We start from the raw sequence: 144,179 nt of genomic DNA, 5'->3' as shown, positions 1-144,179 counted from the left end.
AAAGCTAGATACAAGGTGTTTTACAATTTATTTAGAAAGCAAGGCCTAAACAATTGGCCCAATTGAAATCTACTCTAATGATCTAAAATAAGCATGTCGTATCTTTATGTCTTCTTTGGCCCAAGAAAATAACATTTGAAGCCCATGGAGCCCATTGAGCCCTTGAAGATCCATGCCCTCTTGTATCTTCCTTAGCATGCTTCTAGTGACGGCCTATGATTGGGTCTATGGTTGGGTCCAAGTCATCAGTAGAGGTTCTTGCAAATGATGTACTTAGTAGATGAAGAATGATAATGTGATAAACTAGTTGAGCGAATATTTCACCACTTAGTGAAAAAGCTTTATAAAGTCTCCATAGAAAGCACTAGACAATATCCTCACTACTTGAGTTTTACTCTCTCAAAGAGACTAGTGGAAGGTATTTCCAAAGGCTGAGAGATCTAATGAGTAGTATCCTAGTAGAGAATAAATGTCTTCTAATTTTCCAATTAACTTAAAGGTGACTGATTTGTTGAGTGGGGAATACAAGAGGGGGTGATACATTGATTGTACTAGTGTATGAGATCCCTAGAGCGAGAATGAGGAGATATATCTCTTTCAGTTGTGAATTTGGAAAACCATGTATTCATACTTATGATTATGTGTTTTTATGGGTTGAGTAGAGCCAGGGTAGTGACACCATAATCTATTGTGTGGGGTTGTGGAGAACCTAGATTGTAATGTCAAAATCAACTAACACTACAAAAAATAGTGTAAATTGCGACAATTTTAAAATGACGGTTATTTAAAACCGCCACATTTTACAATATAATATGACATTTATTGAACTACCATATTTTACATGTAAAATATGGCGGTTTTAACCGCCATTTTATTAATCTTGGGAAACTACCACAATTTATGTGTAAAATATGGCATTTTGAACTGACATCTTTTAATAAATTTCAACTTCCCACACTTTAGCTTCTCACATTTTTACTTCCCTCTAAGTGTTTTAATTAGAGTAGCAACTTTTCGACATACCACATTTCAACTTCGCTAGTTCCGTTTCTCCCTTCTCACAGTTCGACTTGTGGTTAGGGTTCTCTTTCTCCAATGGTTATCCCTTTCCAAGTTTAATCACATTTCATCTGGATATCTTCCATTGTCGGTAAGTTAATTTTTGTTTTTGATTTAGGGTTTTCATCCTTTGATTTAGAGTACGTTTTGAAGCTTTCAAGCTTTCCCCTCAGTTTGGCGTTGATGCTCTCGCTTTTTCACTAAATACATCAACCACTTGTGCTTCGTCGACTTAGTCTCACATTCACAAAAGTGTTTTTATACTATTCCCACCAATAAAACGGCAAATATAGTGTGCAAAAGTTTTCACTCTTCCTCTCTCTCAACTCATTTTGCTTGCAAAGGTTAGAAATTTTTTTTTTCATTTTGCTTATCGTTTGTGTGGTTACCATATGAATAAAGGGATGGGTTGTTTTGCTTATTGAAAAAAATATTGAATTCACGAATTAATATGTTTCTATTTTTGAAAGAGTTGGGTTGTGATGAAAAAATCACAGGACTTCACATGGATTCTTGTCATAAAATTATTGAGAGAAAGCATGTGTTCTTGACTTTTAGTCATTTAGAAGCCAATAATGTTGTGAGTGCTCAGGTTATGAATAATCATACATTTCTGAATTGATAGCAAGATATTATTTCAGCACATTAGTTGGGTTTGGTAATGGACATTAATGAAAGAAAAAAATTCATTGAAGATTGTAAACATGTTAATATTAGTTTGTCTTTTAGAGTATATACCACATCTTGCTTTCATTGAAGTGGTAAATTTTGAACCATGACAGATCTACAATTTTCCTAATGAGTGGGAGAAAGCTTAGACATATGCACAATATTTAAGATTTATATCATTATGTCAAACTGAAAATATCCTTAGATTATTATGTACTATTTTATAAGCGGCAAATACTAACAATTATATATCTATTATTGCATAATGATATTATAATTATAGTTTTGATTACAAGTTGTATGAAATATTGTCGTAGTTTTTAACAAAGGATTTCATTCCAAGGAAAAATTATGTGACTATAACATCATATGACTTATTAGATGTTTGAAAAACATGAACCTAGTATATCAGTACATATTTCAATCCAATTGTGTCAATCCATTTCTTAGGTTCAGGTTATTAGTCAACCTACTGCCCACAAGTTCCAACTTTATTGAACTCATGGCTCTAATTCTAAGAAGAATTTGCTTCCTTTAAACTCTAGACTCCTAATAAGATGAGTGAAGTCCTGCAATTCTAGAGTTTGCTATTATTTTACTATTTTGTAGATATATAGTCCTGCAATCAATATCAAAATAATGAAACATCACCTGAAAAGGAGAGGATGCACCATAATAAAACTAAAGAAATAGAGAGATACATTGAATCTCTTCTATTTTATCAATTATGATTACATTGTAATTACACCACAATATTTAGAAAGGATCTACATCTCATTTTTTTATTATAAAGGTTCAAAGTATTTGATGAATGTTATTGTTTTACTATTTTGTTGTATTTCATGCTAGGTTGATTTTGCTTTTTGAATTATAGGTTACAATTTTGTTGGACAATCCTAATATCAGTATCCTTCTTTATTAGCAAAGGTTAGAAATTTTGTTCATTTCTTATAGTGTGCATGGTTAGCATGGAATAATTGAAATTAGTTGTGGATTGTCACTATTTGTTGTCTTTAAAAACTTTTACAAAGTGCATGAGTATCATTTTGCTAGTATGTTGTAAGTTTTACTAATTAATATTAGTTGATAGATTCTAAATGTGAAATCAACATACTTAGTGTTTCCTAATCTTTTTCTATGTTAAATGGTTAAATGTTAACTAATAATAGGATTCATTAATAACTCACATCCATACAATATAACATAAACCTGGACTAGAGATTAAATGAATATTGTGAGCAAAAATGATTCTTAGGAGAATTAATTACGTGTTTGCATTGTAAATGTGTTGAATAAAGAACTCATTTATAAGAGAATATCCTGCTTGTAATAGCTATTGGACTCAATTACAGATTATCTTGACTTATATGGATAATAGGGGTGGGCAAAAAAAGACCGAACGGGCCAAGCAGGCCCAAAGACCCGAACGGGTCAGGCAAGCCCAAAGACCTGAACTGGCCAAACGTGCCCGATGACTCGAACGGGCCAAGAGGGCCCCATAACCGAACAGGATAGGCAGGTTCCATGACCTGAACAGGCTCGGCAGGCCCGATGACCCGGTGGGGTCCGACGATCCGAATGGACCTGACGACTCGGACGACCAGATGGGCACGACGACCCAAACATGCTTGACGATCCGGACGACCCAGACGGGCCATACGACCAGGACAGACCCGACGACTCGGATGGGCCTGACAACCTACACGGGCCAAACGACCCAGATGGGCACGACGACACGAACGGGCCCAACGACCCAGACGGGCTCGACGTCCCGGACGGTCCCCACGACCCGGGCCCGTTCGTGTCAACGAGTCTGTCCGGGTCATAAGGCCTATGTAGGTTGTCAGCCCGTCCAGGTCTTTGGTTTTTGGCCTTGTGGGCTTCTTTGATGGGGCTTTTTTTTCAGTGTGGGCTTTTTTAGCCCTTGCCCACATGGGCCAGGGCCAAGCCTTGTGGGCTGGGCCAAATTGACACCTCTATGGGTCGGCCTGACGACTCAAACGGGTCGTGCCTGACGACTTGTACGAATTAAGTCATGTTGGCCTTAATGATACAAGTTTTAAAAAATTCAATTTAAATTTCTTTTATAAAAAATGGATTCTGGATTTTGAACTTGATCCAAATATTTGGATTGGATTTAAATATTGATCCAAATATTTGGATCTGGATTTTAAAAAAATCCAAACTACTTTTGCTAAAAAAATGGATTTGGGTCGAAAATCTAATCTAATTATTTGGATCTAAAATGGACGTGGATTGGATCATTAAAAATCCAATCCATGCCCACCCCTAATGGATATAGTAAATGAATTTCTTTCAATAAGGTGTACATCCTACGTGTTCTTTTGAATTTCAAATTTAAAATATTTTATTTAAAAACTATAAAATTAAATTTAATATAAGTATTAAATTTGAAGTTGTTAAAATAAAATAGTGTAATAGAAAAAATAAAGTCCAACAATTGATTAGTTCCGCAATTATATTGAAAATAAAATATATGTGCCAAATCACACAAGGAATTTGAAATATAGTTGTCACTCTGTGTTTTATAATTGAACGTGAATCACTCCAAAGTAGTAGAAGGGTAAGACTTCAATGTGTTCCCAACGTCAATAACAAATCGATACTTAACATCGGCTTTGAGTAGACGCTCCATTGCTGTGTTAACATAATCCATAGGAATTATCTCAATTTCAGGTCTAACATTGTGTTCTGCAGCGAAATCCATCATTTCTTGTGTCTCCTTTATTCCTCCAAAGTAACTACCCGCTACACTTCTTCTTCCTGCCAATATGGAATTACAAGCTTTACAATCTGGTATTAAAGAAATTAATATCCAATGTCATATATTAATTTAAAATCTTATAGATAAAAATCTTGGATTTAATAAAGTTTAGAGAACATGATACATTTATATATTTTGTGTTGAGTTTTTATTAAATTTTCTGTTTATTGAATATTTAAAATATTTATATTTTTCGATTGAGAATTTGTTATTTAAGTTAATTTAGTGGCTCGATATATCATGTAATTTATTTGTTATCTTGATATAAAATATGAAGTTTTGTAATTATATAATAATGATGTTGTGATGCATGTCAAGTGTGGTGACTTTTATTACTTATTGAAAATGTGTTGGTTAAGGAAATTATCATGCTTCTTATTGACTTTTACGTCATCCTCAACAATAATCATTGGATGGTCTCCACCACCATGATAAACGTTTTCAATCAAAATAATAAAAGTTCCTTATTTTTTTACATTAATTGCAATCTCCACTCGTATTAACCATAAAACCTTACAATTCCTAACATCTAAAGAACAAATAGCCAAGGTAACGAACAAAATAATGGTTGTCACTCAATTAACAAAAAGGTTAAATGGTGAGAATTCAATTGAAAACTATAAAAAATTTAAATAATCAATAAAAAATTAATAAAATTTAATTAAAATCAACTAAATTTACTGTAACCTTTAAACTTAAGTAAACCATAATTCCATCAATGTTATATACATTTGCATTCTTACCTAAAACCAAAGACGGGAGTAGCAACTCCACAGGCTTTAGTGGCACCCCAACCGTCACTAACTTCCCGTGAGACTTCAACAGATCAATTAAGGGCATGAGAGGATGAACTGCATAAACAGTGTCAATTATACCATCCAAGGTGCACATTGCAGCCTACATACACAATTACAAGTAAGAAAATTAAATCATTATGATTTCTAACTCAACATTAATTATCAGCCTTATTTGGTTAATAGAAGAGTCAAACAAGATGACATCTAACTTAATTCTAGAAAATAAATTAGAAATGGTCCTATAAAAATAAAAACAATGAGTATACCATTATTTGATCTCAATTCATAATTTGGAAATCATGGTATGAAAGAAAAAAAAAAAATAAGGCACCTTCATTTGATCTTGGTCTGTACTGAGCACAAAGGAATCTGCTCCAAGATGTTGAATGGCTTCTTGTTTCTTATTAGGAGAGGTACTAATGACAGTGACCTTCAAGCCAAGGGCCTTTGCAAACTTGACAGCCAAATGACCCAATCCACCAAGGCCAACCACTCCCAGGTGCATACCAGGTTTGTCAATGCCAAAATATCTCAAAGGACTATACACTGTGATCCCTGCACAGAGGAGAGGAGCAGCAGCATCAAGTGGTAGGCCATTTGGAATGTTGACAACAAAGTGTTCATCTGCAACCATGAAGTCAGAGAATCCCCCATACGTGATGCTTCCATCCACATACTTCCCACCATATGTGGGAATCCCTTGCTGGCAGTAATTCTCAAGATTGTTGACACAGTTTTGGCATGAGGAACAAGACCCAACCAAGCATCCCACGGCCACCTTGTCTCCAACCTTAAACTTTTCCACTTTGCTTCCCACCTCTGTCACTTCTCCAACAATCTCACGTCTGTAATCCATCATCCATCATCATTAACTCAAACAAAGGCTTTTATCATGAAAATTTGAGATGAAAGAAGCACAAAATGTAAGATGCCTAGTAGCCTCCCTCAACTTGTGTTGAAAATCTCCTTTTACATTGTAACCTCTCGCTAATTATTTACATAATTTGTTGGAAATCTACATGGATAAAAGATAAAGCAAACTTATTGTATATAAATAGATCTAAACCTCATTTTAAAAGTCGATTAAAATGGTATCATAATCGTTTGAAATCTATTCTAACAAAATTTATTATTTGTTGGTTTAATTGCATCACTCATCATTATGTCATTATCAGATCACTTATTAATATCACTCATCATTTTGTAAACATTTCGTAAAGTTGAGCTAATCATAAATTTTGTTTTTAAGATAATGTTTTTTTATTTATATCATTCTCTTCTTTTCTTTGCATAAAAAAAAATATCCATTCTCTATTTATATCATACTTGTTTCTTACCTACTTATAAACTTTGCAAGAGAAGCAAGGTAAAAGAAGACCCAAACATTATTAAAAAGAAAGTAGAGATCATACCCAGGAACAAGTGGATAAATGGAATCACTCCATTCATTCTTCAACTTGTGAAGGTCAGAATGACATATTCCACAATACAAAACCTTGAACGTTACATCTTTCACACCTGTTTTCCTGATTTCCAAAAAAAAAAAAAACATTTTAGGCAGCCTAATTTTGTTTAAACTAATTATTCATTCACATTATAATATTATAAACAAAAACTCCTTATTTACACCACTTCTAAAATATTTAGAACTATCAAATTGCTAAATTGAGAATTTAAATTTGGTAAACTTTATACCAAATAAATTTTTGGCTCCAAATTTCACAACATAAAAATGAAGTAAGGTTACATTATAAAAAAAAACAGAAAAAGGAAAGGGAATGAAGAAAGAAGGTCATCTATCATTGAATAAAAAAAGGCTAGCATTAGGAATGTCTCCATTAATATAACCTTTGTGTGACAAAATTATTAATATAAATCGTAAAATGTTACCAAATTCAAACATATTGATAGTAGATTTCAATTATTTATGCCGATATAAATTTTCTGCTAACATTAATTACCCTTTTTACTATAGAAAGTTCTGATGTTTATGGGAAAAAATAATTTAATTTTTATTAAATAAAAAATATACCAAGGAAGCTATACCAATTGCTTCTAGTATGTAATAATACTTCCTGCGTGAGAGACTTGGATAAACTTTAGCTGCTTATTTTAATGTTTTTTATTCTCCTATATACTTTTATTTACTATCTTTTCTTTTAATTCTTCGTAATATTAGGTTCTCATCTTCTTTTACAGGGTGAAAAATTTTACTGAAAATTCAATATCAATAAAAGAAAAAAAAAAGTCAAACCCTATCTGAGAGGAGAATGAATAACCTTCTGGAGAAGAAAAATGGGGAGAGAACACCAGAGGCATCCCTTGCTGCCCATCCATAAGCCTTCCTTGGATGCTCAACTTCATATTCTACTGCCATTTCAATCAAATCTGCAACTCAAAAACAAAGCAACTCCAACAAAAGTCAACGACAGGAACAACAAAATTGTGTTTATGTTGGAGAATGGAACCTGAAGTGTCTTATGATGAAAGCCGCCATGTAATGCTATTTTTAAGCTGGAGAATGGGTCCTTCTGCTGTCTGCTGTTTGCTGCATTGACGTATCTGATGACCTATTCCATTTGTTGTTAAGCATTCATTATTCAGTAAATAAATTATGAGAACCTTGCTATCATAAGAAAAACTAATTGGAATCTGCTACAACAAAATATTATGCTTCTCTAATGCTATTAATTAACGATTGCCGATAAAAAGAAATGCTATTAATTAACGAATACTAGAGTTGTCAAGCCCAATGATTTGCAATAATCCGTTGACAATGTAACCGATTGAATTATGCATTGAATCCTTGAATACTTGCAATTGGATTATTCTTTTAAAAATATATGTAGTTACTATTCCAAATTTTATTTTGATTGTATATGTTTTAAGTATTGTAAATTATATTTCTAAAAGTTTTATTTAATTAATTTTTTAGACATTATATTTCATTTTGAGAGTTTAAGTAATTTTTTAAGTCTTTTATAATTTTATATTTATTAAAATTTATTTTAAAAATACTATAATTAGTTAATTAAATTTTAATTATTAAAAATAAAAATACCATATACAAGAACTATTAGGAAACTCTTACTGACCTTAACCCACCCTTTGTTTTTGTTTTTCTTTTCCCTGTTCATATGAATAAGTGTTTGGTAGGATAGGAATCTGAGTTATTCCTTCTAGACTATCGATGCAATCGTATCCATTTTTAGTGGATAAAAACCGGACGTTATTCTTAATTTGCATGAGAATATTTAATGGATAAAATAGTTTTAATATATATATATATATATATATATATATATATATTATTTTTAATGAGTTCGTGTAATTTAACTAGTGATCCACATCAATTAACTAGTAATTCAGAGTCGATAACTGTAAGGTCCAATTTTCTGCCCTAATATTTTAAGGGTTGTCTTTGATCGAATGGGTCTAAGGGCTGGCCCGAAAAGGGGAAAATCATACCTAATGTGCCTAACCTTGACTTCTATGCTCATTTCGTAAAAACAGAATCCCCTTGCCTCCTTGAATAGCTGCACTCTCTGCTAGGGTTTGTTTCCTCATTGCTGTCAAGTTCGTCCGAGCTCTTTCCTACTCCACGTAAGTCATCCTACATCTCGTACCATCCATTCCTTAGTGTATGGTGTTTTACCCAACTAAGACTCTATAACAAGATTATCTTGCATTTTGTTCCGTGGTTTTTTCCATCTCCTAAACATACTCCTTAATCTGTTGCGTCCGTGTTTGTCGTCGAGGTCTTGCTTTAGCTTATTCCAGGTAAGGGATGCTAGGCCCTATTCTTGTAGTTCGATTTTCTGTCGATTCTATTGTTGTGCTGCGATTTTATGGCTGGTATGTTACTGTGAGAGCATAAATGTCTTTGTCTGTTGTATGGAATTGTGGGTGTGACTGATGCAGGGAAACAGTGGCGAGAAAGACGTGTTCTCGCCCAAGCGAGCCTGTCTCGCCCAAGCGAGACTTGTAGAGACAGACTAGACCCACACTCGAGCTCTCGCTCAGGCGGAGAGCTCTTGTTTGAGCGAGGCATCTCGCTTAGGCGAGAGGGGCTCGCCTAAGCGAGAACGCGTGAGGACTTTGGCTCGCCGCTGCGGTTTTAGCCCAGGCGAGGGACTTTGCCTTTGGGCGAGGGGTGGCCTCGCTCAGGCGAGGAGGGGCTCGCCTAAGCGAGAATTCGCGTTCCAACAACCCTCACTATTGGTGTTCTCACCCAAGCGAGGGCATGCCGCTTGAGCGAAAGAGCCCTTTCGCTTGAGCGAGGCTAATGCATGTAGTGGTGTGATGTTTGCTGTGTTTTATATATTGACTGGTGATCTACTGCATAATTTCATTGCCTTGTTTAAAGCATGAATGAGTTAAGTATGCAAGAACTGTGTGATCTTTGGATTGAAAATGATGGGTTGGATATGATCTTGGCTGTGATCTAATTGAGATGGTTGGTATCAATGTGGCATGGTATTGATATGAGATGGAGTTCCATATTCATGGTTTGAGAATAATGGGTTGGTAGGGATTTTACTAGGAACATGAAAGAGGTGGATTGTGAGGAACTGGTATGTAATATATATATATATATATGTGTGTGTGTGTGTGTGTGTGTGTATGCATGTTAAACCCTTCTTGATTGATTGAGAATGATTGGTCTGTGTTAGTGCGTAATTCCTTGGAGCCTCTAGATAAGACTTTTAGGATCGCGCTTCAGTGGTCGGGATGTAATTCCATGGCCCTGTTAGTGGGTGTCCATGGTGGTGCCCCATCTATATGGTCTGGTAAGGATTCAAGGTAAGGTTGCATCCTGACACTCTAAGGAGTCAGTTAGTCTCACTTAGAGCGGACTAACTCTTGTGGTGAGAATAACAGGAGGCCTGAAACTCATTAAGGGCTAACTTTGTGTGGGGGAATTGATTCATTGTAACACTTGTAACACATAGCTCGGGGGTGAGCAGAGGTATCCACCACAAGTGCGAGCAAATGTATCCACCACAAGTGCAAGCATCCGTTGAATCCGACCAGATTATATGTATCTGGATGAGTCAATTCGAGTCTTAGTGTATTGAATTGAGGAGTCATAACATGCTTGGATGACGTGTGTATAATTGAATGTGAAAGTATATCTGATTACATGATAAAACCACTTTTGGCTTTAGCTTACCCTTCTGTTATTTGTTGTGGGTTCTGCTGTGTGGTTTTCTCTTTTGCGATGATCATCAACTTGTTGATGTGAGCAGATGCGAGAAACACCCGTGGTCAACAGGGAGGTGATGGTTCCGCTGCTTAGCCTTTGGATTGACTTCTGCTTTTGGGCTTTTCATTTAGGGCTAAGGCCCATGTATTGCTTTCTCTGGGAATTTGTTTAAGTCATTATCACTCTCTTACTTTACTTTGTACCTGACATCGTGGTGTGCCTCTTTTATTCGTCCTTTAAGTAATTGAGATATCTGTAGGAGTGAAGTTATACTTTATTATTCTCGCTTCTTATATTATACTGTGTGACATATCCTTTATGAAAGTATGTGTCAACGAGCGGTCAGCCACTTCAGCAGCACCATACGAACGACTCGCCGAGTCGTTCAAGTTGCGATGTCAGACATATGTAGATGTGTGTCAAACAACAACGTGCGGCAAGTAATGCCAAACGACAACAAAGATAAATAGGTCCCTTTATGATTAAGATTAAACATGTCAGTAATCAAGCTTGAAAAGCAAATGGGCCTTGATTAGGCCAATCCTAATTAAAGGCCCACGTAGAAAACTATAAATAGAGGTCAAAGGTAATGTTGTTAAGACTTTTCTCTCTCATTTATTACAGCATTAATTGCGATTACTGATCAAACCATTGCTGACTTAAGCATCAGAGCCTCTTTAGCAGGTACAACAATCTGCGTGTTTCACCAAACAAGCGGCAAAGGAGTTGAACGGACGAACGACGCGAGGAGTAGAAGACTAGACAAAATTGTTTAAGTAGACGTTAGGTCCCTACACCTGAAACACAAGTTTTGCATAAGTTTAAGTATGGGTAAACTTTTGTAAATTTAGAGTATTGAGGAAGTCTCTTATTTCTTAATCTAGACTATTTTTGTGCCTTACTTTATGTGTCAGCTTTGTTTTGTTCCGACTAGTTGGTATCCAAAGTTGAGGAGTTTGTAAATGGAAATGTGAAGGTGTGAGAGGGTAAGTACTAAGGTTTAAGTATCTTTGAGGAGAATGTAAGGATTCAATTTTATGTATTACGTGTTAAGGTAGATGAAAGTATAAATAAGGGTGTTAGATGATAAAGGGTAAATAAGTAGGGAGAACCTAAAAATAAACTAAAAAAGTATAGAATCAAACCAAGAAAATAGAGGAGTACAATAGACAAGTCCTACGAGGACAGGTGGAGTAGACACTATGTGCAAGGAAAATTATATGAAGTAGTAAGCATAGTAGGTGTAATAGGATAAACGAATCATATGTAGCAGGGTTGGGGTAGGCGATTCAAAGTTGATGAGACACGTGTGCATGAGAGAGAATGGATTGTTATGTAGGACTGAACAATGATCAGGTTGGGCCGAATTCGGGTCCAACAATCTAGCACAATTTGATTTTAATATTTGAAACCCATATCCTATCGTTTATGCTTTTGGGTAAGGCAGGTTCAAGTCATTTCAGATCTGGTTAAATGTGAATGGATAGGGAGTTATCCATAATGAAAAATGAGACAAGGAAGATAAGAACTTCATCAACTTACAGGCTTCCTCCAACTTCCCTACCGTCCTCATTTCTCTGCATCACGACATCACCACATAGACCACTGATACATACGACATGAATCTGTCACCTACGAAACAGGTCAAAACATACCCATCACCTACGACACAGATCAAAGTAGATCCATCATCTATGACGCATATCATAGTAGATTCGTCACCTATGACGTAGATCAGAGCAAATTCGTTATCTATGACGAAAATCAGAGTAGATTCGTCACCTACCGACACAAATCAGAGAAGATCCATCACCTACCACATAAATTCAGCAACTTCGACATCAGGTCTTGATGTCGACGTCAGAGAGAGATCATGAGTGGTGGCAATGGTGAAGAAAAGTGTTGCGACAAGAGTCGTGAGGAAGGCTTTGACGAAGAAATGCGTGAGATTCCATGACTCGAGAAAGTAAAGAGAGAAAAAAGAAAGATGAATGAGCTGCACAAAGGAGAAATAAGAATAGGTTGCAAATTAGGGTTTAGGAAAATTTATAGTTTTACATGTAATGGTTGCGGGTCGGGTATCCACAAAAAATTAAACCACTATCCATACCCAACCATTTATACTTTCATTTATCCATATATGGTAATTCATTTAACCCAAATCTGAAAAGAACTATCCGAATCCATTTTTTACTTTCTGGGTTTTATGGGTTCTAACGGGTTAAATAGTTGTGCTGAGCCCTACTATTATGACATAAAACTAGATTATCTTAGTATGACTTTATAGGTCATCAAGTTTCCTTTTATAAACCCTATTCTCTTGTTACCACCTATTTCTCTTTTCTCTCTCTCACCCTCCCTAATGCCGAGTATAGTTTTCTTTGGGATTGAAGACTTTATAGCATCATAGGACTTGAGATATTAGAAGCTAACTTATTAACTCATCAGAAGCATGAATTGAGTAAGTTCATCCTAAACTCCTATTTTGGGTCAACTCAATGATGAACTAGCATGTGAATCGATTTACCTAGTGTATGATTCTTTTAAGATTAAGAGAATCCTTTATAGGTTAGAGCTCTAGAGTATGTTTAGATTTCTTATTTGTAGTTTTCTTTATATAAAGTGGAAAACTTAAAGAAAACTTTTGTGGGTAGATATCTTGAACAAAGAATGCTTTAAGTTAGTAAGGAAAGTTAATTATTTGATTGATGTTTTGGTTTGTTTATTTTTTATGAAGTGATTTCATGTCTGGTAGATTTGTGTTATTATTACTTGTATATTGTGATTGCTGATTATTTTTTAATAGTGACGATGTTTAGTATGGCTAATATGAATGATTATTGACAATGTAGTCATTGTGTTTGTAGTATGGCCTCATTGTTGTGACGACTTATGAGATGGATGAACTTTGTCAAAATCTACTATTTTTGGAATTTCTTTTTTGTAAATAAGAATGTGAAAATCTTAAGTATATCAGTTTACTCCAATGGTTGATATGTAGGAAAACAATTTAATACTACGTTGAAAATTTCTTTAAACCTTGTAAATGAAAAAGGATACTGAAGTAGGCCAATAAAATCAATTGATGCATGTAAGAGTTGTGTTGTTATGGTGTAGAGAAAATCCTAAACGATAGAATAAGTATGTGAATTTGACTTAAAAAAAACCCTTTTATGAACTAAATTATAATTTAATGAGGTCTTCAATAAAATGGTTTCAATAAGAGCCAATAATATTAAACTAATATAACTATTTTTCGTGGGGATTGGACGGATGAGATGCCCTCTAGGTGAGTCTTCTATAGGCGAAGTACACGTTAGACGATGTAGGAGATTCATTTGTAGGCTAATTATACGCAAAATAATGTATTTGGTAGATTAAGTACTCATTATACAATGTGTTAGCAGATGCAACACTCGTCAGATGATGTACTCAGTAAACTAAGTAATGATCAGACGATACACTCATTGAGCAAATCTTTCATCCATTTAGTGAAAAAGATTTTTAAAATCTCCATAAAAAGCCCTGGATCCTTACTACTTTAGTTTAACTCTCTAGAAGAGCATGATGGAAGGTATTTCCAAGGGTATGAGATCCTTGGAGCGAGAATGAGGAGAGAGATTTCTTTCAGTTTTGAATTTGGAAAACCATGTACGTATTGATACTCACAATTATGTGTTTTGAAAGGCTTAGTAGAGTCCGGGTAGTGAGGTGATAATGTACATTATGCGGTTGTGTAGAACCTGGACTCTGATGTAAAAATCTACCAAGTGATTAAATTATTATTGTGTGTAAAGTGATTTAAACTAACTAGTGCAACAAAGGCCATAAACTACGATTATTTTTTAGCTTACTCAACGATTATAAAACCATAGTATATCAAACTGTAATAAAATATAAGTCTTTCTCACTATAGTTAAAACCATAGTATAAAAGTTACTTATAAAATATGCTTCTTTTAATAAATGTAGTCTATTATCACTTCTAGACTACGATTCTTAAAGAGTCACAGTCTATAGGTGATAATAGACTTTGTCAATTTTATCATGTCTCATTTTTATTCTGACTTTTTGTTTATTGTATGACATAAACTTATATTTAAATTTTTTTACCACTACAATAATATAAAAAAATACCACTATAACAATTAAAAAGAAAAATAGAAAGTGTAAATGTACTTTAAGCCAATATCATAAGATACACATTAACTTGTTAAAAATAATGTGTAAAAGCTAAAATGGAATAATTTCAAATATATATATATATATATATATATATATATACAAAAATAAATATGTAATTAATAAGTTTTAATTTTTTTTGTACTTGAGAGGAGAATGGATGACCTTCTAGAGAAGAAAATTAACGAGAGAAGACCATATCAATCCCTAGTTGCCCATCCAAAGGACTTCCTTGGATGCTCAACTTCACGTTCCATTGTCATTTCAATCAAAAGTTAAAGATATGATCAACAAAACTATGTTTTGTGTATATAATGGAACATGAAGTGCCTTAAGAAAGCTAAGTAATGTTATTTATAAGTTAGAGAGTGGGTCCTTCTATTGTCTATTGTTTTCTGCAATGACAAATTTGATGACCTATTCCATTTGTGCTTAAGCATTATTCAATAAATGTTGGCTCCTCCTCCAAGCAATGTTAGCACAAGGCAAGAAGGAAGCTCCTAGGTTGCGAAAGCTATGATATATGGATGATAATGGCTCGGTGATGGTGAGTATGTTGTGTTGCTTATGTACTGATAGAGAACTATCCATGGAAACCATACAAGACGAATGAGAAAAGGAACCGTGGCAATACAAGATGCCTATAATAAGGTCAAGAAGTCAAAAGATTGAAGAACAAATATCTTCAAGACTTATGATGATTGAAGAAGTTGAGAATCCTCAGAACATCAAGATCATAGCTTATAGTTCACTTTTAGCATAAATCATAGAGCATTTATAGTTGGCCCTATTTTTTAGCATCACTTTTAATTTTAATTTTATTTTTTAAGTTGGTTGTTGGGCCTTTATAAGTGGGCCTATTTTTTTAATATCTTTTGTTATCCTTGGATATCTTTTGATATTTTGGATATTTTTTTTATATCTTTTGATATTTTTGGATATCTTTTGATATTCTGGATATCATTTGATATTTTATTTCGTTCTTATCTTTTATTTTTTATCTTTTATCTTTTAAGGCATACATATATCAAGGTCTACAACAATTGTAATCACTTTTCATTCATTAATAAAGTTATTTCATTAAAGAGAGGATTATCTTGGTTCTTGGCTTAGGCCTTAAGGTTCTTATAAAAGACATGATCTTTGTGGCGAATCTTCCTTGACTTATCAAAGTGGGTTCTTTGTAGTGTCAATATTATTAGGTTCTTATCAAAGATAGGGATCTTTGTGGCAAACCTTCTTCAGACTTATCAATCTCCATCGTAGCGTCTTGACTTATCAATCTTGGATTGGATTGTAGCGTCTAGACTTATGTATCTTTGATTGTGGCATCTACCTTTTTGATTAGCTTCTTATCAAAGAGGGACCTCTTGTGGTGAATCTTCCTTTGCTTATCAATCTTCTAGATTGTGGCATAATCCATCTTTGTCTTATTATGCGTTCTTTACTCTTATTTTAATTGTTCTTTATAGAAGATATTCAAATTCAGAAAAGATTATCATCTTTTCGGTAAGGACCGTGTAACATCCCGATAGGATATTATAGGTTTTAATTAATAAAATAAAAATAAGAAAATAAAAATCACATTTATTATAAGTCCATTTCCCAAAATGCGGGAAATTTAAAACTTTAATATAACATAATTCAAATGTTCGCAATTACATTATTACAAAATCCACCAAAATTCAACATAATAAATTTTACATCAAAAGTCTAAATATGAAAATCCTTTCAAAAGCCCAGGTAGCCCCTGGACTCCGCCTCTAAGCATCTCCTAGCTCACCTGTCAAATCAGCTGCTCCCGGATAACAAGTTATCCGATCATCGCCACACACACAGATAGGGTGAGCTATGCAATATATATGAATATATACATGAAATAAATATTCCACCATCCCAACAATAACATGATTCAATATTTCATTGTTTTCAAATTACCCAACCATGATCTCATAGTCCTTCATGAGTCATATACATGAACTAGGTCTTGGGACTTCACTGTGCTCCCACGAAACTAACCCATTCGTGGTCCAACCCTATGAGCCTATCCTGCTCATAGTCCCGCCCTACAGACTCCTCGTCTGTAGTAAAACATCCAAGCCTCTCTCGCTCGAACCATGGCACGCACGCAATCACCATACTATGGACTCCTCGCCCAATAGCAGCCGACGGGAACATAACAGTTCCTTGCCCATCGTGCGCCCAACGCATGTAATCATCATCATACTAGGACTCCTCGTAACTTAGCAGCCGACGGGAACTACACAGTTTCATGCCCATCATGCGTCCAACCATCGAGCACATCCCAGACCCCTATTGGACTTAATCCTTCAAGCCCAAATACCACAAACACAAGCATATAACCACTACACTTTAAGAAATATCAAGCCAATAATCCAAACAGTGCATATAAGCTCGGCTTCCAGCCATTCTCGCTTAGGCCATGTGCTTTCGCCCAAGCGAGCACATTAATCTCGCCTAAGCTGAATCATCTCGCTTGAGTGAGCATGAAACAGTGGCCACACCACAACATGTCGCTTAGGCGAGCTTGTCTCGCCTGAGCGAGTCACATCTTCACCCAAAAACGCATAAACACCTCGCCTAAACAAGAATCTGACGCATACTGCCTCAGACCTCGACTAAACCTCGCTTAGGCGAGCCACCCTCGCCTAAGCGAGAGTATCTGTCGCTCAAACACCAAAATCCCTCGCCTGGACGAGAAGTCGTGCTCAATCATGCACAGGTCTCATCGCGTCCTCGCTTAGGCGAGCATGCCTCGCTTGAGCGAGTAAGCAAGTCGCTTAAAACCAAGCCAATCGCTTGGGCGAGATGCTCGACCCCTAAACCAATAGTGCAACCCTGCAACTCTCGCTTAGGCGAGAGCGACCCGCTTGGGCGAGAATTGCAGTATTCCTCTCCTGGTCTTGCGCGAAAACACTCCACACCCATACCAAGACCCAAATTAGACACTACCAAGCATTCTATCTCATTAAGCCGTCACAATAACATGGTTCATACAAGTTTGCATCATCAAACTAAAGGTTTGCCAAAGACCAAAACAACAATACCAAAACCCTCATCCCATTCATATAAACCACCCAAAAGAACTTTGTGCCTAACTTCAATCCACCAATTCTCATTTACAGTGCAGATAATACACAATCATACCATATAGAATCCAATTCAAAGCAAAACGCAGAAAAACGAGTATTATTGGAATACACATAATTCAACACCCCTAACCTGAATTCTTGATTGAAATTGAGAAGGAAGTAGGGATTCCTTAGTTCACCAAATTCTTTGCTTCAACCTCTCTCCCAACTCAGCCCCTCACTCTCCAATTTTCGCTTTCCTCTCAAGCCAAAACAAATTTACCTTTTATATGTGTCTTATGGTTGGGTTAAAGGGCTAAGACGAATTTAGGCTTTATGGTATGTTTAATTCTCATTTAAGGATTATTATAGGATGGTTTCCAGCCCCTCTTGGCTGCCCCTTCTAGGTTTACTTTTGCCCTCTCATATTCCCTCCAAAACCACACTTAAAAAATAAAGTTCTAGTTTATTTCCCAACCAGGTTTGAACCCACAACCCATCAATTATCAAATCAAATGCACAACCAATTCAATCAAGTCAAGTTTTGTGATACACTCCAATCAGTATAAGCTTACATTACCAATTCCATACCCATACATATTATTTAAAATTAATAATAAAACAACAACACATAATTGGCATACATAGGACTCAAACCCAAGTCCTTTCACACAATTAAAGTACTCTCAACTACTTGAGCTAGTACTTTTCCACATCACATCAAACAATAATTAATGTCATAAAGGCTCTTTCTACCCGCATTTATTAATTAATTAATTAATTATTTAATTAATTAATTTTTACGGGTCTTACAAACTGTATCATTTTGGTATTTAGAGCAAGGTTCTGGTTTTAATTTCTTCTTCTATCTTAATTTTTTTGTTTTTTCTAAAAAAAGGATTAATAATTGTGTAATTTGTTCTTCGTCTTGAAATAAAGTATTTCTGCATTTGATTCGTAGAAATTATCTATTTTTTTGTTTTTTTTGTTCCAACTAATTGTTTTTGGGTTTTGTAGAGCATTGTTTGTACAACGATTTGTTATTTTAATTCTTGTGTTACGACTACAAATTTAAGAAGAAAAAAGTATATAAAAGGAAAAGAAAAGTTCAAAAAGTCCAACATTGTTATATGTTGTAATATTTGTTTATGTACTAAATTGTTTTTTCCAATCAATATCTAGAAATCTCCACGTTGTTTAAATAAAATTCTTTTGGTAGTCATTTTTATTGTGTCTAGCTTTTATTGTTTTTGTGTCTTTAAAATTCTTAAAATTCTTGGACCTCTTAAGTCAAGCTTGCATTTCATAATGTTTTTTACACTGATTGTTTACTCTTTGTTTAAGCTACTAGAGTTCTTGGCCAAGCGTTAAAGAGAATTTTAGTGGTAAAAGACAAGAGAGTACATTTGTGAAAAAAAAAACCTACAAGTGTGATACACGAGTAGACTTTCGAGTGTAACACGCAAGCGAGTGGTGAGGTTTTAATAATTTCTATTATTTTACTAACCATTTTGCAAGATATGGCTTCTACACAAAAAGAAGCTCCTCATTCACCTAAAACTGCTACAATCATGGCTACGCTTGAAAGAATCACTACACAAATAACACAAATGCAAATACAAATGGAAAGGTTTCAAACAACCACTGAAGTAGTTAGTATGAGATAAGACAAGATGGAAAGAACAAGAGAAAGAGGTGCAAAATTGGTTCAATCTCACCATACTAGTGATGAAGAACTAGAAGTAATACATAGAAGAAACAAACAGATTCCTAGAAATAGGAGAAAAGAGGCACATAATTTTCGAGCAAGGAGAGGATGATGGATTGACCTAGAGCGGGACAATAAACAATAGTGCAAAAAAGCCTTTTTATACCAGTTAAAAAAGGTTTTTTATACCAGTTTTGGAATTGGTATAGATACAAGCAGTATAAAAATTTTTGACTTTCTATATCACATCCATGACAAGTATAAGAAATTATTTTTTTATACCGCTTCTAAAACCAGTATAAAAATCCACTTGGTATGTGAAAATTTTGTATTAAAAAGTGTCTTATTATATTAGTTATACTTCCAATCGGTATAAAAAGTTTCAACTTTTACACCTATTGTGGCCTTAACCGATATAAAAAGTGATTTTTTTGTTTTTTTATGAAAAAATCATTTATGCTTCTTACCACATACAAACCTATACATAATTACCCAAAGCATCCAAATAACATATTTCATTCAGTCAAATATTTACATGAAATACAATATAATGTTTATATGAAATATAATATAACTCCAAACCGAATGACTACATATTTAAGAAAACTCATAAAATACATAACATCATCTCCTATAAACACTTAAAAGATACGAAGTCCACTACTCATGGACTTCCTTCAAGAATCCTTGCTCCAATGGAGATGCGTCAAAGAAAATCTACATTGAGTCAACAAATTACCATATAAATTGTGCAAATTGGATTAAGTTCATTGTTATTCATCTTAAGGTTTGAACTAAAATCCGGATTCTGATATGGTAATTGATATTGGTCATATGAGGCTTATAATTGACTACCGAATGCTAAATAATATTGATACTAAGACCAATTGTGGTGATTCACCGTGAAATGGGCAAATGAGTAGTCTACTTATTAATAATCAAGAAATGAAATATAAATTAATAGATGAAAATTTATAGTCACGTCATCCCCATCATACATTTGAGTCTCATACAGTATGGCATATACGAAGGGTGAAGGAATTGAAAGTATTCATTAAAGTGCCATTGGGAATGTACTCATACACTAGCATTTGTTCACCCTTCTCAAAACATAAACCTACAAGACTAACGAGATTCTTATGATGGACCCTTAATAGAAGTTCAATCTTGGATTTAAACTCAACAACACCTTGCATGGATGCTTTTGTAGCCTGTTTGATAGCCACCAACTCCCTAGAGGGAAGAGTTCCTTGGTAAACCTTGTGAAAGAGGACTAATTACGTCTTGCAGATAAGTAAACAAGAAAAAAACTATTTGGGAAAAATACTTGGTTAGCAATAGTACTTATAACAAACATAAACAACGGTTATAATCACTTCTTAATTATTGAAATTTTATAATCACTTCTTAATCTGTTAAAAAATTTCATAATCAACATTTATATAATTCTTAATTCTTGTAAGTTAGCAGTAGTACTCATAACAAACATAAACAATATTTCTTAACTTACTTAAAACTTAAAAAGATAATCATATATCTATTTTAAAACTCTACAATCCTAAAAAAGATGTATATTATACAATGTTTACTCTTAAATACTATATATGGAATAAAATATTTATACGACCAACTATGAAATTGGTTTTCACACAAAAAGTATTTGATATGTAATATTCTTCTCATATATTTATTATGTAATTGAATTGTATCAAATTCATCTTTCTGAAACTTAAAACTCGTAATGAATCTAGTTTTAATGGATACACTAAATGAAACCTACTCTACCCAAAGCTAGGGGTAATATCCTTAGAAAGGATGGAAATAGAGCTCATAAAAGGGATGTGCAAATCCTCCCCCAAATCAAGTCAAGCTCCATCTACAAAGGCTTAAAGAATTTATGGTCAAATTCTCTCCAAGGAAGGGAGGATGATGAAGGATTGACCCCAACCAAGGATGGAGGCACATGCTTAAGAAGACTAAGCATGTTTAGAAAGGAAGTTCACTAATCATTCATCCCTTTCATTTGTGTTTGTTATTTTTGATTCCCTAAGTTGACTTAGTTGAATCAACTTTAGTTCACTTGTTGACCTTTGACTAGGTTTGACTTGTTGACTATAATTGACTTGACTTAAGCCAACATGCTAATCTATGTTTATTTGCTTTGTAGGTTAATTAAGAGTAAGAAAGCAATGCTAGGTGGCACATGGTGATTGGGGAGCATAAATGATGTGGAGGAGAGAGTAAAGCAAAGGCATAAAGCATAAAGAAAAAGGCATAAAGCAAGTGTACCTGTGTACCTTTGGTGTCCTTTGATTTTAGCACACTTTGACCACTTTTTGGAGACATATGAGACACATTCTTTGTCTCCTTTTGTGCTAGAACGAAATTAGCCTTGCACACACCATAGTTATTAGCTCTTTTGTCTCTCATTTTTGTAACCTTATGTGACCTAGTTTCTAGAAGCTAGGGTTAGGTTTTTGTAGAGACATCCTTAGATATCTTTTATGTGCTTAGAGGTCCCTAAACTCTTCTATATAAGGGGTGCTCTTAGACATGTAAAAGAGTTGAACATTTTGAAGTAAAAACACTCTTGTGTCTCAACCATTTGTGAGAGTTTCCTCCCTGGGGAGTGAATACTTTTAAGCCTTATCTTGCATAGCAAGTGGCGGCACACATCCACACATCTTCAAGGTTGTCATGGCTTCTAGGCTAGCCTTGTAGTGGTGTGCTTCTCACATTTTTACCATTTCTTTCCTTTCCATTTTATGTTTTCTTCTTCCTTTAATTGTTCTTGGTTTTCTATGGTTTATGTGCTTTTCATTTCCTTTTTGTTTGAATCAATCCATCATCTTCTTCTCTTGAGCTTTGTGAAGGGAACCTTCATATCTAGATAGCATGCTATCTTAATGTCCAGTGGGGATTTCACTTAGTTTTCTTAATCAACTCACACCATATTCAATAATCCTAAAAAGAAACAAGATAATCCTTCATCAGCTTCCCAATTGGCTGCATTTATAATGACGTTGAATCAATAAAAAACTACGTGAGAAGTCCTTGCAAGGAACAAAGTTTAGCCAAGGCTGCAATAATCACTTCGTACCAAAGGGGTTCAACCCTACAAATCTTTCTGCTCTTCTTTTCTAGCGAATGGCATACATCCTTGCAAGGGGTGCTGGTATAATAAAGACCACAACAACAACTACAACACCAACTATAATTCTGGTATGTGATGACTTTGATCCTTTTGGTTCTTTGCAAGTTCCAACAACAGCTCCAACTCCCTGCAAGTTTGAATCTGTCAGTCAATGTTCATTTGTAGGAAGAAAATAAAAAGTTTTAGTTTGTTTTAACGATGTGTTTTGTTCAGCAGAGGTCCAAATGAAAAATTGTTTGAACTTAACATATTACCACATGCTTGAACACTTGTTGTAGCTGGGAGTAAGGATGATTTGCTTGAGTTTTAACATAGTAATCAGTAAATTTGTAGCCTAAGCGTTTCTCAAACTTCTTCAATATCTTACACAAACCAACAACATTGACTTCCAGAAAGATGAGAAGCTTTAATATCTTTTGTCCCACTGCTCTATAAGCTTATCGTAGTTCAGTTATTCTACTTAAACGAAGCTCCAGCTGACTAACTTCATGTTCCTCTTCGAACCTTGCTATCCTACTTGCTAAATCCCTTGTTGTTCCAATAGAAAAAGGACAGACTTTTCAATCTGAATTAACAAAGAAAGTGAGTGAAACACAGTACAACACAACAAACATGGTCCTCATCATATAATTGACAATGAGGTTGGATTCAAACCAGACATATTAGACATGGATGTAATGGAAAAGTTCTTGAAGTAAGAATTTTACTTCCTTCTAAATAGAGATTTAGCAGGAACATTTTACACTCTTATTTTTCTCCCACCAGGTTAGTAGTGAAGATGTTGCTAACATGGCTAGGGTGTTGGCCTTGAAGGAAGCACTCATGGTAATCTTCATAGAAACAATTTATGATAAATTTCAAGCTTCATTCATTTAACCATTGATTCCATAGTAATTGACAAAGACCGCCACTTAAATTAACTAGAAGAGAACTATTTACAACTTCTAGTTTTAGGTTCTGGTTTTTAGACTTAAAATCATTAGTTAGATTTAGTTAGATTAGGTTAGTTAATTTAGCTTAGTTGGATTACCTAGAATAGAGTAACTAGTAAAAGTTTGGATATAATCTTAGGAGTAAATTTTTTGATTAAATTCTGTTTTAGTTAAGTAATTAGTTTAGTAAACCAGTAGATAGTTAGTTTCTAGTGTAGTATATTATAGTATAATTAACTTCAGTAGATAAAATAATGTAGTTTAGTGATTAGGCTTAGTTAGACTTAACTTTGGTAATATAATACTTGGTTTAGGAGTGTTCAAATTTCATAGTTATCATATTGCCTTAGAATCGTGAGTAGTATCCTCTTATTGATTTTTTCACTACCTATATTGAATTTTAATCAATATGCATTAGGTATGTTTCATTTCAAGTTTTTACCAGACCTTTTTACTAAATAAGATGTTGCTTGTGTTGAAATTCCTAAATGTTATTCTATGATTCTTGCTAATAGAGAGATTCCTATATATTGTGCAGCTCACCCATGGTTGAGAATGGGAAAGAATCCCATTCCTTTGGATATATCCATTTACAAGTTCATCTAGAATAATATAACCATGGCCACTCTCCGGAACATATGGAATAGCATAGCATGCATTTCTACAACCATGACTTTCAAATATTTTGAGTAGACAAAAACCAAGTCATTTCTTTGAGGAATTGTCTCAAGTTTGTATAAATTATTGATTTCTATATGAATTTTTAAAATCTTCGAAATAAATATTGTAGTGCACCAAATACATATTGTTAAATTGGATAACCTATTCACCCTAAAATCTTTGCAGAAACAGTTAACCCAACAAAAATAGAAAAAACGAGAAACATCAAACCTAGCAAAAATAGTAAACCCAACAAACAAGAGGAGAATAATAATTACCCGAACATGACAGTGAAGGAGGAGCGAAACACAAACGTGAACAGAGGAGAGCAACTCTAATGAAGGAACGAACACAAATGGTGAAGGAAAGAAGAATGGAGGAGATGGCGACAAAACAGTGAACGACAAACACAAACGGCTAATGCGAGCGGAGAAAGTGAGTGGTGAACGACAAACATCGAACAACGCGACGAGACCTCAATGGCAACGGACGAACACGATAAGACCCAATGTGGCGAGTAAATAGAGAAGGAGAAAAGGGAGAGCAAAAATTCTAGAGAAATAAATGAATTGTGAAGTGCAAAATGTCGTTGTGTGAAGTGGCAAGGCTGAGAGAAAATATTCAATATTGTATACCTGTTATAGTGCAGAACAGGGATAGATAGTCTTCTCCAATATTAAAAAATGTCACTAAATCACTTTTTATATTTGTTTTAGGTCCAACAACTATAAAATAACTTATATTATTTACAAAATTACCATTGTCTCTCTTTTTATACTTGACGAATTTAAACAAGTATAATATATAGGTATAAAAAGCCAATTTTGCACTTGTGAGAAGAGAAAATATGCTAATCAAACTTTTGACATTCAAGGGAACTAATGATCTTGAAGCTTATCTAGCCTAGGAGATGAAGCTTGACCATATCTTCAGTTCTTATGATTACGAGGATGAAGATACATTAACTATGGCTACCTTGGAGTTTGAAGGCTACTCTATAAATTGGTGAAATCAAATCACTTTGGATATAACTTGAGGAAGAACATTACAAATTAATTCATGGAGGAAATTAAAGCAAGCTATGAGGGAAAAATTTGTACCACTTTATTATAGAAGGAGCTTTTCAACAAATTGCAATGCTTGACAAGGAAATAAAAGTTTTGAAAAGTATGTCCAAGAGATGGAGGTTACATTGATGAAATCTGAAGTAGAAGAAACACATATGGCTATAATGGCTAGATTCTTGAATGAACTGAATAAAGAGATTCAAGACGTAGTGGAAATGCATCAGTACAAGATCTTGGAGGATCTCATCCATCAAGCTACAAAGGTAGTGCAACAACTCAAGAGAAGAAGTTCTTACAGAAAACCATCCACTTCATGGAAGGATAAAGAAAGATCTAAGAAGGAGGGAACAATTTCTACTACCAACAACACTAAAGATAAAGAATCTACAAGTGGTAAATGTATGGGAAAAGGACATATAGCATCACAATGTCCCAACGCCAGACAAGCCATGTTGATGGAGAAAGAAGATGTTGTAAGTGAATCTTCAGACCAGGAGCAAACATGTAATGAAGATGATGAAGTAGAAGTACCACCATTGGAGGTGGATCTTTTGATGGTTAGAAGGATATTGGGAAGCAAGAACAAAGAGGAGGATAAGACTTAACGAAGGAATATTTTCCATTCTCGGTGTCTCATAATGAAGAAGGTGTGTTCACTCATCATCGATTGAGGGAGTTGTACCAATATAGCTAGTTAAAGACTAGTCGACAAGTTAGATTTGGAAACATCTATACATCCTAGTCCTTATGCGTTGCAGTGGTTAAGTGAAGATGGTGAGTTAGTGGTAGATAAATAGGTGAAAATTGTGTTTCAATAGGAAAATAAGTTGATGAAGTAATATGTGATGTAGTACCTATGGAAGTAAGTCACTTGTTGTTGGGAAGGTCGTGGCAATATGATAGAAATGTGACACATGACGGTCTATCCAATAAATATTCTTTTATATTCAAAGGACAAAAAGTGACCTTAACCCCTTTGTCACCTCGAGAGGTTAGTGAGGGCCAAGTAAAAATGAAAGTCAAAAGAGAGCAAGACAAAAAAGAAAGAAGAGAGAAAACAAGAGTGGAAGAGAAAAATTCCGAAAAAGGCAAGAAAAAAGTGGTAAAAGTGAAAAAAAAAGAGAGTGGTAAAAGTCTTTTCTTGAGAGAAAAAAAGGTTAATAGAGCGGTAGTAACAAAACAACCTTTATATTTGCTTATGCCTAACAATATTTGCTTGTCATCTACCCAAGTTTCTTTGTCTTTAGGTATGGAGCAACTTCTTAAGGAATATAAGGATGTCTTTCCTATAGACATTTCACATGGTTTACCTCCTTAAAGAGGAATTGAGCATAACATGTGATGTGACCCCAACAAGGTTTATAGCATTGGGCCAACGCCTATGCCCATTTCTTTTAATTTCTTTTATTAAATAAATGTGTCTAATTGGGTTATTTCAAGTGCAGCCCATATTTCTGCATCAGCACGTCATGGATGTGTAATAAGCATGCTCTGTTGGGCCATAATGTTGGAACTGCCATGGCCCAATTTCTTCCAGTTTATTCACGCGCACCACCATTTAACGTTACAGTGTCAGGATATTCTGCCATCACGTTTTGGGCTTCTAGCCCAATTCCTTCAACGTTTGCGTCCAAGAGTGACTCAATTCTTTCACGCGTCCAGCACTCCATTCTTGCTGAAGCTAACATTTGTTTTCTACGTAGCAACACTTTTAATTAGGTCTGAGCCCAATTTTCCAAGACCTCACGCGTAACCTAAGGGGAAGCTCAGCTAAGTTTTCACGCATACAACTGCTAGGGTCTGGACAGGGTGCTTCTCTTCTTTCGAAAACCAATCTTCACGCGTGTTACCTATGTTAGGGTTTGCTTTCCATCTGCACACGTTTCTTCCATCAACCATTAGCTTCACGATGCCTTGTTATTAGCATTCCATGTGTTTTCACACCTTTGTCGTTAGGAACTTGTTAGAACGACATTCCCCTTTCTTCTTTTTTGTTTTCCGGCTGCCTTCACCTATATAAAGGTAGGCCATTCTCTTGTAAAGATAGCTCTGATGAATGTTAAAATTAGTTGAGATCACTCCTCCATTCGTCAGCTCACCCTTCACCTTAGATGAGGATTTCTCCTCCTAGGGTTTACCAAACCAGTGAGAAACCAGAGAGATCTGAGCGTAATCTCCATATCCAAGTCTTTTGCTGCGTTTTCCCTCGCCTTCCACGAGTTTCAATCGGCAAAACATCGATTGGAGTGGCTTTCTAGCGAGTGACGGAGCAGTCTCATCAACATGGATCTCATTTCGAGGTCGACATTTCCTAATAGGCCAGCCTATAGAAGCAATCCGGAAGAGACCAAAGAGATAAGAAGGCAATGGAGCAACTTATGGAGAAAGGATGGGTTCGAGAAAGTTTGAGTCTGTGTTCTATGCCAGTCATCATTATTCCTAAGAAAGATAGATCATGGAGGATGTACGTCGATTGTCGAGCTATCAACAATATTACCATCAAGTATAAACATCTTATTCCTAGACATAATGTCTGGCTTGATGAAATGCATGGTGCTTGTTATTTTTGAAAGATAGAATTGAAAATGGGTTATCACCAAATTCGAATGAGGCAAGGAGATGAATGAAAAAGTGCTTTCAAAACTAAATTTGATTTGTATGAATGGATGGTTATGCCCTTTGGCCTAACTAATGCACATAGTACTTTTATGAGATTGATGAACCACGTGTTGCGAAAATTCATTGGTAAATTCGTAGTTGCAATGAATATATACTTGAATCTACAATTGCAATATTTCATTTCTTCTTTTTATTTTATATTTGTATAAGCTCTTTGTTTACGAGTATGTGACCTGACCTCTCATTCTCTTACTTGGTCGACAAGTGGGGAGCCACTCAGGCTTATTATGCTAATAAGTAGTTGACTTGGGCATATGATTATGCTAGCGAGTAGGGAGGCAACATGTGTAACATCCCGTCAGGATTTTACTAATTTATAAATAAATAAATGGAATAAATAAGACAACACGTTTAATAATACCTCCTTTTCCCAAAACGCGGGAAAATTTAAAGCTTTATTAATTGAGCGGATAAAATTTAGAACGTCCATTACATAATTAAAACCACAACGTTATTAAGTCACCCATCCGGGTTTACAAATGTTTCCAAAACAAGGTAATACAAGTAAAAGTTCCCCCAAATCAATCCCCTCTCCGCGACTAAGCTGCACCAGAGCCACCTGCATCACCAACATCTGCTCTCGTGTACCGCGTACACGATCATCGTCACACACACGCAGATAGGGTGAGCTTAGCAGATAAAACACATATATATATAAAGCTATAAACATATATATATATATATATATATATATATATATATATAAATCAGTATACATACACATAACATCACTTAAATTAACTTTCCACATTGCCCTATATTTTTATTCCCTCAATTCGATCTCCAATACGTTTATTCGTGTTCTACTTCGTCTGCTGATTACTTCAAGGTGACTTGCTGCCATACCTATCGGCCACAACCGATAGAGCACGTGCGAGAAAACATGCTACGGATCATACACCGCAACGCCAGGTAGAGTTCCCATATACGAACAAAGCCCGTATCGTCCCAAGACTACCAAACTCGTCAGCCAACAACTGAGGAGGGCAATCTATCTGGACCCATCCGTACTGGCCACAACCAGCACACTCATACCGGCAACACTCGCCAACCCGAGCCACAACTCAAGGGTTTCTCGTGTTCATCCGCCATCCCGAGCCACAACTCAAGAGATGCTATTCCGAGCCACAACTCAAGGAATACCACGTGCTTAACCCCTATCCCGAGCCACAACTCAAGGAACTCCAGCAACCTCACCTCTAAAGCACTACCAGAAGCCTTGTAGAACACCCTACAAAGTCCAACAACTAGGACTTACAGCAGCTAAATCGCCTAGCGGGGGACACGTACCGCTAGGCGCCACAGTTTCCAGACCGCCTGGCGGGGGACACGTATCGCCAGGCGCCAAGCGCCTCAAACTCACAAAGTCTGCAACCACCGCCTGGCGGGACAGTCTACACCGCCAGGCGGACGCTGTTCCAGGAGCCACTGTCCGTGTCGCTGCCGCCTGGCGGAGCCTATCCAACCGCCAGGCGCCATCCAGTCCAGAACCCCACTATGTCCTTGCTATCGCCTGGCGCTACCCACTCCCGCCGCCAGGCGCTGCATCAGTACAGCAGCACTCCACTTGAGTTCCCTGTCACGAGTTTTCATGGTTCACTGCTTCTAGCTTCCAATGCTATTCTCACTATCTGACTCATAACAAGTCCCCTAGACTTGACTATTCACAATGCCCTTGCATTAATGGAAGTACCTTACTTGAAACCATTTTCCTAGTCTAGATTCACATACTCTTTTTATAATTTTAGTATAACTCACCCTTTTCTCCAAACAGTACTCATGCTCCTACCATACTTGTCCTCTTTTCTTTCCCCTTTTTATAACCTACTTAGATATACAAGTTCATCTCACTATACTTTATACTTATTTCTACTATACTTCAGATTACAGTACCACCATCCAACAAGACCATCTCAAGGTCCCATATTGCCTTCACCTAATTTTATGACTCCGAACTTCAATCAAATGCACTCATTTTTACACCAAGCTCCTACTGACACTTAACACTCGCTCAATCACAACAAGCACTCCCTCTGCAGTGTCACCTACGTCGCCTGGCGGCGCGAAGCTGGCCGCCAGGCGGTGCGTCAGTTTTGGAATTTCCCAGACCCCTCCTGCAACCAATTGCCCAGCCATTTTTCCACCTCTAAGAGTACACACAAAACTAATCCCAGCACAATCATCACACTTTAATTTATTGATCACCAATTCCTATGTCCAATTCATAGTAACACATTCCAATTCGTGATTTCTGATAACATACGCTCAACCCTAACTCATATTCATTGTTCCATTCATTTAACCTTCGATTAGGTGGTTATACCTACTGTTGATCATCATTACCCCTCTATAAGGATCACCACTGCCTTTTGCCCCGATCAGATTTCACCCAGAATTCTAGAAAACCCAAAAACGAGTCAGATTGTCCCGCGCCGCCTGGCGGTTTAACCAGTCCCGCCAGGCGCTTCATCAACAAACCCAATAATTGGTTAAGACGCCTTGCGTCGCCTGGCGGTCGGGAATGTGCCGCCAGGCGGTTCCTCTTCCAAGAACCCAGAATACACCAATTCGCATGAGTCGCCTGGCGGTGGTTCATCACCCGCCAGGCGGTTTCTGGAAAATTCCAGAAAAACAGAATTTATGAAGGCTTTAACAGTACTCAAACAATCAATATACCATACAGTTACACACTTATAATTATATGCATAAAATTACTGAGTCCAGCTCCCCTAACTCAAACCTCACCAGAACCTCACTCAAACCTCACCAAACTATTGGCCTTTATGATCTGTTTTCCAGCCACCCAAGACTGCCTCTCAACTATCTAGGGTTCTTCCCAACCTTTCATATTCAATTCAAGGCCAAAATGCCAAAAACATAGTTTAATGTAAGTTCTCCAAGGTTCGAAGCCACAACCATGTAATCACCAAGTTTATATCAAACCATTTAACCAATTCATATTTCTTGCTAGGAATCACAATTCAATTATCATAATATACAAGAACATGTTTTCATAAATTTAGATAACAAAATCATAACATCAAAAGTTAGCATACATACGACTTGAACCCAAGTCCTCTCGCACAATCAAAGGGCTCTCAACCACATGAGCTAGCACTTTTCCACATCATACCAACCATAATTTAATATCATAATTATTACCCCTCCCGTATTTATTAATTAATTATTTATTTAATTAATTAAATTCTACGGGTCTTACAACATGGGCTTTGTTGTACTAGCGAATGTGGTATACGTAAACATATGATTATGCTAACAAGTGAGAAATTACTTAGGCTTACTGTGTCATGACTATGGTTTACCCGAGGGTATGATTATGTTGACAAGTGGAGAGGCCACTTAGGCTTTATTATGCCGACGAGTGTGGTATACCCAGGCATATTATACAAGAATGAAGAAAAGATAATTTGTTAAAATAGTATCTCATTAAAACCCTACTTAATAAATAGTATGGAGAAAAATCCAAACTAAGAAAAAAGAGTACACATGTTCTTGTATATTTAATTGTAATAAACAATGTACATTCGATTGTAATAAATTTTTAAATGAGTGGCATTTGGTGTCCTTAGGACAAGTTTGCCTTTATTTATAAATAAAAAGACACACCCAAGTGTAAAGAACTTGGATTTTTTTATTTATTTATTTAAAGTAGTTTTAACTTTAAACTTTCACTCTTTATATTTGTTCTCCAATTTATGACACCCAACTTTTTGCTGAAATAATAATGAACTTGGACAACAAGAAAAACAAAGTAAAACCTTAATTAGATTTACCAAATAACATTTTTTGTGTTTGTACATGTTGATTTAATTTTTACTTTAACATTTAATTTTAAAAATAAAACTTTGTATTTTTTGTAAAGATCATTAAGCTCACATTTTTTTTTATTCTTGTTCACGTATGAGATATTGTGTTTTAGAGTACAAAATAAAACAACATATACTTAATTGAAAAATATCAAAAATTGAATATTCATAATTTCATTAATAAAAATTTAATTAAAAATATTTAAATTTATAAAGGACTAAAAACTTAATTATGCAACTTGTTATTTTACTTATATAAATAACGACTATGAAAGATAACAAACATACTATTCCAATTAACAGTACGAATTCTATTAATTTTTTTAAATACTTAGATAATAAGTTTTTAATAAAAATGTAATAAAATATATTAAAATTTATGAAATACTTAAAACTTAATTAATTTAAATTCTTACAATAAATATTTAGTTTTAAAAGAGATGGTAACTAATCTCATTCCAACTATAAAATAGAGAAACTCCGTGAATAATATACTTAACATCCCATTGTCCATTAAACTAATAAAATTAGTAAGCAATCTTGATAAAGAGACGAATATGTTCAAAGATAAAAATTAGATTAGATTTTGGTGTTAGTTTGGAGCAATCTAAATTACAGTATACATTTTATTGTGATAATAAAAAATAATAAAATTATGATTATAAAAATAAATATAAATAATTTTTATAATTTTATTATAAATAATTTCTATTTATTTTATAAACAATTTTAATTAATTATAAATAATTATTTTAATTTAAGAAAATTATTAAATTTAAAAAAATGGTATTTTAAAGAAAATTAAATTAAAAAAAATGTCAATTGGTAAGATAAGTATTTTAATTTAAAATAATAATTATATAATAAAAAATAAAATTAGAAAATAAATGAGAGTATATCTTAATTTAATTTAATTTAATTTAATATAATATAATATAATATAATAATATAGTTATCGAAAATATTACTTTTTGCGAGTCTTAATTTATATTTTACAGAATGTTCTCATTTATATATATATATATATATATATATATATTAAGTATAGCAATCATTTTATTAAGGAACTAACAAATAAAGTTGTTGCTAAAAGAGGATGTTTTCTATGATGACTATGTATTTCCACTTCATTTTCTTTTTTTCAGTTTTTAGTAAATTAGATTTAAAATTTTTTGAGTGCTAGGTAAGAACATTTACCAAAAATAAAGATGTGATCATCAAATACAGAACCGTGCAGAATGGGCCGTGGATTTAGTAAAAATGATGACATAACAATTGTTTTTTTTTTCTGTTTTTCTATATTATTATCTTTTCTAACCTTTTCTAACAGTAAATATATTTTCTGAGACTGGGGCTTTTCTTGCCTTGCATGTCGCCTCGCATTCCATTTATCGCCATGGATTCTTCTCTTCCCGTTCATGTTGACAATGATGCTGACAAAGGGGTTAGTTGCGATGCTGACAAAGGGGTTAGTTGCGATGCTGAGAAAGGGACTTCTTCACTTCCAGTAAGATTACTTCCAATGCAGTGCTTTTTATCTGTTGTTGGCTTGCTCTTAGTGTGCTTTTAAAGTTGCATTGAAACTTTCTTGTTGTTTGTATTGGTAATTTGTTTTTTAGAGTGCTTTCCCCAACGAGGACTGGAAGCAGAAGTTAAACATGCTTTTGAATGATCAGAGTAAGCAAGAGTTGGTCTCCAGGGAGAAAAAAGATCGGCGTGATTTTCAGCAAATAGAGATTTTGGCCAGCAAAATGGGGTTGTACAGGTGATTTTTCCATTTGTGATTTTTCATTGTTTGGACGAGCTCATGCTAATTTGAAATTGAGTGTTAAAATTAGCCTATACACAAATTAATTAAATTTTTTTGTTTAACTTAATGAAAAGTCATCCTCATTTTTTTCTTGTTATTTTTCTCTCCTAGAAGTCTTAACCTGAATTCTGAGAGTTATAATTCTTGAATGCATTTATATATGGCAGTCATATGTATGCGAAGGTTGTTGTTGTCAGCAAAGTGCCTCTTCCAAACTACAGATATGATTTGGACGATAAACGCCCCCTCAGGGAGGTATGTTGACTTGTTACATATGTGATGTTGACTTTCCTGAATCATTTGAGGAGGATAAGCATTAATGAGTTTAGATAAAGTTTCTTATTGCTAATTTTATTTCACTGAAAAACTTACTAGCTATGTCTTTGAGAGACAGTTTCCTAAAGCTTCAAGAATTGACACAGGTGAACCTACCAACTGCTTTGTTAAGGCAAGTTGATGGATATCTTCAAGAATACCTAACCCACAAGTCAAGAAGGAAGGAAAGCTTTCCCGATTTGTGGTGTGCAACACCACGCGACAGCAGTGGTACAAATGAAGGGCTCTTTCGGCCACCTCAGTCACTATCATGCAGCAGGGCTGTAGTGGAGAAAATTCTCTGTCAGAGTTCACAAATGCATGATCAGCAAAGAGCTTGGCAGGTCATCTTCACTGAAATACACAATTATGGCCTTATTCTCATTCCGAGATAGACTTTATTTTCATATTTTATTTTATTTCTTTATGTTTTCTTCATAATTCAGATTTTAAGCAGTTTTTTGGCAGCTTCTAAGTTTGTTTATGATGGTGATACAAACCTTGTATTAGAAAAGAACATAAGAGAAAAATGTAAACATGCGACTCAGAATTATATATTATTTCACACTTTCTACAGAGAGTACAAGCATTGTATATATAAACTTTAAAGCCTATTGTTAGTGTGACAAACTAAGAAATAAAAGAACATCCACTTGAATAACTGAATGTTTTGCATCTCTCTAATAACCCCCTCAAACTCAAGGTAAGGGGATTTTTATAAACAAAATCCTTTACATTGAGTTTGGATTGTAAAAGCTCAAAACGACTAGAGAAAAGAGGCTTGGTGAGAGCATCTGCCCACTGGTCTAAACTTGGAATATGATAGACTTCAAGTTGTTTTGCTAACACTTGATCACGAACACAAAAGACATCAATCTCCATATGCTTTGTTTTATGTGCTATGGCCACAACACTTTGGTTGTTGAACAACACGATAGGCATAGCGAAAGGAATAGAAAGTTCCTTTAGTAGAGTTTGAAGCCAAAGAATTTAAGCAGAGGATTGAGCTAGACTGTGATACTCAACTTCAGGGCTTGATCTACCAATGACTCTCTGTTTGCAAGACCACCATGAAACAAGATTAGGACTTAAGTAGATAGCTGATCCAGAAGTGGATCCTCTATCATCAGTATTGGATGCCCAATCAACATCACTCATAGCTGTGATTGAAAGGTGTTGTCCTTTAGTTGCTGGTTGCATATGTAGACCATAGGAGACAGTTCCCTTAAGATATCGAAGTATTCTCTTAACAGCTGTCCAATGAGTAAAAAGAGGATACGTGAATTGGCAGACCTTATTGACAACATAATTGATGTTAGGTCTAGTGAGTGTAGCATATTGTAATGTCCCAACAACAGATTTGTATAAAGTTGGATCAGAAGACAAGTTTGATATTGTTTTGGACAGTTTGCAAGATGAGGCCAAAGGCGATGAAACAGGTTGGGGTTTTGTCATCTTGGTTTTATGCAGCAAATCTATGATATATTTACTTTGAGTCATCACAACAATTTATTTGCACAATAGTTAATTTCTATTCCCAAGAAATAATCAAATTTCCCAAGCTGTTTAAGAGAAAAATTGGAGTGCAGTTTTTGAGTGAGCTGCTGAATTAAAGGTGTAGATGTTCCTGATGATGATGATGTCATCAACATATACCAAAATGTAAACCGTTTGCAAATTATGTTGATAAGAAAATAAAGAAGGATCACACTTGTTGGACTGAAAACCATGTTGCAACAAAAGTTAACTTTAGTTTATCAAACCATTGTCTAGGAGCCTGTTTGAGGCCATAGATTGCCTTATTATGTCTGCAAACCAAAGACTTATCTGACACTTCAAATCCAGGTGGTTGAGTCATGTACACAGTCTCATCAAGAGTGCCATTGAGAAAGGCATTGTTAACATCTAAATGAAACAAATCCCATCCGTTAGTCAAAGCAATAGTAAAGATAATCCTAATGGTAATTGGTTTAATAGCAGGAGAAAATGTCTCATGAAAATCAAGCTCTTAAATTTGATTACATCCCTTTGCAACCAGTCTTATTTTATATTTATTCACAGTTCCATCAACATTTTCTTTTACTCAGAAACCCAGTTACAGCCAACTGATTTCAGAAGGTAGAGAGACCATATCCCAAGTAGGATTGAAGATGAGAGCATCACATTCTTGTTTCATGGCAGACCTCCAACTTGGATCTTTCTAAGCCTGTGTAACAGTGGATGGAGCAATATTAGTTAAAAACAACCTTGGTTTATGAATGCCCGATTTGGATCTTGTTTGCATAGAGTGTAAATTAAGAGGCCTAGACACATGCTGTTTTGTAGTATGAGTAGTGATAGGAACAATTGAGAACCAGGTTGAGACATATTTTCTAAATGGGTAGCCTAAGAGGAAACATTATGAAAATGAGTTGGAGGGGAGAGATTAGGAGTAAGACCGAAAGTTTGATTAGCCCAAGCTACGGTTTTTACCCTAGACCCATGTGTCTCCTTAGGGTCCATCTCCTCTAGGCCCAAAACCTTACACTACAACCCTAAGCCCAAAAGAAAACTTAGACTACTTGGCTCATTATACAAGGCCCAAAAGGAAAACCCTATACTACTAGGCCCATAAGACAAGGCCCAAAATAAACCTAATGTAATAAGAACTCATTGATGGCCCATGATGATAGGAGTTTGGGTCCACCTTCCACATATGACTCCAACTCTTCTTTAATGTGCTTGGCCATGGTTAGGGGTATGCCAAGTTTGTGAGACTTTCCAATAAAACAAGATGAACAAAAATTCACAATTTTATTGGATGGTTGAAATTTGCAAAGAGTCATAACAGTTTTTAAGACATGAGCATTTGGATGACCTAATCTAGCATGCCATAGATTGCTAGATTAAGAAATAGGGTTTACAAAAGATTTCGAGTTATCGACAATACTGGTAGTGGTGTAAGATTGTGGGATCTTTGACAAGGTAGGAGGAGAGCCAACATGAATGTTGAGGTTGAGGAAAGGAGTAAAGGCCATCAGATCCCACAACTCCTCTAGGAAGAATTTCATTTGGTGCCTGAGATTTAACAGTGGAATAGTGAGGAAAAAACTCAAAATAGACACCATTAGTAAAGCAAATTTATCGACACTAAGTAAATTTTTGGTAATTGACGGAACATGCAACAAATTATGAAGTTATCAGAGTGGTGGGATTAGTGGAATGCTTAAAACAAGACCCAGAACCAAGGACTTGCAAACCTTCACCATTGCCGATATAGATTTGATCAGGTCTGTCAAAATGATCAAATTGCTGAATGTTATGAGAATCTCCTGTCACATGAAAAGATGCATCAGTTTTTCATTAAATTTCTTACAAATAATTTTCTCAAATAGCACTAGATGATAACATGACAGTTGACATGTGGCCTGACATTTATGCTGTCAGCTGAATTACACTTTTGGTCCCTCCATTATCATAACTGTTAGATATTGTTTGATATTATTAAGATATTGTTAGATATTGATAACCACAATATCAAACAATATCTTCTATTTAATCTTTTTATTTTCAGTTACTCTTTTTACTTGTACTTTTCTCTATTATAAATAGATTACCCTATGTGTGGTTTATACACAAGGGAGATTAATCTCAATCCCTATTTTCTTTATTCTCAACAATAACCATAAAGGAAAGGAACCAAGACCGTAATTAAGGCATGGCAGTATTGTGTTAGGAAACACGACAATTGTGATGTTAACATCTTTATCACATTATCAAAATCAGTTAATATTTAATAGAATGATAAAAGAAAGCCGAAATCACATTATATCAGAACAGTGGTTGAAAGATCTAATTTGTACAATTGGAATATGCAGGACCAAAATCATGTAATTGTGATACTTGAAAGATTAAAAGTGCAGTTAAGTCAAATTTTTAATTTATAAAAAGCTTAGGTTAGAAAGTCAAAATATAATATTCTTAGTAGTTGACAAGAACAATAGATGGGATGGAGATCCAACATAACATAATTTTACCTTTTAACAGAAGTCTTGAATCATAACTATGTAATAGTAACTATGATTTTTCTTTTTCCTTTTTATCAAACGGGTTCTACTTTTGGGAAATTCTATTTTTTTATTACAATTTATAAAATATGTCTTTATCTGGTTCTAGTTTACTTCTTTTTAAGTATTGACATCTCTATATTCTATCCACTTGGGCCTGATCTAAGCTGATACTTCTGTTGCATATCTTCTTAGGTTTCTTTACCCTGTCAATGGATTTTATGTGGATCTTTTATAGATATAGTTTGAAGCAACCTCTAACTGCTAGGAATCATTTGCCAAAGATTGACCTTAATTTTTGTGATAATGAGTTAAAAGAATGTATTGGTCCTCGGTGCCTTGGTGGTCATTGTTTTATGTATTTCATCCAGAAAACAAAACTACTGTTTTTTATGCTTCAGTTAGCTATTCTTTACTCCTATCTGTACAAATTCTTGAAGATAAAAGGTCTTTTAATGTTGTATCCATCCATTTCAGGAATCTCCAGATGGAAGAAAAATTCTGGAATTTCGTAGCAGTCTACCTGCTTATAAAGAGAAGGAAGCAATATTATCAGCCATATCAAGGACTCAGGTTTGCTGAAATAATATATTTTTTTAATACTTAGTGACAAACGACTACACCTTATTGATATTGGAAGCCCCTCTTATTTTCACTTGGATACTAATTTGTTAGAGTCATTGTATTTGATTGGTAAATCTGTTTCGGTGTGTACAGATTTTTTTTGCCTTATTTTCTTTTATTTTAAGAGTGTTATAAGGCCCAACTAATGCCAAACCCAACCTTTTTAAAAGACTAATTGAACTTTTAAAAGACAAGGACCAAAATGAATCTAATTGAAATGGTAAAAGACTAAAAGTATCAAATAGTCTAACAGATTGTAATTGTAGTATAATATATATACTAAACAAATATGTGCTTATTATTTTATTTATTTATATGTTGGTAAACATTTATCCTTTGCAAATGTTTACATTATTTCTAATGCTTACATTATTTCTAACGACTTTCTTTTTTGAAATCTGTTTTCTTATGGTCGGCCCTTACTTATTAAACAATCTTTCTAAAGTTCTAGAGTGAATGTTAGATGCATACTCAAGATGCTTCAACGAGTCACATCTTCCATCTAACTTGATAGTTATATCATTGAAAAGTAAATCGTGCTTTGTTCTTTTAATTTGAATCTTTTTAATGCTTGGCTTCTCAAATTCAATTATAATTATTATTTACATATTTTTCAGGTACTTATCATATCAGGTGAAACAGGTTGTGGAAAGACAACACAAGTTCCACAGTTTATCCTAGAATCTGAGATAGAATTAGTTCGTGGAGCTGTGTGTAATATCATTTGCACACAACCAAGACGCATTGCAGCAATTTCTGTTTCTGAAAGAGTTGCCTATGAAAGAGGAGAGAAATTGGGTGAAACTGTGAGTTTTAATAACTGTTCCAATGTAATAATTGTCTTTGTTTTGTAGTACGTTGGATTTTAAAGTTTCTATCTCCTTCTTTTGACTTCTTTTGTGAAAGGTTGGATATAAAGTTAGACTGGAGGGCATGCAAGGGAGAGATACCCATCTTCTCTTCTGCACCACAGGCATCTTATTAAGAAGATTACTAGATGATAAAAAATTAAAAGGCATAACTCATATTATTGTTGATGAAATTCATGAGCGTGGAATGAATGAAGGTAGATTTTTGAACTTCATGGTGTATTTTTACGTTTTTGGAAGATTATTTATGATAATATTATTGCAATATTTTTTTTTTCTCTGTGACAGACTTTTTGCTTGTTGTCCTTAAAGATCTTCTAGCTTGCAGACCAGAACTGAAACTGATTTTAATGAGTGCTACCCTTGATGCTGAGCTCTTCTCTTCATATTTTAATAATGCTTCAACTATGAAGATACCGGTATGTTACATAAAATGAATGCCAGCTTGTTTATGTTGTCAAAGAGATAATTATATCACTAGGAATTTAGTCTAATTGATAGATCATGAATCTTAGTGACAAAGCAGTAATTTATCTATAACATCTAACCTGTAAAATGTCTTTTATTATTAATCAGTAATGATTTAGTGAGTTACATTACTCAAGCATTTATACAATTAGATAGCTTGAGCTGCAATCTTGTTTTAAAATCTCTAACTGTTCGACAACAGGCTTCACATGTTCTAACTTCTAACAGAATGACAGCTGGCTGGCTTTTTTCATATGCATAACCTCAGTTACCGTAGTAAGAAAGAGATATGTTCTAAAAAAGTGAGGAGACCAAACCTGACCCACTAATCCATAATCCTTAACCCTATAATAGGGCAAATCGTCTATCTTTGAAGAAGTCAGGACAAATGAAAGTTGGTGCTAGAAAATTGTCCGGAGTTTAACATGAGATCTAGTGTCAAACCCAACTAGTTTTTCAACACATTGATTACTCTCTTTAAAAATATGTGAAAAATGAATACACAGTATTATTATCTACAAATCAATTCAACCATCTATTACAAAGATCCCCAAGAGTGATAGAAGTATTAGACCGACTTTATATAACAATTTGAGAGTCACACTCAATTCACAGATTAGTCCAACCTTTGGAGATAGCAACTTCCATTGCCAGAATCACATCCTATCACTTCAGCATATGATGCATTATGAACACCAAGATACAAAGAGAAACAACCCACAATTGAAGCATGATGTTCTCTAAACATAACCCTACAACTGGAAACACAAGAGAACCTTTAGTCATCCCATTAGTATCGCATTTAAACTAACGACAAAGAAGAGGAAGCCAACAAATATTAGCACAGGATGCAAGCGGTTATGTTCCTTCCTTTTCTGCTTATAACCACTGCAAAATTCAATTGGAAGAATTACTGAACTATTTGTCTTGGTATGCTTCCATTGAGTCATGCCTCTTTGGTTAAGGATACCATGATCATTTGTAGAAGTTGGTCAACACTATTCCCACTAAAAATAAATTTCAGTGGAAAAACTTGACTTCTAGTATTGTACTTTTTAGGCCAGTCAGTTGAACAAGATGTCTTAGATGTATTCAAATCCTTCAAGACACACTATTCTTTATACAAAAAGGCCCAAAATGTTTTTGCTGGTAACATTCAACATCTCTTTTATGCAACTGAAAGAGTTGCTAGCTCAAATAAAGCAATCATTATATGATTTCATATATAGCAAAGGCTCGAGCTATGGTAAAAAACCTTAAAGGATTTCATGTGGCTAAGTAATTGGAGGATATGAAAGAAATTCTTGATAAGTTATACATGGTTTGAGAAGTCTACTCTCAAATTAAGGAATGGGAGATTATGAAAACACTGAAAACACAAGAAACAAGGGTTGAATTTTGTTTTTAAAATTTTTTTGGCACTTTTTGCAAATATTGTTTGATAGGGAAATGTGAAATGATTGTTTTATATATTAATCAATCAGTCGATGGTAGTTGCGTCCAGTGAAGGTTTTTTTATTTTTATCAACAAATGATTATTATTAGTATTTTGGTAGTGGGGAGAGTTGAACTCACAACCTCCCACCTTCCCTTCCAAATAGTGTTATCAAATTTTGGCTATGGCAGCGCCATGGTAGAAACCAGTAACGGATTTCCAAGCTGCCGCCACAAAAAGCTGGTGGCGAATCTGATTTTTCGTGGTGGTCCATAGCGATCACTTTTTGCATAGAGGCTGGCGAATGCGGAACGGAAATGGTGGTAAAGAACATAGTGGAGAAAGAAGAAGACGGAGAGAGACCAGTGGGACAAGAAACTAGGCAACGATGGTGCAACATTTGTGGAGAAGAGAAACCAGGACAACAAGGTTATATTTATTTTCTAGGGTTTAAAACACATGGATTGGGGCAACCCCAATAAAATTTAATTTAACCTAATATGCACACCTGGACAACATGGTAAAAAAGGATTTAAAACACATGATAAAAATGTGGGCTAGGCCCAATAAAATTCATTTAACCTAGTAGACACACGTTTAAACACACGCTCTCATTCTTCTTCAGCCTCCTTTTACCTTTGTTGTTACTGTCACACAGCCAAGCCAACAACTGCTGTAATCACTTGCGTTATTATTATTTGAATTTCTAGACATAATATCATTACTTTTTCATTAAAATTATATGTGGTGTCATTGCCATAACCCATTATGGTTTCTGTTATAACTTTTCAAAGGATGTTTGGGTTTCCGATATGTTCCGTTATCCTATATCGATAACACTGCATCCAAACTTGTCAAACCAATGTTATAACTTCCAAGTGTTAGTGGGGGAAGTTGAATCCACAACCTCTCCCACCCTCTCTTACAACTTTACCACTAAGCCATCTTCTAACTTTGCTTGTTTAAAAAAGTTCTCATTGCTCCTCTTCTTCAAAAGACTTTCCTTCTAAGTTTAATATAGATGAAAATAACATACAATGTAAAGAGATAAGAAAGAAGAGAGAACAAACACTATTTTTATGTTGATTCATATGACCACGCAAACTACGGGTGGCAAAACAGGCTGGGCTTGATGGGCCAGCCTGTCAGCCTATTCAAAGTGGGCGGGCCGGGTTGAGAATTTCAAATCATCAACTTGTTTTGGCCCGGCCCATCCAACTCGTCAATTTGATTGGGCAAAATGCGAGCTAGCCCACAGTTGAGATGGGCCGGGCCGAGATGACGGTTCAAATAGGCTGGGACAGGTAGACGACTGAGACATGGCAAGATGGTTGGGCCAACGGACAAGATGGGCCGAGCTAGGCCCAAGGCTGAGACCGGCCGTTCTAGGACCATAGTCGAGCTGAGCCAGCCCAGGCCCACAACCAAGCTGGGCCGAATCAGGTGCACGACCGAGACAGGATTATCGGGCCTGCGATCGATACATGGGTTACCTAGGCCCATAGACGGGTCGGCCCGGGTCAACGACCAAGATGGGTTTTCCGACAGCAAGTACGAGCTAGCCCAGACTGAAGTCCGAGACAATTCGGCCCGTGGCCACTCCTAAGACGGGCCGACAGTCAAGATGGGACGACCTTGGACAATGTCTGAGATGTGCAGGCTTCATCCAATGGCAGAAACGGGCCGCTTGGGCCCATGTCTGGTTTAGGCTGATGGTCGAGGTGGGCTGACCTGGGAGGACGATTGAGACGTGGCGGCCTAGGCCAACGATCGAGACTGGTCGGCCAGGCTGAAGATCGAGACACTTTGGGCCGACTGTTGGGACGGGCCAGCCTGAACCATCAGCAGATGTGGTCTGGCTCAAACTAACGCCCTAGACCGGTTGACTCGACAACCAATTTTTCAGATCGGGCTGATTGATGAGATGGATGGTCTAAGGCTAATTGTCGAGACTGGCCAACCTAAAACAAAAGTTTAATAATATATTTAAAAAAAATAATATATATTTCATGTTTAGAAAGGAAGTTCATTGGTTGGCCCTAACCTACAGGGCTTTTGTGTGCTTTTTGGCCATGTGGGCTTTTTTAATTGGGGGCTTTTTGGCCTTATGAGCTCTTTTGGTCCCAACCCACGTGGGTCAGTGCCAAGCCTGTGAACTGGGCCAAATTGACAGCTCTACCTGTAATTGAGTTCCCCTAAGTAGACTAATATTGGGAAGAACAATGCGAGTCTTTGAGCTCATGGACGCTCCTGTCTAACCCCTTGATTATTGTTGGGGAATGTAGCCACTCCTGACTAAATCCTTGAGCACTCTTTTAACAAACCATTGTTGGTTCAACCAAGTGTTCTTTCACAAGCCACTCCTAGCTTAACTTGAGTATTCTTTTGATTCTCGGCCACTGTCGGTTGGCTTTGTTTAAGTATTCTTTCTACAAGCCACTTTTGGCTTAACCAAGTATTCTTTAACAAGTCACTTGTAGTTCAAGGAAGTATTTTTTGAACAATAGTTGCTCTTAGCTAATAACTATGTATTCTTTGCCAAATGGTCACTCTTGTCTAAGATAGATAGTTGGTATGTTTGGTGGTCACAAATCACACTTTAACTCACTAGAGAGGTTGATCATCTTTTGATGCATGTAGTATTGATACTCTCCTCTAGCTTGCTGATTGAACATGAACAATGTTCTTCTTTGAAACCTTAGTAGGCTCAAAAGCTTTTGCAATGTTTTGGCACTATACGAAGTGGTTTCCCTCTTTCTTCTTCTTAAATAGGTCTATATCAAATTTGGTGAAAGTAGTTGTTGTCAAACCGTTTGTGGCCATTGAACAACGTTAGCTCTTTTTGAATGCCTTACTTTTTTCTGAAGAGTATGATAATGATTATGTATTTAATGCAGTCGTGGTAGCAATAAATGCACTTTTCTTTTTTAAGCAACATCCTAATTGCTAGATGTACTTTTCTTGTTCTTGGGCAGTGTGCATTTCTTTGGTTTGTCTTAAAAAGTAGTGCCTTATGAAGAATATAGCTCTCCTAGAGTTGACAATGGTTAGTTCAGAGATTTGGTGAAGAAAAACAACTTTTGCTATTTATCAACGAGATCTTCTGATGTGACTTGTTCCTTGTCTAATGGTATACATTCCCTACAACATAGAATAAGCATTTATGTGTCTTCATTTGCTATGAGGTTAGCTTACATTTATATGCTTATCAGCTAAGTATATCTGTGCTATAGTAGATGTAAACTAAGATTGGAGAGAGTTGTTACATCTGTTAGATGAAGCATTTGTATCTTTCATTATCTGTGGTCGAGATAAGTTCATCGTCTTTCAAACAGAGTAATCATGTTTTTATACTTGGCTATTTTTATCACTTAATCAAAATCATAGGGTGACATACTTTTTCTCTAACAGAGATCATAACAACCCCGTGGAAGAGGTCGTAGCACCCTATGGAAGTGGAGGTTGTAGCAATTTAAGAGCATGTGGTGACAAGAGTGGACGTTCCCAATGTCCATACTACAATAGAATTGGTCATACCTAAGAAAGTTGTTACTCCTTACAAGGTTTTTCTCTACCATTCATATGGATATTTTGAGACCAAGTCGTGTCACATCTTTTGGTTTTGGATATTTTGTAACCTTCATTGTTGAATGTTCTTCTTCTTATCCTCACAGTATTCTCGGGCCAATCCACTTGTCCCCACACACAACAACAAAATGACATTGTAGAGAGGAAGAATTGTCATGTCACAAAAATGACACTCTCCCTAATGTTGGATACAAATATTGCTATGCATATTTGGGGAGATTCAATTCTCATTGCTTGTGTTTTAACATAAATAGTCCCTTCTTCTGCTCATGAAAATCAAATTCCTCGCTATATTATTTTTCGAAAATAAGCCTTTATTTCTTGTCTCTCGAAGGGTGTTTGGCAATACATTTTTCCGGTCATAATATCCTTCTAACTTTAGACACTTTCTACAAAGGCTATTAATTGTGTTTTCATGAGATACTCACCTTAAAAAATGATACAAATGTTATTACAACTATCCAAAGATATTATATGTTGGTAATTGGTTGATGTTGCTTTGTTTTATGGACACACCTTTTTTCTCATCCTCCATGGAAAGTCTTGCTTCCATTCAACGGGTTCTCCTTGTTCCATCCAGTTAAAATGTAATGTTATTTTATTACTTTAATAATTCTTTTCTAATGTTATTTTATCATTATTATTATTGTTTTATTACTACTTGTGTATATACTTGACTTTAGGGTACGTGCGCCTTGCCTTATTTTTTAGCTTGTATGTATGCATCTATAAGAAGCACACAATGTAGGTTGAATACATTGCTTTGCCCCAATCTTATTTATTGAAGTTGGTATTGGAGCGGGTATGATCCCACTTTATCTTCTCCTACATTGTCTCCTGTTGTCACCAACATAACTGTTGACATCACTGCTGTTATTTGCAGCTGTTTCTCCACCACTCTCCACCACCATTTCATCATCATTTGAAGTTATGGTTAGGTGTGTCTTGAGGAGTGTTGTAAGTCCCACATCGACTAGAGATAAGGCCAATTTAGAGTATATTTGTGGGTGCAAACATTACCTTACAGACAGGTTTTATGAGGTTTAGTTAGACTTTAAGTTCACTTCTTAACATGGTATTACAAGCCAGTTTTGTAGGGTTGAGTTAGGCTTACAAGTCCACTTCTTAACAAGGAGCATGACCTAACCCCGATTGTCTCATGACCTAACCTCGATTGTCTCATGACCAATTGATCGTCCACGTACTTATACTGTGCGTCTAGTCTTTGGTGCATGTTCTCCACTTGTCGCTTTCCCATTGCCGAAATCACTCCACGACACCTCTGTCTGTCTTGATGTCTACTTCTGCCTCTATCTTCACCCCATTTAAATATTTCTATGCCCGTTGGTGTTGGGACATGATCTCCCTCACACTCTAAGGGTTCCCTCTTTTCTAAAGATTTTGAATGGGACAATTCTGAAGATATTCCTAATTACTACGGAGATATTGAGAATATTTTTCATCCTAATAATATCTATTTAGAACATTATGTAGTTATTTGTGGAAGATTACGCCCAAGTTGTCGTGGGTACTTTTATTGGGCTTGGGTTTTTAACCTAAAACCCATTGATCTATGTTCGTGAGCCAACATTTGGGAGGGGAATGGATGAGATGTGGAAAAACAAAGATTTAACCGATTGTATGATCTTGCTTGATTATCTGCATATTTTATCTTTTTTGCAATCACACGTGGAATTTGAAATGGAGGTGTTGTGTGAAATCTTGGAATCACAGGATTCCATTATCTTGATTGCAATTTGAACTACATTCGGTGGTAGACTACGGTAATATTGTGACAATGGTTGTCTAACAACATGGGAAGACAGAGCAATATTCACTCTCATATTGTAGAAGTAATTAGTATATCTAGGCAATCATGATGTGTAAGCTAGGAGGTTGAGTGTTGGATAACCTCTAACCTAGCACCTAGTTGCAGCCTTTAATGTTTCAACTTCTTTGTATCTCCTTCATCATATATATAAATATCAGGAACAGTAGAGGGGACTAATTAAGCCTTCAAACATATTTTGTGTGTTTTAATCTCAACTTGGTATCAGAGCGGGTCGATCCCGCTCTGGTTTCCGTCTGGTCTGTCCACCGGCACTTGTTGCCATCGTCCGCGGCTGTCCGCCGCCATCCATCACTGTTAATCACTGTCTGTAGCTGTTCACTGCCATAAAACACTATCCAAAGCTACCCACTGTCACTGTTCACAAAATCGTCACTGTCTACCACTGTTCCGCCGCTGTTCGCCACTGTTCGCCGCCGGCTGCCGTCTCCCGCCACCTCAGTTTTCGCTGGCGACCACTGGATCTAGAGCGCCTCTCCGAGCGACAGCCACCCCCACCGGTGCCGGAACCGGCCTCCCGTCCACGCGCCGCCACGTGCCCCATCTTCTCCGCTGCGAAAAGGCGTGTCGTCTCCGGCCACCTCAGTTTTCGCCGGTGACTACTGGATCTGGAGCGCCTCTCCGAGCGACAACCACCCCCACCAGTGCCGGAACCAGCCTCCCGTCCACGCGCGCCACGCGCCGCGTCTTCTCCGCTATGAACAGGCGCGTGCAGCCCACGCGCCGTCTTCTGCTGATCGGAACGTCACAGCACCACCTCCGTAGCTCTCGCCGGAGTCTTCTGCTGCTGTTCTAACCCTCAAAACTCCGATTCAGTGAGGTCCAGATGTCACCCTTGCGGACATCTCCCTCGGTCGTTTATAAATCTCCACTGTTTTTTGCGTTTCTGCTCTCTGTTTTTGTTCCCTTGTTCAGAAATGGCCTCTGGAAGTGTTATTTCATTCTCTGGAAGTCCTTCCATTACTTCCGAGAAGCTAGATGGACACAATTACCTCTCCTGGTCCGCTGCCGTCGAGATGTGGTTCATTCGTCAAGGACATCATGACCACCTTGAGAAAGACGGAAGCCATGTGCCTCAAGAAAAAGCCGAACAATGGAAGGAAGCAGATTTTCAATTGTGTGCCTTGTTGTGGCAATCCGTGGAGCCGAGACTGTTAATGTCTCTTAGGGCACTCAAAACATGTCACTCGTTTTGGAAGAGGACTCAGAATATCTATGCCAACGATATCCAACGCCTATATGATTCGGCGGACAAGTTGGCATCTCTGAAAATGACCAATCATAACATGATCTCCTTCATGAATGAAGCACAATCAGCCATGGAAGACCTGCGGATGTTTCTCGAAGTCGACGCTTCAGATGAAATGAAGAAGCTGGACAAATACTATATGGTGATGATGCTTCGCGCCATTCATCCAGACTTCAATCACATTAGAGATCAACTTTTGACCTCTCATGAGGTCCCTTCCATGGACACCCTGATCCAGCGTATGATTCGTGTCCCGAAAGTCCCAACACTTGAAATTCAAGAATCTCATGCTCGAGTAGAATCATCTGTTATGGCCGCAACTCGAGGAAGAGGAGGACGTGGACCTAGAGGAGGTGGACGTGGAGGCCGTGGACGTCCTCAATGCACGTATTGCAAGAGGATGGGTACACTCAGGAAAACTGTTACTCCTTACATGGTTTTCCTTCTAAGACTGCCAATGTCTCTCAGGCTGACACTACGAAGTCCAAGTTCACTGAGGACGAGTATCAAGAGTACCTACGTCTCAAGTGCAGCAGCCTGACACAATCATCTCAAGCCCCGAATACTTCAACAACTTGCATTTCTCAATCCATTGAAAGTCACAATTCATGGGTAATTGATTCCGGTGCTTCTGACCACATCTCTGGTAATACCTCTTTATTCTCAACCATTTCATTTCAAGACAAACCTCATTTTATAACCCTTGCCAATGGCTCTAAAACTTCCTCAAAGGGAGTCGGTCGAGTCATCCTGTCTCCCTCCCTAACTCTAAAATCTGTCCATTTTGTCTCTAATTGTCCCTTTAATTTAATTTCCTTAAGCCAGTTAACCAAATTGTTCAACTGTTCAGTAACCTTTGATCACAAATCTTTTGTTATACAGGAACGTGGTTCGGGGAGACAGATTGGAAAAGGATATGAAGCCGGCGGTTTATATCATTTTGGATCTCGTCCACGAGTGTCATGTGTTGCAGCTCCTAGTCCTAAAGTGTTACATGATCGACTTGGTCACCCTCATCTGTCCAAGTTAAAAAAAATGTGTCCTGAACTTAGTGGTCTCCAAACCTTAGAATGTGAATCATGTCAACTAGGCAAACATGTTAGATCTACTTTTCCTAAAAAGTCTCTATCACAATGTAATTCTAGTTTCTCCATCATTCATTCCGATATTTGGGGACCTAGTCGTATTTCATCTTTTGGTTTTAGGTATTTTGTTACTTTCATTGATGAATTTTCACGATGTACTAGGGTTTATCTTATGAAAGATCGTTCTGAATTGTTATCCATCTTCACATCTTTTTTACACGAAATCAAGAATCAATTAGGTCGAGTAATCAAAATCTTAAGAAGTGACAATGCCAAAGAGTACTTCTCATCTGCTTTGTCTGCAGTTTTAATTTCACATGGTATCTTGCATCAGTCCACTTGTCCACACACACCACAGCAAAACGGTATAGCAGAAAAAAAAAATCGACACTTGGTTGAAATTGCTCGTACACTTTTGCTTGGTGCTCATATCCCTGTCCATCAGTGGGGAGATGCCCTCTTAACTGCATGTTTTCTTATTAACCGCATGCCCTCCTCCTCTCAATCATAAGGTCCTTGTCTCCATCTTGTTTCCAGATAACCCTCTTTTTCACATTCCTCCTCGGATTTTTGGTTGTGTATGTTTTGTTCACGACCTGTCTCCAGGTCTAGATAAGCTTTCTGCTCGTGCTCTCAAATGTGTCTTCTTGGGCTATTCTCGTCTTCAAAAAGGGTATCGGTGTTACACTCCTGAAACCAAGAAATACTACATGTGTGCCAATGTCACATTCTTTGAACAAACCCCTTATTTCTCTTCCTCTGTTCAAGACACCCATGTCATACAACAAGTCCTCCCTCTTCCTGTGGTTGAGTCCCCTATCTCAGATGTCTTTGTCAACCCGAGTCCTACTCCACCTCCTCCCGAGCCCCCATCCGCACCTACTGATACCTTCCCGAGTCCCGACCTCCAACACAGGACTCTGACGAATAGTCCAATTATCCAAGAATATGGTGAATCCTCGACTTCAGATCCTTCTCCTTCGTCTCTTGCTCCCATGCCTCCTGATGAAGGTAATTCCGGTTGGCCCATTGCTCTCAAAAAAGGTATTCGTTCCACTCGGAACCCCCATCCCATTTATAATTTTCTTAGTTATCACAGATTGTCGTCTTCCTATTGTTCTCTTTTATCTTCAGTGTCTTCTGTTCCTATTCCCAAAAATGTGAAGGAAGCACTTGATCATCCTGGATGGCGACAAGCCATGATTGCAGAAATGCAAGCTCTTGAACACAACCATACTTGGGAGCTCATGTCCCTCCCACCGGGCAAGAAGGCGGTTGGTTGTCGATGGGTATATGCAGTTAAGGTTGGCTCTGACAGTTAGGTTGATAGGCTCAAAGCCCGATTAGTTGCCAAAGGGTACACTCAGATTTATGGCCTTGACTATTGTGACACTTTCTCTCCTGTGGCGAAAATGACTGCTATTCGACTCTTCTTTGCAATGGCTGCCATTCGTCATTGGCCACTTCATCAATTGGATATCAAGAATGCTTTCCTTCATGGTGATCTTGAGGAGGAAGTCTGGTATGGTGTGCAAATTGCATCGCTCTTTATACGGCCTCAAACAATCACCATGTGCCTGGTTTGGAAAATTCAGCTCCATTGTTCAAAGTTTTGGGTTAAGACGCAGTGAGGTAGATCACTCGGTCTTTAACTCGCATACTTCTCCTGGGAAATGTATCTACCTAATAGTATATGTTGATGATATAGTCATTACAGGAAATGATATTGTTGGCATATCTCAATTAAAGGAGCACTTGTGTAGGCATTTTCAAACCAAGGATTTGGAAGGCCTCAAATACTTCTTGGGCATTGAAGTGGCACAGTCTAAACATGGCATTGTAATCTCTCAAAGGAAGTATGCTCTTGATATCCTACAAGAAACTGGTATGATTGATTGTAAACCAGTAGAGAGTCCTATGGACCCAAATCAAAATTTAACAATTGAAGCAGGTGAATTATTCTCTGACCCTGAAAGATACAGGAGGCTGGTTGGAAAACTAATTTATCTCACCATTACAAGGCCAGACCTATCCTTTGTAGTTGGAGTGGTTAGTCAGTTTATGCAGTCTCCATGTGTTGGCCATTGGAATTCTATCATCCGCATTCTAAGGTACCTAAAAAAGGCTCCCGGTTGTTATATGAAGATCGAGGAAGCTTTCATGTCTCTGGATATTGTGATGCGGATTGGGCAGGATCTCCTATGAACAGACAATCTACTACTGGATACTATGTATTCCTTGGAGGTAATATTATTTCATGGAAAAGTAAGAAGCAGAGTGTAGTAGCTAGATCGACAGCTGAAGCTGAATATAGAGCCATGGCATCACTAACATGTGAACTTATATGGGTGAAGCAATTTCTTCAAGAACTTAAGTTTTGTGACATCAAGACTATGAAGATGTATTGCGATAATCAAGCTGCTTTCCACATTGCTTCAAATCCAGTGTTTTACGAGAGAACAAAACATATAGAAATAGACTGTCATTTTGTTCGTGAAAAGTTGTTGGCAAAGGAAATATGTACTGAGTTTGTGGGATCGAATGACCAACTCGCAAACATGTTGACCAAGTCATTAAGGGGACCTCGAATTGAGTTTATTTGTTCCAAGCTGGGTACATACAATTTGTATGCTCCAGCTTGAGGGGGAGTGTAGAAGTAATTAGTATATCTAGGCAATCATGATGTGTAAGCTAGGAGGTTGAGTGTTGGATAACCTCTAACCTAGCACCTAGTTGCAGCCTTTAATGTTTCAACTTCTTTGTATCTCCATCATATATATAAATATCAGGAACAGTAGAGGGGACTAATTAAGCCCTCAAACATATTTTGTCTGTTTTAATCTCAACTATACAAACTTGAATTTGGATGTGATAAATAATTAGAGAATTGTTCTCAACTGATGTATTTCATATATATATATATATATATATATATATATATATATATATATATATATATATATATATATATATATATATATATATATATATATATATATATATATATATATATATATATATATATATATATATATATATATATAGCTTTATCCTTTGGGATAGGTACATACACCCAAAAAGCAGCTTTATGAAATCTATATAGAAAATTCATATGATGGCTCTCTATCATGGTATTCTTTTTAGCCCCTCATTAATCTCTGTCCTGCTCATTCAGTGCCTTTTTAGATGCAGATTAGGATTTTGACCTTTAATGGGAATGAACCTTAGGGTCATTTAACCTTGGTGCAAATCTAACATCCGGGTGGTCAAAGAAGTAAACACAAGTTGCTAGATCCAACACAAAACTTGAATATAGGAATTTTGCTAACACAACTGTGAAGTACTTTGGATTCAATCTCTTCTTACTGTACTACAAGTATGTCTTGCAAATCCTTTCCTACACTGACAACTTAGCATTGCTTCTCTATCCAACAATCCCATGCTTCATTCAAAATGTAGACATATGATCAACATTTCCTTTTTTAGAGAATTTTTTTGAACAAAAGTCTATTGGTTCAGTATATTCCAACTTGTAGAAATAATTAGTATATCTAGGCAATCATTATGTGTAAGCTAGGAGGTTGAGTGTTGGATAACCTCTACACCTAACACCTAGTTGTAGCCTTCAATGTTTCAACTTCCCTTGTATCTCCTTTATCATTTTTATATAAATATCAAGAACAGTAGAGGGGACTGAAGAAGCCCTCAAGCATATCTTTGTTTGTTTTCATCTCAACTCAACTCTTGATTAAAATGCAAATATTCTCATCTAGCCTCTCAATTTTCTTAGATGTCTGACACCATGTGACACAGTCAATGTTTGATAAATTTCCATTATGCAACCATCCTTTACTTCTTGAGTGTGAAACTAGACATTAAAATGAGTGGTTCGATAGCGGCTCCCATTGCAGGTGGCATGATAAGCCCAACAAACAACAAATCTTGCATACATCTTTAGAAAGGATCTTTTAACCTAACTCAACCTTACAAAATCAGTTTGTAAGGTGAGGTTTGCACGTACTTGTATACTGGAAAATCGTCTTATTTCTAGCCGATGTGGGATTTTTAACACAATATAACGTACTCATTGTTACAAGCTAGTTTGTCTAGGCAGTTAGATGGTGACTGAGTATTGAGTCACTCTTATATAAAGCATCCTTCTCTGCACTCTATTTTTGTGAAATCATTTACAAGTAGTCTAGTCTTATTTCTCTGTTTTCTCTGAATTCTATTAAACTGAGCAATGTTTTATTTGATGTAACCAGAGGTACTATATGTTTTGATTTTATGCAACTGACATTACTATTTTGGGACTAAAATCTAAGTTTCCCATTCTTATTGGTTGGGGATGGTTTAGGGTTTTACATATCCTGTCAGAACTCTATTTTTGGAGGATATTCTGGAAATGTCGGGCTACAGATTGACTCCTGACAATCAAATTGATGATTATGGTCAAGAAAGGATTTGGAAAATGAACAAACAGTTGCCAGGAAAGAGGAAAAGCCAATTATCTTCTGCTGTGGAGGTACTTAAAAATTCTAAACATACAGTTTCTCAAACCTTGCCATGTATTTATTAACTTATTTCTGAAAAATATGACCAGGATGTGGTAAGAGTTGCTGATTTCAATTATTACAGTCCACAAACAAGGGAGTCTTTGTCTTGTTGGAATCCTGACTGTATTGGTTTTAACCTCATACAATATATATTGTGCAATATATGTGAGCATGAAAGACCAGGTGCCATTTTGGTTTTCATGATTGGATGGGATGATATAAATGCTCTGAAGGAGAAGCTCCTAACACATCCTGTCTTGAGTGATCCAAACCGAGTTTTGTTGCTAATGTGCCATAGCTCAATGGACAGTTTGGAGCAGGTAATGACTTGTCTTTGTACACTGCTTATGTATACTCACTAATCTCTGTACTTATTTTCTGCATTATTATTTATTTTTCAGTTTTTTAATAAATGGAAAAGAATGCTATTGCATGAGTACACAAGATTTATTTGGCATTCTGCTACTGTAATACATATAATTTTGTCATTGGAAAAGTTAGGTATAATGATTTTGTCCCCAAGCATGATATTTTTTTAATAATAGAAATTATTGTTTGCATAGTGCTGATAATGAAGGAAACACCTTGTACATGTCAATATCAAGACAAAATAGAGCATATTATATGACACAATTTTTGTGTTTAGAAGAGCTTGAAGCTTGCTTTTTGATTCTTCGGCCTCCCTTTCTTAAATAGGCTTCATAGCATATCTTTTACATAAATATGAGAGATTGAAGGAGATATACAATAAAGAAAATGATTATATAAGATATCCTAGGACAAATTATCAGGACTGCTAATTAAAGACATTTATACACATTAACAGTGCACTCTTCATCTTTACTATCTCTTGGTTCTATCCCATTCATAGGGCTTCATGAGTTAAATCTTGGGAATCCTATGAAGAAAAATATGGTGATGGCAAGGAGAGCTCCTCCACTTCAAGTGATTTCTCATTGACTAAAACAGATTCTGTCCATGAAGTGATATAAATTGTAATAAAGACACGATGATTTTGAGGGTGATAACATTTGTACCCACTTTTGTTTCAAGGATAACCAATAAAGAAACATTTAAGAGCTTTAAGTTCTAATTTACTGAAATGAAGATATCAAAGTAGACAAAAGCAACATAACCAGAGATTCAATGAGGTAGATTTGACACTAGGGTAGGAGAGTGAACAAAAGACAATAGAGATTCAATAAGATTGATATCTGTTAACAAGTGGACTTTAGGACTAACTCCACCCCACAAAACCGGCTTGTTGGGTGAGGTTTGTACTCACTTATATACTATGAAATGCCAAATAACGTTTGCCCATGTGACACGTATAAATGTGTCAATAAAAGTAATAAATCATTTTGTCCCAAAGATAGATTCTAAAACAGGACTTGAAATATTAGAGTTAATTAAATCAAAAGGAATTGCTATTGGGATATGATGCACAATATAGTGCTTTGACAGTTGAGAAATATCACAACAGTAAGACTCGATAGAATCTTTGGTAAATAGAGGAGGCATCAAAGAGTTAATAAGACTGAACGAGGGATGTCCAAGTCTTCTATACGATGAATGCATATTTGGGAAGTCTATGTTTTTTATGTTCTTCTTTGACTTACGATTTCCCTTGTTTTGCTGGAGTCCTTGGATTTGAACACATACAACTCACTTTGTTCATTAGTGATTAGAATTGTCTTTCTCATGGCAAGGACTTGAAAGACACAATAAGAGGAAGAAAACATTATTGAACAATTCAAGTCTTTTGTAGGTGTCTGTATAGAGATAAGTTTATTGGCCAATTGTGGGACATATATGATATCCTTCAATTCTATAGATGATTTATATTTTCGTGTCTACATATGGGTGTACTATCACAATTTGCAACTGTGATGAGTTGTTCTTTATTCATTTTACAATATGATATTTATAATAATCACACTTTTAAAAAAATGAAATAAAAATATGCGGAAATAAATGTGTAGATTTTAGGGATATTTTTCCTTATTACTATAGAGATATTAGATATTTTTTATTCCAATAATCCTTATTTACTACATATGCAGAGGTTAATCTTTGAAGAACCTGAAGATGGAGTACGGAAAATAGTGCTAGCAACAAATATTGCTGAAACGAGTATCACAATCAATGATATTGTTTTTGTTATCGACTGTGGGAAGGCAAAAGAATCATCATATGATGCACTGAATAACACACCTTGTTTGCTTCCTACTTGGATTTCTAAGGTTTCAGTTCAACAAGTAAGCTTATATTATAATTTTATCATTGTCAGTAATGATTATATCTAACATGTTCTATATTACTTGAAAGCATTTTTTATTCATGATGTCTGATATGTAATACTGGGTTCATTTATTTCAATTAACTTTTGAAAGAAAGTTTTGGAAACTGTTTCTTATCAGTTTAGTAGGCCGAGTGCTGTATTTGGAGTGGTGGCAATATGCTTAGTCATAGAGCTATGTGTTTCATTTAAATAAAGGCAAGGCTATGGGCTGGTCGAAGTTTTTTTGTTTTAGAAGTGGAGTAGTGACTGAAAAACATGACATTTGTGTTATATGATTACATGGTTAACGTTTCACTATATGTAAATCAAGTTTCTCAATTACAATTTAGTTTTGAAAAACTTTCAATTATAGGGAAGTGGGTACTATACTTAGTTGGAGACTTCTATGGAAATATTTGTTGGAGATCTTATATTCGACTAAAGATATAACTAAATTATAGTATATAAGTGAGTGTAAACTTCACTTTACAAGCTGATTTTCTTGATGTTGTGTTAAACTTAAAATTTACATTAGAATAAGATTCAAATACAAAATCAAGGATAATGACATATAACTAATTATGACCTTTAGTCCTTGAAATTTGTGTCAAATTTTATTTATGTTCCCAAAGATGAAAGTGATTTTTTAGTTTTTCAAATTTTAAAAATTTTAGTCCCTCAAATTGTAGTCCTCCAAATTAAAAGATACTTGTAGTCCCTGAGATTAAAATTGTTCTTTTAAGTCTTCTAAATTGAATAATTCTTTTTGGTTATCAAAATTGACGTTGTTGTTGGCATAACTTGAACAATTTGAGAAATATGATTCATAATGGTTTTTGAAATATATTTTACTTTTCTTCCCTTCTCCTTTTCTCGTTCTTCCCTTCTCCTATTGTTGTTGATTGAGTGATTGGTATGGTATTACTATTACTATTAGATGTACCTGGCTTAGGCCCGTCTCTTTCTATTTTCTTATTTATAAATACATAACTCTATGTGCTCTACACATTAAGGATTCAGCCTATATCTCTCTTTTATTCTAACAATTCCAATGATGTAGTTTGTTTTTATCTTCTTTCTTTGTTACATCTTTGTAACATTGTCATTTATGGAGTTTCCACCAAAGTTTTATTTTGAGATTAAAGTAAAGTTGCCTGTGACTGGAATTGTGTGAACACAATGTTTCATTTTGCTTTATTAGATGTTGGGGGTTTCAAATTATTTGCGAACTTATCTTAAAACAGTATCTGGTAATCTAGATTTTGGAGGTTTAAAATTGTTACGGATTTTTTCTGAGATTGTTAGCCATGCGTGTAGACATTGTAGTGACAAATTTGTAAGTTATTTTTAAATTATTAAACTAAAAAATCATGTTTAAACTTAACAGAACTAAAATATCACTTTTAAGTTTGAGGGACTTCAAAAACCACGTCTAAAATGATAGTTGACTCATGTTTTGGATTAAAAAGATATGTTAGCCAAAAATGTTAAAAAGTGAATTTTAACATTATTATTTTTGTTAGTGTCATTGAAGTGCATGTTAATAGCCACGTTAGTAAAGAGTATTGTGCTGTTAGTTCCAATGGACAAAACACATTTTCTGAGATTTAGGGACTTAAAAACCAAATTTTCAATTCTAAAGAAAATGACCCAAATTTGGGTGACTAAAAAATTTAAGCCTCGATTTTTATTCTTTTGGAACAAATAGTCTGACTGATAATCTTTAGGCTGAGTTCTATTTTTCCTCCGGCAAATATGTAAATATTTAACAGATGCTTTGGGATTGAATACTTTGCCAGTGGTATGTCGATATGACCTATAGTTGTTAAATCTTCCATATTAGGTGGAAATGTCATCATCATATTTGGTATGCAGTGTGCTGGTTTTTATGTTCCACTGAGTAAACCACAATCGAACAAATTGTGATGGTTCAAAACTGCAATTACCTTCCAATTATCCATTTGACTTTTTAAAGATTTTATTCTATCTTACCATTTAACGTTTTGTTTTTCAAGAGAAGAGGAAGAGCTGGTCGTGTTCAACCAGGAGAATGTTATCATCTGTATCCTAGATGTGTATATGATTCTTTCACAAAGCATCAATTACCTGAAATTTTGAGGATGCCGTTGCAATCTCTCTGTCTGCAAATCAAAAGTTTGAAACTAGGAAGTATATCTGAGTTTTTGTCTAGGGCTTTACAGTCTCCAGAGATACTTGCGGTAATGATAAACTCAATGCTCTAATTTTTTGTTATAACATTATCTCCAATTCATGCACAATTCTTTTGTTATATTTGAAACACATTAACGATCTTTTTCATAGGTTCAAAATGCAATTGAATATTTAAAAACAATTGGAGCTCTGGATGAGAATGAGAATCTGACTATTCTAGGTTGGTTGATCGTTATCAGGCATGAAAAACTGCTAACTAATTATTTTCATTTAAATTATAGTCTCAGTTTGCTTATCAATTGTCAGGGCGCCATTTGGTAGTGCTTCCTATGGAACCTAAACTTGGCAAGATGCTGATATTTGGTGTTATATTCAATTGTCTGGATCCTATATTAACAATTGTTGCCGGCCTTAGTGTTAGAGATCCTTTTCTAACACCTTCGGATAAAAAAGATGTAAGTTTTTTCTATTTTAGTGACCTAGAATTTTTTGATCTACTCCTAGTTTCAAACTGTCATCGCTACTTTTTCTTGTACACTTTTCAACATCTTTGTGTGTGTGTGCGTGTGTAAATAGAGGATAATTAGGTTAAAAGTAACCTCAATATTTTCTTATTGATTAGGAGAAAATATCTTTAAAATATTTCCCTTTATTTTGACATATCTTTCAATTCCTTATCGTAAAGTGTTTGGTTGTTACAAATAGAGGTGATGAAAATGTAAATGGTGTGATTGTTATTAATAAAATAATTTCACATTTTCCTACACATTCCCGATCTTGAGAGTTCTGTTTTCTTCGCTATGTAAATAGCCACCATTTTTGGTTGTTACAAATAAAGGTGATGAAAATGTAAATGGTGTGATTGTTATTAATGATATAATTTCATATTTTCCTACACATTCCTCATCTTGAGAGTTCTGTTTTCTCTGCCATGTAAATAGCCAAAATTCTCGCTATCAGTCTTGTTGATGTTGTTGAGGTTAGTGGTTGGCCAAAACGGTGCATCCCATGCTGGTTGTCACAATGTCGATAGTTCCATAACTAATGGAGTTGCCTTGTATCGTCATGCACCACCACCAGTATTGACGTGTTTACACTTGTGGTGGTCACCTGGCTGACAAGATCCCAGTGGTGGTTGCAACAATGACGATGACAGTTGTGGTGGCGACAAAAAAATGTATATATATACGATTACTGTCGAACTACAGCTCTAGATACCATTCTTTGTTTCTTTGCCACCACTGTGCTACCACCATAGTATAGCCTCCTCGTCATATTCCCGTTGTCATCATTGGGACGTGACACGATGATTCTGATCACACCGATGACGCGACCACTACACTACAAAAATCACAACAATTAGTGCTCTGATGTGTTGCCCTAGCCCTTGTGGGTCTGCAATTCATCTACCCTCTTCTCCGACTACGACTTCTATTGTCAAGCTCGCCTATCTGTTCTCTTTTCAAATCTATAGATCTCATCGTGATCGTTGTTCGTTGGAATTTTTTCACTTTTTTGATGCATATTTCTCTCACTTGGCAAACAATTTCTTGCTCTACAATTATCTATAACCTCTTGCTATTCCTATGTGTGATCCAGTTATGTCAATGTGCATTTATCTAGTGACAAATTAGATGTAACTAATTATGATACTTGGACATTAGACATTCAATCTTGGCCTCTTCATCTACGGGATGTCAAAAATGTTTTTCTTAATGGTGATTTGTTGGAAGAAATCTTATGGAGCAACCTCCAAGTTTTGCTGCTCAGGGGGAGTCTTCTTGATTGGTATGTTGTCTCTGCATAGCCTCAAGCACTCTCCTAGGTCTTGGTTTGGTAAATTTAGCATTGTTGTTCAATAATTTGGTATCACTTGGATCATTTAGTATTTTACCGTCGTTCAAGTGTTGGTTGTATCTATCTAGTATTATATATTGATGATATTGTACTTACATCAAGCGATCACCATGACATCTAATAGGTAAAACAACATCTTTTTCACCACTTTTAGACCAAAGATCTTGCCAAACTTTGATATTTCTTGGGGATTGAGATAACACAATTCAAAAATGAAATTGTTATTTTTCAAAAGGAGTATGCATTAAATATTTTAGAGGAAACTAGGTTAGTGAATTCAAAGTTTGTTGACACATCCATGCATCCCAATGCCAAACTCCTAATTAATTAGGGGGAGCCACTCTTAGATTTTGAGAAGTAAAAGCATTACACATCTTGTCACAAATTCTTATTGTGAAAGCAAATTGAATGGCCCTGCTGAAGAAGTACTACACTCAAGCCCCATCCAGACGCATCAGTTTCGAGTTGAAAAGGAATCTCATAGTTAGGCAAGGCAAGAAGAGGGGCTTCAGTCATGGCTTTCTTCAAATCATCAAAGGCTTGTTGCTCCACCATAGTCCAATGAAAGGCGTCCTTCAACAAATCAGTTAGAGGTGAAGCAATGGCAGCATATCCCTCTATAAAACCATGGTAGTTCCCCGTCAACCTAAGGAACCCACACAGTTGTTTCACACTACAAGGAACCGGCTACTCTTGCATTGCCACAATCTTGTCATTCTCTAGGTCAACACCCTATTCTGTAGTGATATGGCCTAGATAGACAACATTGGATTGTGCAAAAAAACACTTGAATCTATTAAAAAAAGTTTTGGTAATCCAATAAACATTGAAAAACAAGTTGCAAATGGTTCACATGTTCTTGTAAACTCTTACGGTAAACTAAGATACTGTCAAAGAAAACAATAAGAAATTTACGAAGATGATAGTGAATCAACTAATGCATGGTGCTCTAAAAAAGTCGATGGAGCATTGCATAAACCAAATGGCATGATGATAAATTCATAGTAGCCTTCATGAGTATGAAAGGTAGTCTTGTAAGACTCTCCTGGAAACATTTGGATCTAACGATAACCAGAGAGCAGATCCAACTTAGAAAACCACTTAGAACCAATTAATTCATTAAGAAGTTCATCCACGGTAGGGATTGGGAAGCGGTCCTTGTTCATGACGACGTTCAACGTGCGATAATCCACACAAAAATTGCCATATTGCGTCTTTCTTGCGCACAAGCATTGCTAGGGAAGAGAAAGGGCTCAAACTCTTTTGGATGATACCAGAATGTAACATCTCTTCAACCTGCTTCTGAAATTGAGGTTATCGATACATTGATAGGATTAGTTCCTTTCAAAGGAGGAATTTTGTGATCAGTGCGTCATGGTGGATGAAGCTTCTTTGGTTCGTCAAAAGTAGTGGAATAGCGATGAAGGATGGCCTCAATTTCTTGGAGCAAAGATTCAATTTTGTCATCCTCAGGAGATGAAGGTTGTGCCTGAATGTGATAATACTATTTGATTGAATCAGTGGCTTGAAGTCGTTTAAGTTGTTGGGATGAAATTTCACTGACTTTGGGTCTCGAAATTCCTTGGAGTTGCACTACTTGGCCCTTTCTTTTGAACCTCATAATTAATTTATCAAAATCAGTAAGTATTGGGCCTAGACTTTTCCGTCACTACACTCCTATGGGCAAGACAAAAAGGTCTTCAGTGAACAAATGTGGATTTGCACCTCTTTACACAACTTGGAGCATTGTACTCCTCCCCATTACCAACTTGAACAAAGAAACCTTAGGTCGGGGTGGTGTCAAGATTCAAAAAACTTCACCAATCATTCCTGCAAAAAATTATTTGTACTCCCACTATCTATTAAAATGGACAATTGGACATTGCCAATCCGGCCTAATACACACAAAGTTTGGGGAACCGAATGGCCCATGAGGGCGTGGAGGCTTATCTAGGTTGGGGAGGAATTGGGTTGGTCTTCTAATTCTGTTATGGTTGGATTCAAGTTAGATAATAATTCTTAAAACTCCTCATCAGCCATTGGTGGAGGTTTTGGAGCTAGGATTACCATATACTGACGTTTGCAATGATGACCTTGGACATACATATCATCATATTAAAAGCATAAGCCCTTTTCACGTTTGGCTTGGAGTTCTTCGACACTCATGTTCTTAAGGATTGGAGAACGATTGGAAGTAGCAAGGTTGGTTGAGTGGGATAGGGAGAAATGGTTTGTGTTGATTTTGGGTGGTTTTATGTGGTGTGTTAAGAATGGAGGCTGAGATGTTTATCATGGTTTTTATCATCTTTGTCCTCCTACACATGTTGGCGCGGTTGTCTTATCCAAGTTGTCCAATTTGGTGTGTGAGTCATGTCAGTTAGGCAAGCATAGTCATAGTTCTTTTTCTCATAGTGTCTAAAACGATGCTTCATCCCCTTTTGCGTTAATTCACTCTGACACTTAGGGACCTAGTCGTGTTAAGTCTTGATCTTAATAAGTTATCTTCTTGATCACACAATTATGTTTTTTTAGCGTTTACAAGATCACAAAAAAGATACAAGTGTTTTTCTCCTTTTGATGATTATTTTTTTTCTGCAGATACCACCTTCAATGGGTCTTCTTTTTACTTTAAAAATCATTCTCCTTCCAATATGTCTCCATCTAATATCGCCAATATTCTTAGTTCAGTCAATATTTCTGTTATTTGTGATACTCCATTTGTGTTCGCCGTCAATTTCTTTTCCACCACCACTTCAGGTTTACAGTTGCTGACATCGTTCTTAACAACCACCGAGTGACTTAACTCAAGTGCCAACTACTTTGTCTCCTCTAGCTTTGATAACTGAGTCTGTATCGTCACTCGAGTGCTGGATGTGTCTACTTGATAGTAGATGTTAATGACATCGTTCTTACAAGCAATGACACAACAATGTCATCTCCCAGATGAAACAACATCTTTGTGATCATTTTCAGACCAAAGATATTGGAAAATTCAGATATTTCTTGGGTATTGAGGTGGCACAATCCAATGATAGTATTGTTATTTCTCAAAGGAAGTATACATTGGATATTTTGGGAGAAATTGGCTTGATAAATTCAATATATGTTGACACACCCATGGATCTTAATACCAAACTTCTACCAAATCAGTGAGAGTCTATGTCAGATCCCGAACAATATAGAAGATTAGTTGGAAAATTGAATTATATATAGTTACTCATCCTAACATTTCCTTTGCAGTTAGTATGGTATACCAATTTCTTCATTCCCTTTGTAAAGATCATTGGAATGTAGTTATTCGTATATTAAAGCACATTAAAGGATCTTCTAGAAAAGGGTTGGACATGTGTGTCTCCATTGGTGGTAACTTAATGTCTTGGAAAAATAAGAAACAAAGTGTTATGGCAATATCTAGTGCACAAACAGAATATATAGTATGGTTATTATATGATTGTATATGTTCTGAATGTGTTGCGTGTATAATGCAGAACACACAATATTTATTTATACTATTGAATAGAATCAATTACAATAAAGACACACAATAATATGAAATCAATCACCCTAATTTACGAGATTATGTAACGGTTGATTTGTTAGAAATTTGTAATTGCTGATTATATTCTAACAATTATCAAAATTGCGAGTTAACTCATTTACTTGAAGGAGTTTACGTGCCCACTTATTGCTTTCGGGTTTACTCATAAGCAAACTCGTTTTTGATGTATAATTGGTAAACTCGGTAGTAGAATAGATGGAATCAAATGAACTCTAGTTCAAAAGCGTTTTTGCGAGTTCGAGGGGAAAATTTTTTAAACTGCGTTAGGGATTTTTTGTGGGCGGTCTTCATCTTCTATACTACTGCTCTTCATTCCTCCGACTGCCATGTCGCAAAACACCGTTGATTTGCTCGTGCTCGCTTGATCTCTCTTCGTCGCACTCTCTATGTCTCTCTCCTGATTTGTGGAAAACAAAACCCATTCTTGATGTTATGCATAGACAAGGTAACACAAAGTTGCGGGTTGGGTTAGTGGGCCTTATTGGTGGAGATTAGGTTTTTTTTTCTCCAATCTTATCACTATTTTGGATTATTGGGCTTAATACAAAGATGCTTTCTTTTTTTCAGGTAAAACATTACGATAATAATAATAATAATAAAACATATAAGTAAATAAAGTAATAGTTAAAATATAATAATATTAAATAAATATTTAAAAATAAATTAAGTATCTATGTATATTTTTTATATAAGGAAAGTTAATCTCAAATTTATTTTCACTATATTTAATAATTCCTGATTTTTGTTCTTGTACAGAGAAGTCACATTGACTTCGTTCTTTTACCTCAAACTGTTTACGCAACTCCTTTGAAATTAATTTTTACTGACCTCCCCTTGCACGGGTACCCAAACATGCATATGGATAATTGGGCTTGAATAATTATGTTATGAGCACACCTATTTCATATTTATAAGAAATAATAATAATTACAATAAAAGAAAAAAGAAATTAAGACGTAATCCTTACAATTAAGGGTAGACAATATTTCCCTGGTTACATAATTATGACTTTAGGACTTTATTTGATTTATCAAATTTATTTCTTGCAGCTTGCACAGGCAGCAAAGTCTCAGTTTTCCCATGATTACAGTGACCATCTGGCCATTGTGAGGGCCTATGATAACTGGAAGGATGCCGAAATAGACAATGCTGGACATGAATACTGCTGGAAAAATTTTCTTTCTCCACAATCCATGAAAGTTATTGACGCTCTTAGAGTGGAATTCTTATCCCTGCTCAAAGATATTGGATTAGTTGATAGAAACATGACCAGTTGCAATGCATGGAGCTATGATATGTATCTCATTCGAGCAGCTATTTGCTATGGCCTATATCCTGGAATCTGCTCGGTTGTGGTATGTTCTTCAACACTCCATATATGGTATGTATTTGTAGTAGATTTTCTGGTGTCTATATTTTAATTAGTCCATACTTTGTCGTGCGTATGGTGCAATTTCATTTGCAGCATAAGGATAAGTCATTTTCTCTGAAAACAATGGATGATGGCAAAGTGTTCCTACATTCGGTTAGTCCATTCAAATCATTTCTTCTTCTTTTTTTTGTAGTTTTGACCCTGATTCAATGTTTATTTTATTTGACCAGAATTCAGTGAATGCTCGCGAAACTAGAATTCCATATCCATGGCTAGTTTTTAATGAGAAGATAAAAGTGAACTCTGTATTTCTCCGTGACTCAACAGCTGTGCCTGATTCTGTGGTACTTCTTTTTGGTGGGAGCATCTCAAAAGGAGATACCGTAAGTTCCTTCTGATTCTTCTAATGGTTCTTATGTTTAGTCTAATCAATAAAAGGTTATGGTTATTATCCTCTAGTTTTTAATCCTATGTTGATTTACGGAAATTCCTTTCTTTCTTCCAGGATGGTCACTTGAAAATGTCGGGAGGATATTTGGAGTTTTTCTTGAAACCTGCTGTTGCTGACATGTACCAGAGTATAAGGAAAGATCTTGACAAACTTATTCACAGTAAAGTAAGTGCAGATTGGTTTCATTCATCTACCAACTTAACCTTGATATTCGAGTCATGCAACTGTAAGAGGAAAAAGAAACCATTGAAAGTAGAAGAGAAAGTCATATTTAACATAATACTGAACCGTATTAACAGCAAACAGGGGTCATACCTTTCCCGCTTCAATGAAGCTTAAAAAAGTGAAATTTTACTCCACATCCATAAACAACTACCGCCAACACTACCATTAGCGGTCATGAAAAAAAATATTAAATCTAGATGTGTTATAATTAAATTTTGATCAAGTTCTATATATACCATGTGAAACTAGAAGAGAAAGGAAAAACTTCTGGCATTGCAAGACTGATTTATCACTGTTCTCTTATTTTGTCGAGAGCTTGCGTAACAAAGTTCCTGACTAGCTGCACAATATTTAAAAGTACAAATAATGGTTAGCCTAACTATCATAAGAATAACTAGAAAGTGAACCATCTTAACAACAATTTTTTTCAACATGGATGTATATTTAAAAGACAAAGTGCATAATTTTCCAATGCAACATCTAGGGGCTGGACTTAATATTTTTAGGGGGCCTAAATAAAAAGTCATATTTACAAACTCAAATTTAATATTAAATATTAGTCTTAATTTGTACTGCTGTATTCCCCTGGAAAAAGAAAAAAAAACACACGGTAGATCTTAGGGGGAGAGTAATTTGACACTTGAATGCTTTGAATAGGCAGTCTCAAACCCTAATTAAATAAAATAGATAGTTTCCGTAAGCTACATTTTCTTGAAACTTTATATCAAGAATGAAAGAGAGATATTGAAAATAAAACCCTAATTAAATAAAACTTGATATGTACCCCTTTAACTGGCAGTACGTTGTAGCATCTTCTTTTGTTGGACCAACCTGCAATGACTGTAATTTCTATTTAAAATTATTGTTTGCAGTTACAGTTCCCGCAGATGAGCATACACACATTCCATGAGCTCTTATTTGCTATACGGTTGCTGATTTGCAATGACAAATGTGAAGGCAAATTCGTGTTTAGTTGCCAGCTCCTTAAACCATCAATGATGGCAATGCAACAAGCATTGGTTTCAAGAACAGACAGTGGACCCGGGGGTGATAATACTAAAGGCCACCTTCAAACATTGCTGACACGAGCTGGATATGGTGCACCCTTCTACACCACCACGCAATTGAAGAATAATCAGTTTCGTGCTACAGTTGAGTTTAATGGAGTGCAGATAATGGGCCAACCATATAACAACAAGAAGAATGCAGAAAAGGATGCTGCGGCTGAGGCACTGCAGTGGCTTATGGGTAGAATGCAAACAGGGAATGAGGATATCAGTCACATGACAATGGTGCTGAAGAAAAGTAAGACAGATCATAATTGAGCAATGAAACATCAAGATGAACTTTGTAAAATGAAAATATGGATCAAACTGAATACAAATTTTGTCAACAAACAAACGCCACCGCATCTTCAGCGAGCAACATGCTGGGGTCCACATTGGTCAGCTTCGTTGCAAGTCTTATCCCCGTAGTTACTTCCTCAACACACAATTGCAATTTTGTTATGCCGCTGACCAACATGGCCCCTAATGCACCTGTATACGTATGCACTTGTTAGGACACTTTACCTATATCACCGAGAAAGTTTACAGGTATATGTTAAATTTGTAAGACTTTATCTACACTAAAATGATTTATCGTCTACATATTTTAGCAATAAGTGGTTTTTTGTTTGTTTAGAAACTCTGTAATTTCCTTTATATTTTAATGCACACTGTATACAGAGTAGCATTGCATTCTCCCATCAACATTTGTTGTCTTATTAGAATTTTCTCTGATTGGCTTAATTTTACTTTTGGTCTCGAGGTTAAAATTGCTCAAGTTCAGTATTCAAAGTATCAAAATTGGAGGATTTTGGTCCTTCCATAAATCTTCCGTTTAACATATTTGATTGATGTGACATTGAATGATAATGTGGGTAGCTCGATGTTATCGATATTGGAAAATAGAAAATACCGGAGACTAAAAAATCTTTTATAAAGTTATAAGCATATGTTATCGATACTAAATAACGAACAATACCGGAGCTTAAAAAACTCTTTATAAAGTTATAAAGAAAACATAAGCTTTGGAGAAATTATTTAGAGGTGTTAAATTAAATTTTTTATATTTAATTTTTTTAATTAAAAAAATTATTTTTTTACTTAAATTATGTAATTCAAACTTTTCAATTTTTAATCTTTTTAATGGGATTTATTGAATTCACGTAAATAAGTATTATAATTTTTATTTTTTTGAATTCACATAAATGAGTATTTTAATTTTTATTTCAATTCAAGACTATCCAACTAATTCATTGTATGCAGTTGAAAATGAAAAATATCAACATTTTATAAAGTTGGATTATACTAATTTGAGAAAATATAATTAGGGTTCATGCTAATTTCATACAAAAAATTTCTAAAATCATAGTTAGGGTTCATACTAATTTGAGAAAACTTAATTTGGAAGAAATATCGTACTGGAAGAATCATAGATCTAATATACATCAATCATACTAGGATACTGATTCATGAAATCATGTGAGTATACATTATTCGTTCTCTCTGTTCTTCAATTTCTTCTTTCTAATTTGTCTTTCTTTTATTCCACACTTTCTTGATGACTTGTTGTGGAAAAACTTATAATCAGATATAGAACCTTAATTTCTTAAATCTAGTTATTAATCAAGGTTCATCAAATTAATTTTTATTTTACTTTATAAACAATAAAAATATAATATATATATATATATATAACTTAATAAAAATAATATAATAATATAAATTTTAAATATATATATATATATATATAAATTTTAAATATATATATATATATATATATAATTAAATTAAAAGTTTGGAGAACCATGACTCTCTTAATCCAAAACGAGGTCCGCCAATAAAAGAAAACATCAGGTTAAAAGAAATATAATATATACATTATAAGAAAAATAAAAATATAATTGCTGTGCAAAAATAATAATATTATATTTAAAAATTCAAATATGAAAGTAAAGAAAAAGAAAAGAAAAAGATTAAGTAGTTGGCCCTTAACAAAAGTTAAAAAAAGACATGCAATTGACTAACGACGACAGGTGGTGGCTGGCGGCGAAAGACAACGGTGCATGGGCAGAAGTTTAAGCATTACTTAAATATTAGGTTAAATCCAAAGATTTTATCGGGCTATAAAAATCCAAAATTTAGGGGTTTTCTTTTTTTAACTTTTTTTTTTTACCTTCAAAATTTTGAACTGTTCTGCTCTTGATTAAGGATGTGAAAAATATTCATATCCGCGGGTATTCGCGAATGAAACATGCAACGGTTAGGAAACGAATATTAAAAATGGATATCCGTTATCTGTGGGTACATGTATTTTTTATACCCGCATGTTAACGGGGCGGGTACGAGTATCATAGTATCCGTACCCGTGGATACCCGTACCCGCTAAACTTTAATTCACAAAAATACCTATATATTAGTATAAAACTGACCTAATTTTTTCTAAGCTGCACATCTTGTCTTCTGTCTTCTTTCTTTCAGCTTCAAGTATTGATATATTGTCTTCTTCTAGCTTCTAGGTACACCCTTGACATTCTTCTCTTTCCTTTCTTTGAAATTGGGCATATACATCAAACCTTATATAGATAGTGACATTTATGGTATGTTTTTTGTCAAATGATGGAATCAAAATAAGAATACTTGACACGTGGCAGTTGAGGTTTATTATTTGTTTATTGTGTTTATTTTTCAGGAATCAATAAGAGAAAGTGGACTTGTTGATCAAAGCACTAATTAAAGAATTTCTATTGTGTTGAACGTCATTTTATATTTACTTTTATAATTATTTGGACTTGTATGAACTTGAATTTATTTGAACTTTATTTAAAATTTATGACAGTGATGTATTTTTATTTTATTTTATTTGAATTTATGATTAAATATTTGTTTTTTAAATAATTTTGTAAATACCCGCAGGTACCCATAGATACCCGCGAATATGAAAAAAATAAGTGGGTACCCGCATAACGGATACCCGACGGATATGGGTACGGGTACAAAGTGAATATTTATCCAGCGGGTAGGGTACGGGGGAGCCACTACCCGTACCCTACCCGCCCCGTTAACATCCCTATTCCTGACCTTCAGAAAAATAAATGAAAATTAAAAAGTGTATTGATAAGCAACAATTATGTGTGTAATTATGAGTGTTGGTGGGTCAACAAACTTATTTACTGTCATTTGTTTAATATAGGATTATTTATGTTTTTGTCCCTCATGTTTCAGTGAAATTTGAAATTAGTATCTCTTCCAAACTTTTGACCAATTTAGTCCATCTTTATAAATGCGTAGATTTAGTCCTTTTAACCAAATTTTGTTAAGTTTATTTGACATTTCAAACACATTTTACGATAATATTTTAGTTAACATTAAAGAGAAAATGTGTCAAATGGTGTAAACAATTCAAATACTATCATGAAATGCGCTTGAAACGTTAGATAAACTTAACAAAATTTGGTTAAAATGACTAAATTCACGTATTTCTAAAAATAAAAGACTAAATTGGTCAAAAGTTTTGAAGAGGGACTAATTCCAAATTTCACTAAAACTTGAGGGACCAAAAACATATTTAACCTTTTAATATATTACTAACTGAGATGCACCCCCAAATGACTAGTTCTATGAAATTGAAACGGAGTTCTCAACTATGAAAAACTGTTTTCTTCTTTCACTTTTTCAACAACATTGTGGTACTCATCCTCATGTGCTTGTATGGTCCACTTGTGATTATTGGTCAGTTATTCATTGAACTTCTTCTCCTTCAATTTTGTTTAACTTTTGCTTCAGCTTTGGCCAAGTATTTTTACATTATATATATTTTGAACATAATAAACGCGGATTCCGGATATATATTGCTTCAACTTCCCGGAAAGTGACATTTGCTTTCATCATCAAATAAATTCCCAACCTTCTGGACGTTGATATTCGGTACAAGATTTTTTGGAGTGCCTTCTAGATGTCCACACCCAGTTATCAATGTCACTGGATGTCGACTTCCGGTAGTAGTTGTTCCCGAAAGGGAAGCTTCCAAAAGTCAAGATGCGATAGAGTGTTTTTTCGTGCCTTCCGAAAGTTGAGCTTCGATAAAGGTTTGTTTGGATTGCCTTTTGGATGTCGACATCCGATTACCATGGTCATCAGATGTCAAGTTTCAGTAGTAGTTGTTCCCGGAAGTGGAGCTTCTGGAAGTCAAGATCCGGTAAAGGATTTTTCTGACGCCTTTTGGAAGTTGAGCTTCGAGAAAGGTTTGTTTCGAGTGCCTTCCGATTGTCGACATCCACTTACCATTGTAATCAGATGTCGAGTTCCGATAGTAGTTGTTCCCGAAAGTGGAGCTTCCAAAAGTCAAGATGTGGTAGAGGATTTGTTTTAGCGCCTTTTGAAGTCAAAGATCCGGTATAGGTTTTTTTAGAGTGGCTTTCGGATATCAACATCAATTACCAAGTTCCGAATGTTGAGTTTCGGTGTTATCTTTTCCTGGAAGTGGAGATGCCATATTTGTATGTTTCGAATTTCAATATCCGAAACTTTCATTTTTCTTATAATTTTCTTTTAATCTTTATTCAAAATATTTCTTATAATTAATATTTTGTAAGGTTTATTAATTATTTATGCATTTAATTTATTTGCTTGTTTTATGATTTTTTTTTTCATTTTAGATAACTTATTATTGAAAAAGTTTGTATTGTAGGTGGTAAGAATATTCTTTGTATCTAGAATAGAAGATCTCTCTTTAAGTTTTATGGAATCATAAGTAAATTTTAGTTTCATCTCATATTTCTCTTCTTTTTATAAATGAGATATGCGAGGGAGACTATACAGTTAATTTTATAACTAATGAGATATTTCCCACATGTGATGAGTTGACTCAGTGGGTTTGAGGGATAACTTCTGATCTTGGTTTTTGTTGTTGTGATTATATGATCTAATAAAGCTAATGGTCAACCTAGGAGGAAGAAATATGTATTGTTAGGCTGTGAAAGGGGTGGTAAGTATAGGAAGTGCAAAACTGATGTTCAACCTAGTGTTTCCGGCATGAGAAAATGTGATTGTCCATTTAAACTAAGAGACAAACTAATTTTTAATGGAGATGGTTGGGTGTTGAAGGTAATGTGCGGATATCATAACCATGACTTGTCACAAACTTTAGTTGGTCACTCATTTATTGGGAGGTTAAAATCTACTAAACATTTCTTTCCTATTGATATATGAATAAGAGTCAAGTCAAGCCTGCAAATATTTTGCTCACTTTGAAAGAAAATAATGAGTGTAATGTCATAACGATAAAGCAAGTATATTATGCAAGATACACTTATAAACAAATGTTGAGAGGTTCGAGAACTGAATTACAACACTTGATGATACTATTAGAACGTGATAATTATATCCACTAAAGTAGATGTCAAGACGAATCTAAGGTGGTTAGTGACCTATTTTGGATACATCTTAATTTTGTTAAATTGTTGAATGCATTTAATATTAATTTCTTAGTGACCTATTTTGGATACCAGCTACAAAACCAACAAATATTGATTGTCATTACTTAAGATAATTTGGGTGCCATCTACAGGCTTGACTTTCTTTGTTGGGTTTGCATTCTTATCTAGTGAAAGACAATCTAATTTCACTTGGGCTCTAGAAACGCTTAGAGGATTATTCATGACATCTGAGGATGGTCCACAAGTAATTGTGAGTGATAGAGATCTTGCCTTGCTAAATGTTATTGCCATTGTATTTCCTAGGTTATCATCTGCTTTGTCGATTTCACATTAAGAAAAATGTTCAAGCAAAAGGAAGATGAAAGGTGTTGGTCTTTCTAAGCCACCCCTCAACAAAAACCAATATGAGGCCCTTATCGGCGGTATTCATAACATATATCACATAGAGGCATGAAACCATAATTTTGGACAAATGGCTCAATAGTCTTATAACACGTTCCAAATCTTTTTAATTTCTTACCATGGGACACTAACTTCATGTCCCATCGATCCCAATAAAAAAATTACATAAAATATTTAAACTCATCCACCAATTTCAGCAAACTATTATTGACGTACTATACTAACCTAGCCCTCCCAAATAGCACGTGCAACATGATCAGCATAGTCGGTCAACAAAGAACTATCCTCGAGTTCTCCAGGAAATCCTCCTAAATCATGGTCCACCTGCTCCGGAACAAACTCCTATTCCTCGATAACTTTCTCTTACTCCTCATGAATTTATCAGTAAGAGTTGATGATGGACCAGTTTCTCCATGACGATTCTGGCCCATTTTATGGGCAGATGTCATGGGTTTACGTCCAAGCTCTTATTGCTCAGAAACCTCAACATGTGTAGAGCTCTCGCCACGAGGTACAAAGGCTCCTCCTATTCTAGCCATATCTATAATAAACAAATTCAAAAACATATTAAAATTAAAATTAATTACAATTAAAAATTACAACATAACATAAAAACACAAATAAATAACATAACAACTAAACTAAAAAATATAGATAAAATATTTCAAAAATCCTCAAAATAATAAAATTTTAAAGTTTAATCACACAGAAAGTCCCTGTTTTTGTTCAAAAATTTCAATAGGGTTCTCAGATTTTAAGTCGTCCCAACTGAGTCTTTTTTTAAAAAATATGTATTAAATATGTCCAAATCGTTAATGTTGTTAAAATCTTTAACGACAATGTATATTAGGCACTATTCGTGGACATATTTTCTAACGTGGAATATAATATGTGGTATAGGTAAAATTAGGAAAATCTGAAGGGGAAATTAGGACTTAGGTTAAAAATTAGGAATTTCTTCTATGATCTTGAAGTGAATGACATTGTGCATTGCCATCAGTTGAAGGAGCAAGGAAGGATACAGGATGAAGATTTGGGTGCGTTCTTCGTTTATCGAAGTAGTTGGTTAGGACATTTGGGTGCATTCGTCGTTGATCGAAGCACTAGTTGAAGGAGCTATCAGTAACGAAGATGAGTTCGTTTTCGTTGTTGGGTTTTTGTCTTTTGTTTGACTTCATTCGTTAATTGTTGTGATTGTTGGTTTGTGCGTATGATTTGGTTGGTGGGTTTTATTACAGTTCATTCCATATTTGGTTTGTTGTTTTGTTGTGAGATTAATTGGTTAGGTAGGTTATTTTAGTTCATTCCATATTTGGTATGGTGGTGGGGTTGCGCTTTTTCGTTTTTGTCCCCCATGTGGGTGTCGTTTAAAAATTTGTACAAGTTGTGGTTCCCCATTTGGGTGTGTGGGTGGTAGGGACTAGAATTTGTTAATTAATTTGTGGGCATATATATATATATATATATATATATATATATATATATATATATATATATATATATATATATAATTTAAAGTTAATTTAAAATATTTATAGAAATATTTAATAAAAACATTAACTTTAGTAAGAATATCACCATAAAATTTATAAAAAAATAAATTTAGTAACAATTTAAGGAAGAACAATATTGCTTCATTTTTACAAAATTTGGGACTAAATTGAAATTAAAAACAAATATAGGGACCAAATTGAGTCACTTTGACACGTAGCACAACTGTGAAGTGACACGTATCAAAAAAATTAAAAAAATAAAAAAAAAACAAAAATTGACACGTGGTGTTGACTTTAACACTGTTTGGTCAAAGTTAACGGTGAGGAACAAATTGAGTAATTTTTAAGAAATGAGGACCAAATTGAGACAACGAAAAACTTGAGGACCATAATGAAATTTCTTGACAAATAGAGGGACCAAAAGAGTAATTTAACCTATATTATAATTATAAAACATATATGTGAGAAAGGGGTGATAGATATTAGGTTAAGATATATTAGCTTTCAGATGGAATATTTTGTATATACATAAAAGAATGAGGAGATTTAGATTATTATCGGGTCTGGATAGTGTCAGATGGGAGGTTTAGGAAAAGGAAGAAAAATGAGGTTATTATGAATAAAGTACATATAAGAAAACACACTTCTTACCATATTGTCGACCTTCTTTCCAGGACCAAAACCCCAGCACTCAGAAGTACTCAAAATCTGTCCATTTATGTTGGCCACCACCCTACAATTTAACTATATTAATAACATATAAAAATGATTCTATAAGCACTTCATAACAGTAATGAACAAAAAGATTACTAATACCTGTAAGGTACACCGAAATATGTTGCACTCAGTAATTAATGCTTCACCACAATTTAACTCATGAAGTCAACTTTAAATTCAGTAATTAATGCTTGTTCTGCAACATATGGAACTATGGCTTGAAGCGCTGGAACTTCACCACAATGGCCAACACCGGATGCAGAGTTCAAATCAAAATCTTTCCCAACATTATCTCCACTCATTCTTTCAACAACAGTTGGAGCATCTTGACGAACTTCATCATCATGCTCACAAAGTTCAACCTCAACACCTACTTCTCCCTCAACATCTTGCCCACCTTCATCATCCCCACCATGACATCGAGAAAATATTTTCTCGCGCAATACAGTCATGTCCTCCTTCATCTTCCGTAGGTGTCTTCCATGATTTCTCAACCTCTTTAACAAATCTTTCGTCAAAGCCAACTTTACATCGACATGCAATTTTTTGGACTTTGGTTCCTCACTAAGTTGCAATGCTTCATGAATCATTTTATTTTCCTTATCTTCTTCTCTCAACCTCCATTCCCAGAATATCTAAATCGACACCAAAAGAAACAACTTTATGTTAAAAAATAGTAAACATTGTTATAAACCATAAATTGTATGGACTTTTACTTGGCTCTCTTGGAACAACTTCTCAATGCGTCTTGACTTTAAGTGAGCATCCAGTCAGGCCAATATTCTCAGAAACATTAATTCTAATTATGGCCCACACAAACAAAGTCTTTCTATAGTCCAAATCTACACCAAACAACATTGTAGATTACAACATTTTAAATATAGTACAAATAACAAATAATAATTACATGAAGTACTGTGTACCTATAAAACTGTTGCTGACCCACTTAGGCAAAGCTTTGTCTGCCCGAGTGTAAAAAACGCACGACTTAAACTTTTAACCAAATAACTATGAACTACTTTATCCCAATTGTAATTTGACAACTCGTCTATATTATCCAAAACACTACAAAGAATATTACTAACAATTTTTGAATTCCTAGGAAAGTAAAGCACAACAAAACAAACAAAAATATACAAACGACATACGTTATCAACGTCATCAGAGTCACTCTCTACCACACTCTTAATCATTTCAATAACATTTTCAACAGTTATTAATTTGTCTTTCAAAAGTGAACCGACTACCCCACAAACATTTTTATCAAAATCTACATCTAACCTAACAACACCCAATCCTAAACACTTGCAATTGTCAGCACAAGTAAACGGAATAGATCGTTGCATGACACGAAACAATTTCTGAGTAGGTAACCAACACTTCAACATCTCAAGCAAAAGAGAGTAATATCTGTAATGGTTTTCGTATGTGCAAACACCATTTGAATGATGTATCCTCAATCCTTGCACGATGACTATCCAAGATCAATCCATTCATCTCGGCAATGCACTTTGTGTAACAAAATGTACGCAATTGAGCCTAACAATCAATGAAATTGCAAAAGTTAATACTTCATTTAAATTTTAACAAAAAAGGATCACAACAAAATATACAAATAACACCATGCCAATACCTTCTCATTAAATCGAAATTGACCAGCCATAACGTTCTCATATCCTACTACTGCAAAAAAATTGCGTTCAATGTCATTGTTCCAAATAGTAACACAAACCAGAGGACATTTCTTACACAACACAGAATACAAACCATAGGACATTACTGAACCACCACACATTGAACAGGCCCTTCTGCCGAAACCCCAGAAATTACACAACTATCAACTAAATCACTACAAAATTAAAATCCAAACAACAACACACAAGCACCCAAATACGGAAATCCCCAAATGTGCTTTATTCAAAAATTGCAAAGAGCCACAACTCTAGAACACACAAAAGCGAACTACACCAATGGGCACTACAAATGCACAAAACAGTGACGACAAGACCACAAAATCAATTTTGCAAATATCCATAAAAAACAAAAAAAAAACAAATTTTTCCCACCAAAGCTCAAAACTTTACCAAAAATATAAATTCATCATCATCGAAGACGATAGGGAAATGTCTAATGGAAGCACAACAAACTTACAATGCAACGCCGTGAATGATGAAATCCTTCCCGTCGACGACTGCAGGTCGTCGTAGTCTCCGCAAACCCACACAGACCGTTGGAAAATTACACCGAACTCAAAATGCAACGGTCTGGATGAATGATATTCACCGAAAATAGTGGAAGTGGCCTCCGGTGTGAACTATGAAATGATTGTCGTCGAACATTTCAGGTGGTCGCCGTCTCTTGTTACCAACACAAATTATTACGATACTTCTTCTTTTGAAGCACTTCACTCTCTCGTCAAAAAATTTTGTCCAAATATATTTTTGAAAAAAATAAATAACCTACTAAATGACCAACGTCAATGAACGTCATATCCTATCACCCCAACGTCATTAGAAAAAGGGGGCCTCTTTGATCTATGACGTCAATAGACGTCGTTTCTGAATTAATCCGACATCACTACATTTTAAACCAACGCGAAATAAAATTCCCTTACCTTGCAAGTTTCATGGACTTCATCCCTTTCATCGTTATATAACCAAATTATAATTACATTTTTATACCACCAAATTGCAATGATTTAATTTCTTTATTTATTAAATACTTCAATTTATATTGTGTGTCCATCGTAAAATTAAAAAAAAAAAAAAAAGTAGCTGTCGACATTTTTTTCTTCTTTATTTTCCATTTCTGGTCGCACTAATACTAAACCAACCGCTGCGGTTTCATCACTGGCAGCACCAAATGGCAATGGCATCAGCGCCACCCCCTTCCCCTTTCCTCTTCCTTCTCACCGCCATCTTCATGTTCTTTCACCTCTCCCTCCTCGCTCACTCCGTCAACCCCGACTTCCACCCTCTAATGTCCTTCAAAGCCGCTTCCGACCCTTCCAACAGACTCGCCCACTGGAACTCCACAACCTCAGACCCCTGCACCTGGTACGGTGTCTCTTGTCTCCGTAACCGTGTCTCTCGCCTCGTCCTCCAAGACCTAAACCTCACAGGCTCCATCCTCCCCCTAACCTCTCTCACCCAGCTTCGCATCCTCAGCCTAAAACGCAACCGTTTCAACGGCCCCATAACCTCTCTGGCCAACCTCACCGCGCTCCGCCTTCTCTTCCTCTCCCACAACAACTTCTCCGGCCCCTTCCCCGCCACGCTCACCTCTCTCTACCGCCTTGATCTCTCACACAACACTCTCTCCGGCGAAATCCCCGCCACGCTCAACCGCTGGACCCACCTCCTCACCCTCCGCCTCGACTCCAACCGTCTCCGCGGCCGCATTCCCAGCAACATCAACCTCTCTCGTCTCCAAGACTTTAACGTCTCAAACAACCTCCTAACGGGTCAAATACCCGAATCGCTCTCGGGTTTCCCTGGATCCGCGTTTTCTCACAATCCCTCCCTCTGCGGAGCTCCTTTGCAAGAATGTAGAGCCAAAGGCAAAAGCAACGGCAAAAGCAAAGGCGAAGCAATCATCCCGGCGCTGGCTTCCCCGTTGAAGCCGCGAAACGACACTGTTTTTGCCAGACCCAGGGGGCGGGAGAAAATAATGGGAGTGTTGGTCTTGGTGGGTATTGTGGTGGGTGACGTGCTGGTGCTGGCTTTGGTGTCGCTGCTTCTCTACTGCTATTTCTGGAGGAACTATTCTGCTGCTGCACAATTGAGAAAAGGGGGAAAAGAGAGGAGTTGGAATACGGTGGATGAGTATAAGGGTGGTGGAATGGTGTTTTTGGAAGGGGTGAGGAGGTTTGAGTTGGAAGAGCTGTTGCGTTCTTCGGCGGAGTTGTTGGGGAAGGGTGCGTTTGGGAGTGCCTATAAAGCGGTGCTTGACGACGGAACTGTGGTGGCGGTGAAGAGGCTGAAGGAGGTTAGTGTTGGAGGGAAGAAGGAGTTCCACCAACGAATGGAACTTCTTGGAAGGTTGAGACACTCTAACGTTGTTAGTTTGAGGGCTTACTGTTTCACCAAAGACGACAAATTCCTCGTCTCTGATTACATGTGCAACGGTAGCTTCTCATTCCTTCTCCACGGTAAGTCATCTCTTTTTACTCTTATCATAATTTCAACTGTTTCAACTTCGAAGAAAATGGATTCTGCTTAACGTAGAGAAGTAAGAATTAAACTTCTTTTTCTATTTTATTCTCTCAATTTTTTATCAAGAGTCTAAACATACCTGTTAAGTATCTTTGGATGAATTTCTTTAAACTTTTCCTAATAAAAGTGAAAAAAAAAAATTAATCGGTGAAAATTGAATTATATAATTTTTTTCAATTTATGGAAAAATTATTTATTTTATTTTTCTTATTTAAAGTTCATACTATGAAGAAGATTATCTAATAATGTGAAATTTCACTTCTAGATTTATTTACGAATTCCCGTTACTTTTGGTTTTTAGTTGTTCAATTCCTCTGCTACATTCAGTAAAAGTCAACTGTGTTGAGTATTTAGTCAACTTTAAAATGATAAAATTCACTTCTTTTTTCCTACGACCTATTGTAATATTGTGCATAATAAATACTTATATAAAGTTTAGAATAAATTATAGCAAATATAAATATTCGAATTAAAAAAATGATCCATAATATATAGGTAAGTAAAAACTCCAATTATGACAACAACTATGAAATTGTGATAACCTAGCCTTCCATTCTCCATACATACCTTCTGATTCAGTTGTAAACACTTATTATAAAGAATAGTTGTTAAGCTTGTTTAATATTTTTATTTTTATATGATAAAGAAGCATTTTTCTTAAATTGGGTTGAAAATGATATAGAAATTTAAAAATAAAAGTATTTCTGAACTTTTTGAAAATTTTTAAATAATAACATCAAATAAGATTTAAAAAATTACAATTTACATATATCTAAATCAATTAGATATTTTTTCCTTATATTTAATTTAAGAGGAATATAAATTATCAATCTTTAGCTCTAAACTCAAACTCAAACAATATACTTATTTTATTCCCTAGTCTTCTTTATACATTTGTAGACCTCTCTGATTGATTTATTTATGTGGTTTTTGCTTACCTAAAGTTATGAAATAAAATTATCCTTTTTTTTATCTTCTTATTTAATTAATTAGTATTTTTTTCGATTAATAAAAAGTTCAATTTCATCCCTCAATTTTTGAAATTTATATAATTTTACCTTTTCCAATATTAACAAAAAATTATGTGACAATTACGTGTCACTGTTTATTCTAGTATGTAATCCATTGACTATCATTATGAATATTAAAATATGAAATTGATTTTTTTTCAATATTAGAAATAATATCGAATTTACTAAATAAACAAACGGATCTATCAGCTTTGATAATTTTTTCATAAAAACATTTATAATGAAAAATAAAAAGAAAAAAGAAAATAAAATTTATGAAAAATAAAATTAACTTATATATTTGCTTTGTACAATTTTTTTATCTAGTATATCATTTAAATTTCTTCTACTTTCCTTTAATTTTTTTTCTCGCCCTTTTAATTTTCTTATAGAAAAAATTGCTGTAACATTCTTTCATGCGGTCAAAGAAATTCTAATTCTTAAGTGTACTTCAAATACATTATTTAAGATTTTCTTAGTAATTTTTAAAATTTATCAATTTATAATATTTTTGTTTTATATATGGCGGAAAAACTCCACAAACTCACAATATATTTCTATTTATTTTCCATCTTCTTGTCTTTAGTTCAAACAATCTCTCTTCTTATTATTTCTCTTCTTTTATCCTTCTTACTGTCTTATTTTCTACTCTTTAATCTAATTTCCACATTTTTGTCCAAGGAAAGATTAAACATAATAAGGTTAAAATGTCACCACCAAAGTCTGGCACCCAAATTATTCATCCATGATGGTGTAATGAATAAGACAGCCATGCATGTAGGGTACCCAAATCAAACTAGTTATTTTTTGTTTTTATGGTAGGGTCCCACATTGATCATGTTGGACCATTTGATCATGCATCTTTGTTTTCATAAAAAAAGATCAACATGACATTCTTCCTTCCATTTCATCTCTCTGCTTTTTTTCATTAGTTAAATGGTGAATTTGGATTTGGATTTTCTACTAGTCTTTTTCGTTTTATGATGTTTATTTGTTAAATTTTCAAAATACATTATATTTGTATATTAAAAAATTCTTTAATATATTTTAAAACATCAGAGGAAAAAAAAGTAAAAACAACCAGCAATAGTAAGGTGCACTACTAACAAGAACAGACTACATTTGTGTGTTAGATTCTTTCCTTATAAAAGTTGGGAAAAGAAGAGAGAAGACTTCATCTATTTTCTTCTTTGCTTTTTGTTCTTTTCTAAAACAACCTTCGGTCTTTTGCTTTTATCTTTAGCCACCCAAAGAAGAAAATGTTGGCCAATCATAACCATTTGAACCCTTGTACAAAAGTTTGATGCCCTTGCTTTATGCTATGATAATATACCATATTAAACTGGGAAAAGCCACATAATATAAAATTAAGACACTTAATGACATTTTCTTCTATTAATTACATTTAGGTTATGTATGTTTTTCTTTCTTAAATTTACTTATTAATTAAGTCTTTTCCATTTAAATTAATATATTTTAGCCTTTATTTCACGCCTTTCATCTTAAACTGATAAATTATCACATTTTATACCTAAACATTTGAGGTCATACGATGAATTGAACATCTTAGAAATAAATTACTGTCAAAATTTGAAGATAAGAATGAGACTAAGACTTGAACATTAGATATATTATTTTAGTTGATTAAAATTTGATGTTATTTTATAAATAAATATAAGTTTAATGTGTAGAGACTTTGTATGTGTAAAAAGGGAGCTTAAAATTAGATAAGAATATCAAATTAATCTTAAAATTAATTAATTGATTAAGTAATCTAGATACGAATTTAAAAAATTAAAATACAACAACATATAATTTAAATTGAAAACTAAAATTAAAATCAAACCTTATAGTTAATATGACAAGTCTTTAAATAAGAAATGAGCGATATTTGCAAATAGATGCTGAAAAACGTCTCCCAAACTTCTTATGCTATTCTATTAATTAAAATGCACTAAATTTCTTAAAAATTCAAATTTACTAAATATGTGTTAGAGAATGGCCAATTAAATGAAAGCTACAGAATTATTTAATTTTTTTAGTAATAGAAAAAAATTAAAAAACAAAATCATAAATATTACGTGGTATTGAGGAGGGGCAAAAGCGTAAATAAGAAAAAAATGAGTGTCATCTAACAGGTAATCGAGGACCAGGGCGGACCCCAGTGGACTGGACAACGAGGTTGAAGTTCGCAGCTGGAGCGGCACGAGGCGTGGCATTCATTCACAAACATAACCTCACCCATGGTAACATCAAAGCCACCAATGTTCTTATTGACGTGGCGGGCAACGCGCGCGTCGCGGATTTTGGTCTCTCCATCTTCGCTGGCGCCTCTATTCTAAGATCCAACGGCTACCGTGCGCCAGAGGTATCGGACGGTCGCAAGCAGACCCAGATGTCTGACGTGTACTCCTTTGGCGTCCTATTGATAGAGATGGTGACCGGGAAGTGCCCCTCCACCGTGGGCGGCGGACACGAGACGGTGGTGGATCTTCCTAGGTGGGTCCGGTCGGTGGGGAGAGCGGAGTGGACGGCGGAGGTGTTCGATTTAGAACTGATGAGCTATAAGGACATTGAGGAGGAGATGGTGGCGCTGCTTCAGATAGCTATAGCGTGCACTGAGACCGAACCTCATCAACGGCTCAGGATGAGCCACGTGGTGAGAATGATTGAGGAATTGCGTGGGGTCCAGATGTCGCCGTGTGATGAAGGGTTGGAATCGCTGTCCGGGTCACTCTCCATGCCTGAAGCAAGTGCAAGTCAATGATGCCGAGGAATACTTCTGTAAATTAAAACATCATCGGATATTGATTATTGTTTTTCAATTTTTTTTCTAAAACTATTACTATTTTATTTGGGGTTTTCTTTTTTTAATTTTCAGAAACTTTTATTTTTATTCCGTCATTGATTCAATGTAAGCTAAGTTTTATATTAGGGAATTAATAGTAAATTAATTGAAGTAATATGGATTTTATGAATAATTTTAAATAATTTCGAAACTGCTTTCTTTTTTAGTTTTATTTTTTTCAGAGTTAATATTATGGTTTAAATTAATCTTGCTCGTGTAGTCCTCTGTACAATTAGATTCTTAGTCGTTTAGTTTTTTTAGCATTAAACAATTTTGTTTAATGTTAATATGTTATCTAGGTATTTCCTAAAGAAGTTACCACTAAAAAAAAACTTAATTAGCTATTTTTTTAGCAGTTAAGTAAATAGTTAGAAATAATTTTACGTTTTGTTAATTTTTCTTAATTGTCATAGTTTTTTTTTTTTCTAAATCGATTTTGATTTGAGTAACATAGATGATGATGTTGTTTATTTATTTTTTATTTCTCAACTTAAAAATATCATAGCTTTTATCCTCCGAGATTGAATTGGTTATTTTTCAAAATTTTGTTATATTTTTATCTTTCAAAAACTTCTTTAACCAATTGAAAAATAGATGGATGATGCACAATTAAAAAACTTAATCAATTATAAAAATATTAATTTTCATATGAAAAGCGTAACACACAAATTTTTATATTATTTCGATTCTAACCAATTTACATATAGTTTATTTAGTAACTTGTGGTAGAAATTCTACTAAAGATATAAAATTAGGATTACAAGATTCACCTGCATAACTTAAGGTCCACTAATTTCTTTATTATTATTATACCCTTAATTCAAGGGGTTGTCCCAACTCAGTTGGGCCTAGGGCTGGCCTATAAGGAACCAAAGACCCTAATATGTCCTAACGCTTTCATTCCATTCAATTTGCAGAAATAGTTCTCCCATTCCCTCTTAGAGCAGCCGCAACCCTCTGCTAGGGTTTGATCTTCAACCTCCGTCAAGTCCGCTCAAGTTTATTCTTGCCCCGCATAAGTTACTCTCCGACTCATACCACTTTCCCTTTAGTATATTTTTGTGTTTTCCCAGCTAGGGTTCTGTAGCGAGCTCATCTTGGGATCTGTTCCGTTGTTTTTCCAGCTTCTAAGCCTATTCCTAGAGCTGTTGTGTCCGTGGTTGGTGTCGAGGTCCTATACTAGCTTATTTCAGGTAAGGGAAGTTAGGGCTTTGTGTTGTAAATGATTTGTTTGGCCTATTCTGGGTTCTGCTTGGTGTTGTATGGGTTATATGTTACTATGAACATGCGAAGTGCTTGTGTTTGTTGCTTGGTGCGAAAATGGGACTATTGCAAGTGAGGACAGGGGCGAGAACTAATAGTCTCGCCCAAACGAGCTAGTCTCGCCTAAGCGAGGCTGATAGAGGCTCGCCTACGCCTTCTGCGCGAGCTGTCGCTCAAGCGGGCCTTCTTGGTTTTGAGCGAGAGAATGCCTCGCTCAGGCGAGGAGATCTCGCCTCAGTGAGATAGTGCGAATGGCCACTGTTCCAGCTTGTCGAGCTCTCGCCTAGGCGAAGGGAGCTCGCTTGAGCGAGACCTTTCAGCCTGAGCGAAAAGCTGGGCAAGAGTGTGTTCTGGTTTGGTGTTTTTCCCTGTTCTTAGATGTTTGACATGTATTTGATTGGATTATTATATAATGGCATGAGGGGAATGAATATGCATGAGTGGGAGGGTGTATGAGTTGTGAATGACGAACTTGGATAATTCTTGGCATGTAGTGAACATGAAATGGTTGGTTATGAAAGTGGCATGGTAATGAGATAAGTTAAAATTCTATATTCATGGATGAAGTATGAGGAGTTTGCATGGGTTTGACCTGGAATATAAAAGAGGTTGATTATAAAGGTTGACATGAGATGTATATGCATGATAAATATATTACTTGGTTGTTTGAATACGATTTGTATGTGGTTAATACGTAATTCCTTGAAATCTCTAGGTGAGATTTCAAGGTCATGCTTAAGTGTTCGGGATGTAATTCCATGACCCATGTTAGTGGGAGTTCATGGTGGTGCCCCATCTATATAATTTGGTAAGGATTCAAGGTAAGGTTGCATCCTAACACTCTAAGGACTCAGTTAGTCTCACTTAGAGCCGATGGACTCTTATGGTGAGAGTAACATGAGGCCTGAAACTCATTAAGGGCTAACCTTGTGTGTGGGGGATTGAAACATTGTAACACTTGTAACACTTAGCTCTGGGGTGAGTAGGGTAATCCATCACAAGTGTAAGCATCCGCTGAATCCGACTAGATTATATGTATCTGGATGAGTCGAGTTAGAGTCTAGTGTATTGTTTGAGAAGTCATAACATGCTTGGATGATATATACTGGTTGGATTATGTAATGGCATGTGACTGCTTGATGAATTGTTTCTACTCTAGTTTACCCTGTTTGCTTGTTTGGTTGTCTTATATGTGGTTTTTCTCCTTTTGTGATGATCATCAATTTATTGATGTGAGCAGATGCGAGAGGTCCTCGCGGTCAACAGGGGAATGGTGACTCCGTTGCTTAGCCCACTTGGACTGGATCCTGCTTAGTAGATTTTCTTTTAGGGCTACGACCCATGTATTGGCTGTCCTTTAAATTTCCATTTTGTTGCTGTTAAATTTTCTGTATCTGGTTTAGCTTGGCATCGTTGTGTGCCTCGGACAATTGTAAGGAGTTATGTGGAAACTCCAAGACTGCGTTATTATATTTTTTGTGTGACGCTTCCTTTAATTATGTTTATTAATTAAATGAGGTGTTACACTCTAGATGTACAAAGAACTTGAAAATTTTTTAAGATTTACAAGTAAGAGTAAACTTACAGACAATTATTCTAACCTATCACCAACAAGGTGAAAAGAATACAAAAAAAGTAAATAAATAAAAGAATTACAAAGAGAATACAATGAAAGAAATCACTTGATTTGTGAAGATATTTTAACTATAACCAAGCAAAAAATCTTCAAAAACCTTTAATCTTGATCTTTTCTTGGAAGAACATGAAATTCGTAGTAAAGCTCTCTTAGAAAAACTCTCTAATCCCACTTTTAAATGATTTGGTTTAAAAAATTTGTTAACCAAATGAGAAAAATGATAGATTTTAAACAAAAAATATTTTTTGAGAAGATTCGATTACATAAGTAACCTAATCTATTAAGATCATTTAAATTTTAAACCTAGAAACATATTTTCACTGTCTTAATCAATTATGTAAGTGAGTTATTCGATTAATACAGGAAAAACCAATATTTCAGTAAGTTACCGGATTAATCAATTATGTTGCATACTTAAAAATTAATACAGAACCAAAAATACAGTTTTTACCTGGAATGAACCTAATAGATTATATTAATAATCTAATCGATTATTATGACAGTTTTGTCTCTTTGAAAGTGATTTATTACGCGCCACAACATAGAATAACAACAACTATCAAAGGCTTTTACTATGGTATGCTTGGACATCATAGAAAAACTTGACTCTTTAGGCCATCTAGGCAACAATCTCTCCATTTTTTTTTATGATGGCCAACCAACAAACAGAAAAATATACCTTTCTCCCCCTTTTGAACATAAGAAAAAGTAGAGAAATATGGAGAAAACGCATAAAGCAGTTTATACCAATCATATAACCAAGTATATAATTGAAAACACCCAAAATATATCAAAGAAATATGACTGTGCAGTATCTCTAACAGTTTAAAGAGATTGTGCAGTACATCTAACAACAACAAAACAATGAAAATATGCAGAGCTGAAAATTATTACAGACAAACAAATTTAAAGAGTTCAAATAGCAAATGAAATGATCCTAAAAGCTAGAGGATTGCGTCATCCTCAGTCTCTTCCTCATCCCGAGCATCAGCATCACCTTCACCTTCCTCTTGAAGGTCCGAGGAATCACTTCCATCACCAATGTGATGTCTCCTCATCTCCTTTAAATCCTAGCAATTTGCCTATCTATTGAGTCAACCCGCTCAACATATTGCTGATGATGTTGTCTTTGATAAGTGATAAGCTCTCTAATAGAGTTAGTTGAGTTAGTTTTTTGTTGTTACCGTTATAGGGTTTGTTTTCCCCTTTTTCTCTGCAAAGCTTAGTCTTATATAACTAAGTCTCTATCTTTGTATTAATTGAGTTGATAAATAAAGCATTATGACTTCTATCTCTGGTTTTTATCTTCTATTACCCTCTATACACTAATATGGTATCAGTTTGGTAATTACCCTCCTTCGTTTCCGCCTTTCCAGTCTTTTGCTTCTTCTCTTTGATCGACCATGGCTCACCCAAGCCAAAACCCTCCGGATCATGTCAAAAATCCGGCAAACCCCTTATACCTCCACCCTGGAGAAAACCCTGCACTCATCCTTGTTTCACCCCTTCTCATCGAAAACAACTTCCATCAGTGGCAAAGAGAAATGATGGTCGCTCTTGAAACCAAGAACAAGGAAGGGTTTATCAATGGCAGTCTTTTATGTCCGCCCATCACCGATTCCCTACATGATGCCTGGCTTCGTTGCAATCACATAGTGATGTCTTGGCTCATATGCTCAATGAGTGCTTTGATCAAGCAATCAGTTATGTGGATGGATACAACTCGAGGCATACAGATCGATCTTAAGGACTGATTCTCTCATTCAGATAAATTCAGGGTGGCGAATCTTCAAGATCAAATCTTGCACTGTAAACAAGGTGATTCTATTGTTTTTGAATATTATACCCGATTAAAGATTCTTCAGAAAGAATTAGAATTGTATAGTTACGTTCTTGTTTGCACTTGTTCCGTATCGTGTTCGTGTGGTCTGCTTGCAAAATTACATAAAGAAAGGGAGGATGACTGTGTTATTCGTTTTCTAAGAGGGTTGAATGATGATTACTCTCAAGTTCATTCTCAAATCATGATCATGGATCCCATGCCATCTATTGTTAGATCGTTTTCCATGATTCTCCAGCATGAAAGAGAATTCCTTCCCACGGCCACCACTGATTCCCCTTAAGATTTAGCTGCTTTTTCTCTTCAATCGGGTGAAATTTCCAAATCTGTTTCTTCCAATAAACCATTAAATGTGAATAACAAGAGTCAAAATTCCAAGCAACCCAGAAATGCTAAATTCTGTGAAAAGTGCAAGAAAACAAATCATACCATTGAAACCTGTTTCTGGCGCATAGGTTTTCCTGCTGGCTACAAAAAGTCTAGTCGTGCTGCCTCCTCTGCCAGTTTGGCTGAAGTTGATCCTGATACAGTTTCACAACAATCTCAAATGGTTGAAGCAAATACGACTAATCAGTTTACTTTTTCGAAGGACATATATCAAGCTATCTTAGCTCTTCTTCAACAATAAAAAACGCTTCAGCTTCTGTAAACACAACACAAATCTTTGTTTCTCCTTCAGGTGACATCTCTTCCTCTTGGATTCTAGACAATGGTGCCACTGACCACATTTGTCCATCCAAATTTCTTTTTAAATCTTTATCACCCATCACACCTATACACATCAAATTGCCTAATAACACCACTGTCATTGCTTCCTTTTCTGGCACAATTAACCTTGGCAAATTGATTCTTAAAAAAGTTTTGTATGTACCAGATTTTGTTGCCTTGCTTATTTCCATTCCTAAACTCCTTTCATATACTGACTGCACGGTTATTTTCTGTGAACAAATGTGTTTTATCATGCAGAAATCAACATTTCAGATGATTGGTGCAGCTAAGCAGTGTTGAGGCTTGTTCTACCTTCAACATTCCAATACAGCTAAACAGAAATCATGTGATTTAGTTTCTCATATTAATTGTACCATACCTCAGTTTGCTAATGTTGTTTCCAATAAAAAGCCCATGTTACAACAACTGTTATTTAATTTAGGTCCTTAAAAGTGTAAATTGTGAATATTTCAAGTCATAAATAAGTCCTAAAATCAGAATTTTGGAGAGAAATAGTTCAAGTGCTAAATGCACCCTCAGTTTTCATTTTCACATTCCCCTTCTACAATTGGGCTATCTATTTCTGAAAAGAAATATTTCTAGAGCTAAATGCACCTCCAATTTTTATTTACACCCCTTCTACAATTGGGTCATAATTTCTGAAAAGGAATATTTCTGGAACTAAATGCACCTCCACATTTCATTTTTACACCCCTTCTGCAATTGGGTCATAATTTCTGAAAAGGAATATTTCTTGAGCTAAATACACCTCCAGTTTTCATCTTCACACTGTAAGACCCAGGAAAATTAAATAGTTAATTAAATAATTATTTAATAAATGCGGGTAATGGAAGCCTTTAAGGCATTTAATGCAGAGGGATATGACGTGGAAAAGTACTAGCTCAAGTGGTTGAGGGTACTTAATTGTGTGAAAGAACTTGGGTTTGAGTCCTATGTATGCCATATGTGTGTTATTTAATTGATTATTAATTTTAATAAATTTCATGGTTATGTTGGGTACTAACATAATTATATAATTAGAGGATTTAATACAAACATGCCTTGGTTGAATTGGTTGTGTCCTAACTTTGGAAATTCAAGGTGGTGTGTATTCAAATCCCATTCATAACGAAATTGCTCTCTTTATTTTTGCTAATGAAATGGTGGTCTTAATGTGAAAGAGTGGGAAAATTCTAGAGGCAATGGGCAGCCAAGGGAGTTGGGAAAACAACCCACAATTGGGAGGGTTTTTGGAGTCTAAAACGTAGAAGGTAGTGAGGAGCATGGGTTTGGGATTTTTGGAGTCTAAAACGTAGAAGGTAGTGAGGAGCATGGGTTTGGGAGTGAAGAGTGCAAAAAAGGGAATCAAGAGGGCTGGAATTAGAGGGCACCAAGAGAAGTTAATTTTGGGCAAGAAGAACCATCATCCTTTCTTGTTTAAAGCCTAGGAAACCAGGTTAGGGGAGCTCATCTTGATAGCTATATACATAATTTGTAATTTTTTTGTGTTTGCTGCAATGTGCAATGAATAATTATATCTTTGCTATAAAAATTTGTGTGCTCTATGTGTTGTTATGGAGTTGTGATTGTGGTATTTGAGCAAACCCCTAAGTTTGTATATGAATATGCTAATGGTTTTTGCAATGCGCGAATTGGTAGGGTGTAATCTTATGTTTTGGGGGTTTATTTGTGTACATGACTTGTGCTCGTGAATGGTTGTTAAAATTAGACTCTTGGTATGTTGTAATGAAGATTTAGAGACTTGAAATTGTGGTCTGTGTGCGTGAACAGAGGGGAGGTTCTGCTATTCTCACTCAGGCGAGCAAGGTCGCTCAGGCGAAAATAGCAGTAACACAAAGCCTGATATTGGTCGAACAACTCGCTTAGGCGAGTAGCCCATGAATTGGGCGACAAAACACCTCGCTCAGGCGAGAGGTACTCGCCTAAGCGAGAAAGCGTGATGGATTGCTTGTGGTTGTAGGACTCGCCGCCTAGGCGAGAGAATTTTGGGGTTTAGGCAAAGTGTGCTCTCGCCTAAGCGAGTTCTCGTATCTTGTTACTATCACAGGATCGCCCAGGTGAGAGAGCCTAGCTTAAGCGAGTCAGGTCTGATCGTTTGAGCTAGAGCTTCTTGCCTAAGCGAGATTTGTGGTTTGTGTGTGTGTTGTTCGGATGCAATTGAGGCGAAACTCGGATCAGGGGATGCTGTGCCATGAGCGGGTAGGTTCATGGATGGAGGTAACACGTGATGATATGAGCGGGAAGGTTCATATTCAGTTACTCTCGTGTGAGGATACGGGTGAGGTAGGTTTGTATGGTTCGAATCACACTTGAGAGATGCTGCGTGCGGAGAGGTACATAGCTGGTGGATCACGTGTGTTGGACTACGGGCGGACAGGTCCGTAGAGTAGGACTACGAGCGGGGAGGTTCGTAGAAGCAGGACCACGAACGGGTAGGTTCGTGCGAGCATCATAAACCCTGAGTCCAAGGATAACAATGTTAAGTGAATTGAAGGTTGTAAGACCTTGAGAAGTTAGGGACTTTGCCAAGAACTAATTGGAATAGAATAAATGGGTGTGCTATTGTTATTTCTGTGTTATTATATGTTATTTAATCTTTTATAAGCTCACCCTTTCTGTTTGTGTATGGCGATGATCGTGCAATTCGTTACACGGGAGCAGATGGTGTTTCAGGTGATGCCGAGAACGCTCAGGCGACGGAGTGAGGGCTAGCTGGGATTAAGCTAGGATTTTGTTTATGTTATAACTTATGTTTTGATTTGATTTAAAAATTGTAAGGTTTTAAATGCTCCGATTTTAATAAATGTGGCGTGCTGTTTAAATAATCTAATTTTCCCGCATTTTGGGAATAATAATATCATGATGTTTTTTTTCTTTTCTTTATGTATTTATTTAAATTAGTAATATTCCTTAGGGATGTTACACACACCCTCCTTCTGCAATTGGCCATTTAATTCTGAAAAGAAATATTTCTAGAGCTAAATGCACCTTCAATTTTTATTTTCCACACCCCTCCTGAACTGAATCTTCTGACTTTGTTCTGCACCCCTTCTTTTTACTAATTTTCACCCCTAATATCACTTAACCTCCACTCAACCAGATTACGCCACGAGGCAATCCTCCACTTACTAAAATAACCACTTAAAACATGCCACGTCCTCAATCCTCCACTCACTAAAAATACCCAATCATGAAATGACACCTCATCACCCTCTCTCCTTCCCACAACCAAAACCCTAACCATAATTTTCCTTCTCTCCTTCCATCTTCATGCCACAGCTGCAACCGCCACCTTCCACGACAGCCATCACCTTCTCGCACAACCTCGCCGGCACTCCAACCTCTGACCACCACTACAACTCGCGCTTGCTCCGTCGCGCCATCATCTTCGTCGTCTGTAACAACCCAAAACAACATTCCACTTCGTCTTCTTCGCACCTCCTTCTTCCTCCATCATCACATTATCGGAACACTCCACGGTTGCACCACCTTTGCACCTCGTCGAGCTCACCGGAACGCCTCCTTTACGTTGTGCCATCGTTAGAAATGCAGCCGCCACTGTTGCCATTGGAGTTCGCACCTGCATCAGCCACCACGGGGCTCTGTCGCTTCGTTTTCTCCGTGCATTCCGCGACCACCACTATGACAGCACCACGTTCGTGAGTCTACTTCTCACCGGAGCAACCTCGAATCACCGGTAAACCCCGTACCAGTGCGCACCAGCACCTGCGCCAACCTCCATTGATGGAGCACGCGTCCACGAAACGTGCACCAGCTCTTGCACTCGGGCATCATGCCGGGTCACCATGGCTGCACTATCGTCTTCGTTCAACACGCTGCCGGAGATCACCTGCGGCAGTCCGCTCCGCCACCATTGCAACAACCATCAAACATGTTCTGGAGAGAGAGAAAGCACATTGCCACATGACTGGTTCCCAAAACCCCCTTTTAAAGTGGGTTAGGGTCAACGCCAAGGTGGCTTGACATTACTATAAGACTTTAATTAACTCGTAAAAATAACATTTCCAGCTTGAGTCAAAGGTCTAGCCGAGCTATCATGGGCCGAAGGCTGAGACGAACCCCGCCCAATAGAAGGTCGAGACAAGTCATTTTAGGCCAAAATTGAGACAGGTTGTCTCATAGATGGGTCGTATCGGAGCAAAGGTCAAGACGTTCCATCTCGGGCCGAAGGTTGAGACAAACTAAAAGTCAAGATGCAGCGTTTGGGATTGAAGGTCAAGACGATCCACCTAAGGTCAAAGGTCAAGATGGGTCGTCCCAGCCTTAAAGTCAAGATGGACCATCTTAGCACAAAGGTTGAGACGCGTCAACCTATTCCAAAGGTTATGAACAATTGTCTCAAACCAAATAAGGAGATGGGTCTTCTCAGGCTAAAGGTCGTGGCGTTCAAAAGATCGAAATGGCCTAACTTAGACTGAAGGTTGAGATACATCGTCCTCGGTCGAAGGTTGAGACGGGCATGCCTAGGTCATCCTAGGCGGAAGGTTAAGACAGACCATCTCAGGCCCAAGGCCAAGGTGAGCCAACCCAGGTTGAAAGTCGAGATGGGTTATTTTGTGTTGAAGGCTAACTTGGGTAGACTCATACCGAAGACTGAGACAAGTCGACCTAGATTGAAGGTTGAGATAGACTATTATGGGCTAAAGGCCTATACGAGCCTGCTCGAACTAAGGCCAAGATTGGCCAATCCAGACTAAAGCTTGAGACCGTTCAACTCGGACTAAAGGTCGAGATGGACTGACCGATTCTAAAGGTCGTGAGGGGTCGACCTAGACATATAGTGTAGATAGGTTGTCCTCGACCGAAAGTCAAGGCAGACCAACCTATGTCATAGGCCGTGACTGGTCAACTCAAGCATAAAGTGGAGATAGGTTGTCCTTTTTAGCATAAATGACTTTGGTTCCTAGAGATTTGATGAAGATATTATATAGTGACTTAATGAGGATGTGAGGAGTTTATGAAACCTTGATAAAGTAATGAAAGACTTGAAGAAATGGTGTGTTGATCAAGCTTGATGTGTGCTTAATCTAGCTATGACATGAAGATTTTAAAGCTTGAAGATTGAAGCTTAACATTAAGACAATTTGACATAGTATAGGTGTCTTGTGTCTGGTTGTAGTCTTTTAGCCTTTTAAATAGGTTTTTAATAGGTTATTTTGCTAGCTACTATAGTTTTGTTATTAACACTTTCAATCAGCTGATTTCACTTACGTCAAGTGAAATCAATAAATTAAACAAATAAATCAACTTGTTGAATATGTTAACAAACAATAAACTCTAGTTTTTCATAGAGATCGTGAATAGTTGGTTTTTTAAGCATGAAATCAGTGTGAATACTTTTGAAAATTCTCTCTCTCTTTGAACTATATAGATTTACAGCTATTCGTGAGGTTTTCTTTGCAATCTTGGAGTGTTTTGCTTGGTGTAAGATGTAACATCCCAACAGGATATTACGGATTTAATAATAAATAAAGAAATAATAAGTATTTTCATTTAATAATACCTCATTTCCCAAAATGCGGGAAATTTAAAACTTTTATTAACGTACAATAAAAGCCAAATATAATTCCAAAACCATAGTTTATAAACTGAAATAATAAACAAAATGTCTCATAAGAGTTTACAAATTATTTCCAAAACATAATAATTAAAAAGACTCCCATGCTATCCCCGCTCCGTGGCTAAGTCTCACCAACACCACCTGCATCAACATCAACTGCTCACTTGTACCGCGCACACGATCATCACCAAATACAAGCAGATAAGGTAAGCTTAACAGATTTAAGCATATAAAAGAGCATACACATATATAACACACAAATATATGTAGACAACACATTCATCCCATATGAATTCCAACCCATCTAATTCATTCCACATGGCCACAACCAAGTTATTCGTGTTCTACTTCTTCTAGTGATTACCCCAAGGTGACTTGCTGCCATACCTATCGACCACAACCGATAGAGCACGTTCGGGAAACCATTGCTACGAATCATGCACCGTAACACCAAGTGGAGTTCCCAAATACGAACATAGTTCGTAACGTCCCAAGACTACCAAACTCGTTAGTTATTCGCTGAGGAGGGCAATCTATCTGACCCATCCGTACTGGCCACAACCAACAGACTCACACCGGCAACACTCGCCAACCCGAGCTCAACTCAAGGGTTCCTCGTGTTCGTCCGTCATCCCGAGTGTAAGACCCAAGGAATTTAAATAATTAAATAAATAAATAACTAATAAATGCGGGTAGTGGGAGTCTTTATGACAATAAATGTTAATTGTTATAATGTGGAAAAGTATTAGATTAAGTGGTTAAGAGTACTTGGTTATGTTGAGAGGACTTGGGTTCAAGTCTAGTGTGTGCCATTAGTGTGATTTTTTAATTGTGTTTTATTTTACCAAAATATTATGAATGCGGAAGCATGGTTTAATTTTGTATGAATGTGTGAATTGATAGGAATAAGGTGATGGTTTGTTGGTGTGCATGTGTTTGATGGGTTGGAAGGAAGTGAGTTCGAATCTTGGTTAAAGTAAGCCTTTTATATTTTTATATTTTGCTAAGTGATGGAAAAATCTAAAAAACTGTAGAAATCCCCTAAAGTTGGGTGCAGTAATCAAAAGTAATGGTAATTAAACCTTGAATTTAAGTAATTTCGTTTTTATTATTGGTATTATTTATTTTGGGCTTAGTTTATGGGAGAGAGAGAAGAGTGAGTGAGCAAACTAAGAGTCATAAGGTGTGGTAAGTTGAGTGCTGAGAATTGCAAGCCAGTTGAATTTAAGTAATTTCGTTTTTATTATTGGTATTATTTATTTTGGGCTTAGTTTATGGGAGAGAGAGAAGAGTGAGTGAGCAAACTAAGAGTCATAAGGTGTGGTAAGTTGAGTGCTGAGAATTGCAAGCCAGAGAGGGAATTGCTTGACTATGTTCAAATCAAGATTTCAAAGTGATTTATGGGATGGTGAAATTGTGAAATTTACTTTTGGATTAAATTATTTGTGTAAGGGGAGCTATTTGGTTTTAATTTTTTTATTGTAAAATGATGTATGTTATGGGAACTATCCGATAATTGAGTCTAGGCAACAAGGTGATTTTGATCTTCAAAAAAAATGGGGTCATTGAGTTCGCAGTGATGGTGAGATAAAAATGGTTATTGTAGCTGGTATACGAAAAAAAAATATATATACGAGACAATGATTCGTGAAAAATGAAAAGAAGAGAAAAGAGAAGGGTCAATGTTTTTACAATGAATTTGTGGTATTCATATATTATGTTAAGATATGTTAGCTTTCAGATGGAATATTTTGTATATACATGATAATAAAAGAATGAGGAGATTTAGATTAATGTTGGGATTGTATAGTGTTAGACGGGAGGTTTAGGAAAAGAAAAAATGAGGTTATTATGAATAAAGTACATATAAGGATGGCTTTTATTATTATTATTATTATTATTATTATAATAATAATAAGAATAATACGATTGAGTGGTAAATGGTTGAGTGCAAGAGAGTAGTTTTTTTAGTGGACAAAATAGATTATAGAATAGTTTTTGTTGTTGTTTGGTTTACTGCATGTTACTAAATTATGAAATTATTTTATGGCCATCAGAAGTATTGCTTTTGCTTAATTGAGTTGCGGCTTGGAAATGATGTTCCTTGCTTGGTTTTCGTTGCATTATTTTCACATGAGATAGTAGAAAAATGCCTTCAAAGTGTTAATGTTAGTTAATTATTTTTTTGGTTACTTTGATATTTAAGGTGTTTGAGTCCTTTAATTATTATGAAATTAGTGGTGAGTAATTTTTGGAATCCGGACAGTAATATAGTTGGATTGGATGAGTAAAACAAAATTAAAGTTATATTAAAGTTTACGTGTAATATAATTTTGGTTAAATTACCTTTTTGGTCCTTCTATTTGTCATGAAATTTCATTTTGGTTCTCACATTTTTTTTTGTCTCAATTTGGTCCTCATTTTCTTAAAAATGACTCAATTTGGTCCTGACCGTTAACTTTGACCAGACGATGTTAAAGTCAACGTCACGTGTCAATTTCTGTTTTTTTTTTTATTTTTTTAATATTTTTTGAATTTTTTTTTTGAATTTTTTTCTTTTTGACACATGTCACTTCACAGTTGTGCCACGTGTCAAAGTGACTCAATTTGGTCCCTATATTTGTTTTTAGTTTCAATTTAGTCCTAATTTTTGTAAAAATGAAGCAATATTGTCCTTCCTCAAATTGAGTCATTTTTAAGAAAATGAGAACCAAATTGAGACAACGAAAAGCGTGATGACCAAAATGAAATTTCATGACAAATAGAGGAACCAAAAGGGTAATTTAACCTATAATTTTTATAAAGCTAAATATATTATAGTGTACAAGAGTTAAAAGTTGGATGATCTAGTGGAGTAAAAATATTTTTGGGTGTCTTAAGTTTTGGTTTACGAGTAGTGGATTTTTTTTCCAAGATGTAATAAATGTTTATTTTGTATATAGTATTTTATAATTGTATAATGTTGATAAAATATTATATGAATATAAAAGTTAAAAGGTTTAATTTATTATTTTAGTGGTTGCGGTTATAAATTTAATTATTACCTGTATTTTTACTTTGACGGAGTAATTAAATACTTTAAATGTTTGTATATTACACTTAGTTAGTAAGATGTAGGTATTTTACGTGTACTAAATATAAAATGTTGGAGTTTTATTTTGGTTTGAAAACCAATGCATGCATAAGTAACTTCTTTACTAAATGGCAATGGAAGGTCAAATTATGGTTTTTTTTTTATGTAAACACAAAAGATAAAAAAATAAATTAAATAAATTGGGGTATAGTTTTTAATTCTATTTCTATTAGCAGAATTATATTGGTGATATATTAGATAATAACTTGTATGGACTTTCAGTAAACTTTTGGTAGTTTATGTATTCTTGGATTATTGTATTAAAGACAATATAATATAAAATTTTGAATTATTATATTATTTTAAGATAATATAATAATATAAGGTGATTGTGGTAGTATGGGCTAGGTGGTTGCAGCCCAATTTTTCCTGGCGGCGCTTAAGCAGTGCCAGACGATAGTGCAGGGGTAGTGGTTCGTTGCAAATGGATTTGCATGGATGGACTTGATGACTTAGTCAGGATATGCTAGATTAGTTACGAGCAAGGAGGTTCGTAACGGAGATTGGAGATGTGTGATTGATGCGGACGGGGAGGTTCGTATCTATTGTACTCTTGTGTGGGGATACGAGCGGGGAGGTTTGTATGTTCTGTGCTCACACTTGAGGCTGCTATGAGCGGGGATGTTCATAGTAGGTGTTCACGCATGTTAGACTACGAGCGGGAAGGTTCGTAGAGTTGGACCACGAACGGGAAAGTTCATGGAAGTATTTAAATCCCTAAGACCAGTTTGAGTGTGTATATTGTATAGGGCAATGTGTTTTTCTTACTTTCATTTTAATGTGTTCCGATGTGGACTTGGACCAGGAAATGCTTGACTGTGTCATGAGCGGGTAGGTTCATGGCTGGTGGTGAACACGTGATAATATGAGCGAGGAGGTTCATATTATGGTGCTCTCGTGTGAGGATACGAGCGGGGAGGTTCGTATGTTTCGTGCTCACACTTGAGGACTGCTGCGAGCGGGGAGTTTCGTAGCTGTTAGATCATGTGTGATGGACTACGGACGGGAAGGTCCGTAGAGTTGGACTACGAGCGGAGAGGTTTGTAGAGGTAGGACCACGAGCGGGCAGGTTCTTGGAAGCATATATATCCTGGGTCCATGGTTAAGAAATTTTGGGTTGGAAACTGTAGGGCAGTAAGGTTTCTTGTTTAAGCATTGGCTGAAATAAATTAATTTTGGGATGAACTTATATGTATTAAATTATACGTTTATATTGTTACATGAGCTCACCCTTTCTGTGTGTGTTTGGCGATGATCGTGTAATTCGTTACACGGGAGCAGATGTTGTTTCAGGTGGAGTTGGTGACACTTAAAGCCGGAGAGAGGATAACTTAGGAAGTTTTATAGACTATGTTTGACTATTTTTTAACCATTTAGTTGATCAGTTTTGAATTATGTAAACCTAAAGTTTAATTTATGGTTTTCAATTTTGAGACATTTTATTAGGGTTTTAATTTTCCCACATTTTGGAAAAGCATTTAGAAAAATAATGGTATATTTAATACTATTTTACTTTATTTTATTTAAATTAGTAATATCGGACCGGGATGTTACACTGAGCTCAACTTGAGGGATGCATTTCGAGCTCAACTCGAGGAATGCTACGTGGTTAACCCCTATCCCGAGCTCAACTCAAGGGATATGTTTCGAGCTCAACTCAAGGAACCCAACAATCTCACCTTTGAACCATCACCAAAAGTCTTGTAGATCACACCTGCAAATTCAAAACTAGGACTTACAACAGCCAAATCACCTAGCGGGGGACACGTACCGCTAGGCTTTAGCAGCTTCCAAATCGCCTGGCAGGGGACACGTACCGCCAGGCGCCAAACACCTCAAAACCACCAAAAATTGAAGACACCGCTTGGCGGGACAGTTCACACCGCCAGGCGCATCCACGTTAAAACCTCACTGATTCCGCCGCAACCGCCTAGTGGATCCACCTTCACCGCCAGGCAGAATTCATACCAAACCCCACTAACATTGTTGCTATCGCTTGGCGGTCTAAAACCACCGCCAGGCGCTATATCAGTACAAACACGGTTCTGGTTTCTTTGCAATCCTGCACAGATTAAATTACTCACCCAAGCATCATGACTTACGATATTTCCTCCAGTTTATGGAATTTCCTTTCTAGTGGCTTACTTACTGTCCAATTCCCTACTTTCATCTAAATTCAACCACACAAGGGTACAATTTGGCTTTCTTAAAGCCAACCTTATTCAACACTACCACACCACAATGCACTCCTAGTGCTTAATCCTTAACTTAATTCTAGTCATTACAACCATTCCCAACGCATTCCCCTTTCTAGCGTTAGCTTTGAGTTAAACTCTATTCAATACAATAGGTCAAGTCTCTAAACTCCTTGCACCCAACTTATCCAAGTCCAGAATTCCTACTATGCCATAATTGATATAAGCAAGACCTATAATAGCTAATATCATTACATCCTAAGGTAATCCCAACCTCTTTAATTCATGCCCAAGAACTCCATCATCAAATTCCCCCAGATATCACAGAATCTAATCTATTAATCCCAACTAAAACTGTAACAGCACCCAAAACCATCCCCGTATCCAGCTGCCACGCAGACCCATTGCCTCTGCGTTGGCGCCTAGCAGCAAACCCTGAGCCGCCAAGCGGTGCATGGGATTCTGGCCAATTTCCCATAATTTGCAGCACTTGCAAGGAACCCTTTACGCCCCTCCAATGCTTTTCTCTATCGATATTAGTCGTTTCTCTCAAAAAATACGATAACAATGTAACCATTAAACACCCTAACTGATTCCAGCAACAATTTTAGTACAATTAACCACTATTACGATCAGTTCTACACAACCTCCCCTAATTCTCGCAAACCTAAAAGGGTTTATAAGGGTTCTCTCAAATTAACTCTAATTGACAACGAAATTCCCCAATCTCTATCATCCAATATTCAATTAAAAGCTAAAGGTTCATTTCCTTTCGTTTGGATTTCAACCAAAACACTCAAAACACCAAAACCAAGCCAAAATTGGCTCGCGTCACCTGGCGGGTGTTCATCACCGCCAGGCAGTTCAAGCAAAAACCCAGCAACTGATTTGGTTTGTCACGCGTCGCCTAGCGGCACCAAGCTCACTGTCAGGCGGTTCCTCTTTGGAACCCAGAAAACAAGCACAAGTATATATCTCGCTTGGCGGCAATTCATCGTCTGCCAGACGATTTCTGAAAAATTTCCAAAAACCCAGAATTCGCGAAATTATTCAACAGAAAACAGGTAATTTGTACATCATACATTATATCCTTAACAAAACAACATAAATTTCGGGTTCAGCTCCCATAACTTGGTTTTCCTACGCTTAAAGCTTTGACAATTGCAAAGTTCTCCCTTGAATCACCAAAACCCTCCTGGATTCTTCTCAATTCAGCCCCACAACCTCACTCAACCTCACCAATCTAAATAATTTTCGTGCTCTAATTCTGAGTACAATCCCAGCTTGCCAAAACCCTCTCTATTAACCCAATTTTGCTCTTTAAAGGGTGCCTAAAAGCTAGGTTAATTACCTAAAACGAAAATTGAGTCTTAATTAGTTGTTAATGACACTCACTATCTCATTATGGCTGTTTTCCAGCCACCTCTCAGCTACCATACAACTAGGGTTTTCCCTCAACTTTTCATATTCAAGTCAAAGCCAAAAATACCAAAAAAATAAGGTTTTAATTTAGGTTCTCCAAGGTTTGAACCCAAACCACCATTCCAATGCCAAGTTAGTGTTAAACCATCAAGCCAATTCATGTTTCTTACTAACTAATATAATTCAAATATCTTATTATTCCACATCACGATTATCATATATTTAAAACAATAACAAATAATAACACAAAATTGTTATACATAAGACTTGAACCTAAGTGCTCTCACACATATAAAGTACTCTCAACCATTTGAGCTAGTACTTTTCTACATCATACTAATCAGAATTTAATGTCATAAATGCTCTTCCCACCCGCATTTATTAATTAATTATTTATTTAATTAATTAAATTCTACGGGTCTTACATAAGAGACTTGGAGAAAGAGGTTTAGTTGGCTAGGGAGATTCATCACCAAGGTTTGGTCTTTCTTAAGTTTCTGGGTGTTGCCTTGTGTGATTCCAAGTTTGTAAGTGGGAGTCTAGTCGTGCTTTATTGAGATTCTTGTGCGATTCAAGGGTCTTAGAGTAATTTCACATTTTCAAAAGTGTAATCTTGGTGAATTTTGTAAAACTTTTGATATAGTGGAGTGTCATACTAAAGTTGCCTTGACAAACTAGATGTAGCTCATTTTTGGGTGACTAATACAAAAAAATTTGTGTTCAAGTGTCTAATCTTCCTCTCCTTATTTGTACTTTGATAAAAATTTTCAAGAAATCTGGGTTAATCAATCTTTTTGTGGTATTATGGTGAATTGATGTAATCTGGTGTTGTAATTGTGTTTGTTTTATTGATTGAAAACAATCTTGATTGGTTGTGCAAGTTTTTTCTGTGTTTATCATCAATTGCATTTTTCTACATAATTCCTAGTATTTTAGTATGTTGAATTTATATTTTAATATCTGTTGAATCATACTAGTATATATATTTGATTGTCTGTTAAGTGAAATTAATTTGTTAACTATGTTTTAATTCGATTAAAAATGTGTGTTCCAGTAATTATTGAAGGCTGAATTGTTGGTCAATTTGATTGAAAGTAAAGACTTTTTTATAAATTTTAATTGAACCTAATGTTGGCAAAAAGAAGGAAGCCTAGTGATTTTGAATGATGATCAAGCAATGAATGATGATCAAACAAGAATGAAGACAAAATGTTTAAATGTTTAAAGTTATCTTGTAAAATAAAATAAGTGTGTTGTAGAATAGTTTTACTTAAACTTAGAATCAACAGCATAACCTTTGTCTCTCTAAGGTTTCTCATTTTTGGAAAAATTGCAGTGATAATCGATTATAATCGATTATCACTAATGATAATCGATTATCTATGCAAAACTTTTATTTTTCGAAATCCTACTAAAATAATCGATTATCTCCTGAAATAATCGATTATCCTATTCAAAATTTGTTTTCAGAAAACCTATTGGAATAATTGATTATCCTTAGTGATAATCGATTATCCTTGGCTGTTGGAACATGACGTTTTAGTTTTTAACCTAATTTTCGAAAACCCTATTTATAGAACTGTAGATTAACTTCGAAAATACCTTTTTGAGAAGCTAGAGTGCTAGTGTTGTGACTGCAAAAGAGGTTATTCGGGTGTTCTCAAAAGAGCTTTGAAAAACTTAGTGTGGGTAGAGCGATAACTTTTCCTAAGAGGGTTTCTAGGAGATTGAGTGTCGTTGTTGTTGGTAGGAAAGCTAGGTCAAGTTCTCTGTGTGATTCAGAGAAAGGTTGTTCATCTCTTGGGTCTTCAAGAGAGGTCTTTTCTTTTCCCTATTATCTTGTTATCTGATTGTAATATGATATTTGTTAGTGATTGAGTTAATCTCTTTATTTGAAGAGATTAACAATTGGACGTATGATCTTTTGATCTGAACCAATATAAATATTTGTGTCAATTCTTCTTCTCTATCTCTTTATTTTATCTACTATTTCATTTAAAGGAATTGATATTTAAATTAATCGGTAAAATTTCAGAAAATTTTTAAAATATTAATTTTAATATTGAAAAGTAATTCACCCCTCTTGATTTTTGTCCAAATCCTAAACATTCCGTTGTGCAATACTAACACCTAATTTTCAATCACAGTCAATTCAACCTTATTTCTTGGCTAAGAAATTCCTTTAAATTTTACCGTCCTGAAATGAAGGTCAAGACGGATGGACCTGTGCGGAAGGTTGTTTGAAGCTAAAGTTTGAATTTCATGTTAATTGTTACTTATATGTCTAGTAATATGTTTAAAAGGAAGTCCAGGATGGACTGTGAGCCATAAGATATTTGTGGCATTTTGGCCTTTTAAACTTTTTCATTGAGAATTTTTTGATCTTATGAGTTTCTTTACTTGTATGCCTTAATCCATGTGAATTAGGGCCAAACCCTATAAAGTAGGTCTGACCGTTCTACTCACCAAGATTTTTTATACTTATTATTTTTCACAATCTATTATCTACCACGTAAAAAAGCACATAATGTTATAAAGTATAATTACTTAATCTTATTTTTCACATAAGGTATTATATATGTGCAGCATCATAGTTAATTATATCATTAAATAAAATTAATTATATGATATATTAAAAAAGTTATATAATTTGTCATTCATCTTTAAAAAAAAATTATTGACATCAGATCTATTCATAATTTTAAGTGTTTTTTTTTTCTTTTACAATCCTTCTCGACCAAAGAGTCAACATTCCTCCTTTTTTTCTTTCTCTTACTTTCTAATAAACTCTATTTCATAGTATACAAACACAGACTGATCATGCTTTTACCTGTTATGTTTGGTTGAAAAAAAAAAAATTCGTTCTAACTGGAGCCCACTAATTGTAGTGGTTGGTCCCTTGCTAGAGTTGCACACACCATGATTGAGCCTCTGTACAGTTATTACAGTGCATGAATTTTACGAATATCAGTGCACAATTAATAAGTAGCAGTGTGCAAAATTTGTAATCGGGTGATGCAGGATCCGTGAACGTTTTCACCGGAAATGTGACCGCTATCTACTATCACTTAAATACTATATATGTGGTGATAGCACTGGTGGCCTAGCTATTTAAATGCTATACATGTGGTGCTAGCAAATGACACTTCAATCGGGTAGTTTGTACTTTGAAAAGATAAACTATTTTATTTTTATTTGCATTTTTTTTAAGTAATTCTCCCTTTTCTCTTCATTTAGTAGACAAAGAAAAGAAAGAATAATATATATATATATATATATATGTATATATGAAAAAAATATATAAAAAATAGAGAAATAAAAATAAATAAGTATTTGCTCAAGCAGCAAAAAGACTAAAAAGTGTTGAAGTGAAATTGAAAAACATAAATATAAAAGAGAAGTGCAATTGTAATCTTAAAGCTGTACATTATTTGCACTTTTCTTGAATTTTCTCTATTTCTCCTGTCTTTGGCTTTTAAGATTATATTCCCTAAATTAATCCACTTTTACGGCTATCTCATTACAACATTTATGAATTTTCCTAGCATGTTATTCAATGATAATAAATATTAATGTCTTGTTAAGATATGGTAACACTACAAAAAATAATGTAAATTGTGATAATTTTAATATGATGATAAATGAAAATTATTACTTTTTACGGTATAATATGATAGTTGATAAACCACCATTTATTATTTTTGAATAATTGTCACAATTTACAATTTATATGTAAATTATGTTAGGTTTACAAGGAAGGGTATCAGTGGGGAGATACAACACCAAATGAGACTTGAGTCCAACCATATAAGACACTGACACCATTCTCAACCCAAAACCTTAAAGTAATAGGTTTATGGGTTTTTATTCTTATATAGTATTTTACTTCCTATTTCTGGTCAATGTGGGACGTAGACTCACATTTGATTTCGTAACAAATTATACAACATTTTTAACCGTCATGTTTTTAATAAATATGAATATTTTACTTTTCTCTTTCCTATTTTTGTCACTTTCCCTCTCACTTGTAATGAGGCCCAATTTGTGGTCTTTTAAACTTTTGCCTCCCACATTTCCAAACACTTCCACTTACATTTTGGAGACCTACTCACCAAACCCTCTCAGGCTCGTTTCACTCCAACCCTTGCATTTCAAAACGCTTCCTCTGGCTCACATTTTGGAAACCCACTCACCGAGGTTCACATTACATTCAGTTCTCTCTCATATTTGCATATGCACCTTTATCTAATTGTAACTATTGATTTGTTTTCGCTTGGTAGCCCGATGGATTCCTCACCTTTTTATTTTTTCTTCCTAGCAGGAAATAAGAGTTATGAACCTGTAAGTGAATAATTCTCTATAAAACTCAATCCATAATGTTATATTAATTATTTTTAGATTGAAATACTCTTAATTGAAATCAGAATAAGGTTGTATTGGTGAAAGATGAAATTTATCGGTTTAGTTCAATTTGGTCTCCTTATTATTGGTCGATTAATTTAGTTTCTCAATTATTTAAAATAGTTCAATTTGGTCATCTCTGTTAAGTTGGAGTTAACACCGTGTCTATACAGAACACGTGTCAAACTGTAAAATTTTTAATTTTTTAATTTTTTTTAAATTTTTTAAATCTTTAATTTTTTTTCTAAAAATTTATAATCTGTCACGTGTTAGGTTACTGTCGTGCCATGTGACAATTTACAATCATGACACATGACAGTGGTAATAATTATTTTCAATTTAGTGCTCTATTTCAATTTTTGATTCAAGTTAGTTCACATATTTATTAAAGCGATCCAATTTTAAAGAATAGGGTACTAAATAGAACAAAAAATTTAAATAAAGGATTAAATTGAAAACAACTATTATTACTGTCACGTGTCACTACTGTAAACTGCCACGTGGCACGACGGTAACCTGACATGTGGCAGTTTATAAATATTTAGAAAGAAATTAAAAATTAAAAAAAAGAAGTTAAAACAATTAAAAATTTTACGGCTTGACATATGTCTTATACGGACACGGTGTTAACTCCAACTTAATAGAGATGACCAAATTGAATTCTTTTAAATAATTGGGGAACTAAATTGAACTAACCAATAATAAGGGGACCAAATTGAACTAAACAAAAAAATCAGGGGATTAAATCAGTAATTATACCTTAACTAAAAGATATGAACTAACTTTGTTTGTACCCAAAGTATGCACTTTTTATTTTTCTTTTCTTAGTTGTTAGCAACAAGATCATAGGTGTTTTATTATTCACTTGTAGCATTTCCCAATCAAATGTTTTAAAATTTGAATCCAAAGTGATGTGTATCTTAATTCTTGAACTACTTCTTAACGTCTCTGTTTTAGTTTGTTACGTTGGGTGCTTTTGGGCTCACGTACTTTGTTAGATTTCTGTTATACCTCTATATCATCACTCCTTGTATATATAAACAGTCTTTTATGTCATAATAAAACAAGGAGCTTATGTTGATCTGTAATGTTTGTTATGGTATCACGAGCCTTAATTTGATGGGCTCCTCTTCGCTTTGTCACCATGACCGACCCTCAAACACCTAGTCTACATAGTTATTTGTATCTGTATCATAGTAAAAATGTAGCAATCTCATTGGTTTCTCCTCTTCTTGACCCCAACAATTATCATGTGTGGAGTAGATCTATGTTAACTGCTCTTAGTGCGAAAAATAAACTTGAGTTTGTGACTAGAACTGCACCTCAACCTCCGATTTCTAATCCTCTCCATCACGCTTCGAAACGTTGCAACAACATCGTGGTTTCATGGATTCTGCATTTTGTTTCAGAGCAAATTCGTCATAGGATCCTTTGGATGGACAATGCAGAAGATATATGGCTGGACCTCAAATCACAATATGCCCAAGCATATTTGTTGTGTATCTTTGAGCTGCAATATGAAGCCTCTTCTTTGAAGCAAGGTGATCTTTTTATTACCAATTTCTTCACTAAACTCTACATTCTTTGGGACGAAATGGAAAACTAGTGTACAGATCCCGTCTGTGCATGTCACCTAAGTGCTCTTGCAAAGTCTCGTTTCCCATCACTCAACGTAAACTCAAAGATAGAGCGATGCAGTTTTTGTGCGGGTTGAACAAACAATTAGCAATGTTCGATCCCAAGTTTTGCTTCTGGATCCTTTGCCATAGATTTCTAAAATTTTCTCTTATGATGCTCAGCAATAACGTCAATTGGCAGTGCCTATTCTCAGAATCTCTGATTAATGCTACCACTTCTATTTCCTGCACTTTTTGTGGTCACCCAGGAGCTGTTTGTTATCGCAAGCATGGTTTCCCTAACCACAAGAGCTAATCCGTTTCTTGTTGCAATAAAGTTTGCACTCATTGTGTTCGTCAAGGACATACCATTGATATTTGATATTGCAAACATGGGTTTCTCCCTAGATACAAATTTTTTGATTCTAAGCATGACATCAACAATATTTTGACAGAGATTGGTGAAGTCATTATGATTGATCAACGGAAAGCTTTAGAGCCTCAGAATCCTAATCTTCGTTTCTCTCCACACCAATTTCATGCATTGCTGGATTTAATTCAGCAAACCAATTCATATCGCTTCTTTTATGTCTTCCTCTCATGTCAATCAAATTGGTTCCCTTACTTCCTTATCAGGTAATATCCAACCACATTCTGCAACTCCCTTGATATTAGATTCAGGAGTTATTGATCATGTTTCCTCTTCATTAACACATTTTACTTCTTTTCAAGCTATTAAACCACTTCTTGTTAAACTCCCTACGGGACAACATGTTTATGCTACACATTCTGGCAATATTCATTTTTGTCATTCTTTCCACCTCACCAATGTTTTGTATATTCCTTCTTTTACTTTTAATCTCATTTCAATTTCTAAACTCCTATCCTCACTTCATTGTGAATTAATTTTCTCACATAATTCTTGCATTATACAGGATTTGAACAACAAATAGCATATTGGTACAGTTGATGTCAATGTTGTGTTATACACTCTCACTTTTCTAAATGAGGATGGGAGTTCTATTTCTACTACCATTGTTCACCCCCAATGTACTAAAACTCCCATAGACTTGTGGCATTTTCGTCTAGGACACCCTTCCCCTCAACATATACAATAAAGGAAACACACATATTCTTGGTTGGCAGGGATTAAACTTTTACTTGAGATACAAGTCATCATGTTAAACAACGAAAATTGTATTTCTCATTAAGTCATTCTTATACTACTGCCCCTTTTGCTCTTTTACATATAGATATTTGGGTCCTTGCTCCACTACTTCCATGTTTGGTCACAAATATTTTTTGACTATTGTAGATTATCATACACATTACATTTGGATTTTCCTCATGCAATCTAAATCTGCAACACACTCCCACATCGTTCATTTCACCATTCAAATGGAAAAACAGTTCACCATGCCTATTAAGATAATTTGAATAGATAATGGAGTTGAACTTCTGATACATGATTATTTTTCTTCAAAGGGTATTATTCACCAAACTACATGCATTGAAACTCTACAACAAAATGGAATTGTTGAACGAAAGCATCAACATGTTTTAAATGTTTCAAGAGCATTACATTTTCAATCCAATCAACCTTTAACTTGCTAGTGTGTTGCTCTTTCACACGTTGCATATCTCATCAATTGCATTCCTACTCCTTTTTTACAAAATGTTTCACCATTTGAAAAGCTTTATCAACATGCATGTGACATTACCAATTTATGTATTTTTGGTTGTTTGTGTTATGCAAGTACAATCCTTGCTCAACGTAAGAAACTAGACCATTGTGCTCATCAATCCATCTTTCTTGATTTCCAAAATCATACCAAAGGATATTTACTATATAACCTCCATAATCATGACATTACTGTATCTCAACATGTCATATTTTACGAAGACCATTTCCCTATCATTCCTTCCTCTTCTCCTACCTCATCTCCTTCCTTACCCTTACCTTGTCCTTCCTCATTTTCCCTTCCGGATCACTTTGATAGTATTCCTGCTCCTGACCCTCCCTTAGCACTAATTCTTCTCTCCCTACCCTTTGTCGTTCAAACAAAACTTGTCATCCTCCTACTTACTTAAAAGATTTTCATAGTACATTTACATCAACTGGTAGTACTCTTATTGTTCGTTATCCTCTTAAACATTTCATTTCATATACTTGCCTTTTACCATCCTTTCATAAATTTATCATGTTTATATCCATGACTAAACCAAAAACATATAATGAAGTTGCTAAGTTTGATTATTGGCTTAAAGCTATGCTTTCTGAGCTTACTACTTTACAAATGAGCGAGACTTGGGTTCTTATAGATTTATCTCCTCATAAAACTCTTATTGGATGTCGTTGGATTTTTAAGATCAAACACAATGTTGATTATAAGACCCAGGAAATTTATATAAATAATAATTAATAAATTACAAATAAAGGTGGGTTGGAAGTACCCCTAAGAGAATTTCTTGGCAAGCCATAGGTAAGGAATAGTACTAGCTCAAATTGTTGAAAGTACTAAGGTATGTTGAAAGGACTTGGGTTTGAATCATGTGTATGCCAATTGTGTGATATTTTAATTGTGTTTTATTTTACATATATATTGTGAATGCGAAAGCATGTATGCGTGAAATTGATGTGAAACATGTATTGGTTTGATGGTTGAGCATGTTCTTAGTAAATTGGAAGGATGTGTGTTCGACCCTTAGCTAAGGTGAGTAGACTCTTTCTTTTTTATGTTTTAATGTTTCTGCTAGGTGTTGGAAAACCTCTAAACCTTATAAATTCCTTGGGAAAACAAAGGGATGAGATGGTGCAACTAGGGGCAATGAAGGCATCAGTTAATGGCCACTAACCATTTATTTTACTTAATTTCGTTTTATTTATTTATTTATTTTTGGGCTAGAAATGTGAGGGAGAGAGGAAAATGAGTGAGAAAATAGAGATCCATAAAGTGTGGCAGTAGTGAGGGTTAGGGAGAACTGGGAAATTGTGATCCATAGAGAAATTTAGTGTTGAGGGGGAGTTGGAATGGAGGCAAGGAGAGGAGCCCTTTAGGAACTAGGAAGAATCCATTAAGATTGCATTTGGAGCAAGGAAGCCAGGTAAGGGGAGCTGTCCTTATGCGTTTTCCTTTCAATTAATTTGTTTGGATGATGCCATGATGTGGATGCTTGATTTTTATTTCATTATGTGCTATTTTCGCAAATTCTGGGTTTCTGCCCAGAAACCGCTTGGCGGCTATGAAGGCCTGCCAGGCGGCACAACCTATTTTGTTCATGTGTTATGGGTTCAGTGAGGAACCACCTAGTGGTAATGATGAACTGTCAAGCAGCACGAATTGGCACAATGTGTTCTTGTTTGATTTTTGGTGTTTTCATGATGGGTTGGATGTTCTACGGTTTATGGGTCTTTGTTGATATGTTACATAACACAATCGATTGATAGTGATTGCTTTTACTCTAATTGGAAGATCAGAGGTTTTGATGAACATGAGGGTTTCTTAAGGGTTTGGGAAATGAATGCGAGATTTTAATATGCCAATATCGAAATTGTTTATGATGACATTATCTACATTAGCTGAAAATGCGTGTCTGGTGAACATGTGATTGGATGCAATTTGTTTGTACTAAGAGGTTGAATCACATTTTGAGGGATTCGGGTTTGTTTTCGACAGGTGAAAGGAAATCTAGAGTTCTAGAATTCTGATGCACCGCCTGGCGATAACTGTGTTCCGCCAGGCAATAAAGAGTGGCCAGCAACTTGTTTTGGCGTGCTTAATGAAAAAAATAAGATTATGGTTACTAGGGATACTTTTGGTCTAAAAATGGGCGTCATTGCATGATGTAAAGGATTCAATTGGATGTGTTGATCAATGAATTAGAGTTAGGGAGTCAAATGAAACTTGAAGTGATTTAAGATATGGAAAAGAAAAGAGTTAAGATAGGTTCTGTTTACTGTAAAACCCTGGGTGGATATTACTAGATAAAGCATGTATCATATAGTTTCTTTTGGAATTTAAAATAATATATAAAGTTCCCAAGCGCGGGAAAATTTAAAACTTATCTCGCTGTAGTTCAATTACACTACTCCATCTTTATGACAAGTTCATAGTAGAGAAAACATCATAAAAATTTATTACAAAATGTTTGAACTAAAACATAGTGAAAAATCCCCCATAGTTTGTCCCGCTTTGTCTATATGCATCAACATGCTCACCTGGGTTCACATCTGCTCCCGCATGACAAGTTACACGATCATCGTCAAACACAAACATAAAGGGTGAGTTGAGAAAGAAAATAACACAATAAATAAATAATAGATTTAACCCTCACCTAATCCCTCTCATTTATTTTTAATTCATCAATTACTTCCCACATTCTACCCGAATATCATAACCTATATGAGAAAGATCCATTCACCACCTTGGTCTTTAGGGATTATCATGCTCCCACGAACCTACCCGCTCGTGGTCCAACTCTACGGACCTCCTCGCCCATAGTCCAACTCTGCGAACCTGCTCGCTCGTAGTCCAACATGCGTGAACACCTACTATGAACCTCCCCACTCATAGTAGCCTCAAGTGTGAGCACGGAACATACTAACTTTCCCGCTCGTATCCCCACACAAGAGTACAACAGATACGGACCTCCCCGCCCGCATCAATCACGCATCTCGAATCTCCGTTATGAACCTCCCCGGTCATAACTAATCCACATATTCTTGAGCAAGCCATCAAGTTCATCCATGCAAATACAGACCCCTACCCCGACACTATCGCCTGGCGCTGTCGAAGCGTCGCTAGACAAAATTGGGCAACCAACAAGAATATGAGCTATAAATGAAAGAAAAACAAAAAAAGTTTTGCTAGTGGTATTGGCATCTTCTTGCATATTCAACCCACAAATCAAAATTAGTAAAAATTGTACATTATCTCTTAGCACCCATGATGCACGGATACGATACGTGTATTAGATACAACATGTACTTGATATGTCAATACGTTTATTTTGAAAATAATAGAACACGATACGTGATATATACACAATATATGAATATTGAAAAGTGTGTACAATAATTCTTAAAAACATAATAAATATATGATTGTTATTGTGTTAATCCAAATTAAAACTATATGTACTAAAGTTATCAACATAAAAAATATAAATTATTGTCATCCTAAAAGTACTACTATAAGAAAACTCTTAAACAATGACCAATTTTAGTAACAAAAAATATGTTAGAGACCAATTTTCTAATTAGAGACCAATTTATAGACTAATTATTTTGGTAGCCGAAACCTTGGTAGCTAATGTTAGTGACTAATTTAGAAACCAATTATTTTGATAATTAAAGTCTTGGTAGCTAATGTTAATGACCAATTTAGAAATTAATTCATAATAAAAATTATTTTAATTATCAATTTAGGGAGTAATTATAATTTTTTGAAACTATTTTAGTTGCCAATAATTTTTATTTTTTAAATTGATACTTAAATTGGTCACTATATAATGACTAATTATTTTTGTTACTAAAATTGATTATTATTCAAAGATTTTCTTGTACCGTACTACGACTTTGTAAATTAGATAATTAATTGATAAGTATCGATAAAGTATCTTAAAATATCGGATACAAATACATGTCGGACATGAATATGTGACCCAAGTTGAAGTATTGGTGCATCATAGTTTATAACACTAAGGAAATGCTTGTCTGAGAAAAGAGTGAGACTAATTTACACTCACAGTTTTGTCAAATATTATTTGTTCTCTTTATCCTAATAATTCTTTATAATGAGAATATATAAAATATTAGATCTAGATTTGGCTCCTAAAAAAAATGGCTAAAGCATGTAATTTTACTGGTTAACTACATACTCATCGGCTAGTTTTTTAATATATTAATGATCTGGTATAGTATTTGTTAATTTTCATATATGAAAAATAATAACAACAAAATTGGAAAAATAATAATACTTTAGTTGTTAATTTTTCCATCACCACCTTTTGTTATTTCTCTATATATAGCATATGAGAGTTTTAAAATAACAAGAGATGCTTTAATTATATCCGTATATCATGTGATTGTATGGTTTCCTTCTTCATTTGAATTTATTAAGGAAAACATTATAGCTCTAACATTTGGGATGCAGTACATTGAAGGGTTGAACTCTTGTTCATAGAGTTGTTTAGTTCTAACACAGGTAAATAGTGTTGTTTATTTTTATGGGTTTAATTTTTTTTAAATAATTTTGGATTTATATTTAATATGAATATTTTTATATATTTTATTGTGCTTTTTAGTGTTGGTGCTTAGGACCATAGGAATTTTGTTCATAGTTGCACAATCATCTCAATGTTACTAATGAAGTATAATCTAGAAAAAGATATTACTAAAACTTATTAAACTTATTATATTGCTATCTAATTTAATTACTTATGTTCTCATTCTTTATTCATAGTAGGCACCAGATGTTAAGAGCGACGTGTCATCTCCAAATGATGTAATTGAATCAAGTGGTGAAAGCAAATTTTAAGATTTGGATAAAAACTTTAGTTGTAGAATTGTATGATAAATATCTAAAGTTGTCTCTTTTTTTTTATACTTGAACTTGGTACTCTGATGTAATTATATTTAATGAAATATAATGTTTGTTAATTTTTTTGTAGTATCATTTTTTATATATTTTTTAAATTTTCATTATTAAAAATAAATTTTATTGAATTATGAAATTATAAATATACGTGGATAATAATAAATAATAAAATATTCAAATCATGACAGATGATAATAGTGGTAGTTATAAACATCGTACCATACTGTGAATTATGGTGTTTTTAAGTATCACTATTTTCGGTACAATTAATTTTCTTTAAAAAATTAAGACGGTTTTAACTACCGCAATTTATCCCAAGAAACCGACACTTCATACAATATAAAAAATAACAGTTGTTGAAACCGTCACTTTATACTTTGAGACGACACAAATTGCGTCGATTTTTGAAATCACCATAGATGTAAATTATGGCTGTTAAAATTGCCACATTTTATGGAAAAAAAAATTATTGCTTACATGAGTGCTTTAAATGTATATGCAACCGTAAACACTTGACAGTTGGAGAGTTTATCTCATGTAGACTATATATCATATTTGATTCAAGTTTAGAGATGGCAAATAAACCCGTCCTCGTGGGTATTGCCCGAACCCGTCCCCGTTTTGACGGGGAATCCCCGCATTGACTGGGTATGGGTATGGGTATGGGGAATCCCCGACTTTTTCAGTTGGGTATGGGGATGGGTATGGGGATGTACATATACCCGCCATAATACCCGTCCCCGCCATATCTCCATTCTCGTTTAAATTATTAAAATATTCACAATTAATCAAGTAACCCCTATATATATATATTTTTTTTTTCTATTTTTTATTTCTTTTAATTATTTCATTTGTCATGAAACTCATTCTCATCTCCAATATATTTTTTATCTTATCATAACCTTTATGTAATTATGTTAAAATGATGTATGTTAATTAAAAAAAAATTATGCCTCACATTTGAATATTTATATTATTTTTTAATATTTTTATTTATTATAAATTTTTCTTTCACATGAGAATGTTTATACTCTCAATTTAAGATAATATAAAAAAAATTCTTTACTTATTATTATTATTAATTTTTGTTTAATTTGAAGAACTCTTTTGTTTCATTAAAATAATTTTCGTTATTTTTCAACCATTAATTATATGTTAATATTTGAAAAGTTTTCTTAATTCTCTAAGATATTTTTCGTCTTATCATACCTTAGTTATACATTTGATTTCCTTTGTGTGATTTTTTTCAATAGTCTCTCAAATTATTTCTAAAACACACATTTGTTAGTTTTTTAATATTTTTATTTATTTTTTTTATTTTCATCATGTAGAATAATATTTCGATATATTCTATCTAATTATTTTTTATTTTATAACTCATTATTAATCATAATGTAATTTTTTCACTTTAAATTCTGTTTGAAGTGGTTAAAATTTTATATATATATATATATATATATATATATATATAATGATATTTAGGAATAGTATATGATAATTCACTACAAGAAAAACATGAAATGGTGACTGATTTAGTCAGTAACCCATATCAGTCACTATTTTTCGTCATTGGTGGTAGTAGTTGATTTATTGTCTGAATCAATGACTAAATTAGTGACCGATTCAATGATCGAATCTGTACTTGATTTAGTGACCAATTTAATTACTAATTTATATGTAATTTAATGACAAATTTTTTGGTCACTAATGATATTTCTATTTAATTTTAACCACTTCAAACATAATTTAATAATTAGTTCTGTAAGGTATTTTTCATTTTATCATACCTTAATTATACATTTGATTTCCTTTGTGCGATTTCTTTCGATATTCTCTCAAATTATTTCTAAAACACACATTTGTTAGTCTTTTAATATTTTTATTTATTGTTTATTTTCATCATGTAGAATAATATTTCGATATATTCTATCTAATTATTTGTTATTTTATAACTCACTATTAATCATACTGTAATTTTTTCCACTTTAATTGTATAAATAAATTTTATTTACTACAATATAAAAATTTAATGTAATTGCTATGAATATTTTTTTGTCACTATCCAACATATATTGAAGTTCAAAAGATACAAAATCTATGTCAAAATTTTATTATTATGTTTATTATTTGTTCTTTGTGTCATTTTGATCAAGTGATGTATTATAACTTTTATTAGTGTATAAAAAAGAGATTCATTATAATTTAAAAAATTGAAGTAAACAAACATTTAAAATATATTTTAATTTGAATATTTGTTTTCCTTTTATTATTATGTTTATTATTTATTCTTTGTGTCATTTTGATCAAGTGATATATTATAACTTTTATTAGTGTATAAAAAAGATATTCATTAGAATTTAAAAAATTGAAGTAAACAAACATTTAAAATATATTTTAATTTAAATATTTGTTTTCCTTTTATATTTTTTTGAAATATTTTTTAATTTTATCAACTAAGTTCATCAATGTTGTAGTTTGCAAATTTAACAAATGTTTTGGTTCACATGAAATTTTATTTGGTATTCTAATATAAAATGTAAACAATTATAATTTATTTTAAGGTATTTGGCATCGAAGAAAATCCTCCTAATATTGAATATTTCATAATATTATGTTTTCTTTACCGTAATTTTTTTTCTTTTATAAAAATTAATATTGAAGTAGTTAGAACACGGGTACGGGTATGGGTACGAGATTATACCCGTTACCCGGTGGGGATGGGGATGGGAAAAAAGTTTGATACCCGTTGGGTTTGGGTATGGGGATGGGGATGAATTTTTTATGCGGAGATGGGTATGGGATAGCGAAACCCGTCCCCGCCCCGCCCCGTTGTCATCCCTAAGTTACCTTTTTATTTGCTAATATACAAAATTTTATTCTTGTTTTTCGTGATTCTTTGGTTTCTTGAACATTGTATTTTCCCTACACTTGTGCATTCTTTTGTTTATGTTTCCACATGTTTGATCATTCTTGAATTTCATGAGAGTTTTGTCCAATAGTGCAAAAAGGTGGTATTTGATGATTATATTTTTACTCACAATTAGAATACATAATCTTATCTTTCTTGACATGTATTTGAGACTAAAGTCACTGCAGAATCAAGTAATTATTGATTTCAGGTTGAATGGAATGATCATTCATCACCACTCACCATTCATGTCTCTCTGCTCAACTCTTAGTCATACATTATATTTTTCTATTTCTTCTCTTTTTAATTCTTTCTCTTATCTTTCGCATGGAAGGTTAACCCTTTCTAGTTTGATTTTCTCGTGAGTTCTTTAGTAAAATTTGAGGTTCTGTGCTGAATAAGTTCAATTGTCTAATTTTATAAACATAGTGTGCTTATATAGTTTGTTCTTTTTGAATTTTGATTTCTAATATGGAATTATTTTTGAAATGTTGTTCATATTCAATTTCAAACTTTTATTGGAATTATTGTTAGTTTGTTTAATTCTAATAATATCTTGTTTGCTTAATTAAAGAGATAAAGAATATAAATCTTGAATGTAGACACTTGAGATATGAGAGATAATTCATGAATTAATTAGAAGTGTGCTTATATAGTCTTTCCTTTTTAAATTTCAATTTCTGCTCTTAGGGTTATTTCAGAACATTTCTTGATAATTCATCCTTGTTCTTTATTTGAAGTTTTTGCTAGTTTGCTCAATTCTAACAATCTCATATTTGCTTAATTCAAGAGATAAAATGATTTAAATATCAAAGGTAGACGTTTGGAAACATGAGACATACATAATGAATTGATTGATGTTTGTTTTATTAATTTGAGTCTATTTAGAATTTGGATGAATGATCATGATAAATTATGAAAAATTTAACTATGAATGAACTAGAGAATTATTTTGTCTTATAATTTTTTTATTCACTCCTTTAAGCATATTCATATCAATAAAACTTTTCCTTTTTACTTTATTGTTCTTTTAAACTTTTAGCTTCTGCTAACACCTTTTGACATATGGTTTATTGAGACTACAATTGACTTTATTAGAAGACGACATTGGGTTGATTAATCTTATCTATATTTTACTGGTGTGATGTGGCTCTAGAAACAATATATTTTTCCAAATATTCTTACTTTGATATTGTATTTTTCATACTAGAATTGGAGACAAGTTTTATATTGTACTTAAAAATGGCAAACATGTTCCACTTTTCTCCCCCATTTGATGCCAAGGCGCAACATCAAAAGTTATTCCTTGAACTTTTATAAAAGGTGTAAAATGGAAGATGAAGATGTAGAATAATAGTGACTAAAGAAATAAAATGAAAAAGAAACATCTATATTATTTTTTTACAAAAAATAAAAACGTATTAGAAGATAATCAATGTTTTTAATGCCCCATTTGGATAAAAGCTTTTGGACTTAGTCTTATATTCTTTTCAAGAAAAGTTTAGAGTTTTATCATCATGTTTATCCTAACTTAGTGAGTTGTTTAAATCTTATCACTTTGTTTTTCAAAAATGACTTGATGTCAAAGAATACTCAAATTACAATGTTGAGGATAAAATTATGGTATAGTCAAAAGAGAAATAAATAGCATTTGTTATAAGCCATAAGATATTGTGCTCAAAATGAGTTCAAGAATAATGAAAAAAATATGCCAAATAAAAAAGCCAATCATATTAATCGGAAACAAAGAATAAACTCAAATTCTGAAAAATGAATTATTAGTCTTGTGTATTCGTTAATAACAGTTATTAAAATCTTTATAGTGTATCTTGTAGGCATTCACCCTGACAATTGAATTAAAATTTAGTTACATGTACACACATAAATCTAATTAAGTGAATGTATGTATACAAACAATTATTGATTCACTAAACAACAAAACAATAAATCACCATTCAATCCTTTAATAGATTACATCTAGGAAAGTTTAATTTACTTTCTAATAGAGACTACAAGTTTACATCTTAACTTGGGGAGAGTTTGCATAAATTCTTACGAATCAAGTTTTTTTTCTTTTTTTTTTTATTCACAAATGTTAATTGTTAATATGTTTCTAGTCGAAGAATTGAATACACAACCTCTCCTCCAATTCCTTTCAAATTCATAAAATCAATTTTATAATTTTCAACCTCTCATACACTCCCTTCCGACTCCATTAAATCAATCTTATAATTTTCAAGCATTATCGGAGAGTTGAATCCACAATCTTTCACATTTTTCCTTTTAAGTGTATCATTACGTGACCTTATAATCCTCAAAAGAAGTAAGTTTTAAATAGAGTTCAACTTAACCATTTAGATGAAAATCTATAAGTGGTTTAGCCTACATTTTCAGAGTGAATGAAGTTTGAAGTATATCCTATTGTCTCATAATAATCCAATGAGTCATGACATGCAGCGGAAGTTAGGTAATCTAGCAAGTGAGGTAAGGTTTAAACTTCTTTTAGTTATAACATCTTATTCCTTGGCTATTTCTTGAATTTACTTTGGTACGAGGTGCAAATAAAGTAAAGGTGAAATGGACGTTGGGTTACATGTGCAATTATGTCAATATAAATGTTTATAAAGATGTTAGAAAATTCGTGGTTTTTTTTTTTTTTTACCTATTTATGAGTATGGACTTACATCAGAATCCAGAGGGGTGACCTTGAAGATGAAGTACGATTCTCGTGTTCGGTGCCTCTATAGTTAGTTATAGTGTAATTGTATAGCTTTGATATTGCGACTACTATATTTTTATATTTCTAAACATTTTGAACTTTAAACTTTGTTTTATAAGTTGAATAAATGAATTTTGTCAAATATATAATTGACAACTAAAGTTTATTCATGGTTTTTAATGGCTTTTCACTACTAGGTAAAACAAAATTAAGTACCAATAGGTAAAACTAATCGGTTATAGCTAAAATTTGTCCATAAAACAAAGTTATTGATGGTAAAAAATTTATTGATAGATAGAATAATTTGTCAGTAATCACTGAAACCAATTATCTGTCTATAATTATTAACGTCAAATATTTGATGGTAATTATCAGTGTATAATTACCAAAGAATTTTGATATCGATAAATACCACCATTTATTTATTTTTCTCTTTCATTTTTTTCTTCTTACACATCTCAATTAATTTATAAAATATATGTATAATATTTTGTAGGAAATTTGTTATCTATTTTACCAATGAATTTATCACCAATGAACTTATTATCACCAATGAACTTATCAGTTGATAATAAAAAAATTCTTTTATAGACAGATTTTTCAAAAATTTCAATTACTCACAAATTTATTAATGAATTTTCAAAAATTTTAATTATCGAAGGATTTTAAAAATAACCAATTACTCAATTATTGATGGATTTTCAAATAAAAAAATTGATTACAGAAGGATTTAAAAAAATCAATTTTCGATGTACTTTACCAATAGATTTCCAAAACATTCAATTATCGACAAAATTTAAGAAAAAATCAATCACCGATAGATTTTCAAAAACTTCAAATACGGATAGATTTATTGAATAATTTCAAAAAAACAGTTATCGACAAATTTTACTATAGAATTATCAAAGTCTAAAACAAAAACTTTGATGTCCATTTTAACATAATGAAAACGTTGATGTCCATTTTAACATAGAAAATATATGTTGACACTAAAAATTCTAAATTATTAATAGATTTTATTGATAGAATAATGGACAAAAATATTCATCAATAATAAAAAAGTTAATTTAGTGATGATTTTTATCAATGAATTTATTGTTGATAAAAATATTCATTTGTGATAAAAGTTTTAAAATTCGTCGTAGATCCATAAGTTAATAGTGTTTTTGGGTTTTGAAATTGATTTTATTAAAAAACATTCATAAGGTTTATTTGTGTATTGTAGTGCCCAAATTAGCTACTATCCCAAAAGGTCATAAATCCTAAAGCCCCTAACCAATAAGTGCTAGGTCAGAAGGAATGCTACCAAGATGACAACCGGGTACATAGCGGCATAGTGGATAACAAAGCGTCACACCACACACCTTATACGAAATAACTTGCTTACATAGTGAAAAATCGATCAACTATTTGGTTCCCTTAATTATAGAGACGATGTATACACTAATCGACCACAACCGTGAAGAACAAAGATATGAAAGTGGTAATGACCAAAATGTCGCTTACTTTGACTTAGGAAAAAATCAGTTGAAGCAGCATAAAAGAATAATATGCATGTAGTCTAGGCCCAATTAAGTCTAGATAGGCCCAATAATGTTGGACAAGAATACACATAGCTAAGCCCAGTTCATTGTTTGACTTAAAGTAAAACGAGATTAATCTCCTGTAAATAAGGGTGGACTCCAACAATTAAAAGTACACATTTTCATTGGTGATTAAACTAATATTTGACTTTGAAAACTTTGACTGACTTGATCGTCAAAGTTTTTTTTGCAGGAAAGCCCCCATGTTCGACCAAGTATTCGGTAACGAAGACATAGCCAACAAGACCATAGAGTACCCATCCGAGAAGTTTCAAGATTGTAGTAAGATAATGTTTGAGTTTCATAATAACTTAATATTGTCTATCCGAGAAAAAAAATTGTGCATGAGGGTAGAACCTGATGTTCTGATTGCATATGCAACTGATTTTGAAAACTTGTATGTGTTGTGTTTAATTGATTAATTTCGACCATATTTATTATTAAATTGTGTTTTTTAAGAGTACGACACTGGTGATTTTTTACTTATCATGATGGATTGCCTTTACAAACCATTAAGAACCTTTATGAAAAGAGTTTTGCAATATTCTTGATGCCAATAATAAAAGGCTAAAATATACTTTCAGTTCTTACTGTTTTAGTAATTCTCGTTTTGATCATTTAAGTTTACAATGTTACCTAAAATGGCTATTCTGCTAGACACATTATTAATGCTTACAATTTTGAAATATTTAACATAGTCGCAGTTTTTAATTGCCATATGGCTAGAATAACTTTTAATGTAAGAAAAAGTTAATGAATTTTGTATTTAGTATTTAATAATTATTTTTCTCTTTTACTTCTTAAAATATTTAAAAATTTTGTACTTAATCTCAAAAAAAGTATTTATGTATAATTTACTTTTACAATTATATTTTACTCTTTTAGGATGTGTTTGGATTAGAAGATGAATTTGGAGAAATAGATTTAAGTGAATTTGAAAAGAAAAGAAGATGAAGTTGTGATTGTTTTGATTATGGAAAAGATGATGTGATTTGAATAAATTTAATATGAAAGTTTGTGTATGATGTGATGAGTATGATATATTAAAAAAATGTTATAGTGAATAATGTTAGATGTTTACCAAATTATCCTTAATAGAAATTGTGTTATAATTTTTAAAACAAATTAGTGAAAATTGTGTGAAAATAAATTTTAAATTTTTATTTAAAATTGGAAAATGTTATGCATAAAGGCACTGTATGAAGTCAGAAACTCTCGTGCAAAAAAAGTTGAAAAAAACCAAAATGAGGGGTTTCTTAAATATTTAGGGACATATGCGTAAAAGCACCCGTATGAGGTGATTTTCCCTTCTACTCTTCATAGTTTTGCAGGTGATAGAAGAGCAAACAAATTTGCATTTCTTCGCTTGCAATTCATCTCATTTCTCTACTCTTCACACTTCATTTTAGTCACGTTCAACAACTGCATATCAGTTTTCGTGAACAGTACTTCTTCAGAAGCAAACAGAGCGTTAAGGGATTCTAAATAATTTCATTTTTTTTTACTTTAGAGTTTGTTTATTATAATAACTTATATGATAATGAAGAATCACGTCAACAACACAGAGAAGATGGTAGAAGGATTTGGGAGGTTTAAAACAAATTTAAGAATGAAGTGTTTTTATTTATTAATAAAATAACTTATGTTAAAATATATTATAATTTTATTTAAAATTTATTTTTTAAATTTTTTGCGATGTAAAGTTATTTATTAATTTCTTCTAATTAAGCTTATTTAATATTTCTTTTTCAATAGATAAAGATCTGTCTAATTTTTGTTGAGATATTGTTGATTTCTTTTCTCTTTTCTATTGTTGCTTTCACTTATATTTATATTATTTTTATCTTTGTTGCTTTCACTTATATTTATATTATTTTTATCTTGTTCATTCAAAGAGCACTCCACATATACTAACTAATGTATCAGATTGAATTACTCATGTAATATTCAAAAAAAAAAAAACAAGGAGTCAAGTACTAAAATAAGTTTATAATTAATTGAAAAAAAAAAGTGTTAGCTCATTAAATAGCATTTTTATTACCAATAAAAGTTAGGTTAAATTATTCTTTTGGTCCCTCTATTTGTCATGAAATTTCATTTTAGTTCTCAGGTTTTTCATTGTCTCAATTTGGTCCTCATTTTTTTAAAATTTTTTTTAAAATTTTTTAATTTTTATAGAAATATTTAATAAAAACATTAATTTTTATAGAAATATTTAGTAAAAAAATTAATTTAATAAAAACATTAATTTTAGTAAAAAATTAAAAAAAAATGAGGACCAAATTGAGACAACGAAAAACTTGAGGACCATAATGAAATTTCATGACAAATAGAAGGACCAAAAGAACAATTTAACATAAAAGTTAACAGTCACTCATAATATTTTAATTAAATTTTAATTCTCAAACATAATTATAAAATTAATTTAATAGAGGTACTAGGGATGACAATATGAACGGGTTATGCAAGGCAGCTTGCAAGAAAAAGACTGTGACGAACTGAGTATTTTAGCTCGTCTTTCATAACTCGAAATTCGTTTGGGCCAACGACAGGTTGGTCCACATTTAACCCACATAACTCGCTTTACTTAAATTCCTAAAATCTAACAGCATGTCGTGTGTATTTCTTTTAAGTAATTTGCTCATTCGCTTTCTTCTCTGGTCCATCTAAAAATAACTCGCTCATTCGAGTCCAGTCCATCCAAAACTAGCCTCCTCACTTACATTTATTCCCTTGTGTCAATTCACTTCAAAGTCAATTCTATTTTTAATAAGCTTGTACTTTAGAGTTATAAATTATAAAATTATGAATATTACTTATTTTAATAAATAGGCCTATAAAAATTATTATTTCTACTAATTTAATTAAATTAAAAAAAATTATTAAATTCTTAGGCACTATGCGGGCCAAACGTTATACAGGACGAACCAAAGAAATTAGTTTGCAATTTTTATGCGGACAGGCCAACCCAATCCGCTTCTTGCGGACCAATTACGGGACAGGCAATAACAGGACGAGTCCATCTGCATTGCAACCTTTAATTAGTACTAAACAAAAAATTTTGGAAACAATTTTTTAGAAGACCTAAAACAAGGATTTGACTTGCTTGAGCCTTAAGCTGACTTGACGTATAGATAATATAATTACAATGAACAAATAGATAAAAAAAAATTAGGAAACAAAAATTAATAAAATTGGGAAGCAAAATTAAAAAATAATTACAAAAGATTGTAAGTCATTTTTGGCAACCAAAACTTGTTAAAGTTTTTTTTTTTCACAATTATAAAAGACCTCCAAAACCAAAATCTAACTCATTTGGATACTGACTTTATAAATCCACAAAGGTTAGCCTAAATATTGGATATATGAAACACATACAGGAAAGAACAAGTGTAAATAACTCAATTCCTTATCACTTTCTACTTAATATAATACAAGTTCACGTCTTCATCCCATATTACCGTACTCAACGCTAATGAAAGAGAATTAAAATGCCTCGTCAAAATTTCTGAAAGTGGCCTTAATGTGAAAATATTTGAGTTGTGTATAATTGTGATTATTGTACTAGTAATAGATACCATGTTACAACTAAGGCATAATATTGAAATTTAGTATGACAATAATCATTGTGACTAGGTTTATAGGACGAGAGAGTTGAGACATAATAGTTTTAATTGATTGGTAAGGTAAGGTTATATATATTATAACAATTTCTCTTCAAATTTGATTTTGCATTTATTGGATGAATTTTTAATTAGATACTTTTATGTTGGAATCATGTGTTTTGTAACCATGTGATGTGAGTGAAAGAATGCTAGAATATTTTTTAATAATTATTGTAGTTTTCAAATAAATTGTGACTTCTAGGTTTTCGAAAAATGACCTAATGTCACAATATTTGTAGATGATAATTTTCTAATGGGATGTACACCTATTTTTAATCCATGTGGACTATAATGTTTGCTTTAACCTTTAGACCATGATTGGTAGTGCTTTTATACATGGGACTTGGTGCCTTGCACCATCACAATAACTTGATCACATGCCCTACCCCTCTATCCATCAATAAGGTTTAGAGACTAACCACGCATGTAAAAAAACTTCACGAATTTGAATTTTTTATTGAGTTTTTAGTGTTTTTTTTAATTGATATATTAAAAAACGGCTTAAATACCTTCTTGTCCTCATTTTCGTAGTGTTTGTTGCGGATGGTCCTCATTTTGACAGAATGTTTAAAATGGTCCTCATTTTTACCGAATGTTTAAAATGGTTCTCATTTTCGCAATTCGTGTTTTATTTGGTCCTTTTCTGTAATGTCGTTTAAATCATTAACGGAACATTGTACAGGTGGCACAGTTTGTATTAGGGTGTGTTACGTGTACTGTACAAGTGGCTAATTAACATTAATTTTTCAATTTAGGGGAAATTTTGCAATTAGGAAATTTCTTCATCTTCGTCTTTCTTGAGCTCGGAATGAAGTGGAGAGTCAAGCATTGTACTGCATTTTGACTTTCCTTAAACTTCGTTCCATTTCACTTTTGTCAAACATTGATGTAGTGCATTTTGATGAGGATGAATTAATGTTATGAATTTAACTTCTTTCAGACTTAGATTAGTTTAATTTTTTCCAAGCTTACATCAATATCACTTACTATGCTCAGATTAAGATGTCATTTTAAACATGTTGGGACTAATATCAACATAATCAAACTAATTCATTTCTTCATTTAACAATAGTACAAAACAGATTGGACTTTAAACAGATTGGAACCACCACTCTGTAAATCAATAAACCAAAAATTAAAACCAATTTATTATTAACACAGAAATAAAAACAGATTGTACCCAAAATTTTCTACCAATATTCTTTGGAGTTTTTGCCATCCTCAAAGTTGCCATCTCTCCGCAGCTACAAATTGGGGTTAATCCATTTCTCGTTGAACCACCAACAGTGCACGAAGTGATACAACACGGTTGCCTCCAACGATTACAACCAGAGGTAAAGGAAGAAGATTGGGACTGTAACATACCTATATAATGGGATTGCAGGAAGAAGATTACAGCAACACCAATTGAGAATGGAGGAACAAGATTGCCAAAACTCACCAACTGCCCAAACATTCCTTACCAAAACCCTAGCTCACTTATTTAACCCCAAATATCTAATTACCACACCTGTATAGTACACGTAACACACCTTAATACAACCTGTGTCACCTGTACAATGCTCCGTTAATGATTTAAACTGCGTTACAGAAAAGGACCAAATAAAACATGAATTGTGAGAATGAGGACCATTTTAAACATTCGGTAAAAAGGAGGACTATTTTAAACATTCTGTCAAAATGAGAACCATTCGCAACAAACACTACGAAAATGAGGATCAAAAAGGTATTTAAGCCTTAAAAAAATTAATATATTTTAAAATATTAAAATTATTTTACATAAATGTATTTTTAAAAGTCCAACAGAATAATAATACTAAAAAAATCAACAGAATCTAGGCTCAAAATTGGATGTATCATCTATATCTTTAGGTGATTTGTAACCATGACTTCAACAAGTAAAAAAATAATATAACGTACTAATCTTGCATAATTTTAAAGTTATTTTGTGACTATTTTTCTTCAGTTCATTTGTTCGAAATAATTGAAACTAAAGAACAAAAATTTTTGATTGACATAGAGCAATAAATAGAAATGTAATTAATGGTAATAAGGTAACTACAAATAAATGTAACTTGTGTGACATAACAATAGTAGTTATTACAGATCTGTTGAAATAACAGCATACAAAATGAAAACGTACTATTGTCTAGCACATAAAATTGAAGAAATAAACAAATAATCTTCTTTTAGGTATATTTTAGGTATAGTTAATGCAATTTTATGGAGACAAACCATTAAAAGGAAAATACTTCAATACTTTTTCATAGGATAATTTGGAATCTCTTTGATACTTTCTCTCATGTTACTACTATTCCATGTTGTAATTATCAAATAATATTGTGTTAGATAGTGGCAGAATTGAACAAAAATTTTAAAGAGTCAAATTATATTTGTTATATATAAATTATTATTTTTAATTAAAAAAATTCATTTTCTCACATCATTTTCTATATTCAAAACAAGCACTCATGACAATATAATCTAAAAATAATATGACAATAATATATATATATATATATATATATATATATATATATATATATATATATATATATAAGAGTAACATAAAATTTATCATCAACAATAATATATTAAAAAAAATAAAAGTAATCTTTAGTGAGAGTGCTCATCTACCAGGGGCAAACCATAACTTTGTTAGGGGAAGCCATGATTCTCTCAACCATTTTTTTACTTTATTTTATTTTCTATATATTTAAAAAATATATATATATATATATTATTACTTTATTTATATTAATTTCAAAGATTTTTTTAATTTTATTTTCTATATATTTTTTAAAAATATATATTTATATATTATTACTTTCTTTATATTAATTTAGTTTGAAAAAGCTTTTTGGAAATTTAAAAATCACATTTTTCCTCTCTATTATAATTTCTTATACTTCTTTATTTGGTTTTTATGTATTTCGTGTCTCCATCTCTTTCTCTCCTCTTATTTTCATCTCAATTTTCACCATCAATTCCTTATTATTTTCAAAATCAAATTGCACCAAGGCAAAATTGATGAGTATAACAATTTCTTCTTTTGAATAATTTCATTTTTTATCTATTTTTTTCGAAATAATATGTTTTTCTCTTGTATGTGACTTTTCTACGCTTTAGGCATATCTCTATCTGTTAGAGATCATAAAAGCATGCTCTAATTGTTGATCAAACTCTTCTTTGTGTAAATAGAGTTTTTTACGCTTTGAAGTTGTGTAAGGGAAGAACAGGATTAAGAATCCACTCTAAGGTAAAGGAAGCTAATCAATTAGAAGTTATTAGTTTTCTTAAAATATTGAGTCTTGCTTTTAAGATTTAATTTGGGGATATTCATAATTTTATCTTGTTGTAAATAGGTGAGAGGTGATAAATTTATATTAGAAAAATTTTGGTAAAGAGTAAAAGAATTTATTCTTTTTTTAAGAGGAAGTCTTGTGATGAAGATGAAAAAAATGCATCTGCGTGATCTAAAATTGAGAAACTTCATGAGAATCCAAAAATTGAAGAAAATGAAAAATAACTCTTTAAGGTTCCTAAAGTTACATATAATGAATTTGAAAATGCTTTAGAACATGATCCAGGGAAGCGTATTCAAATTTGGCAATACCATCCAAATCAAATTGATGAGGTACGAATGACTTATCTAAAAGGGGGTTCAAATGCATTTAGAAAATTATTTGTTGTTTGGTAAAGATGATCATCCAAGAAGATTTCAGAACACATGGTTTAGCTTATTTCCTTCATGGTTAGAGTATTCGCTATTAAAAGATGCTGCATATAGATTACCGTGCTATCTTTTTAGTAAAAAACCAAGTGGACGACCTGACTCAGATGCTTTTATTGTTATAGGTAATTAAGTTGATTTTCATTGAATTCTAATTGGCAATGAGTTGATTGTCATCAACATGATTTAACTTTTTAAGTGTTTTTTTTAGGTTTAAAAGTTGGAGGAAAGTTAACAATGGAAAAAATTGTGCTTTCCTTAAACACATAGGAAAGGATCTTTGTTCACCACACAATATTGCAATGTCTGCTTGTTAAGACTTGTTAAATCAAAATTGCCAAATTAGGAATGTTATGGAAGTGCAAAGCTCAGATCAAATTATGAAGAATCGGTTACGTCTCAAGACTTCAATTGACACGATTCGTTTTTTATCACTTCAAGCTTGTGCTTTTAGAGGTCATGATGAAACTACTGAATCGAGGAACCAAGGTAATTTTCTTGAGATGATAAAACTCACAGCATCATACAATGATGAAGTTGCAAAAGTTGTATTGGAAAATGCTCTATACAATTCCTAATATACTTCACATAAAATTCGAAAGGAGTTATTGAATATTCTTTCTAATAAAGTTAAAAATTCAAATTAATCTTCTCTTGGAATACCCAATTTCCTCACGAATATGATTTTTCATTTTACTAGAAAAAATATTCACTATAAGCTATATGCAACATCTTTTAATGGTGAATACTCTAACCATGAAGGAAATAAGCTAAACCATGTGTACTAAAATCTTCTTGGATGATCATCTTTACTAGACAACGGATAACTTTCTAGATGCATTTGATATGGACCTCATTTTAGATAAGCCCTTCGTACCTCATCAATTTGATTTGGTGGGTATTGCCAAATTTGAAAACGCTTCTCTGAATCACATTCTAAAGCATTTTCAAATTCATTATATGTAATTTTAAGAACCTTGGAGAGTTGTTTTTCATTTTCTTTAATTTTTGGATTCTCATGAAGTTTGTCAATTTTAGATGACATAGATACATTTTTTTCACCTTCATCACAAGCCTTCCTCTTGAAAAAAGAATCAATTATTTCACTCTTTACCATAATTTTTCTAATATAAATTTGTCATCTCTCACCTATCTACAAAAAATAAAATTATGAATACCCCAAATTAAATCTTAAAAGCAAGACTCAATATTTTAAGAAAACTAATAACTTCTAAATGATTAGTTTCCTTTACGTTAGAGTGGATTCTTAATCTTGCTCTTCCTAAAATAACTCTATCTACACAAAGAAGAGTTTGATCAACAATTAAAACATGATTTTATGATCTCTAACAGATAGAGATATGCCTAGAGCATAAAAAAACCACATACAAAAGAAAAACATATTATTTCGAAAAAAAAAAGATAAAAAATGAACTTTCTCAAAAAAAGAAATTGTTCGATCCAAAATATTTCTTAACTCATCAATTTTGTCTTGGTGCAATTTGATTTTGAAAATAATAAGGAATTGATGGTGAAAATTGAGATGGAAATATGAGGAGAGAAAAAACTGGAAGCACGGAAGAGAGAAAAACCAGATAAAGAAGTATAAAAAATTATAATTAAGAGGAAAAACGTGATTTTTAAATTTAAAAAAAAAATTCAAACTAAATTAATATAAATAAAATAATAATATATAAATATTTTTTTAAATATATATAAAAAATATAAAAAAAAAATCGTTGGGGGAATTATGGCTTCCCTCTCAAAGCTAGTGTCAAAGCTATGGTCTGCCCTTGGTCCTAGATGTAGAAACACAAACATGGTGATTTTGTAGGCTGAATTTCCGGTTAGTATTCATGGTTATGATCTCCTTCAAAAATTCGTTAAGATATCTTTTAACAATCCATTAATCTGGGCATTAGTTACACATGTTGCTAATTAATATGATATTGAAATTTTCAATCAGTGTTGCTGAAACACCACACGGTACAATAGTAGGATGGAAATACTTTAAAATTTTGTATTAAAATATAGAGCTTATGTAAGCACATATTTATATATATATATATATATATATATATATATATATATATATATATATATATCACTTAAATATAATATTATTACGAGAAAATGGCATTCCATATTTTGGTTGACACCTCATCCTTCAAAAATCATGTTTCATAAGGATATGTATATAGAAGAAAAGAAAAACACAATACAAACAAATATGGAACCGAACCTAAATCCAAATCCATGTAATCAAGAAAACATATATATTCACGTAATTCTAAGAAAATCTTGAGTGATACATGTAGAAAAAGTTCCAAACCAGACTTCACATCCAAAGTAGCTAATTTATCAACATACTTATTGCTTTAGAATATAAGCAATGAATCATAGTCATATAATATTTCCATATGCTTCCAAAACACCAATGTATAATACTAGGATTACTATTAAAAGAACTAACAACAACATAAATCATTTTCCAACTTTTCAGCCATAAGAAAGTTCAAGCAAATATAGCACCCATAACAACTCAGGCAATATCAATCTCAAGATAAGAAAAAAAAATTACATATATTTACTTCTACTTTCTCCACATTTAAAGTGGAAAACTAAATAAGGAATAACTTTCAATTATTGACACTCCCACGAGAATTCTTTAATATTTTTTTCAGTGAGAGTTTTTAAAACAAAGTCTTCTAAAACTATTTTAAAACAAATCCATATTTTAATGTTTTTAAAACAAATAGTCTAAAACTATATTATCAAACTATTGATAAGGCCTAGAAAATCACTCAAATATGGATTTTGTTCTAGATCTTTTATAGGAGCTTTCGTAGTCAAAAGTTTCTTCTAAATTGGACAATAAAAAGTTGTAGACTATTTGTTGTTCTTTATTTCTTTTTTGACAGTGTGGATTTTCGCCTGGAGATCGTGGATGATAACAGGTTTGGTAGTAGATTTTTCTAGCCTTTTGAGAATTGGCTTAAGATTGTACCTTTTGGTGATTATTGTTCGTAGTTTGTTCTAAGGTTTTGTTTGAGCTTATTCAAATAAATAATTTTTTTTGTGGAATTTAAAATGAAATTGATTGTTTTAAATAAGAGATCTTGCTCTTTTATTAAAATATTTACTATTGAAGTGTTGTCACATGATAAATCTTGTTCATCATTTTGTATTTCATTAAAAATTTCTTTAGAAGATTCTGGATTAGATTCCTCTTCCGAAGTTTCCACTAGATCTTCTTTTAACTTTGGTTTTAGATTGAAAGTATTGATTTTCTTTTTGAGTTTAAAGTATTTACTTGTGTGACGTGGTTTTCTTCTACTGTAACTAACAATGTTTTTAGACATTTGAGTCGTTGGTTTGTCTTCTAGATTTTCGAAACCATGTTTTATTACATATTGGTTCATGTTTTGCTATCTTTTTGGTTTTCTTTGTACAAAAACTTTCCAAGTCTTTTCTATTTTGAGTTTTTTCCTTCGCAAATTATATTTGGAGCTTATCGTTTTCACACAAAAATTTGAAACTCCTTTTTGTACATAGGATATTAGTTAACCGAAAGTCACAGATGACAACGAATAACATTATCATGGATTAGCTTTTAATTTTAGTCCTAACCTTATCTCCTACTATATATATATATATATATATATATATATATATATATATATATAATAATAATAATAATAATAATAATAATAATATTTTATATAATATCATAGATTCTTAGAAAACCAGAGTGCGATTCTCGCCACATGGATGATAAATAATTGCGAGAATTTGCTTCATCACCAAAATCCCCTAAACGTGATCTATTTTTAGAAGTGTGTTTAGATGGGTAATCTTTTCTTACAGTACGCTAAATGCAATTTTTATGGCAACGTGTGCCAGGAACAAAATTTACACATGGAGACTTGTTTGTGTTCGACACAGAATCACGCTAATAGTTTTACCGTAACAGATAAAGGCGCTACAAAAGATTAATTGCGGCGGCGATGGCAAGTAATGCATTTAACTACAATCTGACAGAATGAGTTTTCTTTGAATGTGTTCCTCACAGTTCGCGTCCCGAATAAGCTTTTTTCCTTTACTGTCTCTGCAAATTTAAGAAAAATCAACGAAACTGGTTTCTTTCTTCAAGACCCATCAATTGCAGCCACTAAAACCAAGAGCCAAGAAGAATCAAGATCCTTTTTTTTCTCTCACCAAGAAGATTAGAAGATCTCGTCCTTCGTGGGTTCTCCACCGTTTCTCTTTTTGCTGAGCCTTTGAACCCTGCTTCAAGATTTTTGAACATAAAGTGAATTAATTGAGAAATTGAAGAGAACTTGAAACGCCCCAAAGACTCAGAGAGAAGAAACGATTCAACGACAGAGAAAAAGAGTGGAAATAACCAAACAAATTCTCATTCTCTTTCAACTTTCAACTCTTGAGACCGTTGATTTTGCTTGGAAGATTTTCATTCCCGAAGAACACGTTGCAGCCCCTTCGTTAGACCCATTCGCCGCGTAAACATAACCCTTCTCTGAAGTTAACCCCAAATCGCACCTTTATTTATTTTTTTCTCCTCTCGACACTTGAAACTTGGGAGATTGTATATAAAGAAACAAGATTTTAAGATTTGCAATGAAAATAATTCCCTTCCCTCTTTCTGCAAACTAAGAAATTACTTGCCTTCGACTTTGATAAATTGCCTTTTGGGATTCTAATATGAGTAGCAATGGCGAAACTCGTAATGGTAGTCTCGACATTAGGGCTTTAATTTGCCACGCTGCTGCTGGTGCCTCTGCAGGTAATTAACTTTGCCTTCGACCCTTTTCCTATTTTGGGTTCTTTATTATTGGGTCTGTGTCAATTTTGTGAATTTTGATTCTCAGTTGCTGTTTTGGTCACTTCTATGCCAATCTTTTCCAGAATGGCTTGTTTGAAAGCGTGACATTCAGTATTGATGGATTAACTATACAATTGCATTGTGCAGGAACAATAGCGGCTACATTTGTGTGCCCGTTGGATGTGATCAAGACTAGGCTACAAGTCCATGGCCTTCCTCAAGGGCAGAAAGGTATTTGTCTTTTGGTTGATTGTTTAGGCAGGGCTTTAAATTGTGTCCGGTGTTTTGTGTTGCAGTGGTGCAATTCAGATGTTGCAACTGCAACTCTTGGTGTGGTCTGAAATTGGAAACATTGACTTATTGCATGTCTGGTTCCACATTTTATGCTATCAGAGTGCTCCAATTTATAGTTTTTCCATCATATCTCATGATTTGTTGCAATTTCATTGGTGTATGAGGCAAAACCAAACTCGCAGTAAATAGGTCTCTGACAATGCTGTGGTTGAGGTTGAATTTTTGTTGAGATTAAGAAGTGTCAGATCATTGATAATTGACATAAGTTTATTGGTTCAATGTGTCCTTGAGAAGATTTTGCGAAGGTTTTATCGAAGTGCTTCTCCTTCTGAGTGTTTAGTGTTTGTGATTCTGTCATCAACATGTAGTCTAAATTTGGTTGGTGATCTTGGTTCAATTCAAAGTGTCAAAGATTTACAGCTCTATGTATGAATTATGTCTAGCATTTGTTAAGTGATTAATTTTTTAGCCTAACTTTTGCCGTTCTCCTAGGTAATGTCATTGTCACAAGCTTGCAAAATATAGTAAGAAATGAAGGCTTCAGGGGAATGTACCGTGGCCTTTCACCGACGATACTGGCGTTACTTCCAAACTGGGCAGTGAGTTTGTTTTCCTGTTGCCTCTAACTGATGGCTGTTGTAGTTAAAGATGGTTGTTTAAGCATTATTACCTCCCATCTTTTCATGTCTTACACACAAACTCTTAAAACATTAGCCCAAAATTTGGCGTAGCATGGATCATGTTTATAAAAAAACTAACGTGGTCAATTGTAAAAAGGTTTCCCACAATGCAAAGGTACGAGAGAGGGTCATCTATGCAGCTTTATCATTGCATATGCAAATAGATTGCTTCCAGATTCAAACCTATGACCAACCCATCAGCAATGTGCAACTTTCCCATTGTGCAGGGCTTGGTCTTATGCATATCTGATGATAGTCTTCATAAAAAATGTATTTGTCTCATAATTCTTGTCTGTGATACAGTCTTCACCTAGTTACTTGCTAATATATTCTTCATTATCACTAGTTTGGAAAATTCTTTGTCTCCTTAAGAGATGTTTTTTGTACTTCATTTTTATCTTCATTTTTGTAATACAATCTACTTTTATGTTCAGTCTTCTTTTCTGTTTATTTTTAGGCATAGCGATAAACAAGCTTTTCCATTTGTTCTTAAATATTAACTGATGATCTTTATAATCAATTCTTTTTGACGCATAATCCTGTCTAGATTACAGTCTTCATTAAGGTTCTTCCTAATATTGTTCGTTAATCATTACCACTGGTTTACAAAAGTATTGGTAAAAGAATGTGTTAACTTTCTTTATTTGCTTCATTTTATTATAGAATCTAGTGTTTATGTTAAGTCTCCAATTCTATTTGGGTCAAGAGATAAAACAAAAATTTGTGTCTGTTTTAGAAAAAATTATTTATTGCTCTCTTGTATGGTCATATTTTATTTGAAATAAATCTCGATGTGTTTAATCATTCACCAGTTGCATCTACTTTGTCCATGAGGATCCTTTTTCAAAGCATTGATTAATCGTTTCTTTTTATATTAGATTATGGATTATCTTTATTTTACTGTTGAATTCTATGATGTTGTCTTTTCAAATAATATAAAGTCTATTGCAGGTTTACTTCACAAGTTATGAGCTATTAAAAGGCCTGCTTCGTTCACGCGGTATATATTATCCCAATCCTCAGTACTTTTTACACATTTATGTTTTTCTCTTTAAGTATGAGTTCTTCAGATCTAATATTTAAATACTAAATTTGTCAAAAAAGTGATTTTTGGAAGTATTAGTTGTTCAGATCTAATATTTAAATTTGATAGATCAACTATATTTTTATTGATGTTCTTTATTTGAAATACTCCACCAGATGGTTGCAAGGAACTCACAACTTTTGGACATATGACAGCTGCTGCTGGTGCTGGTGCAGCAACGGCAATTTCTGTAAATCCATTATGGGTTGTTAAGACAAGACTTCAAGTAAGTTTCGATAAAGTTTACTCTTAAAACATTAGTTGTTTGTTTCATCTATTCATAGATAAAAGATACATTGTTTATTCTTTTTTTTTTTTCTTGATACCCATTAGACACAAGGAATGAGGCCCGATGTTGTTCCTTACAAGAGTGTTCTTTCTGCTCTGACAAGGATTACACACGAGGAAGGATTAAGAGGCTTATATAGGTCAGTTTCTTTGTCCTGGTTTCAAGTTTGATGATATGGGCTTATTAAATTGTGACAATAATCTTGAGACAAAACTTTTTGTGTCTAACTTTTTTGCTTTTTGCTTTTGGCACTATTATTTCTCAATGATCAGTGATCAACAGATTACACGTTAATTTCTTTTAACGCTTTTATTTTTGCTGGCACTCTGAGATGAAAATTTGCTTTCTCTTTTTATATATATTGTTAAAGGTTGGATCATTGAGAAAATTTTCTGTTTGAAATTGTTAAGTGGAGTCTGTTTTTGTGTATTTAGTTGACGTAGAGTATTTTGTTAATGTGAAACAGTGGCATTATTCCTTCATTGGCTGGCATAAGTCATGTTGCAATTCAATTTCCAGCATTTGAAAGGATGAAGTCGTACATGGCAGAAAAAGGTATGGATGGATGCCTACTGAATTAAGTGTTCATTCATTCAGCACTTCTTGAAATAACTGACTTTCTGTTTACTTTTGTACGTGTTGCTCATCAAATGAAACTTTCCAATATTTTAGATAACACAACTGTTGATAAGCTAAGTCCTGGAAGTGTTGCCATTGCATCATCAATTTCAAAAGTGTTTGCCTCTGTAATGACTTATCCACATGAGGTATGTATGACCTCTCTCTCACTAAATTTATATGGATGGATCATAACCTGAGTTCGGGAAAATAAAAACACTCTTTGCAATTTTAGAATTTATATATTAAGAAGTAGACTTTAAGCCTAACTTAACCTTACAAAATCGGCTTGTAAGGTGAGGGTTGTACCCACTTATATACTATGAAATTGTCTTATCTCTAGTAAATGTGAGACTTTCAACATTATCTTAAATATTCGAGATGTACATATTTTTCTATCAGGGAGAAGGTATTAGAGATCCTACATCGACTAGATATAAGATCTATTTACATTATATAAGTGAATGCAAACCTCATCTTTAGTTTTATACGAATATAAGTAAGTTTTCTAAGATTAATTTAATTTAAACTTAAAGTGTTGTAAAAATCAATTTTCTGAAAAAATAAACTTCTCTATGAGTGAAAAGTTGTATTTTATGATTAAAAATCGTATTTAAAATTTCAAAATATCAGGTAATACGATCCCGGCTGCAAGAGCAAGGGCAGGCAAAAAGTAATGGGATCCAATATACAGGGGTTATTGACTGTACGAAGAAGTTGTTTCAAAAGGAAGGCATTGCTGGGTTTTATCGTGGTTGTGCAACAAATCTCTTAAGAACAACCCCATCTGCTGTAATTACATTCACTAGTTATGAGATGATACACAGATTTTTGCAGGGAGTTGTACCCCAGGATAAGGGGTATCCACAACATGGCTCTTCTAAATCCAATGAACTGAACAAACCTCAGTCAAAAGCCGAAGCCAGTGGCACTGATATGGGGCATCCACCGTCTCAGTCTAACATGAAAGCTTCGTCAATTCCTCTCGGAAACAAAGAGCACCTAACAAGACATTGATTCAGTTATGTTTACATTTAGTTTCTAACTTAGAGGATCTCATATCTTTTTTGTCCAAAGAAATAAACAAGTGTGAATAAGGTCATGTTCTCAATCATAATAGAATGGAGGAATATACGTGCCATTTACATTTAAGCTTTTTGTGTTATTCAATCTCTTTTGCTAGTAAATAATAACTTTTTGGTTTGAAGTTGGTGCTTTAAGTTTTTGTATTTTTTATATTTTGATATTCAATAAATATGTTAATTTGTTGTTGAGATTACTTCCATGTTAACCCTGTCATTATGTAATTATCTTAAGGTAATTGAAAATGATATGTATTGTTTTAATTCCAACCTAAACTTAAGTTTGGAGAGATTAGAACGTCTTTTTCTTTAATTTTGGAGAACCAAAATTAAAATTACTCCAAATTTCACGTGAACATTCCTATTTATAGACCATAAATGAGAACACCACATTATTCTTCATAAGTCTTCTAATGCAGGGCCACACCAAGACACCAACACATATCGGGAATTAACTACGAGAGATTAGGAAAGGGACATCTCTCTGTATAAACATATCTCCCTTGTTCAAGTTATTTCTTTTCTATTTATTATTTAAAAGAAAACATTTGTAAAAAAATATTTTATTTTAATTAAGTTAAAAACCTATTAAATATTATATTGTCTTTTCAAATTAATACAAATTGTACCCCAATATCTATATACACTATATATATTTTTTTATATATTTACCTTCAAATTTAATAAATAAATTATTTAATCTAACTTGTAATAAAAAAAATAACTGATAATTTACAACAATTGCTAATATATTTTACAAATATTACCGATAAATAAAATACAAAAAATTTAATTCTTATTAAAATAATATAATATTCAAGTTTTTATCGTTAACTCAATAAATTTAAAAGACAAGATTAAACTAAAAATTAAAAAAAAACACTATGATTTTTTACTCTTTGGATTTGTCTCTGTTCTGTTATTTCTGGTGCCAACATATACTTATGTACCTTATACGGGTGTCACCTTTTTTTCTAAAAACAAATTAAATATTATATTATTCTTTAAAATAAACACAAACTGTACCTCAATATCTATATACTATATATATATATATATATATATATATATATAATATACTTTTCTATATATTTTCATTCAAATTTAATAAATTAATTATTTAATCTAAACTTATCATTCACAACAATTGCTAATGTTTTTTACAAACATTATCAATAAATATAATACAAAATATTTTACTTTTTATTAAAAAAAAATATGATATCACACTCTTTATGTATGTGAAAGATTGAAAGAGTGAAAGAGTAATCAGTAATCATATCATTCTGCACACAAATATAGATATAATTAAAAATTGAAAATCAATTATATTTAAGTGATAAGACATAGATAGTAAATAAATACAACTTTGATTCTAAAAACTTTATAGTAACGTTCAAAGATGTAAAACCCCCTTAATTAAACCATCTCTTTTTCTCTCTTTGTTAGAATCCAAAAACACATCTACTTCCACCCTCCCCCTCTGCTATCAAATTCTCCTCTAAACTTCTCCTATTTGATCAGTTCCCTCACCAAATTCCTTGCATTATGTGACCAGATTCTGGAAGAATAGACTCAACTGAACCCTCTGGTGCTTCAACCCTCAACTCCCTTCCTCCTCGGTAGGTTCCATTTTCGTTTTAGTTCAATTCCAGCTAGAATCCATCGTTTTGTCTCTGAATTCTGGGTTTAATTATGGGATTCTCTCTTCTCTATGTCTTGGTGATGAACTTCTAGGTTAATTTAAGATCTCTGCCTCCTTGATACCAATTTAAACCTCACCAAGATCAAATCTTAGCAAAAGAGGTAAGGGAAGCTAACCTCCACTTAATTTTCAAGTATTTAGAGCCTTTGTGTGCTTGAATGGTATGATTCTTTGCTTAATTGCCATTTGGAACTACTTGTGGTGTGAAATTGGAATGTGGCATGAATTTCGTAACTCTGCATGTGAAGAACAGTTTGGAAATCCTGATAATTTCGTCCAGGTGAGTAGCTCTCGCCTAAGCGAAAGTATCAGAGAGTTACCTCTGTTGCTGCGAGAAGTCTCGCCTAAGCGAGTTGGGGTCGCTTGAGTGAGAGATCCTCTCGTCTAAGTGAACCAGCCTGGCCTGAGCGAGAATTCGCTCAGGTTTTTGGGTTGCCCACTGTAAGGGGTCTCGCCCAGGCGAGAGTAATCCGCCTAAGCGAGATTATTCCCTATCCTAGGCGAGATTCTCTAGCTTAAGCGAATTTCACTGTAGAGTTATGTTTTCTTCTCTGTTTTAGATGCACAATAGCTTTATTTAGTGCGATAATGTGATGTTTGCTTATAGTATGCTGGATAATAATGATTTGTAGTATATGCACATAATTGTATGATGAAAGTTTAAGGAATGAGATTGTGAAGGGATGAGATGGAACTAGGATTTCATGGAAATCCTAGGAAAAGTACTTAATGTGTGTAAGCACTTAAGGACTCAGATTTGGTTGGCATCCTGACGCTCCAATAATCCATTAAGACTCATGTAGAGTGTGATGGATTATGTCGTGAGGAGTAGCAAGAGGTCCAAGTCTATGGACCCGATCAGTCATAGACACGAAGGGGACTTACCTTGGGAGTGGTTGGGTGATAACCCCTTGAGCCTAAACTCTGTAGAGTTTGGGAACCTTCACAGGTGCAAGCTACCAAGAGATCCAATGTGCTTACATAATCCAGATATTAAGTTAGAGTCGTGTACTGGTGTGTCTTGTAGTGGTGACTTGATTAAATTCTGATAGGTGTGAAATTATTTATTTACTTATATTCATGACTTCACCTCTTAATGTATGTTTGGTTAGCTTACCCTTCTTGCCTGGCTTGTTTTTCTTATGAATGTCTTCTTTTGTGATGACCACCTACGACTTGGTGTGAGCAGAGAAGGATCCAAGTGATGGTACTCCTCCCTTGGACCAGATCTGACCCGCGACTTTTGGTGTTTATATTGTATTTTGGTTCGTGCTTTTAGAATAGAGCATTTTGGGATGTACATGTTATATCTTTCCTTAACATAGGTTCTGTGAGTAGTTGGAAGTTTAAAACAAGTTATTTGGGATGACTGTATGAAACTCATGTATGGCTTTTCTGACTATATGCTTTGCTATATCATAATATGATATTCTGTTTAGTAGCTTAAAAAAAACTATTAAATGGGATGTTACAAAAGATATACAATAAAGTCAACAAAATTGAATTAGTATTTATGAGAAAGATAGTGGACAAGTATAAAGAAAATATAAAGAAAAAATAATTAATCAATATTTAATAAATTATTTTATATAAACAAAATATATTATGTAATAAATTATTTTAACTAAAGTATTTCTTTCAAAATAATTAACACAATAATTATCATGTTCAACAAATCCATCAAGTATATATAATATCACAACATCATATTCAAGAATTTTATTACTTTTTTATTTATACAAAAACAAATAATACATTATTGTTATTATAGTTAAATATGATATTAAATAAATTTTTTTATAATATACTATATTTTCTTATACACCTTCAAGCGTTATTTCATCTGAATCCAATAATCAATGATTTTTAAATCCACACAAATTACATATATTACCTAGTGAACATAATCTAAGGTCATCATATACCATACGCGTACTCCGACAGCAAACATTTTTCCTACCGATCTCAATTTCATTTTTTTTTTGTGAATCTTCTAGTTTTTGAAGTATTTCCATCATTGATATTAAGTGGTATTTTTTTTAACTTCTCCCTTCAAGTTCTGACATGAATTTCTGTGCTCGGAGAGATTGGTCATGATGACGCTCTTGATATTTTTTAATGCCTATTCAACAAAAACAAGTAATGAAAGACTACAAGAAACAAAGTTAGTAAAGAAGGAAAATGTCACTCTCTAAGTGTATACCCTCTACTCTTTTAGAAAAGTGTACCCTCAATCACTCAATCTTTGAAATAAAGAGTTAACTTTTCTGTAATCTGGTTATTATATCTAAACATCAAATAAAAGATGAGAAACTCACTAAGCACTATACCAAACAAAGGGATACAAACTTACCAAGCACGAAACTCAAGAAATTTTAAAGACAATAAACTAAGCATAAAAGAAGTAGTTAAATCAAGAAAGTATATATGTGACAAAGCAAAGAATAGGAAAAATAGAAAAACACTTCAGAAGACAATAGTAAGAATATCAATATATTATACTTACAATTAGAAGCTATTCAACAAACTAACTAATTTCTAAATTTGATATTACTCAATCTCAGAATACAACAGAACCCGTGCAACAGCCTCAAATCCGCAACAGCCTCAAATCCTACTGCTCCGCAACTGAAAATTCATAATTAAATAATATTCTGTTTATAACAGAATCAATAGTTAGTTTCTTTTTTCTGCTATATAACTCCTTTCAGTGTTACTTTGTACATAAGCTTTCATAGTAATAAATTCAGTTCAGTTTTTTCTCTCTTCCATTTCCGTTGCATTCTGCAAACCTTCTCTTTCTCTGTCAACGTAAACCTGTTTTTGCATCTAAGTTTCTTTTGTCTTCATGAGGCTGCATGGGGTTTAAGATGGTATTAGAGCTCTTCAAATGAAGAGCTATGCTGCGTTTTTCTTCACTCTGATTGTTATCACTTGTAACTATTTTTCTTTCACCGTTTCTTGTTTTTCATCTTTGTGTTTCTTTTCAACATGGCTAAAGAAGAAGCATCGACGACCTTAACCAGTGAAAGCTACCTCTACCTTCATCCTGTCGAAAGCCCAGCCGTGGCTTTTGTTTCTCCTGTTCTTGACTCTACAAATTACCACTCTTGGAGCAAATCAATGCTCACCGCCTTGAGTGCAAAGAACAAATCCCAGTTTGTCAATGGTTCGGCCAAGACACCAGAGAAGGAAAATTCTTTGTTCAACGCATGGCAACGATGCAATGATATGGTTGTGTCGTGGATCATTCATTCAGTGTCTTCTAACATTAGGCAAAACATCTTTTGGATGGAAAATGCAGAAGACATCTGGAATGATTTGAAGGCAAGATTCTTCCAGGGAGACATGTTGCGCATATAAGATCTTCAAACAGAGGCTGGCCAATTGAAGCAAAGCGACTTAAGCGTAAGTGAATATTTTACGAAACTCCGTGTAATCTGGGACGAGCTTGAGAACTTCAGACCAGATATGGGGTGCACATGCAAACCTAGGTGTTCATGCAAGGCTTCTGAAACCTATATGCAAAGAAGAGCATAAGATCATGCGATGCAATTTTTACGAGGATTGAATGATTCTTACAGTAATGTGAAATCGCATGTCTTGTTGTTAGATCCCTTACCTCCTATTTCAAAGATTTTTTCTTATGTAGTTCAGCAAGAAAGACAAATAATGGCTAACAATGCCTTTGTAAATTTGGAGACCAAGAATTTGGTTGCTGCTTCTAGCACCACTACTTGCACTTTCTGTGAAAAACCATGACACACTGAGGCAGTATGTTACCGAAAGAACGACTTCCCATCCAGCAAAACCAGCAAAAGTGTGTGCAATTATTGTGGAAAATCTAGTCATCTTGTTGATACTTGTTACAAGAAACATAGTTTCCCACCAGGTTATAAGTTAGTCAATAACAAGCCAAAGAACGTAGATCTCAAGGATGATGGGGATAATGAAGAGGTTAGATTGACAAGCAAACAATACCAAGCTCTTATGGCACTCATAAAATCAGGGAATGATTCCAATGAATCAAACAAGAATAGCCAAGTCAGTAATATCTCTACAAATTCCATGGGACAAGGTAATATCTTTCTTAATCTTTACAGTTCTCATTCGCATAATTGGATTTTAGATTCAGGTGCAACTGATCATGTCTGTATAAATCTATCCATGTTTTCTTCACATAACAGAATTAAAGATCTCAGTGTTAATTTGCCAAATGGCTTGTCTGTGATAGCCACGCATAAAGGCATTGTTCAACTCCATGATGATATCATTTTAAAAGATGTTTTGTTTATCCCAGATTTTAAACATAATCTGATATTTGTATCCAAATTAATTGAAAAGTCACAATTGCAAGTTGTTTTCTCTGAATGTGGTTGTTTCATACAGGATCAGATGACCAAAAGGACGATTGGTTCAGCTAAACATCAAGCAGGATTATATGTGTTTACTTCTTCTAAACACAATGTTAATAACATGTATATTAGCAATCTTTGGCATAGGAGACTTGGGCATCCTTGTGATAAGAGATTAGAAATTTTGAGGCAAAGATTTGATTTCATTAGTCCTAAAGACATGTACTGTGATATTTGCCACATGGCTAAGCAAAGAAAATTATCTTTTCCAAATAGTGATTCGTATGCTGCTAACTTGTTTGATCTCTTGCATGTTGACATTTGGGGGCCTTCCCCTATTATCTCTCTACATGGGCACTAATATTTCTTGACCATAATTGATGATCACAGTAGATTCACATGGGTTTTTCTTATGAAAACAAAATTTGAAACTAGAGAGCATCTTAAAACCTTTATTTCTTATGTTGAAACCTAATTTGATACTAAGATCAAAGTCATACGAAGTGATAAGGGATTTGAGTTTAACATGCCAAGTTTCTTTAATTCTAAAGGTATTATACATCAAACAACATGTGTAGAAACCCCTGAACAGAATGGGATAGTTGAAAGGAAACACCAACATCTTTTAAATGTCACTAGATCCTTGCTTTTTCAAACCAAATTATCAAAACAGTTTTGGTCTTATGCTTTGATTCATGCAACGTTTTTAATCAATAATATTCCTACACCTCTTTTAAAGAATTCCACCCCTTATGAAAAATTGCATAATAAGATGTATGATATTAGCTCTCTTAAAGTCTTTGGTTGTTTATGCTTTGCTCAAACTTTGTTTGCAAAAAGGTCCAAGTTTGATCCTCGGGCACGTGTTGGCATCTTTCTTGGCCTAAGCTCTCACACCAAAGGGTACGTTATATTTGATCTAAAGAAACATGACATCATCATTTCACGAAATGTTATTTTTCATGAAGATGTTTTCCCTAGTTGTCATAACATAGATCATGAATCCACTGAACAAGTTTGCTTACCCACTCCTCATAATTGTAGCATTCAATTTGATTATAATGATACTGTAACGCATGATGAAACGCTTGATGACAACAATATTCCATGCAATAATGATATAGATACACAAGATAATGCCATTAATAATGATAATGTGAGAAGAAGTAAGAGAGCCACAAAGATGCCTACACATCACCAAGATTATTACGTAAATAACACTGACACTGCTAGGAAAAGTAAATATCCTATACAATCTTTTCTTTCTTTGTCTCGGTTGTCTTCCTCTTTTCAGCATACAGTTATGAACATTGATGGTGGCATTGAACCCAAAAACTACAATGAAGCTGCAAAAGAATCTAGCTGGCAAAAGGCTATGAAAGGTGAACTTTTAGCTTTGGAACAGAACCACACA

At 34.1% G+C, this 144,179-nt stretch overlaps 5 protein-coding genes, 1 long non-coding RNA gene and 2 pseudogenes across 9 annotated transcripts; 6 read left to right on the top strand and 2 right to left on the bottom strand.

Annotated features, from left to right (window-relative positions):
- Nucleotides 1-4,167: 4,167 nt before the first annotated feature.
- Nucleotides 4,168-7,923, bottom strand: LOC114173917 (putative mannitol dehydrogenase). 3 transcript variants are annotated; one of them, XM_028058591.2, is made up of 6 exons: nt 7,779-7,923; nt 7,590-7,698; nt 6,723-6,836; nt 5,642-6,155; nt 5,257-5,410; nt 4,168-4,512 (listed from the first exon to the last, which is right to left on the bottom strand). In XM_028058591.2, exons 2-6 carry the CDS (start codon nt 7,685-7,687, stop codon nt 4,292-4,294), a joined length of 1,101 nt encoding a protein of 366 aa, XP_027914392.1. In that variant the 5' UTR covers nt 7,688-7,698; nt 7,779-7,923; the 3' UTR covers nt 4,168-4,291. The 3 variants fall into 3 exon arrangements, with proteins under 3 accessions (XP_027914392.1, XP_027914391.1, XP_027914393.1); XM_028058590.2 differs by having other exon boundaries at nt 7,590-7,876; XM_028058592.2 differs by lacking the exons at nt 7,590-7,698; nt 7,779-7,923 and having other exon boundaries at nt 5,642-6,325.
- Nucleotides 7,924-33,046: 25,123 nt separating this feature from the next.
- Nucleotides 33,047-67,406, top strand: LOC114173675 (DExH-box ATP-dependent RNA helicase DExH5, mitochondrial-like). Its single transcript, XM_028058192.2, has 19 exons — nt 33,047-33,323; nt 33,436-33,581; nt 33,794-33,881; nt 34,049-34,285; nt 38,465-38,560; nt 39,229-39,417; nt 39,518-39,677; nt 39,769-39,899; nt 53,512-53,679; nt 53,758-54,030; nt 55,774-55,968; nt 58,007-58,210; nt 58,314-58,383; nt 58,470-58,618; nt 64,629-64,934; nt 65,045-65,104; nt 65,182-65,334; nt 65,457-65,567; nt 66,500-67,406. The coding sequence occupies exons 1-19, from the start codon at nt 33,186-33,188 to the stop codon at nt 66,950-66,952; spliced, it is 3,327 nt and encodes a 1,108-aa protein (XP_027913993.1). The 5' UTR covers nt 33,047-33,185; the 3' UTR covers nt 66,953-67,406.
- Nucleotides 67,407-75,769: 8,363 nt separating this feature from the next.
- On the bottom strand, nt 75,770-77,398 carry LOC146888385 (uncharacterized). Its single transcript, XR_014993085.1, has 3 exons — nt 76,872-77,398; nt 76,354-76,403; nt 75,770-76,259 (listed from the first exon to the last, which is right to left on the bottom strand). It is a non-coding gene; the product is annotated as an uncharacterized LOC146888385 (long non-coding RNA).
- Nucleotides 77,399-77,527: 129 nt separating this feature from the next.
- LOC114168386 (putative leucine-rich repeat receptor-like protein kinase At1g68400) lies at nt 77,528-82,958 on the top strand. Its single transcript, XM_028053179.2, has 2 exons — nt 77,528-78,870; nt 82,083-82,958. The coding sequence occupies exons 1-2, from the start codon at nt 77,583-77,585 to the stop codon at nt 82,709-82,711; spliced, it is 1,917 nt and encodes a 638-aa protein (XP_027908980.1). The 5' UTR covers nt 77,528-77,582; the 3' UTR covers nt 82,712-82,958.
- Nucleotides 82,959-87,094: 4,136 nt separating this feature from the next.
- LOC146888384 (uncharacterized) lies at nt 87,095-88,539 on the top strand (annotated as a pseudogene).
- A 17,597-nt stretch (nt 88,540-106,136) lies between these two features.
- Nucleotides 106,137-128,462, top strand: LOC146888383 (uncharacterized; annotated as a pseudogene).
- Nucleotides 128,463-131,677: 3,215 nt separating this feature from the next.
- On the top strand, nt 131,678-136,830 carry LOC114167148 (nicotinamide adenine dinucleotide transporter 1, chloroplastic-like). 2 transcript variants are annotated; one of them, XM_028052136.2, is made up of 9 exons: nt 131,678-132,619; nt 132,806-132,889; nt 133,445-133,551; nt 134,584-134,632; nt 134,872-134,942; nt 135,050-135,144; nt 135,472-135,560; nt 135,678-135,772; nt 136,257-136,830. In XM_028052136.2, exons 1-9 carry the CDS (start codon nt 132,538-132,540, stop codon nt 136,638-136,640), a joined length of 1,056 nt encoding a protein of 351 aa, XP_027907937.1. In that variant the 5' UTR covers nt 131,678-132,537; the 3' UTR covers nt 136,641-136,830. The 2 variants fall into 2 exon arrangements, with proteins under 2 accessions (XP_027907937.1, XP_027907930.1); XM_028052129.2 differs by having other exon boundaries at nt 131,683-132,619; nt 134,833-134,942.
- Nucleotides 136,831-141,401: 4,571 nt separating this feature from the next.
- On the top strand, nt 141,402-141,773 carry LOC114174509 (uncharacterized). The gene has a single exon (XM_028059347.1). The coding sequence runs from the start codon at nt 141,402-141,404 to the stop codon at nt 141,771-141,773; it is 372 nt and encodes a 123-aa protein (XP_027915148.1).
- The last annotated feature ends 2,406 nt before the right edge of the window (nt 141,774-144,179 follow it).

Source organism: Vigna unguiculata, chromosome 2, assembly GCF_037176805.1.
Source record: "Vigna unguiculata cultivar grain cowpea cultivar isolate G323 ecotype 2 chromosome 2, ASM3717680v1, whole genome shotgun sequence".
In the NCBI taxonomy this organism is placed as follows: domain Eukaryota; kingdom Viridiplantae; phylum Streptophyta; class Magnoliopsida; order Fabales; family Fabaceae; genus Vigna; species Vigna unguiculata.
This window is presented reverse-complemented; position numbering and strand designations above follow the sequence as displayed.

Bases quoted from the DNA above. Each gene is read 5' to 3' on its own strand.
- LOC114173917 (XM_028058591.2), bottom strand. From the start codon at position 7,687: ATGGCAGTAGAATATGAAGTTGAGCATCCAAGGAAGGCTTATGGATGG. The intron at 6,156-6,722 runs GTATGATCTCTA...GATGGATTACAG, and splicing joins ATTTATCCACTTGTTCCTGG to ACGTGAGATTGTTGGAGAAG. The intron at 5,411-5,641 runs GTGCCTTATTTT...TTGTGTATGTAG, and splicing joins CAGACCAAGATCAAATGAAG to GCTGCAATGTGCACCTTGGA.
- LOC114173675 (XM_028058192.2), top strand. From the start codon at position 33,186: ATGTCGCCTCGCATTCCATTTATCGCCATGGATTCTTCTCTTCCCGTT. The intron at 39,900-53,511 runs GTATGTTACATA...GGGATGGTTTAG, and splicing joins CTTCAACTATGAAGATACCG to GGTTTTACATATCCTGTCAG. The intron at 55,969-58,006 runs GTAAGCTTATAT...TTGTTTTTCAAG, and splicing joins CTAAGGTTTCAGTTCAACAA to AGAAGAGGAAGAGCTGGTCG.
- LOC114168386 (XM_028053179.2), top strand. From the start codon at position 77,583: ATGGCAATGGCATCAGCGCCACCCCCTTCCCCTTTCCTCTTCCTTCTC. The intron at 78,871-82,082 runs GTAAGTCATCTC...GTCATCTAACAG, and splicing joins CTTCTCATTCCTTCTCCACG to GTAATCGAGGACCAGGGCGG.
- LOC114167148 (XM_028052129.2), top strand. From the start codon at position 132,538: ATGAGTAGCAATGGCGAAACTCGTAATGGTAGTCTCGACATTAGGGCT. The intron at 135,145-135,471 runs GTCAGTTTCTTT...AATGTGAAACAG, and splicing joins GGATTAAGAGGCTTATATAG to TGGCATTATTCCTTCATTGG. The intron at 135,773-136,256 runs GTATGTATGACC...TCAAAATATCAG, and splicing joins TAATGACTTATCCACATGAG to GTAATACGATCCCGGCTGCA.
- LOC114174509 (XM_028059347.1), top strand. From the start codon at position 141,402: ATGGCTAAAGAAGAAGCATCGACGACCTTAACCAGTGAAAGCTACCTC.